Source organism: Girardinichthys multiradiatus, chromosome 13, assembly GCF_021462225.1.
Source record: "Girardinichthys multiradiatus isolate DD_20200921_A chromosome 13, DD_fGirMul_XY1, whole genome shotgun sequence".
Taxonomy (NCBI): Eukaryota; Metazoa; Chordata; class Actinopteri; order Cyprinodontiformes; family Goodeidae; genus Girardinichthys; species Girardinichthys multiradiatus.
Window position 1 is genome coordinate 28,924,641 of NC_061806.1, and position 144,179 is coordinate 29,068,819.

General features: G+C 41.9%; 5 protein-coding genes and 3 non-coding genes across 12 annotated transcripts in view; 4 read left to right on the forward strand and 4 right to left on the reverse strand.

Moving 5' to 3' along the window:
* The first annotated feature begins 4,874 nt into the window (after positions 1-4,874).
* Positions 4,875-5,009, forward strand: LOC124880002. The gene has a single exon (XR_007041198.1). It is a non-coding gene; the product is annotated as a small nucleolar RNA SNORA9 (small nucleolar RNA).
* Positions 5,010-5,518: 509 nt separating this feature from the next.
* Positions 5,519-5,653, forward strand: LOC124880003. Its single transcript, XR_007041199.1, has one exon. It is a non-coding gene; the product is annotated as a small nucleolar RNA SNORA9 (small nucleolar RNA).
* A 500-nt stretch (positions 5,654-6,153) lies between these two features.
* LOC124880004 lies at positions 6,154-6,288 on the forward strand. Its single transcript, XR_007041200.1, has one exon. It is a non-coding gene; the product is annotated as a small nucleolar RNA SNORA9 (small nucleolar RNA).
* An 868-nt stretch (positions 6,289-7,156) lies between these two features.
* smim13 (small integral membrane protein 13) lies at positions 7,157-12,735 on the reverse strand. Its single transcript, XM_047384706.1, has 2 exons — positions 12,028-12,735; positions 7,157-7,802 (listed from the first exon to the last, which is right to left on the reverse strand). Exons 1-2 carry the CDS (start codon positions 12,101-12,103, stop codon positions 7,612-7,614), a joined length of 267 nt encoding a protein of 88 aa, XP_047240662.1. The 5' UTR covers positions 12,104-12,735; the 3' UTR covers positions 7,157-7,611.
* Positions 12,736-20,174: 7,439 nt separating this feature from the next.
* zc3h12ab (zinc finger CCCH-type containing 12Ab) lies at positions 20,175-35,027 on the forward strand. 3 transcript variants are annotated; one of them, XM_047384293.1, is made up of 6 exons: positions 20,175-20,316; positions 20,924-21,397; positions 30,304-30,443; positions 32,028-32,262; positions 32,332-32,432; positions 33,732-35,027. In XM_047384293.1, exons 2-6 carry the CDS (start codon positions 20,961-20,963, stop codon positions 34,610-34,612), a joined length of 1,794 nt encoding a protein of 597 aa, XP_047240249.1. In that variant the 5' UTR covers positions 20,175-20,316; positions 20,924-20,960; the 3' UTR covers positions 34,613-35,027. The 3 variants fall into 3 exon arrangements, with proteins under 3 accessions (XP_047240249.1, XP_047240248.1, XP_047240250.1); XM_047384292.1 differs by having other exon boundaries at positions 20,936-21,397; XM_047384294.1 differs by having other exon boundaries at positions 20,178-20,316; positions 20,989-21,397.
* Positions 35,028-42,898: 7,871 nt separating this feature from the next.
* gsk3aa (glycogen synthase kinase 3 alpha a) lies at positions 42,899-56,549 on the reverse strand. The gene is made up of 11 exons (XM_047382930.1): positions 56,213-56,549; positions 50,662-50,747; positions 47,859-47,960; positions 47,669-47,752; positions 47,062-47,172; positions 46,751-46,881; positions 46,398-46,602; positions 46,214-46,309; positions 45,591-45,777; positions 45,323-45,400; positions 42,899-43,207 (listed from the first exon to the last, which is right to left on the reverse strand). The coding sequence occupies exons 1-11, from the start codon at positions 56,385-56,387 to the stop codon at positions 43,146-43,148; spliced, it is 1,317 nt and encodes a 438-aa protein (XP_047238886.1). The 5' UTR covers positions 56,388-56,549; the 3' UTR covers positions 42,899-43,145.
* Positions 56,550-57,773: 1,224 nt separating this feature from the next.
* On the reverse strand, positions 57,774-104,400 carry cica (capicua transcriptional repressor a). Of its 3 annotated transcripts, none has more exons than XM_047383321.1 (22): positions 102,802-104,400; positions 94,116-97,696; positions 91,970-92,240; positions 83,259-83,390; positions 82,861-83,014; positions 79,616-79,715; positions 77,460-77,642; positions 76,904-77,030; positions 76,421-76,593; positions 72,791-72,923; positions 71,415-71,497; positions 69,472-70,210; positions 69,038-69,180; positions 68,137-68,297; positions 66,371-66,608; positions 65,101-65,386; positions 64,321-64,502; positions 63,344-63,507; positions 62,638-62,789; positions 62,382-62,516; positions 62,182-62,307; positions 57,774-60,740 (listed from the first exon to the last, which is right to left on the reverse strand). In XM_047383321.1, exons 2-22 carry the CDS (start codon positions 97,503-97,505, stop codon positions 60,478-60,480), a joined length of 7,335 nt encoding a protein of 2,444 aa, XP_047239277.1. In that variant the 5' UTR covers positions 97,506-97,696; positions 102,802-104,400; the 3' UTR covers positions 57,774-60,477. The 3 variants fall into 3 exon arrangements, with proteins under 3 accessions (XP_047239277.1, XP_047239279.1, XP_047239278.1); XM_047383323.1 differs by having other exon boundaries at positions 69,796-70,210; positions 102,802-104,399; XM_047383322.1 differs by lacking the exon at positions 102,802-104,400 and adding an exon at positions 98,753-98,861.
* A 13,895-nt stretch (positions 104,401-118,295) lies between these two features.
* Positions 118,296-144,179, reverse strand: part of erf (Ets2 repressor factor) — a 41,511-nt gene continuing 15,627 nt past the window's right edge. The window contains exons 2-5 of the mRNA XM_047383194.1: positions 131,688-131,922; positions 125,022-125,134; positions 121,662-122,548; positions 118,296-121,582 (exon numbers count right to left, since the gene is read on the reverse strand). Coding sequence (XP_047239150.1) covers positions 120,977-121,582; positions 121,662-122,548; positions 125,022-125,134; positions 131,688-131,922 — 1,841 coding nt within the window. The 3' untranslated portion in view covers positions 118,296-120,976. The remainder of the gene's footprint in view (positions 121,583-121,661; positions 122,549-125,021; positions 125,135-131,687; positions 131,923-144,179) is intronic.

Sequence of the window (144,179 nt, forward strand, 5' to 3'; positions counted from 1 at the left end):
CATGGAGATTAAATCTGAGGAATAGGACAGAATGTTGCATGAAGGTAACGCTTGATTTGAAAGCAGCTGATAAACATTACCTGCTAATAATATTTGGGCATTAATGCTGATGATGAAATGCAGAAGGATGCACTGAAACTAAGACAATGTTTGGAAGAATGTAAAATGTTTCAGGTTGTTTTTCATGATGATTATCTGAATGTTTCCAGCTTCAACTCAGAATAAAAACATCCCACTCTGACTGGATCCTGATTTTACTCCTAATATATACAGGAAACAGAAAACTTCTAGAAACAATCTAAGGATTATTACCACACAGTTTGATTTCAGGAGCTTCTCATTTTATCGGCTGATCATCAGCATCTGGATGCTGAAAATGCTTGTTTTTCTGTTCAAAAACAGATAAATATGAACCACATGTGCTCTCTTTCCAGGTTTTCCTGCACCATCAGCACCGGCACCACCCAGGGTTGTGTTCTCTCCCCACTTTTCTTCTCCCTCTACATAAATGACTGGACCTCAGCGGATCTGGCTGTAAAACTCCTGAAGTTTGCAGATGACACCACTGTGATTGGACTGATCCAGGAAAGTGATGAGTCTGCATACAGACAGGAGGTGGATCAGCTGGTACACTGGTGGGGTCAGAACCATCTGGAACCTAACCCACTCAAGACTGTGGAGATGATGGTGAACTTTCAGAGAACACCACTCCCACACACACCCCTCACCATCCTCAACAACACTGTATCCACTTCCGGTTCCTAGGAACCATCATTTCTCAAAACCTGAGATGGTCCTCACACAAAGACAATGTTTGGAAGAAAGCCAGGCAGAGACTGGACTTCCTGAGACAACTCAAGAAGTACAGCCTTCCACTGGAGCTGCTGGTCATCTTCTACACTGCCATAATTCCTGTCTTCATCCATCTCAGTGTGGTTTGGCTCATCCACAAAACAGGACAGGTGCAGACTGCAGCAAACAATCAGGTCTGCAGACTTAAACAGGTCTAGGGTCAGGAAAAGGGCAATCAAAATCTCTGCAGACCCCACACATCCTGCACACAAACTGTTTAGGCTTTTACCTTCAGGTGGCGCTACAGAGTGCTGTCTGCTAAAACCAGCTGCAACAGAGACAGTTTCTTCCCCCAGGCTGTTTCTCTGATGAACACTTGACAGAGTTTCAGAACAACACCATGCATACTTGGACTGATCTCACATTATATTCCATTGTAAAGTCAATTGTGTGTATATATATATATATATATATATATATATATATATATATATATATGTACAATTAAAAATATATTTTTTATTATTGAGAGCAAAGTGTCCTGGAGTTAAATTCCTTGTTTGTCTGTTCAAACTTGGCAATAAAGCTGATTCTGATTCTGATGATCCACAGGGTACCTGAGGTTATCCAGGTTTCTATCTGAGGTGTTCCTTCTTTAACTACATCATTAGCAGGAAGTCCACCCTGAATCCACTCAGTTTCTGCTTCCCACCCTATGGTGGAACAATTGAGCTCTTTATGCATTCAGACATGAGGATTTAACTGGACCTCCTGACTTACAGCTATTATAAGCAATGATGCCAAAGGTCACGCTGCTCTTTTTGAAGCACAAAGAGTTTGTCCTTATTTCAGAGGCCGCGGATCATGTGAAGAGAATTTTGTGCTCTAAAAATCCTGAATCAAACATCAGCGGAGCCAGGTTGGACCACTGAGATGTTACGTAACAGGAGTCAACCTTAAGGGACGCAACGACCGCATCAGACTGAGCCGATGATCCCAGAAAAGTTGGGCAGAAACAAACCTCACAGAATCTGTGCTTCAGAAAAGCAGCCATTTTTTATTCCTGTTGTTCAATAAAATATTATGGGTACTTTTGGGATTTAAAGTTCTGCTTCTCCCATTAGTAAAAACAAGGGAACCTGATGTTTTAATGAAATATGACTCAACAAATCATGCCTCCATGCAGGTTCTGCTGTTTGGACGCCTATTTGGTCTCATTTACAGAGCTGGTGATCTGCTGTGATGGAGGTCAGCTGACTGATTCAAAGACTTTATTCACATGCAGACCCCGTGCACTCAGATATTCTTGCATAACTTCATCCAAATGTAACAACATTATGAGATGTTTCTGGATGGATGTCTGAGTCCCTCAGCTGCCTCTGACTCTCAGAACTTCATCTCTGAACAATGATGTTCAGGATCAGAATTAATGCTGCTGCAGTAATTTCCATTTAAAGAAAAATCCTTAAACTCATTCTGCTTTATTCATACTCTAAAACATCCGTGAAGCTGGTCATAAAGTCCCACATCTCTACAGAAAGTGATGAAACTGACCACTTAAAGAAAATATTTAAATTTTCTTTAGGTTTTTGGAATAAAGACACCGTTCGTTGAAAGGATCCCATGTATTAAATGGCATCTGTGGGTCTTTTTTTTTTACTTTATTGAACATCACATAAGCCCTTCATGGTTTCTCTGCATTAAAGCCTCCATTGTTTACAGATCTTATTTATTTCACTTTTTGATTTAAAAAAAATCTGAGAAATCTTTTGATGATGGTATTTTTAATGTTGGTAGAGTTTACAAAAACCCTGTGGTTGTGAAATCAATAATGCTGAACACATGATGTCAGTGGTGGCTGCTTCCTTCTTTGGCTGTAATATAATAAGTGATATGAGGGTAAATTCCTTCTTGTGAAGGATTTACTGCAGTTATTTTCAGAGGCTGAAGGTTGGTAATCTGATTGTTTTAGGCTGGGTTTTCATTTGGAGCTTCGCCTGATCTGAACTGAAGAATTTCTACATATTTCTGTCTGAAACAGGATTATTTACAGTTCAAATCTCTGCAGTTCACTGCAGCTCTGCAACATCAACCATCTGCTGTTTGTGTGGACCTCACAGACAGAAACACATCACACATAATTCTGTTTTCGGTTTGCATTGGGGAAACATCCTCAGCACACAGTTCTGCTCCTCCAAACACACCCCTACATGTATAAAGCAGGCAGTGTTTGTGGCAGAGGTCAGATTTAGAGGGTCAGCTGAGTGAGCGGTCAACAAAACAAAGCTGGAATTCATCCTGCATGCCGGCTGATGGTGCAGGCCGCTGCTCCTCAGTGAAGTTTATTGTTGGACGGCAGTGAGTCATGCAGCACAAGGACGCCGCTCCAGAGCTGCCAACACCCACCGGTACCAGGATGGAACAGAAAAGGTCCCAGGAAATGGCCTTTTTCATTCTGCGTGAAGGAATACTGTCTCTGGAGCAGCTACAGTTCTGTAGCATTTTCATGGAAGAATAATATATCTAGTAACATTTTCTGTCAAAATAAATTATGTTTTTTCTTAATAAAACTGAAAATATTTTTAAATAAACGGCAGGTGTTGTCCATCAGTAACTCTTCCTGAATGTGGTCATAATTGTCTTCGATTCAGAAACATTTATATGCAATGAGTTAAAATTCCAGAGGAATGGACTGCATGAGGAACATCTGAGGAACCCAAACTCCCACAAAACAGTACTGAGATATGTTTGTTCATTTTCTTATGTTAAATTGAATTCTTTATTTTTCATGACATATCTTATTTAGTGGGCACACTGTGGAAATGCTGTTAGCTCCTGTTGTCTTGCAGGTAAAATGTCTGGTTAACCAATCCTGGCCGACATCTTTCTGCAAGGACATGCATCTCTGTGCATGTCTGCATCCTCTATTTGCACTCTGACCTTCTCCTAAAGTGTAAATACATGCGTGTAAGGTTTATTTGTCTCTAAAATTGCCCTTTATTGTGTTACTTTTTTATTTTATTTAACATTAACTTCATTTTTCTTTTTTTGTTTGCTATTTTACTTTAAGTTTATTATTCAATTTTATTTTACTTTTTACATTTTTATTCTAGTCCATGTGTTCCATTTTTTTTTTTTTTGCATTGTCTTTACTATAATTGTATCTTAATTTTCATAACACATCATTATTTATTTTATTTTGTTTTCATTTTATTTTAAATTTAATTCAACTTTACTTTTTTATTCTTTTCAATAATATTTTATCTTGTTGTATTTTGCTGTAATTTATTTTATTGTAACATTTTAAAACTTTATTAACAGACTTGGGTCAATATTATCACAAATAAAAGAAAAACCGCAATTTCAAATATAGAGTGATATAAATAAAATCTAAAAAGATAAAAAATATGAAACCACTTCAAATGTATTCAGCTCAGCTTTGAATTGAGTTACATTAACAGCAGATAAACATTCTATAAAGTTGAACGTTCATTTTTTTAAAGTGACCAAAGGTTACAAGCATCTGATGGTTTTAAGGAGGATTTTCTTTGCAACATTCATATTCTGTAAGATGACCACAGAGGGGCAGTATACAGATGTGTGTAATTTGCTTTAAAAGAAACCACTTTAACGTAAACCAAACCGAATATGAACTTATGTCATTTAACATCACGGATGTTAAATGACATCCGTGATGTTATAATTTTGATTAAATTAAATTAAATTAAATTCACCATTCAGCCCAGTAGGTGGCAGCACTCCGCCGTTCAAAGGGGTTACAATTTCAGCAAAAGAAGAAGTAGCAGTTAGCCGGCAGACATGGCGGTGTGTAACAATTTAATCTGCTTTCATCCTCGTGCTGTAGCTTGTAAATCCGAGCTTTTAAACGTCCTGAACTGTTTGCAGAGAGGTGAGTTTTGCTCCAGATTCGTTTTTGTTTAGCGGATGTTGTTTTAAACGTGGAGTTTCTGAAAAAGAAACGGCAGCGTGTTGCTTCTCAGCTCCTGTAAAGATTGAGCCGTTCTCAGCTATAGACAGCTGGTTATTAAACAACATCATAGTTTCAGTGAAGACTTTTGAAGCTGCAGACGTTTCCAGCGAGGCTGAGCCTGTGGTGGTTCTGTCCTTTCCTACTTTGTCTGCTAGAGAGAAGAGGGGCTGTTTGAGGCCCTGCTGCGGCTCCTCGCTGCAGGGTTATAGGTAAACCTCCAACAGAAATACGTTCTTCTTGTTATGAGCTGTTTTTATGGTATTCTGTCTGTGGGCCAGGACCACTTTAAAGCAAGGACCATGGTTCAAAAGGCTCTGAATCATTACAGAAATTACTGTGCAATACTGCTCATGACCACCTGGGGGCAGCATTTACCACTTTCTTAAATTTCAATGTGTTTAATTCCTGCTGCCAGGGTTGTGTACATCAAATAGGTTTATAAACCACAGGAAAACAGGATAAATACTAAAGCAACAAGAGCATTTTTAAAGCTGATTTTGTTTCTAGAGGGACGGGTGATCGTCAGAAACCTAAATGTTTCTGGATAAGAATTTGAGTTGTTGGAGGTGAACAATAAGCTTCTTTGTTTACCAGTAGTTTCAAACACCTGTTGACTTTGTCTTTCAGCCTGCATTAGGAGCAGCTGAGATGTGCTGGGATGCTGGAGGATGAAGAGTAGCGTGAGCCGTTGTGAATACGGTAAGGATTTCCATTCCTTCATCCATGACGCTGTAGCTGCAGACGTTTCCAGCGAGGCTGAGCCTGTGGTGGTTCTGTCCTTTCCTACTCGGTCTGCTAGAGAGAAGAGGGGCTGTTTGAGGCCCTGCTGCGGCTCCTCGCTGCAGGGTTATAGGTAAACCTCCAACATAAATACGTTCTTCTTGTTATGAGCTGTTTTTATGGTATTCTGTCTGTGGGCCAGGACCACTTTAAAGCAAGGACCATGGTTCAAAAGGCTCTGAATCATACAGAAATTATTGTGCAATACTGCTCATGACCACCTGGGGGCAGCATTTACCACTTTCTTAAATTTCAATGTGTTTAATTCCTGCTGCCAGGGTTGTGTACATCAAATAGGTTTATAAACCACAGGAAAACAGGATAAATACTAAAGCAACAAGAGCATTTTTAAAGCTGATTTTGTTTCTAGAGGGACGGGTGATCGTCAGAAACCTAAATGTTTCTGGATAAGAATTTGAGTTGTTGGAGGTGAACAATAAGCTTCTTTGTTTACCAGTAGTTTCAAACACCTGTTGACTTTGTCTTTCAGCCTGCATTAGGAGCAGCTGAGATGTGCTGGAGGATGAAGAGTAGCGTGAGCCGTTGTGAATATGGTAAGGATTTCCATTCCTTCATCCATGACGCTGTAGCTGCAGACGTTTCCAGCGAGGCTGAGCCTGTGGTGGTTCTGTCCTTTCCTACTCGGTCTGCTAGAGAGAAGAGGGGCTGTTTGAGGCCCTGCTGCGGCTCCTCGCTGCAGGGTTATAGGTAAACCTCCAACAGAAATACTGTTTAGACTTAACGAATGTTTCGCTATAGGCTGGTGCTATCTGCAGGCTAATTGATGTAAATGTGTGCCTACAGGAGGAAATTCAGACTGATGGGTTTGCCTCTCAGAGCAGAGCTCCTCAGAAGTTTTAGTGAAGACCTGAAGGTGAGATCTTCTGGAAACTGTTAAATCATGAGTATGTTTCAGATCTGCTCTGGTTTCCAGGAGTGTCTGAACAACCTGTTTCTCTGCAACATTCAGCTAAAAGTGTAAAAGATTAGATGGAGTCAGACCTGGATCTAAACTGATTGTTTTTTTCTGTAGATTATCAGACCTATGTGAATAAATGGTACACAGCTGGTCTGTAGAGTTTATTATGCAGGATGTTGTGGCCTCCTGGCAGAGATGGCGATACTGGATCTCTATTTTAGACACTACAACAAATCTCTTCCTGTTTTTTTTTGTTTGTTTTTTTTCTGCAGGTTTCCTCTCTGCATCCAAGGCGAAAACTCCATGTTTCTGTTTTTACTGGTGAAATCTTACTGTAACAATTCAGAACACTTTTCTGTGAATATTGTGATGATCTGTTGACAAACTACAATAAATGTTATAAAAATCCAGAATCTGGCGCCGTTTCATGTGAGCTGCTGACTGAGCTGGTTCTACTTCTCATGTAATGCTGCTGAAATCCACGTGGGGGCAGTGCTGCTTAATATTCGTCGTGCAGGGATTTATCATGAACTGCTGCTGATGGCCTGACGTTTAGTCCATGATGGTTGGACTTTTCAGTACATTTTCAGCAGCATTAAGGACCTCAAGTTACCTTGAAAATATCAACAGTTGGGTTTAAAATTTAGGTTGGAGTAACTTCCACACAGACTCAGTTTATTTCCTGTTTGGCATTTATTCGAAGCTAAAGTTTTACCTTAAATAAAAACAAAATCCCCACAGCTGATTAAAAGCCAGAGGAAGTGATTACAGAAATACTGATGAGGTCCAGATCAGCTGATTGGTTAAACAAGAGACCATGTGATTGACAGAGCTTCCTGCTACCTCTCAGCTGACAGGTTAGCTCTATAAAAAGATGTGACCACTTCTTACAGCAAAGTGTTGCAACATTTTTCACCATCTTGAACGCGTCTAGGTAATGTCAGTTGACAGTTTATTGGTTGAGGTTATGGAGGTCATCTACTCTGTTAAAAAGCCACGGCCCTTCGACCAAGACAGGAAGCAGCTCGATCATCACGGCTGGACGCAAACATCTTTACAGTAATTTTTCCCTTTGATCAAGGAGCTCCGCCTGGTTCCTGTAAACTGTCCTGTAAGGAGCGATGATCATCTATGACGTGCTCTCTGGGAGGAAGACTCTTTGGCGTGTGGTCCGGTTCCTGCTCCTCGGCTGGGCACCGGCGGAGCGTTCACTCTTGGGTTCGGGTGGTTGCGTTTCGGCCTGTGGCGTGCCGGCGTCCCCAACCAGTTCACGCAGGAACTTAAACTTAGACAGGAAGAGCTGCCAGACGACGTACCAACCTGAGGAGGAATGAGAGCGTTACAAAAGAACTCCACATAATGACTCAGCTGAACGGTTTCTGTCTGCAGAAACTCCCCCAGAACCCTGCAGAGATCCAATCAGTTCTGCAGGTTCCTGTCCATTCACTTCCACCGAACATAAGCTACACATCATGATGTTTTCACTGAACCGTTAATTAGATGGACCATGTGGACCAGTATGTGAACACATCTGGGTCAAAATCTGTGCCTGTAAATCAAGGTTTGTTTAAGTGTAGCAAAGATTTGTATTTGTTTCTCCTTTTGAATGAATGTTAACATACCAAAAACGTGGCGTTAACGCAGCAGGTAAACCCATACATCCCCATACATAGTAAACAAATCTCTATCCTGATTGGTCGGTTTTATACGTTTCCAATAATGTTTGTGCTAAAAATGGCACTCTGGTCAAAAGGCAGAATGCAGAAAAGTTTGATTTTCGCAAAACAGCTGAATTTTAATTTCAAATACAAATATTCTCTAAACACACCATTGAATTTAGAAATGGAGACAGAGCCTCCCTGATGTGGCTCCTCAACTTTGGCATGATCCCCGACTGTACGGATGGCCGACACCTTGAATGATTTTAAATCCTTGTTTGACTCATCTTTCTAACTTGCTGTTTTATTCCAGTTGAGCAGAAGTCCGGAGCTTGATTGGTTGACCCATGCAAAAACACACTGCCTTAGAAGTGCTGGCCCAGCTGACTGAAAAACTGGACTATGTTCTGCTGAACTCTTAAGTCTGGAACATGTTTACAGTGGGAAAAATAAGTACCTGATGGATCGCCGATTTAGCAAGTTTTCCCACTTCCTTTGCTAACCAATGGGAGACTTCTGATATCAAGCTTTTAAAAAATTTACAGCTGCAGATTAAAACTCTTTAAAGAGATCCCAGAGAAGTTCTGAATGGATCACAGAGTAACCTGGTTGGGGGAAATGTGTACCCTGGAATAAAGGTTGGGCATTGAGGCATTTCTTACTGGTTGAATATCACCAGTATTCTCCCAGTTTATCCGCTGCAGCTCAAATTTTCTCTGAATTAAAGTGAGTTTTTTACAGCTGGGAAGGTTGGAGCAGTTGGTCTGTAAAGCAGCTGACAGTAGGCTCTGCCTGAGCAGATAGCCTGACTAATAACCAGCTATTGCCAGATTGTCGTATTCCCATTGATGCTCTATAACCAGTAAGTAATGGTCCGCTCTGTCTTCTCAAACCCCCATTCAGTCGTAGGAGATGGCCGTTCACATTGAGCCTGGTTCTGGTTCTACCAAGTTTATTTTACACCATGAGAATCTCATCTAGCCCATTGCTAATAGAGGGAGGCAGAACCTTCTGACCGTATGCCTGAGGGAGAATTTTAACATTAGCCAGAAGAAGGAAATGTAAATGAACTACAGAGAAATCCAGATGTTTTTCCTAACCTGGCCTGCCATCTTCAGGATGTTCTGACAGGTTTTATTCCAGGACAAGGTGACAACTGCAAGATGGTCACTGAAATGAGGTAGACGGTCATTGTAAAAAAAAAAAAAATGACAATCGTTTCAATTCTGTTTAAGATGAGGAAAATCTAAAAACAATTAGAATAACTGTGAAAAAGTTCAATATTTCTACTACATTTATAGATTCATTACACAGTGGAATACAGGTCCTTCTCAAAATATTAGCATATTGTGATAAAGTTCATTATTTTCCATAATGTCATGATGAAAATTTAACATTCATATATTTTAGATTCATTGCACACTAACTGAAATATTTCAGGTCTTTTATTGTCTTAATACGGATGATTTTGGCATACAGCTCATGAAAACCCAAAATTCCTATCTCACAAAATTAGCATATCATTAAAAGGGTCTCTAAACGAGCTATGAACCTAATCATCTGAATCAACGAGTTAACTCTAAACACCTGCAAAAGATTCCTGAGGCCTTTAAAACTCCCAGCCTGGTTCATCACTCAAAACCCCAATCATGGATAAGACTGTCGACCTGACTGCTGTCCAGAAGGCCACTATTGACACCCTCAAGCAAGAGGGTAAGACACAGAAAGAAATTTCTGAACAAATAGGCTGTTCCCAGAGTGCTGTATCAAGGCACCTCAGTGGGAAGTCTGTGGGAAGGAAAAAGTGTGGCAGAAAACGCTGCACAACGAGAAGAGGTGACCGGACCCTGAGGAAGATTGTGGAGAAGGGCCGATTCCAGACCTTGGGGGACCTGCGGAAGCAGTGGACTGAGTCTGGAGTAGAAACATCCAGAGCTACCGTGCACAGGCGTGTGCAGGAAATGGGCTACAGGTGCCGCATTCCCCAGGTCAAGCCACTTTTGAACCAGAAACAGCAGCAGAAGCGCCTGACCTGGGCTACAGAGAAGCAGCACTGGACTGTTGCTCAGTGGTCCAAAGTACTTTTTTCAGATGAAAGCAAATTCTGCATGTCATTCGGAAATCAAGGTGCCAGAGTCTGGAGGAAGACTGGGGAGAAGGAAATGCCAAAATGCCAGAAGTCCAGTGTCAAGTACCCACAGTCAGTGATGGTCTGGGGTGCCGTGTCAGCTGCTGGTGTTGGTCCACTGTGTTTTATCAAGGGCAGGGTCAATGCAGCTATCTATCAGGAGATTTTGGAGCACTTCATGCTTCCATCTGCTGAAAAGCTTTATGGAGATGAAGATTTCATTTTTCAGCACGACCTGGCACCTGCTCACAGTGCCAAAACCACTGGTAAATGGTTTACTGACCATGGTATCACTGTGCTCAATTGGCCTGCCAACTCTCCTGACCTGAACCCCATAGAGAATCTGTGGGATATTGTGAAGAGAACGTTGAGAGACTCAAGACCCGACACTCTGGATGAGCTAAAGGCCGCTATCGAAGCATCCTGGGCCTCCATAAGACCTCAGCAGTGCCACAGGCTGATTGCCTCCATGCCACGCCGCATTGAAGCAGTCATTTCTGCAAAAGAATTCCCGACCAAATATTGAGTGCATAACTGTACATGATTATTTGAAGGTTGACGTTTTTTGTATTAAAAACACTTTTCTTTTATTGGTCAGATGAAATATGCTAATTTTGTGAGATAGGAATTTTGGGTTTTCATGAGCTGTATGCCACAATCATCCGTATTAAGACAATAAAAGACCTGAAATATTTCAGTTAGTGTGCAATGAATCTAAAATATATGAATGTTAAATTTTCATCATGACATTATGGAAAATAATGAACTTTATCACAATATGCTAATTTTTTTAGAAGGACCTGTATTTCAAGCCTTTATTTCTTATAATTTTGATGGTTAAGGCTTACAGGTAATGAAAATCCAAAATTTGGTGATTCAGAAAATTAGAATATTGCGGAAAGGTTATGGTATTTTCATAGAAAGTTGAGTGGAAGGAAAAAGTGTGGTAGGAGAAAGTGCCCCGGCAACAGGGGTAACTGCAGCCTTGAGAGGATTGTCAAGCAAAATCCATTTAAGAATTTGGGGGAGTTTCACTGGACCTTGGCTGGTGTCAGCGCATCAGGAGCCAGCAAGCGCCTCATCTAGGCTGAGGAGAACCAGAACCAGACCGGTGCTCAGTGGTCCAAAGTCCTCTTTTCAGATTTGGAAATTGGGGTCTGATGTCCACAGTCAAAGCAGCCATCTTCCAGGACATTTTAGAGCAGCTCATTCCATTTCCCAGCAGGACTTGATACCGGTCCACACTACCAAAGGCACCAAACGTTGGTCTAATGACCATGGTGTTACTGAGCTTGACTGGCCAGCATACTGGCCTGACCTGAACACCATAGAGAATCTATGGAGTAATGTCGAGGAAGATGGGAGACACCAGAACCAACAAGGCAGATGACCTGAAGGCCACTATCAAAGCAACCGTGGGCTTCCCAAACACCTGAGCAGAACCACAGGCTAATCTCCTCCATGCCATGCGGCATTGATGCAGTAGTTCATGCAAAAGGAGCCCAGACCAAGTACTAAGTGCATAGAGATGAACCTACTACCCATAAGCCTGACATTTCAGTTTATAATCTCTTTTTTTTATTGATATGATGTTTTATTCTAATGTTCTGAGACTGAATTCTGCGTTTTCATTATCTGGAAGGCAGAATCATCAAAATTACAAGAAATTAAGGCTTTAAATATTTCACACTCCGTGTGATGAAGTCTCAGTGTGAGGTTTGGGCCTGGTTCGGTTCTAGGTTGTCTTCTGTAAACTCACCGAACACCATGAAGATTAGCACACAGAGCAGCGTAGCCACGATGACCAGCAGGGTGAGGCCGAGGCTCTGCCACATGTCTGCGGGGATGGCTCCACTCCTCCCGGTTCTCTGGCGGCCCACTCACACAGCTTACCCCGAACAGGAGCACCAGCAGCGGATCATCTCACACTCCACACCGGCCTGTGGGTTGGTTGGTTGGTTGGCTTGCTGGCTATCTTAGCCGAGCCTCACAGACGGTCCGATACCGGGACAGGAGGACCATGAGCGGACACAAACCGGTTCCAGCTGGTCTCAGGAGGCTGAGGCTCCTCTGCTGGGTCGGAATCTTGAACTTTATGGAACGACACGAAGCAGAACTGTGACCCGGTTAGACAACAACACTAGCAGAGGTCAACTGGGACTGCGCAGCTTCTTGCTGCCTTATGGGTACTGTAGTTTATGAAATTTAGTCTCATTCTCACTCCCGTTAGTATCTGAATCCTTTCTTGCATTGCAAAGGGCTATTTCACAATTTTAAGGACTCTGGATGCTGGGGCGCCTCCAGAAAGGTCTAGAATGTTCTAGAAAGCAAAGGCCAGCTGCATATGATCCATTAATAGATGTATGGCGTCACATTCCTGCCAAAAATCAGAGGAGCGTATTAAGCTATCACAACAGCGCATCTTTTAATCGAGAGAGCACATAGCTCTGATCGCGGGCGTCCACCTTTATTCTAGAGCCTTTGAACGCAGCACGGCGAGCAGTAAAACACGCCCCCTGAACCCATCTGTTCGCTCTCCCTCTGTTTAGTGGACTATTTGTCAGTTGGGGTCAGAAACTCTTCTGATTGATCTGATTGGCCGGATGTTCACCTCATATCCGGTCGCAGCCGGCACAGGACATTGTCTTATAGGAGAAGAAGAAGAGCAGGGAACGTGGATTCAAAGCGTTGAAGAAAACGAGGAATAAATAAGAAGGTAAGGAAAGGAAAAGTTGGTTGTTGATTGCAACACTTTTTTACCGGTGACATTTATCCAAAAAGAAATCCAGATTCTTACAGATGTTAAGAGTGGTGTGAGACTCATTTCCTCTGACATCTCACAAAATGAACTCTTCAATGCTGTCCTCAACTGTGTTAAACAATGTCAATAAAACGGTTATAATAATCAGCATCCAGAGATTAGAGAAAACATCCTCTCAGAGACATACTGTTAGTGTTGAGATTTTGACATCTACAATTAGAAATTGTCTCAAATTAATTGAACATATCCACAGCTAACCGATTGCTATAAAGTCATCAATAATCATTCAAGAATCTTTGCTGCCATTATGAGACCATAACAAAATTTTGTTGAAACATCCGGCTCAGAGGACACCCTTGAAAAATATAAATAAGATAAATGTCACCGGTAAAAAAGTGTAACAATCAACAACCAACTTTTCCTTTCCTTACCTTTGTCCGAGCTACCGCACCCTGTTGGCGGTCAGATGCCTCGGAGCTCCTCCGGTACTTGGTCACACACTCTATCTAAAGACTCTTAAAGGAACGACTCTCAACCAGTTTCTAACTTTTAGCTCTTTTAATCTAAATTAATCAGAGGAATGATTACAGAGATCAGCGCTGAGGCTCCCGTCTCGGACCGTAGCATCTGTTAGAGGATGACAAAGAGCCCCGATAGAAGGTCACATATAGTTTTTATATCTGGCACTACAATGCAATGGATGTTTCCTCCCTCAGTGATTATCAGTAGACTATGTGTCACCATTGTGGTGTCTATGTGGTAGGTTGTATAGTAGCGGGTGTCCATCCTTAATCTAAGTGTGCTGTAGGTTTCTAATCAAACCAGTTATACCAGCTGCTCCACTATTAGCCCCAGTGCCCCAGCTTCAGGTCATTTATGACAATCCTTGGGCCATTTATCCTTGTACTGTATGTTTATGAGCATTCTTATCCTATTGTAACAAAAGGGAAACATTAAAACTTATACTTTACTTCACTATTGTATAAAAAGGGAAAAACAACTATGGGTATATTAATATAGGTTATTCCTAACAACCCCCCTGATGATGTGTCATTTAAAGGCACCTCACTAATTTAGATCAGTTGACCCCCTTGGCACTGGGTAGTGGACCACCTGCAACTGGGTACCCACCCCCAGAAACAATCATCCAACCCTGTATGTGTGTTAAACCTATACAGGTCCTTCTCAAAATATCAGCATATTGGGATAAAGTTCATTATTTTCCATAATGTAATGATGAAAATGTAACATTCATATATTTTAGATTCATTGCACACTAACTGAAATATTTCAGGTCTTTTATTGTCTTAATACAGATGATTTTGGCATACAGCTCATGAAAACCCAAAATTCCTATCTCACAAAATTAGCATATCATTAAAAGGGTCTCTAAACGAGCTATGAACCTAATCATCTGAATCAACGAGTTAACTCTAAACACCTGCAAAAGATTCCTGAGGCCTTTAAAACTCCCAGCCTGGTTCATCACTCAAAACCCCAATCATGGGTAAGACTGCCGACCTGACTGCTGTCCAGAAGGCCACTATTGACACCCTCAAGCAAGAGGGTAAGACACAGAAAGACATTTCTGAACGAATAGGTTGTTCCCAGAGTGCTGTATCAAGGCACCTCAGTGGGAAGGAAAAAGTGTGGCACAAAACGCTGCACAACGAGAAGAGGTGACCGGACCCTGTGGAAGATTGTGGAGAAGGGCCGATTCCAGACCTTGGGGGACCTGCGGAAGCAGTGGACTGAGTCTGGTGTAGAAAGATCCAGAGCCACCGTGCACAGGCGTGTGCAGGAAATGGGCTACAGGTGCCGCATTCCCCAGGTCAAGCCACTTTTGAACCAGAAACAGCGGCAGAAGCGCCTGACCTGGGCTACAGAGAAGCAGCACTGGACTGTTGCTCAGTGGTCCAAAGTACCTTTTTCGGATGAAAGCAAATTCTGCATGTCATTCGGAAATCAAGGTGCCAGAGTCTGGAGGAAGACTGGGGAGAAGGAAATGCCAAAATGCCAGAAGTCCAGTGTCAAGTACCCACAGTCAGTGATGGTCTGGGGTGCCGTGTCAGCTGCTGGTGTTGATCCACTGTGTTTTATCAAGGGCAGGGTCAATGCAGCTAGCTATCAGGAGATTTTGGAGCACTTCATGCTTCCATCTGCTGAAAAGCTTTATGGAGATGAAGATTTCATTTTTCAGCACGAACTGGCACCTGCTCACAGTGCCAAAACCACTGGTAAATGGTTTACTGACCATGGTATCACTGTGCTCAATTGGCCTGCCAACTCTCCTGACCTGAACCCCATAGAGAATCTGTGGGATATTGTGAAGAGAACGTTGAGAGACTCAAGACCCAACACTCTGGATGAGCTAAAGGCCGCTATCGCAGCATCCTGGGCCTCCATAAGACCTCAGCAGTGCCACAGGCTGATTGCCTCCATGCCACGCCGCATTGAAGCAGTCATTTCTGCAAAAGGATTCCCGACCAAGTATTGAGTGCATAACTGTACATGATTATTTGAAGGTTGACGTTTTTTGTATTAAAGACACTTTTCTTTTATTGGTCGGATGAAATATGCTAATTTTGTGAGATTGGAATTTTGGGTTTTCATGAGCTGTATGCCAAAATCATCCGTATTAAGACAATAAAAGACCTGAAATATTTCAGTTAGTGTGCAATGAATCTAAAATATATGAATGTTAAATTTTCATCATTACATTATGAAAAATAATGAACTTTATCACAATATGCTAATATTTTGAGAAGGACCTGTATATGACATGGGAATCTCCTTCCAGCTGTCACGTGGTTCCTCCCCCACCACAGACGAACGCCATCTCTCTGGTAGACCCCTGGTTGTGTCTAAGCAACAGTTGATAAACCTAGTGGAGATAAGTCTAACCCCATCAAACCTGTATGTGCATGATTTAGAGAAAAGAGAGAGAAAGGACAACAGCCTGAAGCACAGCAGAAAATTCTGTCTAATATCATGTGAATCAGTTAATGTAGACCCTAAGTGTTGATTGTCTTCGTCTCTCTGCCCCCTGAGGGACATCCATCCCTGTTTACACAGCCCTCAGCTGTCTCTCCTGTTTTGCCGTTGTGTCATTTAAAAGATTAGAATCGGTTCTAACAGGAAGCAGTTTGTATTCTAGCAGACATATCAAATTCAAAAACGCATTTTCTGAATGTTTCCCTGACGAAGTAGGCCATTCGGTGTCAGGACATCCTGGAGGAAGAGGGAAACCAGGGCACATCTTTGCTCTTACTGGTGCAATGTGCAATCAATGAAGACTGGCTACCAGGCTGGTCCAATTTAGCCATGAAACCTCCCATACTAAAATGACAGGTGTTTCAGTTTCATTGTCCAACCCCTGTAAGTGTGCTGTAGGTTTCTAATCAACCCAGTTATACCAGCTGCTCCACTATCTACCCCAGTGCCCCAGCTTCAGGTCATTTATGACAAACTTTGGCCATTTATCCTTGTACTGTATGTTTATGAGCATTCTTATCCTATTGTAACAAAAGGGAAACATTAGAACTTATACTTTACTTCACTATTGTATAAAAGGGAAAAACAGCTATGAGGGTATTAATAAAGGTTATTCCTAACACTTCTCAAAAAAGAAAACACATCACTGAGGATTTCCTATGAAGACCATGCTCGTTACAAGAGACGTTGGAACCTGAGGTTGACCGGACTGCCCGAGAAAGACGATGAGAACCTACGGGAATCCATGATCGGGATCCTCACTAGGATTATTCCTGTCTCCGTCGATCAGCTGCGTGAAACGGTCAACACAGATTGGGAAAAAAAGCTGGTGTCGCTTCGGCCAACAACCGTCCCAGAACCGTGATCATTCAATTCGGAATGCGAACCATGCTGGATGAGGTCTGGCGGAAATCCAAAGATGCTAATGTTTGTAAAGAAATGCACATCAGCTTCAAGGAGGACAGGATCGCCCGGGCTAAACTGTGGCCCCTGGTTCAGGAAGCCAGGAGGAGAGGCAAACGCGCATACCTGAAGGAAGCTTTCGCCCTGATCGATAATAGACAATTGGTCCCTGACTAATGACACCTCCATGTTCTTTTTACTCCCACTGGTATGGTATATATTATGTTTGTATTTGTTTAAAGGGCTATTGCATTATTCCATATAGCTGTTACTGGCTATGTTATCTCATTCCTGCTCATCGTTCCTGAGATTATATTTTGCACAACTACTGTGTTTATTTCATGTTGTCATTACTTTCACTTAATACTAGGGGTTTAAAAAAATATTGTAAAACGTAAGGCTATTTTTCTTTATTGCAAGGAGCAAAAGGTAAATTGTTTTTTTTCTGCAAGAAACTCATTCATCAAGTGATCCAATTTATTTTAGTCATGGTACGTCGCATTCAGCTGGGGTTATGATTATGTTATATAAATTCCCAGGTTCTTTGTTGGACCATATCAGTGATAGAAATGGCCACTGGGTATCTGTAGTAGTGGAGATTGATGGAAATAAGATCATTTTGGTGTGTGTATATGGATATAATAATAAAGCAATGAATAGTATAGTTTTTGCTGACCTCCGAGTGATGATAAAACAATGGAAAATAAAATATTCCTCTGATTAGGTTATCTTAGGATGTAACTCCAGATGGATCGATTGATCGCCTCCCCTCTTGTGGGCAGCACCATATCTATAACGATATTTTTGTAAACTTAATTTCTAATACAAATTTGACACACTGCTGGAGAATTAGAAATCCTAATGATAGCGTTTTCTCTGTGTAGAATGTCCAATGGAAATGGAAATTTAATGTTACTCTACATGTCTCTCAACTAAAGTTTGTCTTTATTATAGAATCATCACATGACATGGTTCAATCCTTCCGGAAATGGCCAATGTTCTAGGCTAGATTACTGGTTAATCCCTGATAATCTGGTAAATAATATTTCAAGTTGTGAAATCTCAGCGGCTCCTCTTACAGATCATTGTTCAGTTACTTTGTTTCTCTCTTTGAATAAATCTAAATCATCTTCAAACTTAGCTTGGAAGTTTAATAATAATCTGCTGAATAATAAAACATTCTGTTCAGAAGTTCTGAACCTCATTAAGAATATTTCAGTAATGGATTTGTCTCCCTTAAATAAGTGGGAGTGGTTTAAATTTAATGTTAGGATAACTGCAATAAAGACAGGCAAACTTTCTTCAAAGCTGAGGAGACAGAAACAATCCCAATTTACTGGCAATATTAATTTTCTATGATCAAAATCATTTTTATTGTATGAAGAGCTGGGTCAGCTGGATGTTTTCAAATCTCAACTAGACAATGTTTTTCTGGACAAAGCAAGGGGGGCTTTCATCCACTCCAGGGCTCGGTGGATTGAGGACGGCGAAAAGAACTCTTCATATTTTTTCAGTTTAGAGAGGCAGAGACAGTCCAAAAAGAAGATTGGGAAACTAATCATTAATGGTAGCGTCACTGAAGACCCGGTTTTAATACATACAGCTATTAGAAATTTTTATAGTGATCTTTATTGTTCTAAGTATTCGGAATTCAATTGCCAGTCTTTTTTTGATGAAATTCAGGAATCTGTTGAAAAAATGAATCTTGATTTTAGAAACCTTATGGAAGATGACTTAAGAATCGAAGAGCTTGACGTAGCAATACAGCAAATGGCAAAGGGTAAATCTCCAGGCCTAAATGGGTTAACCACTGAATTTTATATTTTCTTCTGGAAAGATTTATGAAAACTATTATTTGAGGCCCTGCTGGAATGCATTTCAAACAATAGCCTCTCTCCCACCATGAAACAAGGTCTGATTACTCTGATCCCCAAAGCCAACAACGATCCTTTATTACTAGACTATTGGAGACCCATCACTCTATTATGTACAGATTACAAAGTTTTAGCTCTTGTTTATGCCAATTCCTTAAACAGTGGATTAGGAACGATTATTAATGAGTGCCAATCAGCGTTTTTAAAGGGAAGAAATATCCATCATCATACTAGACTGATTTTTGATATGATTGATTATCGTAGCTTTATCAATAGTGACAGTTTTATTTTATTCTTGGATTTCTTTAAGGCTTTTGACTCACTGGAACACTGCTTTATAATAAAAACCTTAAAATATTTTGGCTTTGGGGAAAATGTTTGTTATATAATCAGATTATTTTATAGAGACATAAGTAGCTCAGTTTCCCTGGGAACGAGTATGACCCCCAGTTTCTCAATGTCAAGAGGAATCAGGCAGGGCTGCCCAATTTCACCTAAATTATTTATATTAACAACTCAAATGCTTTCTGTACTAATTATGAAAAATTAATAATAACTTGCATGGTATTAAAATTTTTGATAAGGAATTCAAGATAAGTCAATTTACAGACGATACAACAATTTTTCTCAGAGATATAACTATGGTAGACATCGCGCTAAAATCCATTTTAATGTTTTCCGGAACGTCTGGTCTGTCTCTTAATATTAATAAATGTGAACTTCTGCCAATCCATTCCAGCTCTGTCAAGTCTGTTGCCTCCATAACAGTTAAGTTCGAAGTTAAATATCTGGGAATATTGATTTCAAAAAATACTATTAGAAGAGAGGAGGAAAACACTGGAAGATGCTTGGATGATATGAAGAGATCCTTGAACGGTTAACTAGAGATCTGACTATTTTTGGACGAACCCTTCTATCTAAACGGTGTATCTGGTGTATGTTCGGTTCAAATCTAGCCAGCCGTCAGCTACTCTACTGTGAAACAAAAGCAACCATATTTGCACACGTCTTTTTAAACAGATGAAAAATATTGGATGAACATACATACACACACGTATATGTACATATTTGTTCCTCTTATGTTTGCATCTTCTCTAAAGTTTAGATATTTATATTTAATGTTTGTTCACTGTGAGCATTTGAAACCAAATTCCTTGTTTGTGTGCAAAAACTGGCCAATAAGGCTGAAATCCGCCTGTTCTTCTCTCAGAGATGCTAAACATTTTACTCAGGTGAGAGTAGCATTACTCCAATCAAATGTCTTTGAGCTGCAGCGAGGATAAAAATGGCGGTCCGGGCCTGGAGCCCCTGAGGAAGGTGTCCAAGCTCCGCCCCTGGCTCGGGTTTAAACGCCGGCGAGTCACGTGACCTCAGGTCGCTTTCTGCCGAGCGGAGAAAGTGAAAAGCACAACTTCCGTGTTCCGCCGCAGATCTCACAGAGACACGAACCCGAGCGAAGGGACACACCTGAGGGGCAGGTAACCTGAAGACAGCGGGTTCGGCCGGGTTCTGACAGGTACCGAGACGTTCTGTCTTCTGTCTCCTGCTGTCAGCTTCTCAGTCTGCTGCTTTCATCGAGATACAAACAAGTTCCAAACCTGAACAGGTTTTCTCTGAATCAGAAGCGGTGAAATAATTACTGAGCTGTTAAACCAGGGACTTTAAAAATAAGTTATTTTTTCTAAAATGTCTCCATGAATAATTTGTTTAGTTTATTCTATCAGAAAATTAAGAAAAGCAAATCAGAATAAAGGCTAAAACTGACCATAAATAATTTGTATTTAAAATATTTAGTTTTAAATTCATTTTAATTAAACCCATCAACAATTATTATTGACATTTTGATCATAATTATCTTTTTTCTTCAGCAAAATTTAATGTTCTGATTCTTTTAATGAGGTTTTTTAAGTCTGCTACTGATGCAGTGATGAGAAGGTTAATCTTCATGTTTTATAGTAAAACTTGTAAATCTCTGATATGATCAGGGTTTAAAAGATGGAGATTTTGTTCCCTGCAGACTGACCAACGTTATGTTTATTCATGAATGTTTTTGTGTCCTTCTAAACTCTGTTGGGTCTTATCTGCTGCTCTTCTCTACATCCCCGGTGAATCATCCTGATCAGGATTTTTTTCAGGCAGACGAGACATGACTGAGATGAGATGAAAGCAGATGTTGGTCTACTTCCAGCTACGCAGCCGTGGAGCAGAACCACCACCGCACACCTGGACGTCTGTGGATGGGGCCCCTGTGAAAAGATGTTGGAGCCGACCCCTGACCCTCAGCGTCTTGAGGCTCAGTTGAACTTCTTCCATAAACTGGGATTCTCCACAGCTCAGGTGAAGGCTGTCCAGAGGAAGTTTGGCACTGACACGGACAAAGTGCTGGGAGAACTGGTTCGGATTGGAGCCGGTCGGGAGGACAAGCAGGAACCTGTGACCACCGTGTCCGTGCTGGTGCCCAGAAGGGACTCCAAGGCCAGGGCCCCTGAGCTGCTGGTGCCCGTCACAGACTCGTCTTCTCTGAGCAGAGAATATAACGGAGAAGATGGAGATGCTCTGAGAGCTGTGGTGATAGACGGCAGCAATGTGGCCATGAGGTGAGACCACTGAGAGCTTTCACATCATTCATTCATTTATTTATTTTATGAAGGTTCAGTCTTTATGGAAAATCAGGAACTTTTGCTCAGTTAATCTTCCACATATGAATATTTAGATCATTCCACCCAAAGGGAGTTGAAGAGTCCTGGTTTTGGTTCTGAGATGAAATAACTGACCTTTTTTTTAACTTTTATTAACATTTAATATTTACTTTATTGTAAAAGTATTCACACCCTGAACCTTTACACATTTTGCCGCATTACAACCACAAACTTATTTGCTAATAAAAATCTGAAAAGTGTGGTGTGCATTTATGGTCAGCCTGCTGAGTCCAAACTCAGTAGAACCACCTTTGGCTGCAGGTCGTTCGAGGTTTGTCTCCAGCAACTTTGAACATCTGCACAATATTTTGCTTATTCTTTTCAACTAATTAGCTTAGGCTCACTGAAATTAGATGGAGAACATCTGTGTACATCAGTTTGAAAATCTTGCAAAGAATTGTTTGTTGGATTTAGGTCTGGACTTTGACTAGGCCATTCTAACACGAGAATCTGTTTTGATCTAAACCATCCTGTTGTATCTTTGGCTGTATGTTTGAGTGGTTCTCCTGCTGTGGTACCGGTGTGATCAGGGAGATCTGTTGCATGTTGGCCAGAAAGTTCACTTCTGGTCTCCTTTGATCTGATCATCTTCTTCCACATGTTTGCCGTGTCTCCTACATGGGTTGTAGCTAAAGCCAAAATTCTTCTGGATCTCTTTTGCCTCTCCTGACATGTGGAGAGCATGACTAACAGTTGTCCTGTTTACAGCTTCTCCCACCCAAGCTGTAGATCTCTGCAGCTCTTCCAGAGTTACAATGGTCCTCTTGGCTGCTTCTCTGATTAATGCTCTCCTTGCCCAGCCTGTCAGTCTAGGTGGACCTCCATGTATTGGCAGGTCTGCAGGTGGTCCATGCTCTCTCCATGTTCAGATGATGGATTGAACAGAAGTCTGGGAGATGTTCAAAGCTCGGGAGATTGTTGTAGAACCTAAACCTGCTTTAAACAGAACCAGAACTTTCTCCCTGACCTGCTCCTTGGTTTCCATGATGCTGTTGTTCTCTAATGTTCTCTAGAGAACCTCTGAGGCCAGAAACAGAAGCAGTTAGACTAGATTCAAATACACACAGCTGGACCCTGGTTGCTCATTATGAGATGGCTGGATTTTATTTAGGGGTATAATTTTATGATATAGTTTTCCTTTCACTTCACAGGTTTCCCCTTCCTTCTAGTGTTCTGTTACATTAAATCCCAGTTAAATACTTTAAAGTCTGTGGCTGTAAATCGTGGACAAAATGTGGGAAAGGTCAAGGGGGTTGAATACTCCTCTCATGCTCTGTAAAGATGTTTATTTGGAGATTTATGCTTTACTACAGCGAAGTAAGAACACATTTAGTCTGTGTTTTAGTTGTGCAGTAATTAGTTTATTATTCAATAATTAGAAATTAAACTGGTTTAAATCGGCTTTTTCTCTCTGATACAACCCAGATACAACCCAGTTCCGGTGGAGTTGGGACGTTGTGTAAAATGTTCATAAAAACATAAAACAATGATTAGCTAATCCTGTTTAACCTATATGCCACTGAATCCACTACAAAGACAAGATGTTTAATGTTCAAACTCAACTTTATTGTTTTTTTGCAAATATATTCACAAAATCTGATGCTTGCACGTTCCAACAAAGCTGGGACAGGGGCAACAAAAAGCGGGGAAAGTTGAGGAATGCTGTTTGGAACATTTCACAGGGTTATGGGAAACAGGTCAGTGTCATGATAGGGAATAAAAGGAGCATCCCTGCGGGGCTCAGTCGTTCACCAACAAGGATAGGGTGAGGTTCAGCACGTTGTGAACAACTGCGTGACCAAATAGTCCCAACAGTTTCCATGTATATTTATATAACAGTTGCATATAGGCTGAACAGGATTAACAAATCATTGTTTTCTGTTTTTATTTACATTTTACACAACAGCACAACTTCACTGGAACTGGCGTTTGTAGCTTGTAGTCTTCTTGTTTGATAAGGAACCGTATGAAGTTCTCAAATCTTCCTTCAGAACTGCAGTGAGGATTAACTGCCATCAACATTCAGTTATTAAACTTAAACCTGCTGCTGATTCAGTTTCAGTCTGACGCTGGTTCTGCAGTGAAACTGAAGTTCTGAGATGACTCCAGTGAACGTTTTGCTTCTTTTTTGCAGCATCTGTGACCTCATGAGTCCGTTTACAGCATGTTGGGTTTTATTTCCCGGTCTGTAACAGGATGGATTTACAGGAGTCCCGACTCGAACCAGGTTAATCTTAGTTTGAACTGGACCCGTTTCTTTCAGCAACAATAATTCCTGACTCATGAAGCAGCTTTACAAGTTCAGCTTACTGCAGGTTTTTAGTCTCAGCTGCACACTGGGATCAGAACCTTCTTCTGAATCAAACTCAGCATGTTCTGATTGCCTGACTGGACACGAGGCTTCAACAGGGAGTTGATTGCTTCTGTGGTTTAAAAGGTTTAGATATGAAAACATCAAACAGCTTCTCAGCAGAACTTTAGTCACCTCGACCACGGACCTCCTGCTGTGGTGTCGCTCTGAATATCTGCTTTATAGAAACTCTCTAAAACAGTGAAAAATAATTTAACTTTGACTTATTATGACTTTATATTGAACATTGAAGTCAGGGTTGGTGAGAAGCCTTTCCAACATGCAGGGGTCCTACACAGTCTTAAAAAGTCTGGAATTAGCTTCACCAGTTTCCAGGTCTGGATGAAGATAGAACATTTTTTTTTCCACTTTCTTCTTTGCTCCATCTTTTAAAAGAGAAAAAGGCAGAGACTGTCACTGTTTGGTCGTTCCAGGTTAGGCCTTGTGTCCAGAAGTTCAGGTCTGAATTGACTTGAGAGCCCACAGTGGGTCTGCCTCGGGTGATGGATTTGGGATTCTCTGAACCGTTTGGGTTTTCTCATGGAACATAGAGACAAAGCGTAACAACAGCACACATATGTAGAAAAAACGTGCGCTAAATATTTTCTACAAAGCTGCAAAGTGACCTGGTTTGAGGATCAAGCATAATTAATCTGGAAATAAATTAGCCCAGAACTTTGAACGGTTTGAAGTTTAGCAGCAGAATCGGGGCAAGGAGAGACAGTAGAAAAACCCAGAATAACAGTTCTAGTGTCGCTGTAGAGAGGATGCACAAAATATGCTGGTGCTTAAGCACAGATACGGGTTAGGGATTAGAGTTAGGGGTACGTTAATTTTAAAATCTCAGTTTATCTCACCAGTTTGCTGGTATTTGGACCAGAGGCACAAACGCAGCAGAAAGTTTGTTCTGATAAACTTCCTTGTTGTTGTCAAAACTGGAGCAACGTGTAGAAACCAGAAACCCTACACATGAAGTTCTGTCTGCAGGGTGCTTTCAGCTTCATTGTAATCCTACCGGTAACATTGGGTCACATCAGGATTTGCATTATGAACAGGAAAGTCCAGCCGAAGTTAAGCATTGAATCATAAAGGACTCGGTGTTATAAATCTGGACAGTAACCTGTGTCCTGCTGTAAGAAGATTAGAACAGAGCAACAGCAGAGCACTCTATGAAAATATGAAAGGAAAATGTACAGATCAATATCAGTATAAAAACATGATTTAATTTTTAATTTAATTTCCCTTTGGGATTAATAAAGTATTTTTGAATTGAATGATAAAATGTTGAAGACCAGGGGATGTTCAGGAGATATTTACGGTCTTTACAGCTCAGAGGAAGGAGGTGAATCTGGTGGCACAAGACGAGTCAAACACCTAATGTGACAACCCTGGTTTTCTGAAACATCTGACATTGACGCCAAAGAATGGAAAGCATTAACACACGTTCTCCTGTTTTCCTGATTCAGACACTAAGTGAGGTTGAGGAGGAGGAAGAGGAGGCAGCGGGAGAAGAGCTCATGGTGGCAAAAAGAGTAGCCACACTGCATCATTGCTCCAAAATGTCTTCTTCTCGTTTTATATTTGTCATGCTTGGACAAACTGCTAAAGCAACTAACAATTTTACTCATGAAGGCTGGAAATCTCACAGTGTGAACCTGGCTTAACCCAACCAGCAAACACATCATCATTTCATCAGCTCAGAATAGATCATTGCCTTCAAAATGGAGTCCTTTAAGACAGCTTGAAGTTTGAAACATTCAGATGTTTTCAACTTAAAGATCCAGGTGGATTGTGGCTGTTTTTATTTTGGCCTCAGAAGAAAACCTGTAAAATATTCTGACATAAACTCCTTAAAACCATAAAACGTTGCTGTGACTGGATCAGTGACTGTGTTTCTCCACAGACGGCTGAAACCAGACGTCTGTGTTATCAGATATGTTAGCTAGTTATAAAACTGGATTTAATGGTGAAAAAAATTAACTAATATGAAATGATTAGTACTCTGCCTCCACAAAACACCACCCAGTAGGTTGGCGTGAATGAAAAAGTACCTCTTACATACTCTGGCCCCCTTTTGGGGTCATTTCCTTCCCTGTTAATCAGATTTTCTCCTGGTAGCTGCAATGGAAACAGTGGGCGCTAAATAAAGGCCCCAAAAATGTATCCCGGTTTAAAGGAGAGATGGGGATCTCCAAAGGCTGTCTTTAAATGCAGAAAAATCTTATCTTACATTAAAACCGTGAGTTTAGATGCTTAAAGGAGCTGTAGCTGTTCCAGGATCAGGACGAGGGTCTTATCTGAACCACCTAATTTAGCATTTAGCTGTATTCTGTTCAGGCTAATTTAGATGCAGGTTGTTAGTCAGGATGTTTTCAGAGGAGGAGGCAGAGCTGTCACCCGTTTTAAAAAACTGTCTAAGATTTCCTTTAAACCTCAGAGAGGATCGGCTGACGAGTCGAAGACCTTCAGGGGATTTCTCTCGCAGCTAAACCACAGTTTCAGCATCAGAGTGTCAGACAACAAACCCCACAGTCAGAGAATGTAGGTCAGTGTGAAGGCAGAGCGGCTTTAGAAATGTTCAGGCGGCAGATTAAATCAAACGGTTTCATCAGGTTTAGTTTATACGGAGCGCTGAATGTTATAAAAGCTGGACTGTGTTAACAGGGACCTTCAGGACTTGTTTTAACAGAATGGTTTATTTAAACTTGACAGTTAAATGTTGAACCCTTTCCAGCAGGAAGCCTCGGTTCTTTGTGGAAACCTCTGATTATTAAAGTTCGTGTTGATGCAACTTGCTCATTGCTATAGGCAGGAACTGTAAGTTAACTGAAATGAGTTGATGGGAAAATGACCGAATCTCTGCCTGCCGTAGCGTTCCTGCATGAATGATTGAAGACAGAGTGTGAGGAAAATCAAACCCTTTGCTTTTCCACATTTCTGCTGCATCCATCATGCTCACCTGTCCAGAGAACCTGTCTTTTTATCCGTTTGACCTGCTCTTGGCACATTCTGTCTGCAAACACCTCTGTGCGGTTTGAATGCACACCTCTCCATGCAGGTTCAGGCATGCCATAACTTTCTTCTTGAATATGCAAATCTGAGTGTACCTTTTAAAGCATTTTTTGTTAACCAGAAGCTTCGTCTGAGCAGGAACAGGCCTGACAGTGTTTCTTATCCAGACTTCGAGCTTCCCCAACATACGCCTACTGCCTGGGAGTATGAAACTGGGACCAGTGCATTCATTCCAGCTCTTTATTTTGGCCAGTCCTGGTGTTCCTCAGTGCTGTGTGTTCAGAATACTTTGTTTCTTAATCTTTACTCTGATTGTCATCACATATAATAAGTCTGGATGTACTAAGTGTTCAGATGATATCCTTTTATTTCTGCCTTGTGACTCATGTAACTGGGACCTGCTCCAAAAAGGAATCAGTAAGGTACTTTACTGGATTTCCTCACAGCGAGCTCCAGGTCTCGGCGATAACAAGGCCCTCCTCAAATCATCTGACTTCATCAGGGAGGAATCCTGTTTGTTTGGCTTGGTGCTTCCAAACCAGAGATGTGGATGTTGTTTCTATGCTGTTGCAGATCATAAAAGGGGGTGGACTTATTCGTGATGAATCGCCTGCTGTCTGGGCACAGCGAATATTTCTCGCAACGGTGCTGATCTTTTGTGGATTGGATGCATTTACCTCTGGCGGGCCTTTGCATAAATATGGGTGGATAATTTCCTGAAAGCATTCAGGTCGTTTTACCTAAATGCAGCAAACTGTCAGCGCCAAGAGACACTGTTTGCTCATTTGCATACTGTTGGACCAGATCTGTAGTGGTCATTGGTTTTTACCAAACTTTACTAAGTAGTTTTATGTTATTTACAAGTATGAATTAATGTGAAAGCAGAAAAACCTAAAGCAAGTTGTTAAAAAGACAAAAGTAAAAAATAAATGCATAGAAGTTGTTTGAGTCATGGATGAATGAAATGAATGAAGATGTTTGAATAATCTTCTGCTTGTATTTTAGTTTATCTTTTAAATTGTCAGCAGCAGCTCTGAAGGCCATCAGACCCTGAACTGTTTATGTCTGAAGCAACCAGAAAAGCTGCACATTTAACCCTGACATCTGATTGGTTAGCCTACACCGCAAGTACAGGTCCTTCTCAAAATATTAGCATATTGTGATAAAGTTCATTATTTTCCATAATGTCATGATGAAAATTTAGCATTCATATATTTTAGATTCATTGCACACTAACTGAAATATTTCAGGTCTTTTATTGTCTTAATACGGATGATTTTGGCATACAGCTCATGAAAACCCAAAATCCCTATCTCACAAAATTAGCATATCATTAAAAGGGTCTCTAAACGAGCTATGAACCTAATCATCTGAATCAACAAGTTAACTCTAAACACCTGCAAAAGATTCCTGAGGCCTTTAAAACTCCCAGCCTGGTTCATCACTCAAAACCCCAATCATGGATAAGACTGTCGACCTGACTGCTGTCCAGAAGGCCACTATTGACACCCTCAAGCAAGAGGGTAAGACACAGAAAGAAATTTCTGAACGAATAGGCTGTTCCCAGAGTGCTGTATCAAGGCACTTCAGTGGGAAGTCTGTGGGAAGGAAAAAGTGTGACAGAAAACGCTGCACAACGAGAAGAGGTGACCGGACCCTGAGGAAGATTGTAGAGAAGGGCCGATTCCAGACCTTGGGGGACCTGCGGAAGCAGTGGACTGAGTCTGGAGTAGAAACATCCAGAGCCACCGTGCACAGGCGTGTGCAGGAAATGGGCTACAGGTGCCGCATTCCCCAGGTCAAGCAACCTTTGAACCAGAAACAGCGGCAGAAGCGCCTGACCTGGGCTACAGAGAAGCAGCACTGGACTGTTGCTCAGTGGTCCAAAGTACTTTTTTCAGATGAAAGCAAATTCTGCATGTCATTCGGAAATCAAGGTGCCAGAGTCTGGAGGAAGACTGGGGAGAAGGAAATGCCAAAATGCCAGAAGTCCAGTGTCAAGTACCCACAGTCAGTGATGGTCTGGGGTGCCGTGTCAGCTGCTGGTGTTGGTCCACTGTGTTTTATCAAGGGCAGGGTCAATGCAGCTAGCTATCAGGAGATTTTGGAGCACTTCATGCTTCCATCTGCTGAAAAGCTTTATGGAGATGAAGATTTAATTTTTCAGCACGACCTGGCACCTGCTCACAGTGCCAAAACCACTGGTAAATGGTTTACTGACCATGGTATCACTGTGCTCAATTGGCCTGCCAACTCTCCTGACCTGAACTCCATAGAGAATCTGTGGGATATTGTGAAGAGAACGTTGAGAGACTCAAGACCCAACACTCTGGATGAGCTAAAGGCCGCTATCGAAGCATCCTGGGCCTCCATAAGACCTCAGCAGTGCCACAGGCTGATTGCCTCCATGCCACGCCGCATTGAAGCAGTCATTTCTGCTAAAGGATTCCCGACCAAGTATTGAGTGCATAACTGTACATGATTATTTGAAGGTTGACGTTTTTTGTATTAAAAACACTTTTCTTTTATTGGTCGGATGAAATATGCTAATTTTGTGAGATAGGAATTTTGGGTTTTCATGAGCTGTATGCCACAATCATCCATATTAAGACAATAAAAGACCTGAAATATTTCAGTTAGTGTGCAATGAATCTAAAATATATAAATGTTAAATTTTCATCATGACATTATGGAAAATAATGAACTTAATCACAATATGCTAATATTTTGAGAAGGACCTGTAGATTCTAGGCCAATCATCTTTAATTATATCATTATTAGCTCCAATCTGCCCATTTTAGTGTAAATCATTCAAATGAAAAACAAATGTTAATTAAATGTCTGTTATAAATTATTTAATTTTATTTAATAAAGTTTAATTTTAAGAGGGCGAGGCTAAACGCTGCTAAAGATGATGGTTAATCAATCAGATGTAAGGGTATGTCGTATTGCACTGCAGTGAGCTATGACATCATTAATTACTGTAATTCCTGAAATGCTTGATTTTAACATGAAAATCAACATTTAATTATGTACTTCAACAGTTATTGACTCTTAAATATCAGGGTATGTGTCATTATTTAAACTGTAATCTAGATATTAATTTCTCTATTAATTGGATTGGGTCACTTTTGGGTCTCGACACCTGCAGCTCCTCAGCTTACAGAACCCATCTGCTATGAGGCACACAACTAATCTGAAAATGCTCAGCCCACCTTTAGATTCAGGGATGTTCTGGAAGCTTGTGTGGTCCACTGGTGAGGGCGTCCGGGTCGAGAAAATTTGGCTCTGCGGCATTAGAACCAGTATGACTGAGGCAGTGATTGCACATGGCCGATCGGTTCTGCTACTTTATTAATGATGTGAGGAGGGTTTGAAACACTGGACTCTTTGTTCTGAACTGTTGCCTCTTTCTTTTCCTGGTTTCCATGTACTCGCTCAGCCATGGTAACAAGGAAGTTTTCTCCTGCCTGGGAATCCAGCTGGCGGTGAACTTCTTCCTGGACCGAGGTCACACTGATGTCACCGTGTTTGTTCCGTCATGGAGAAAAGAGCAGCCTAGACCAGACGTTCCCATCACAGGTATGAAGCTTCCTGCTGCCAGAGCTGGCTGAACCTGCTTTCCTGTCCAGAATGAAGCAACGTTTTACTGCTTCAAACTGCAGCTTCAAATATCCCTTTTATTTTTATTTTAAACTGAATTAGTTTCAGTTTCAGATATTTGTCTATTTAATTGATTAAAGAAAAGAATATGTGATTTTCTCACATATTTAGTGTCAAACCAGAGCAGCTCTGAACATCTTTGACCTTCACAGGCAGCGCGATGCTGCTGGAACAAATCCTGGCTGTTTTTGAAATGTGTTGGACAGATCTTCTGAGCATATTTGATGCGCAGAGACTCAGCCTGTCATGGATTTCCATTAATATCACCAGTTATATTTTGTATTTCACTTCATAACTTGACCAAACTTGGAATTGTCCAGATTTATTTGGCCAAAATAAAAAATAAAAACCCAAACCCAAATCCCTGAGGGAAAAACTAATGAAATACACGCTGAAAGTAGTTTTTAAGCCGGACGTGGTTAGCTGTGACGCTCTGATGGTAAAACCCAGCTCACGTTTAGTTCTTCTTTCCAGACGTTATCTGCAGTTTTTGAAGTAGAAATCATGAAGGCAAAAATTTGGGTTTTTCCACTAGTTGACATCAAATAAGACCAACCATCTGCTGCTGCTTCACGGCCTTCATCTGGAAGCAGATGCGGCCTGTTTGCAAAATGAAAATGCAAAGATGTGTGGGCTTGATAATTAACCAGGTCACATCAGTCTGCTTGGAAATAGCAAATTCAAGAAGCAGCAGCAGTTTCCTGGAAAACAACCAAAGTTAAAGTTTCCTCAGTCAGCAGCTTAAATCTGTAGTTCTGTCATTAAAACCTTTATCAGCTGGATCTGCGGTCCCTTCCAGCTTTTCACAGAATTACAGACTGAAACTGTCGCTTCAAGACTTAAAGTTTGAGCTACAAACAGAAAGGAGTGGCATTTAAAGATGAAAATGAAATTCACCTTCTTTTAATTCGAGACTTGTTTTTTCTAGACTAAATGCTGCAGACACATTCTTCATACGTCTCCAGAGTTTAATATTTAAACTTTTTCACATGCATGCTGCAAACTTAATAGAAAAACTCACTAATTTAAAACCCAAAAGAATTTATGAAATAAATCTTCACCTGTTTGCATAAACTGGCAATGTTTGTGGTGGCTCTCCAGTCCTGACCATCTGATTTCTGATCAGCAGGTCAGGTCCAAACAAAGTGTTTCAGTCAGGATTTATAAACAGCAGCTTCTGATGAAAACTGTTTTAACTCAACAGTAAGTCTTGGTCCAAAGGAAAGAGGTTCTGGAACGGGTTAGAACTCGTGCAACCCAACTAGCACTAGAACCAAATGTTGTCAACCAGCTCTAGAATAATAGAGTGTAGAGGATGGAAGCAGTTTAAACCATTTACTTACAGAAATATGTAGTTTTATCTTTTAGAAAAGCTGCAGAAACACATAATTTAATTTTAATATTCTAACCCGGACCTGGAAAACACAGAGATGTGCTGGAACCTGGTACCTTCAGCCCTTTAGCTAAAATAACTAGATGTTCTGACATGTTCTATCTGAGCAGATCAGCACATCCTGAGAGAGCTGGAGAAGAAGAAGATTCTGGTGTTCACACCATCCCGCCGAGTTGCAGGAAAACGTGTCGTCTGCAACGACGACTGCTTCATCGTTAAGCACGCCTTCGAGTCCAACGGCGTCGTCGTGTCCAACGACATGTACCGGGACCTGCAGGGCGAGAAGCCTGAGTGGAAGCGCTTCATCGAGGAGAGGCTGCTCATGTACTCCTTCGTCAATAACAAGTGAGCTCTGCCTTCTCATGGTACCTTCATCACAAACAGCGGCCTGACATTTCAATTTCATCCTGACAGATTTATGCCTCCTGATGATCCTTTGGGTCGACACGGACCAAACCTGGAGAACTTCCTGAGAAAGTTCCCGAGAACTCCGAAAAAACAGGCGTGTCCTTATGGTGAGAGAACGTGTCCTTCTGCTGCTGCTGTCTGAGTTCAGTTGTAGATGCAGACATGCAGTTCTACTAGGGAAATTCTCCAAGTTTAGACGTTTTATCTACAGAACCCAAGAAAACTAATGTCGTTTTTATCAGGTTCAAAACTGAAAACTAACCTTAACGGCTAAAAATCCCAGAACAGATTCCTCACTGGCTGATACTGAAGTTCAGTTCTAGCCAGGTTCTACTGATCATCATCAGTGTGAGAATCTGTCTAACAGCAGTTTGCTGCTCTAGAGAAAACAGCCAGTGAACATGTCAACTGGGTCAACATGTGGGCCACAACTAGTGGGACCTTCACAGTCCTGATCAGCTGATCTATGGTCAGCACCAGCAGCTGGTGTTAAACATAGCTGGTTTAGTCATTTGACCCGGTCAGTTTATGGACTCGGGGTAAAATAAGGTGTAAGCGGCTCACTGAGCTACTTGAACTCTGCAGGGCCAGAGTCTGTCTCAATAGAATCACAGTAGAACTGGTTCTGAGTGAGCTCCAGCACCAGTTAAGTATTCAAACCGGTTTGGTGGAAAAGGCCCCACTTGAGCCTCCTACTTGGGGCCCACATGCCAGTACTTTAAACTTTGGTCCACCTACAGCAGTTCCTTCTAGGCCCACTAAAACAAAAGAACCATATCCAAACAGAACATAAACGTTAAACCCAGATCAGACAGAAATGATTCAGTTAACAAGAATCTGTCATGTCTTAATCCGACACCAGTGGTACCAGAAGTGCAGTGATGGTGTGTTGCAGGCAGTTACTGGAGCATCCAACCATCAGAAGGTCAGCAGAACCAGAACATGCCTTGTTGACACATTAGACAGCGTCACCAGAACCTCCCTGTCTCTGCTCTGCATGTTGCCAGATTAGGTCCAAATGGATCATCCTGACTAGGCGCTGAGCTGTTTCTATCAGTGGGTCTAATAGAAATGAGGAAATGAGATTTACATTCATTACTGTTTATAAAACATGTTTATTTTTACAACTTAATATTCATAAATTCCTGTTTTAAAGAAAATTTGGCCTCTGTGTCACACGGTAAACAGAAAGCAACTTAAACTAAAAATATAAACATTCTTCAGTTACATTTATTACATTTTTTTTTCCTGAACAGGATTTTTTTCCCCACAGAATAAATCTAATAAAACTAAAGGATTTTGTTTTAAAATGTTATACTGATGAGTTTATTCTAAGGCTCAGTGTAGGAAAATATGCTCAAAATAAATCGGTTCTGTTAAAGTCCTCTTCTGTTTTCTTCTTCCAGGGAAGAAATGTACTTATGGAAACAAATGTAAATTCAACCATCCAGAGAGAGCCAAACAGTCCAACCAGGCCGTGGCTGACGACCTGCGGCAGAACGCCAAGAACCCACCAGGCTCTCAGAAACCAGGCCCGGGTCGCTGTAGACCTGTTCCTGATCTCAGCCTCGCTCTGAGTCTGGGAGATGAGACTGGCTCCCTACAGAAACAGGAACACGTAACTGTGGTCAAGGGGACTCATCGTTCAGGAAAAAAGTCCCAGACCAGGAGGGAGAAGGCTGGCCAACATTCGGACCATGCCTCCAAGCGGCACAACGGCTCTCAGGACCAGCTGGACTCTGGTTTGGGCTCCATAGACAGTCAGCTGGAGGAGAATGAGTGGAGTCTCCATAATCAGAAGTACAAAGCGTCGTGCGGGGCCGTCTCACATCAGTTCTGCTCCCCAGGTAGTTCAGCCTGCAGCTGCTGTTCGCACGGTTCTTTCCAGCCCAACAGGATGGTCCAGTTGAGCAGCCGCAGCGCAGATCTGACCCCTCACAGCCTGCCTTACCATCCCAGCTGTGACCCGATCCCAGTCAACAGGTCTGCATACAGTCAGCTCGCAGACTTCCGCCACAGGGGAGTCCAAACCTATGAGCACCTTTCACACTGGTCCGACCCGTTCAGCGCTCACCTTCCAGAGGCCCACGGCCAGCTGGGCAAACGTGCTCCATGGGAGGTCGCTCCGAGTTCGGCACAGAGGCAAGTTGTCCGTAAGAAGCTTCTGGCCATCTTCAGCACCCAGCTGGTGGACAAGGCCATGGACCTGTTCCCTCAGGTGCTGGACCCACAGGTGTTGGTGGCAGAGATCCTGATTCTCCAGAGTCAGAACTGGTCCCTGAGATGAGTCCAGCCCAGCTGGAACGTTTCGTCCCTCAGACCAACATGAGTTGGTGTGTTTTGGTACAGTGGTATCCACCTGGGAATAAACCGTCTCTGCATCCCAGAATCGGGTCAGGGACCCGGCGCTATGTATCTGATACAAATTGTATCTTAATTTTGTTTTTTAATTTAAACTTGGATTAAAGTAACGAAATGGGACAAACCACATCCCATTTATCCAGACAGCATTACTGCTTTTTATCATTTAGTTCTCATTCAAACAGAAACACTGACCCAAAACAAGCTGCGGTTCAGACCCGCTCAGAGTCCACTTAGTTAAGTGAATCAAACTGGATCTAGAAACATCTGTCATATTAGCATCATGTGTCATGGTTCTGTTCTGTTGAAATAAGTGAATTAAACCTGTAATCTGTCCTTCAGAAGCTTCAGGGTGTTCTGTTACCTTTAAATGTCACAGAACTGAGATGTTTCTGTGTGGAGTTCTTCGTGTGTGGTTCTATTACCATGTTGTTCCTGTTCTTGATTGGCCAGCAAACTCACCTGACCAGAACCTCATAGAACATCTATGGGCTGTTGTCAAAGAGGAAGATGAGAGACACCAGACCCAACAAGGTCAATGACCTGAAGGCAGATAGCGAAACAATCTGGGCTTCCTGAACACCTACACAGCACCACAGGGTAATCACCTCCATGTCGCAACGCACTAATGCAGTAATTCATGCAAGAGGAGGTCCAACCAAGTACTGAATGCATAGAAATGGGCATACTTCTCAGAAACCTGACGCTTAAAACATCTTTTTTTTGATTGGTCAGATGTGAATTCTAAATTTCTGAGAGTTTTGGGGTTTCTTTACCTGTAAGCCATAATCATCAAAAGTACAAGAAACAAGGGCTTGGAATAAATAACTTTGTGTAATGATATAAAAGTTTCATTTTCTGAAATGACTGGCAATAAATATTGCACTTTTACGCAAATTTTTGGAGATGTACCTGTGTGTGTGTGTGTGTGTGTGTGGGCAGGTGTTGAAGCATCAACATGGGGTTTAAATGATTCAAACAGATGCTTTTAGCAGAGATTCACCACTTTATTACAGTAAATGAGTCGATTTCATACAAAGACAGACAGGTTTGGGATTTTCCTCTGTCCTCTTCAACCGTCGTAATCATATGAACAATCCACTGGGTCAGAACCAACATTAAGAGGTTATTAAAGAAAAAAGCTAAGTACTTTGGTGTTTTTCTTGTTGAAAAGTGTTTTGTTCATTAACGGCTCCATCATCGTCTATGCGGGTGTATGGCCTGGTGGAGGACTGTATCTGAAACCGTTTTGGAGGAATCTGGTCTCATAAAAGGCGACTATGTCTTAGTGGGAAGAGTAGTCTTCTTGTGGGTTTAATTACAACTTTTTTCTGCCATATGTCGATGAGCTCCTGGGCAAGGCAGTTAACCTCAAGTTGGTTATCAATCAGTGTTTGAATGTGTGCAATTGGGCGATCGTGGCTCCAGTTTAAAGCGCTGGGAGTGGTCAGTGTGACTGGAAAGGCGTGATATAAGTTCAGGGCATTTACTTCCTGCTGGTGCTTGAAGTTCACCTTTCCGTCAAGGAGTCCGAGTCTTGAGGACATGGAGCGAACCTGTTTTCAGTTTGCTTGCTCCTATCATTTGTTGTGAGAACAGCCAGACCGCTGTATGTTTCTCCTTTTTGCTGGGGTTGAGGAGACGTCTCTCTGTATTGACAGTGCAAGGTTCTTCCTGTTGAACCTCTTCCCAGATCCAAAGGAAGGGATTTATCCTTTGGCTTTGCGCAGAGTTCCAGGGAGGACTGCTGGTCGGTTTACTCTCATTAACTGCAGCATTCTGTTTCTTGGTGGTGCTAGCTAGTTGTTTGTTAGTCTTATCACTGTTATGAATCATGGGTAGGGTTGTTTCATTACCATACCCAACATTTACCTCCACATTCACTTAAAGCCGGAGAAACTTAATTTCCATCACTGTTATTTTCCAGAGAAGTTTGTTCCAGTCATCTGTGGAAAATCGAGGCATCTTGTACTGATTAGCTTGTGCTGCCATGAAAAGTGCAGCTGCTCCTAGCATCATCTGGTCCTTCTCTTAAAAGCAATTAAAAAATAGGAAACAACTCTGCTGAAGAAACTCTCAAGAGTGTCACTGATTTAAAGTGGTTTAGTTCAGGTTTTCTGTAAGCAAACGAAGAACAAGAGGAGGGCAGAAGGAGAGAAAATGATAGAAAGGTTTCTGGATTATAAAAAGCTGTACGAGGCTTGAAATGTTCAGCTGCAGTGAAGACTTCAGAACTAAAGGGCCAGAACCAACTCCTTCTGAGGTGTGTTGCCACCAGGGCAGAGCTTCTTCAACACTGACAGCAGAGTGTGTGAGCAGATTAGTACACATGATGCTGGTGCAGACAAGTCCTCCTGAATGTTTGGGACATCTGGAAATTCAATACTTTGCCAAAGAAAAGCTGAGAGCTACCATGAGTCACATGTGGTGCCAACAGTGATGGATCCTGATATAATACTTGTGTGGGGTTCTCAGTTCTGCCCAAGGACACATTACCCATGAGTAAACGGAAGGATCCAGACGTCCTGCAAAGTGCAACATCTTCCAGTAATCCAGGAACCATCTGGTTATGATCTGTGGAAAAGTGATGAAGTGGAATAATCAGGATCAGAACATGGAAATGTTGGATCTCTGGCCAGGAAACCAACCAAGAACCTTTGGTCAGTTCTACAAAGTAAATGGAGAAACAGAAGCCGATGGACTGAGATCGACTCCAAGCACAAGGAGGACAAGAATGGGTCTCAATCAGTCAGGATTAGTTCTGATGGAGATAAGATGCTTTGCTGAAACTGTAAACAGCTGACATCACTGCTAAACCAGAACCAACTCAGCTGCATTACCAGAACTTTAGATACACAGAACATCTAACGAGGCTGTGAAGGTTTCAGACATTCATCTTAGACCTGATCCTCAGCTTCAACATGAGGTAAAGATTATTCAGACAGAGGCTTTAAACACAGCTTCACCACTTTATTACAGTAAAGGAGTCGATATCGTACACAGACATAACAGAGACGGACAGGTTCGTGTTTTTCTCTCTCTGCTCTTCAATTGTCTCCATCATCTAAACAGTCCACTGGGTCAGAACCAACATCAACAGCTTATCACAGAAAAACAAACACACCAGCATCAGTTTAATCAAAGATTTACGAGAATAAACTGAGATTTGAGGTAATGTGAAATATTTTTCTACAATACTGCCCAGTGTTTTAATATTGCAGCCAGACACTGTGCAGGGTTCTGATCCAAAATGAGAAATGAAAGACAAGCTCACTAACCACGTCCTGTCTAACCAACGCCACCTACTGGCTAGAAATTGTAAATAATGAACATTAATGATGAAACATTAGGAGCCTGGACACCGGACCTCACTAGAGAACATCTGTAAATGCAGCCCAGATATCCGACATGAACCTGGTTCTGTTAGCTCCGCTTAGAGCTGCAGAATAATGGGAAAACAATCAGAACATTGTCTAAAACAGATGCTTGCTCCGTCTGCTTCTGTTGGGTTGTATGGATTTTATTAAATCGGCCATGAAGAAGAGAGCAATGTTTTCTATTATGTTCTGTAATCTAACTACCCAACACACAAACGTGAGCGGTTCTGATGCAGAAACATAAAGCAACTGTTTCACCTGGATGCAGATGTGACAGGGCTATTTTTTAATACATCAGTTTTACATTTAAGTGAATGTTTGGTCCATTTGTTAAAAATAAAATTAACTTTACATTTATAGCAAATCATTTATAGTCAGGCATGAAACCACAAAACAACAACTTCTCATTTAAATTCAACTATCAAGCTTTGTGAGGCGACAGATTACAGCCGTCTTTATTATTCTCTCATCGAAATCCTTCAAATCTGAATTTCTACTTTTTATAATAATTTCTATTTAGATGATGTCCTTTATCTTGTCCATCTCTCTGATAGTTTTGGTTTTAACTACTTGAATGAGGGTTAAAAAGGACAACTTCACAGCTTTTTCTTTGGCCCCTGACCTTCTGAGGTCAAGGCTTTAAACCTGTGCCTCCTAAAATGGGTTCGCCCTGCTGAACTAGAGTCATTTCAGCGTTGACTTGTTTCATGATGTGTAGAATATACACACACTATACTTTACATGAACTTTGATGACATCCTATTCTTAATCTATAAGGTCCAATTTGTTGATGGACCCACCGTTGCCAGCTTTACTTATTCTGTAAACATCTTCCAAGGTTTAGGAGTGTGTTCATAGTCAGAAGAGAAAATCAGAATTGCAGCCTCTGCTCTAATTCATCCCAGGTGTTCAAGAAGGTTGAGGTCAGGACTCTGTGGAGGCCAGTCAGGTTTCTCCTCACCTGCAGCCATGGAGGAGATTGTAACACCAGAGTTCATTGGTTTGGTGGTGCGACCTAATACTTTTGGCTATAGTGTATAAAACCCAAAAAGTAAATGTGTCGTAAATACCAGAAGATTCTCTAAATGTTTGGAACTTCTTAAATAAAAAGGCTGCTAATTTAATGACGGAAATAATCGGTTTGAACTTTTTAGACAGAAAAATCAACAGAATCCTCCAGTCATGTTCAATCACATCTGATGTACGATCAGATCAGAACCCTCACAGTACTCAGAACGGACCCAGAGAGGACTGATGGAAGGAGAACAGCTGAGTTTCTTCACAGTTTTTACCAAATGACAGCGAGAGAAAAACATCATCTGCAAACATGATGAGTCGAGGTTTTTGTTTTTAGCATTATTTACAGTTTGAATTGTGGAGAGAAATAAAGTATTTACATCCTAAGACTGCTTCATCGACAGAATGAGGGAGGTCAAATAGAACAAACTCTGTGATAAAAAGTAAAGGAAAGAAATAAAATCAGTGATATTTACATGTGCAATAAGAGTGAGGAAATAAATGGCTTCTGAAACTGGAGGAGAAACATCCGTCCTGACTGATTTGTTCCTGCCTGCGGGGTTTTTACTTCACGCTTTTTCATTGCCGCAGTAATCCTGACAGCTCTGAGCGCGAACGCCCTGCAGGGACAGCCAACAGCGCTGAGTGGACTCTGGGCAGGAGAGGAAGCTAGATGTGGGCGGCAGTGACCTCATCAGACTGGTAGACCAGTTAGAAACCAGTTGGGGGCGACTCTCCTCATTATGTGCGAATTAAAGCAGCAGGAAGAGCTCAGGCAGCAGCTAGAAACAGCAGGTGGTCCATATGGTACCAGAGTATCAAATATACTAAACTACAAACTTTCAAGTGTTCTGCACAACTGACTAAATCCGGTACTGCTGGCTGCTCCGAACCCAAAACAGTTCAGAATCTCACACACACAAACGTAGGGAAATACATTCGCTGGATTTCTAAGCTTATCGTTTCTCCCTAAAAGCTTTTATTCTTTGTCCTCAAACAACTCAGAGGAGACAACAGCACAGAGATACACCAACCTTTGCCTGATATTCTGCTTCCTCTGAACATTAAGAAACTGAAGCTATCACAGCTTTTATTTTAAAGTCTCCAGCTTGATCTAAGGGACTGCAGCTCATTTCTGAAAGCAAATAAACTCTTGTTTAGGGCTAAACTGAGCTGATAATAGGTTGTAATAATATTTATTTTGGGGCTTTGATAGTGGTGGATACATGTAAACCCATACAGGTCCTTCTCAAAAAATTAGCATATTGTGATAAAGTTCATTATTTTCCATAATGTCATGATGAAAATGTAACCATCATATATTTTAGATCCATTGCACACTAACTGAAATATTTCAGGTCTTTTATTGTCTTAATATGGATGATTTTGGCATACAGCTCATGAAAACCCAAAATTCCTATCTCACAAAATTAGCATATCATTAAAAGGGTCTCTAAACGAGCTATGAACCTAATCATCTGAATCAACAAGTTAACTCTAAACACCTGCAAAAGATTCCTGAGGACTTTAAAACTCCCAGCCTGGTTCATCACTCAAAACCCCAATCATGGGTAAGACTGCCGACCTGACTGCTGTCCAGAAGGCCACTATTGACACCCTCAAGCAAGAGGGTAAGACAGAGAAAGACATTTCTGAACGAATAGGCTGTTCCCAGAGTGCTGTATCAAGGCACCTCAGTGGGAAGTCTGTGGGAAGGAAAAAGTGTGGCAGAAAACGCTGCACACGAGAAGAGGTGACCGGACCCTGAGGAAGATTGTGGAGAAGGGCCGATTCCAGACCTTGGGGGACCTGCGGAAGCAGTGGACTGAGTCTGGAGTAGAAACATCCAGAGCCACCGTGCACAGGCGTGTGCAGGAAATGGGCTACAGGTGCCGCATTCCCCAGGTCAAGCCACTTTTGAACCAGAAACAGCGGCAGAAGCGCCTGACTTGGGCTACAGAGAAGCAGCACTGGACTGTTGCTCAGTGGTCCAAAGTACTTTTTTCGGATGAAAGCAAATTCTGCATGTCATTCGGAAATCAAGGTGTCAGAGTCTGGAGGAAGACTGGGGAGAAGGAAATGCCAAAATGCCAGAAGTCCAGTGTCAAGTACCCACAGTCAGTGATGGTCTGGGGTGCCGTGTCAGCTGCTGGTGTTGGTCCACTGTGTTTTATCAAGGGCAGGGTCAATGCAGCTAGCTATCAGGAGATTTTGGAGCACTTCATGCTTCCATCTGCTGAAAAGCTTTATGGAGATGAAGATTTCATTTTTCAGCATGACCTGGCACCTGCTCACAGTGCCAAAACCACTGGTAAATGGTTTACTGACCATGGTATCACTGTGCTCAATTGGCCTGCCAACTCTCCTGACCTGAACCCCATAGAGAATCTGTGGGATATTGTGAAGAGAACGTTGAGAGACTCAAGACCCAACACTCTGGATGAGCTAAAGGCTGCTATCGAAGCATCCTGGGCCTCCATAAGACCTCAGCAGTGCCACAGGCTGATTGCCTCCATGCCACGCCGCATTGAAGCAGTCATTTCTGCCAAAGGATTCCCGACCAAGTATTGAGTGCATAACTGTACATGATTATTTGAAGGTTGACGTTTTTTGTATTAAAAACACTTTTCTTTTATTGGTCGGATGAAATATGCTAATTTTGTGAGATAGGAATTTTGGGTTTTCATGAGCTGTATGCCACAATCATCCGTATTAAGACAATAAAAGACCTGAAATATTTCAGTTAGTGTGCAATGAATCTAAAATATATGATTGTTAAATTTTCATCATTACATTATAGAAAATAATGAACTTTATCACAATATGCAAATTTTTTGAGAAGGACCTGTATACTAATGCATATTTTTGCTTTGCTTTGTTGTTAAACACACCAACAGATGCTAAATAACTGCCCTCTGACCCTTATGCATCCAGCGTTTATAAATCCACACTCCAGGAGTAATTGTGTTCTCTTTTAGCTTTTATTTGCCATTACGTTTAAGGCTAAATTCATTAAAAACTCATTTTTTAACGTGAAGTCCCTATCAGACAAGTCCTGCCACCAATAAGGATTCCTTGTTTTTCCATGTCTGTTTTTAGGGTCATTTTTGAAATGTGCAAGCCCAAGCAGCCTTTAATCAACCTGCAATTGAATTGGCTCACACATGTGAGCTCTCAGAAGTGAAGCCAGCTTTGCAGAGCCAACTGGGATGTGGAGTGGTACTCAGCAGAGCTGATATAAAGCATTATAAATGACATGTTGGGCATGTCACACACGGGAGGCAGGTCACTTTTCTACAGTTTACTCTATTTTCAGCCATTGCTGCAACTGAAGAAAATACCACAGATTGAAGTCCAGCGATCTGTTCTGTCTTTGTACACTTTGCTGCAATCCGTCCAATGTGTTAATGCCAAAGAAATAAGGTGGATCCAATGTGTTTCTGCCTTAAATCACCCAGCCTGCAGACAGCTTGTCTGTCACCACACCATCAAGCCGTAGAGCTAGCTAACTCTTACATAATTCAGCCGCTACATGGCTGTAACAGCTTAAGTTAAGGAGGGTGATAGCCCTGTTGTACCTGCTACCTGCCAAACCTATCCTAGTTTGAGTTTTTTTGTTGTTGCACCAAATCTCTGGGCTGAACCTTTTAAACAGAGGGAATCACCCGCAGACCCAGCTCTGGTGTCACTCTGACAACTTTCAGTTCATCTCATAGAAATAGGGACTTAAAAACACTGAAGAATAAAAAATAATTTGAAGATAATAATAATGTGTGACCACATGGCAACTCTAAAAAGTCAAATAAATAAACATAAAATGCTGATTTAAAAAAGTTATATTTGAGAGGACCAGCCCCCACTATCGAACCTCCTTACTCCACCACACCAGGTGTGTGTGTGTGTGTGTCTGTATAACGACCTCCTGCCGTTTCCATCCCAGCAGCTAAAGAGCTAACAGTCATTTAATAGATATACTGTACAGAGACAGATCATTGAGTGGACAGAACGCAGCAGAGTGTGTGTGTCTGAGAAAAAGAGGCCTGCAGGTAGACGGTGAGACGTTCTTCAGATGCTGTTGAGGGATCCGGGCACCGAGCTGTGGTGAGATGAATCTGATCCGAGACCATCTGAGGAAGACAAACAGATAAACGTTACTCATTGTGTAGCAACACAGATCTGTCCTTTCCTTGTTGAAACATCAGAAGATTTTCTTTTTGCCCCAATGCTGCCATCTTGTGTCCAAAACCAGCTACAACATACACCACAAACAGGCAAGACCACATTTCTCCCAGTTGTTTGAACTGGCTGCCTGAGTGTCTTTTAGATTTTATTGCTCAGTTTTAAACCTTTAAGAGAACTGGCCCCTGTTATCTCAAGGATCTCTTAACTATTCACACTCCAGCGAGATCCCTAAGGTCTGCTGAACTTTACCTTCCTGTTCCCAGATCCAGACTGAAACTTTAGAAGAGATCTTGCAGTAGCTGCTCTAAAACTGTGGAATAGACTGTTCTTGGAGATTAGGACCTCTCCTACATCAACTACTGTATTGAAGTAAACTGACTTCAGGGTTTCTACATGAAAACACCCAAACTGTGACCAGACATCAATATTAACATCAACCATCATGTCACAGGTGGCCCGTCACACTGGTTCTGAATGGGTCTAGAGATGTTCTCCAGGTGTCATAGAAAGAAGTTGTTCCTGCCAAGTTGCTGCTACTCAGGGAGAATTACTCCTCAATTCTTATCATCAGATGTGAACATCAGATCAAATCAATTAAAAACTACCTGTTAATATATTAGAAGTGACAAAAACCACATCATTAACAATCAAATTCAAATTGAGTTTAAATCGGCTGATTTAAAACGTGCAGTGTCCTGCTGAAGTATTCATCCCCACTGATCTGTTCCACATTTTGTCACGGCGCCACAACCTTTAATGGACTTTATTTTGAATTTTCTATTAATTTTATGACAGACCAACTCAATCAAAACAAAACTGTAAAGTGGTTTTTAAAACCAGTGCATTTATTCACTCCCCTTTACTTTGATACCCCTAATTAAAATATAGTGCAAGCAGCTGGCTTCAGAAATCACTTCATTACTGGACGGAGTCCACCTGGGTGTGAGTTACACTCAGAATAAATCCAGCTGTTCTGTGAAGGCCTCGAAGGTTTCTTAAAGAACATCAGAGAACAACCAGCATCATGAAGTTCAAGGAACCTAACAGACAGGTCAGGGACAAAGTTCTGGTTCAGTTTAAAGCAAGGTTAGGTTCTACAACAATCTCCCGAGCTTTGAACATCTCCCAGAGTTCTGTCCAATCCATCATCTGACCATGGAGAGAGGATGGACCACCTGCAGACCTACCAAGACGTGGACATCTACCTAAACTGACAGACTGGGCAAGGAGAGCATTAATCAGAGAAGCAGCCAAGAGGACCACGGTAACTCTGGAGGAGCTACAGAGATCCACAACGCAGGTGGGACAATCTGTCTACAGATTTGGCCTTTATAGACGTGTGGCAGGAAGAGTCTGGTGAAAGAAAGTCATGAGTTCAATATGGAGACCCCCACATAGGAGAGACACAACAAATATGTTGACAGAGAAGGAGGGAGATCAGATGAGAACAACATAAAACTTTTGGTCACCTCAAACACACCATTCCCATGCTGAAACATGGTGCAGGTAGTATCATGCTGTGGTAATGCTTTCCTCCAGCAGGGACAGGGGAGCTGGTCAGAGTTGATAAGAAGATGGATGGAGCTAAATACAGACTGAGCCCATTCATGCGTTAGAATGACCTAGTCAAAGTCCAGACCTAGACAAATCCCACTGGAAATCTGTGGCCAGACTTGAAAACTGATGTTAAAAGATGTTCGTCTTCCATTCTGGCTGAGGCTGAAGTATTTTGAAGAGAGGAATGTGCAAAAATTTCAGTCCACATGTGCAAAGCTGGAAGAGACGCCCTAAAAGACTAGCAGTGAGAGGTGGTTCTGAAGTATTGACTCAGGGGGGCTGAACACTAATGAATGTCACACTTTCATGTTAATTTGTACAAGGTTTGAAAACCGTGTTCCTTCCACTTTAGTTTTATTTTTGTCTATCACATAAAATCTGGTTAAAGTGAAATATTATTTTGTGGAGTTACATAAGAAAACATTCACAGGAATAAATACAGAAAACAATTAGGATATTTCTATTATATGATAGGATGATAAATGATAAAAGGAGTCTCGCACCGTGGACGGAAGCAGCTGTATGTGAACGAGCATGAGGAGGGATGAGGATCGAGTTCAGCTGAGGCTGGATGGAGAGCTCTGCACAGAACAAGACAAGATTTCCTTCTTAGTTCAGGTCCTCATCAAGACTTCATGGTTGGTCCTGTTGTTTGACATCTCACCACTGAGAGAAAATTCCAAACAGGCGACTAACACAGCTTAAAAATAGTCTTTAACATGCAGATACTCAACCAAACCATGATAAAAACATGGCTGTGTTTGCACGTACCTGTGGTGCTGAAGTTAAACAGCATTGGAAGTTCTCGTCCGCTGGGCAGCCGCGTGTTCGGCTGGCGCAGCTCGTCGAAGAAGGCGTGTGCGCAGGCCTCTAACGGGGAGAGGCGTGACGCCGGCGTGTACTCCAGCAGCCGAGAGCAGAGGGCGATGGCTTCTGGGGGAGTGCGCGGTTTAAACACCTGAGGAGTTGGAAGAGTATCAGTCAGATGCAGAACAATGACGGGCAAAAACATGACATTAAAAAGATGCAGGGATTCCCATCCTGGTGGGTCCTGGCCCACCTAAAGAGGGCACCAAAGATCTGAGGGGTTGCACAAGGCTGTCAGAATGAGTTTTGCACATTTACAAAATAACAATAATTCATTATTTCAAGCTCGAGGTAACACACGGAGCTACGTCTGACATTGACAGAGCATGTTATTGGAGGGAAGGACAGCAAACAGATGGACTTAAGGACAGATTAAAGAATAGGTTGACAGATAATAACTTCATCACAATGAGATGGAAATACTAATTTTCATTCACAGAAGACCAATTTCAGTTTCTCAGACATGCATCTCCATGCAGAACAGAGACAGAAACGGTTTGCTTATGATTGTTCTGGTTTCTAACCACCTTGGTCCATGGATGAGCTTTGATTTGTGGGAACTTGAACTCTGTGTAGTTTGGATTCATCTCTCGTATCTGTTCCCTCGTTGGTGTTCCCAACACCTAAAAACAAATGCAAGAACAATGTAGACCATATTCATTACGCAAGACCTTTAAAAACAAGTAACTTGTAACTGATGAACAGACTCACCTTGATGATCTCCACTAGCTGGTCCACCCCGCTGTCTCCGGGGAATATTGGCTGTCCAAGCAGGAGTTCTGCCAGCACGCAGCCGGCTGACCAGATGTCGATGCTTGCTGTATAGTCTGTGGCGCCAAAAATGAGCTCCGGGGCACGATAATACCGAGAGCAGATATACGACACGTTGGGTTCTCCACGAACCAGCTGCTTGGCGCTGAGGGGAACAACAGAAATCCGGTAGAATGGTGGAAAATACGGCAACAAAGAACGTGGGGGCAAAAAAAAACAAAAAAAAACTACCACACATTAAGCTACACACAAAATCATTTGTTCAGAAATCTGAATCCAATCCTGCAGCTCACCTGCCGAAGTCGCACAGCTTCAGGATGGCAGTTTCTGGGTCAACCAGCAGGTTTTGGGGCTTGATGTCTCTATGACAAACACCCTGAGAATGGATGTAAGCCAGGCTGCGAAACAACTGGTACATGTACACCTGAGGAAGTGAAAACACAGCAAGAACATGCTGCTGAGGGTCCTCTGAATGGGATTACAACTGGGGGAGTAAATGTGGTTCTCAGAGATGTTTTAGTAACATCAGAAAGCAAAACAAAGATTAAAATACTCGTTTTTCTTAGGAAGAGTGGTGTCTTCCAAAGAAAAACTAGGATGTTACCTTCACATAAATGATAGGAATGATGCTCTTGGCTTTGTTAAAATGCCTGGCGACCCGATATACCGTCTCAGGGACGAAATCCAGCACCAGGTTGAGGTACACTTCATCTTTCTTTACAAGACGGAGAAAGAACAGCCTCAGAGACATTCGAGATTCAGATTTAGGGTTGAAAAACAAAACAAAACCAGATGTGAAATGAGTACTGAACAACTATTTGTTTATGGCTAAACATTCTGGCAACATAAACTGAATCTCATTTTCTGTAAGTCCAGAAAAACAAACCACTTTCCTCTTTTCAAAGATTTTTCCCAAAAAATACTGAATTATTGAAACACATGGAGCAGTTTCTACACATTTTACACATCATAACATTTTCCAGACCATTTAAACTGACAGATGGGGAAAAAAGATGGATGCCAGTCTGATGGATGGAAGGAAGGAATGTGGAGTAATAGGATAAGCCACACAAAAAAAAAATCTTGAAATGAAAATGTTTTTCTATACTTTCAGATGTGGAAAACACTTCAATCTAAAAGATTTTCAAACAGCACAGACATCCCTAAAAAGCTGAGGAGAAACACTTTTTTTCCTCTGCAGGAACAGGTACCTTCTCGCCGCTCGAGTAGAAGAAATAACGTAGGCGGACAATGTTGCAGTGGTCCAGCTTTCTCATGATCTGCAGCTCCCGATTCTGTAAAAACAGGAGAAAACAAAGAAACGTTCACAGGAGTTACAAATAAAAGATCTGACAGATGAGCCTTACAAAAAAAGAAATAAAGTCCAGATCCGAGCCTCACCTTAAACCTCTTATCCTGTAGAACTTTCTTAATGGCCACCATCTCCTGACTGTCGATGAGCCGAGCCTGGTACACAACTCCGAACGATCCATTTCCAATAACCTGCCGGGTTTGACATAAGACCAGTCAGACACAAGGTTGATGGGAACCACTGCAGCCCACAAAGAGGCGTATGGATACATTTATGAAAAGAGCCTGAAGAGAGAACAACCTGAACCGACTCCAGCTGGGTTCTTACACTTATTCTGGGCTTTAGTGAATGTTATCCGATCTCTGAAAGCAGTACTTACTGCAGCACACAACCCTGACCCACAGCTCCACATCCACACACCAGTCTAATAAAATCCGTTTCAGTGAGAGGATTGGGTTTGACAAACATGAGAAACATTAAATCCAGCTTCCTGATCTTTAGCTCCTCTTATATAGTCCCTGATCAGTCCTTTACCTTGTAGATAAAACCACCTTCCTGTCAGAAATCACACATTCCACTTCATCAGAAGGAAAGTATTCGCTTCAAATTACAAATACAAGTCTGACTGGTTTGTTTAACTTTAATGGACCATTACAAATCCCATTTAAAGTGAATTAGACCTGAAGTATGGTTAGAGAAAGCACACAAAACTTTTCTTCTATCCATTCAAGACTAAAGTTGATTTTTACTGGGAACATTGTCTAGATGCATCTATGCTGAAGTCATCAAGTGGCTAAGCTTTAATGGTATTTTTAGCTAAATGTCAGAAGAATAAAAATAAAAAATTGGTTTCTCCATCTGCTGTTTTCACACTTTCTTAAATGTAACAATTTGGAGACATGAATCCCAAACCCACACAACTCATTTCTGTAAACGATGATGATTCAGGGTCAAAGAAGAAAATAAAAAGTATAACCAAACACACAATGCAGAAAACACCCCAGATCTTCTCTTATTTATTAGTTCGATGCTCAACAGAAGAACAAATGTTTTCAGGACTAGAACATTAAATTATGTCGGCTGGGTGGGGCTGCCATCACAAAAATATGTCCAGTCTGAAAGGAAAACAGACAAAAACCTTATTAAACTTATTACATAAATAATATATGTATTATCTTCACCCACTACATCATAGAGAGCAGGCAGTGGGTTAAGGGATGATTTCAGATCCATGTGTCAATGAATGTTTCTATATTAAAGTTATAAATACTGAGTTATCCTACAAGCTTTCATATTTCTGTGACTTTGGTGATCAAAATAAATAAACTGGTGTTTGGTTAAATGTTGCCAGATATAAAATAATCACTGAGAACCTTGTTAAACAGCCAACAGCAGAGAAATCTGATCTTTCAGGTGATTTCTGAATAAAACAAAACGACAGAAAGAGCTAAACGTTTGGCCCTGGCGTTCCTTTATATCCCGAGGCTTTTTATATTTCAGAGCAGCTGTACATGTTTCACTATGTTTTCATCCCCTCCTTTAAACACTAATGGTCTGGTAACGTGAATTTGCTCAGTTTAATCATTTCTATTATTCAGTCTGTCCTGCGTTTGTCCATCACTGTTTGGTTTGGTTCAGCCAGAAAACAGGACAGATCCAGACTGCAATGACCAATCAGGGGTCATCAGGGCTGACCTTCCCTCCACCAAGAACCTAAAATGGTCTAGGGTCAGGAACGGGGCTGCAAACATCTCTGCAGACCCCACAAACTGTTTAGACTGTTACCTTCAGGTGGCGCTACAGAGACATCTCTCCCCAGACTGTCTTTCTCTGATGAATATAATGAACACCTCCCAGCCTGAGTAGTCAACTACTCTGCTGGGAAACTAAAATATTAATATTTTCCCTGTTCTAACCCATCTTTTGTACAAGCACAAATACTGACTGTACATACTCAGTACATATTTGTTTGTTTTTTTAATCTCCTATAAAGTGTACTTAATTTTAATGTCTGTACTGTGGGAAACTAAAGTCATGTTAAGCTGATTCTGATATTGACAGAAAAACAGGGGATTTATGACCTCTTCAGGTATGACTGCAGAGTGACTCTGTCTCTACTCTACAAGCTCAGCCTCCTGTAAACACTATCGACTATTAACAGCTGTAGTCTAATGTTAGAAGGTATTATACTGCAGTGCAAGCCTGAAACAACCTGCCTTGTCATAGTTGCTTACTTTGCATCAGCAGGGAGTCTACAGTAAACACATGTTTAAACTGCTGCTGATTATATTGTTACAAGACACAGTATGGTCACTGTGGCTTTACTTGCTACTGATCTGGACAAAGAAAGTTAGTTAATTCTCTGCTGGAAGTCTAAACGTGACACTTTACGCCGCAGTCTAAATTCAGATATAAAAAAAAAAGTGCGAGAACATCGCGTATTTCAGTTCTGATCTCTCAGGAGCGCCGATGGTCTGAACTTAAAATCATCTTAATAGGACGTTCAATTCTTATTCCTTAAAAAAAAATGGAAATTTACTCTTCCTGAGATGCTCTTCATCAGTGTTTCCTGGCCAACAAAGGCAACAATACAATCAGTAGCATCAACAACAAACTGAAATACCAAAACAAGATTTCATATTTTTCATAAGAAGACAGAATATCAGTTGCTCTAAAATGAAACAAGTGTTATGGATTACGCACATTTCAAATGCTGTAATCTTAATAATCTGATTGTTTCCACTGAATATGGCAGAATTATGATATTAGAAAATAAAAGTCAGAAACAACAGGACCTTCCTCGGTTCAAAGGTCGCCATGAAGGTTCACAGTTTAATACATGAGCAGAACTCTAATGATGAATGAATGTTGAGCTTTTACTTGATAGCTCACCTTGATGTCAGTGTAGGAGACTTCCTGTGGGCGGTCTGGACCTTGGCCCGGTGTGGCTACAACTGTAGTCACCTTCCCAATGTCTCCTAGGAAAAAAACAGCAACAGGTTTATCAGGAGATCAATAAATTAGGGATAAAGACAATAAAAAAAAAAAGAATGAAGAGTAGATTCTCTTTTATTTCAGTGATAACAATAAAACTTGTGAATCACTGTGAGCAGGTTTAAAATGTGTTGCTAAAAATGAGGACATTATAGTGTTAAATAAATATTCTGGATCTTCTCTCTGCTGCCTGTAGGAACATCTAGGTTAAAGACGACCCTTTGGATGGATGTCAGACGACTCAGAGGGAGGAGGAAGGAAGGCAGGGTTCATATTCACGCCTGTGTGACTAATTAAACTGGGAAGGAGCCACAAAAATAGGCCAGCATTGTCTGTGTGTTTGGTGATGCCAGCCAACATTAAAAAGGATTATATTTGTCACGTAATCCAGCTTCAAAGGAAAAGTCTGAGATGTAATTACTGTAATTTTACTAATTTATTCAGGAAACATTTTGATTCCGCTGAATATTTCTTGTAATGCAAACTGCAACTAATTTAGTGAATCAAAGTCATTTGTTAATTCAACCGTATTAACGATTTGCAACTAAATCACTGAGTGTGTGGCACATTTTACAGTTTATTCCTAAGGTAAATGAAACCTTAGGGTACCTTAAGATATACATTCTCATGTATATATTTCTTGAGTCCTTGTTAAACATAAATTTCAACTAAAAGCTGTTTCAATAGGAATGTATCAAAACAACCAATAATACAGCCTACATTCAGCAGCGGATGACACCTTGTATTACTGTCATATTTATTAATTAAAACCAAAGCTTTAAAATGAAATCTGCTCTTATGGCGGGTCTTTCAACTTGTCTTCCAGTCAAGGATTAAGGATGAACATACTTCGATGATATGACTCACTTTCACACTAATTAAACAGCACATCTTGCTTTAAATGTTGTTTTTAAATCACATCATTGAGCAGAAACATCATTGGTTGCAGTCTTTGTTTATTTCACATCACAATAAGAATTAGTGGTTTAAATTTTTTGATTGAATTCACATTGCCAAGCTTCTAACTTGTTTCTTGTGGAAACATTTCTTCACCCTTTACAAACTTCACCCCTGCCATCACCTTTGTTTTGTTTATAACCAGTTGAGCTGAAAAAATCAGCTACTTGGTTCACATATTTCTTAAAAAGCAACTTGAGCTACCTCTGTACGTACATTTATACAAACCCAACTGCCTGACACTCTTCATATTGGCTGTTTAACTTTGTTTTCTTTCTGGTTAACATGGTCAGAGGGTGGAAAATACATTTCCCAAAGCTCATTTGTGCTGTTTGAACATCAAAACCACAGCCACCCAGACCGTGTCCACATACTGGATGCTTTGTTTATTAAACAGACAATGTACTCTTTGAAATGTCCCTCCTGTACATAGAGGTGCACATCTTGCTGTTTTTGTGCATCCACATATTAAACTGTCATCAGTCCTTGAAGCTTGGTGGTTATCCAATAGCCACAGTGTTTGTATCGGTATCAGCTATAGTAGTGAGGCCTGCAGGGTGACCGGGTCACTGAGTTCTTCACTGCAACTACAGAGTTCATCCTCAGGATAAACCCAAACACAGAGAAGTAGAAAAGAAGTAAAATGTTTGTTGAAGGTTTATGCCAACTGTTACTATTTTTGCATTTTTCCAGCACAAGTTCAGTTTTATTTTTTATATCAGAGCTCCTTTCCCACTTCCTCCTCAGGATGATGAAACACTTTCTATGGTCTTCAACCTGCTTAATCATATACCATATGGAAGGTTTGTTACAGGTCTTAATCTACACTTTCTTCGTGCCTTCCTGCCACTCTCCTGACACCAATTACTAGAGAGAAATGAACATTTACACTCACCGGCCACTTTATTAGGTACACCTGTCCAACTGCTCCTTAACACAAAAATCAGCCAATCAAATGGCAGCAACTCAATGCATTTAAGAATGTAGACATGGTTAAGATGATCTGCTGCAGTTCAGACCGAGCATCAGAATGGGGAAGAAAGGTGATTTAAGTGACTTTGAACGTGGCATGGTTGCTGGTGCCAGACGGGCTAGTCTGAGTATTTCAGAAACTGCTGATCTACTGGGATTTTCACGCACTACCATCTCTAGGGTTTACAGAGAATGGTTAGAAAAAGAGAAAATATTCAGTGAGTAGCAGTTCTGTGGGCGCAAATACCTTGTTGATGCCAGAGGTCAGAGGAGAATGGCCAGACTGGTTTGAGCTGATAGAAAGGCAACAGTAACTCAAATAACCAGTCGTTACAACCAAGGCATGCAGAAGAGTATCTCTGAACCCACAACACGTTGAACCTTGAGACAGATGGGCTACAGCAGCAGAAGACCACACCGGGTGCCACTCCTGTCAGCTAAGAACAGGAAACTAAGGCTACAATTCGCAAATCTGCAGCATCTGTGTGATGCTATCATGTCAATATGGACCAAACTCTCTGAGGAATGTTTCCAGTACCTTGTTGAATCTATGCCACGAAGGATTATGGTAGTTCTGAAGGTAAAAGGGGGTCCAACCCGGTACTAGCAAGGTGTACCTAATAAAGTGGCCGGTGAGTGTATTTTTCCTTACAGACAAACAGTGGGTGTGTTTTGAACCTGACTTTTTAAACAAGGTGTGTAGAAAGTCTTTTCTACCACACTGCAAGAAAAACTTAAAGCTTATGATAGACATCAACGCTACACAGGAGAGAACTTTCCTTATAAATTAACCCATAATCACTGTTAACGGCATTTGTATACAGCTCTTGTGCATCTAAAGTGTTGTTGCATTTCTTTTTTCAATTCAAAATCAGTGGAGATGACAAAAAACTATTTGTTATTTACGTTCCAAATTCTTTAGACGAAAAGAAATGAAGGCTTAGGAATTGGTCTTACTGCTTTGAACTAGAGCTGCATGATACTAAAAAATGTTGCAACGGTGATTTCTCATCTGTGCTTCCATCCCTCTGTGACCTTTAGCATTCTGGACAATGCAATTTGTGTCTTGTGTGAGCATCTGCTGCCATGAGGCTCTATCCAGCTGGCTAAACATCACATTAGCAAAATAAAAAGCACATTCTCATAACACTTGGAATATATTAGCCTAGTTTTATTGGGCAAAGTCCATAGTGATGTTAATATTGCGCACACTGATATTACGATGACGATATGTTCGCTATACATTATCCAGCTATACTTTGAACTGGAGATGACCTCCTATGAGGCTCTACTATCAATAAAAACATCACTGCCTGCATGTAGATGATAAGGTTCTGCTATCACATACCACCTGCAAGATAAAGAGGGGCACTTGAACTTTATGGCAAAAATACAACCAGGAACTAGGAAATTTTAAATTCAAAATGCAATCTACTGTAAAATGCAGAATACGAGTATGTGATCCAATGAATCTGGATTGTTCCGAACAAGTTTTCCTTCTTTTTTAACAACTGTGTGTATGAGATCTGAGCAGTTATATGAAGGATGTCAGATGACTACATTCATCTAACAAAGCTGAGAAAATTATCCAAAGAAGTTTCTATGAATTTTGAGACCATGTCTGTACGTTTGTCACCCATTTCTGAATGGAACCATAAGAAGGAAATCAGCAAAGAGGTCAGCCAGTCTATAATCTTAGCACAACCATCTATAAGACCACAATGACGGTTAAATGAAAACGTTCTACCTGTATGCATGGAATTAAGCTTCGTTAAAAAAAAACTGAGTCTACCTTTTTAGTAAATCATAGTCAGAACATGACAACACCCTCGCCAAACCAACTTAATGCTTTGTTGGCACATGATATGAAGACTGCCGTGTGAAGTTGAAACTATAAATCTCTTTATTTATGTAAAAGGGACAATCTACATTATTTAACATGTGTACCTGATTCCATCAAGTAAATGTTGTAAATTACCCAGATTTAGCCATTAAGGCACGTTTTCATCAGACAGTTCTTTTAAGTCTGAGGCCACAGTTCTCAGCTGGTTAACACTAGATTGTTCCTTTCAGGTCAGGGGTCAGTCTTAGCCTCAATTGAGGAGTTCAATCATCTTTTTGTCTTTTAAAAAAAAGTTATGGTAGGGTGATTTAAGAAATGAATAGATAAACTGGGGCCTCATCTGCAGTCTGTTAAGGTCAAGAAAGAGCTGAGTCAAAAAGTCTATGATCATGACTGAATGCGATTCTACATATACTTAAATACGTTTCCTCTGTATGCCAGCTGGACTCAAAAACGATGTGCTTTTAGTGTTCTGAACACTGAGACCACACCCTACTTGAGTCACTCACAATACAGTGATTATGAAATGTAGATTGAAACTCAGGCTCGTACGTGACGCTCTTTTACTTGACAAATGAAACAAGTGTTTTCTTAAGTCTGTTTTAGTTTACACTTGAAATGCATGATCTACAGATGTCCCAGAGCTGTTAGGGCCATGCTGGTGAACAGTTCGTTTCCACCATCTTGGTTGCACATTTTGAAACATGGCCCAGTGATTTCACCAAATTGACTTTCTTCTCATGTTAAACACATATGAGGGGTACTTTAATAAAAAGTGGAATGGTATAGGTAGTTTTTTGTTCTTTTTTAACAGACCTAGCTTTACTAAAGCACCAAATACTATGTTAAGCTACAACACTTAGGACATCTTCCAATGGTCTTGATACAATTCAGAAAAATGAGAACCGAAACACAATAGAATCATTAGAAAACAACTAAAAGGGATTTCATAAGGCCAATTGATGCTTTCTGAATAAGGGAACAAACTCGTTGATACCCCAGAAGGGAGCGGCGTGCTGGAGCTGGACGTGCATCACTTGCATCCTCCAGGCATCGGCCACCTGCTGCCGACTTTTCGCCCCACAGGTGACCTTGGTGGGTGAGCATCGTTCCGCCCTGACCCAACCCCAGGCGAGCCAGACCGACAGCTGATGCTCCTCTCACGAAAACACCAACAAAAGAGCCCAGCCGATGCAGCATCCCAAGTTATATGAGACCAGCTTTGCCACAAAGAACCACCGACTAATTTATGTTCTAACTTAACCCGACCCCCCACACATGATTTTATATTTTAAATACAGATTACTATCTGATTGCCTTGTGTTTCACCGGACTGTAATGATCTTCGGAACCGGTGTCACAGTAAAGGAGATGATATCATCCGGACAGGAAACTAAGTGGCTAAAACAGCCAGGCTAGGTAGCATGCTAATTCGTTCGTTAGCATGGTAACTATTCTACTAAAACCCAGTTGAAAAAAAATTGGTTCTGCTAACGAACTTGTTAGCAAGCTAGTTAGCATGCTACCCACTCGTTAGCATCTTCACGAGAGAAAAAAGACTTTCCTCTTTATTGAATGACCAACCGTCTAATTATCGTTAAATATTAAAAAATGCCACTGTACTATATACTAGAAATACAGTTTTAAGCTAGTAGCTAGCAGGCATAAATAACTTACTGGAAAGCTTAAGGTTCGAACATCCCGACGAGCTGCTGCCGGAGGCCTGCGAGACCCCGGACTTTCCTGTGCTGCTCCCCACGGCAGCGGCTGATCCGGCGGAGGCTGCGAGGGCTCCTGGAACACCTGGCGGCTCAGCAAACGAGCTGGTCCTGGGCCGCCCGCTGCCGCTCATATCTCTGAGCAGAGGTCAGAGTTATTTTCCCCACTGTTTTCAGCTTACTGACTAATAATTATAAACAACCGGCAGCGAATAACGTTAAAAAATAGCGCTCCAGTTGCCGCCACCAGCTGTCTGGGCTGAAAACTGTTGCTAGACACCTAGAAACAGAGCTCCCGCAATGCCACATGGGAGATGGAGTACGAAGCGATTGTGGTTCGGAGTTACTGCTTTGCATCCGCAAATCAGAACTACTAGAACTTTGACAGCGATAAAATAAATATCCACTGAATAAGACTTCTGGATTTGGGTAGTGGAAAGAGAGTTTTCTTACCGATTTGTGTTTTTACCTTAGATGGACCTGTTTGACCAGATCTTCTTACATAAACCCTTCGTATGATCTTAATCTGAACGGCTGACCAACAAACTACTTCTAACATTTATATGAGGGACTAGCTGGACATAAACTGTGCAATCCAGGAAATTAGGGAGCATGGCTGATGTGACAAGGAGGCCAGATCTAAAACTTATATTTTTTTTATCAGTCGTCTGTGTTCTTTTTATGATTTCTGGCAAACTACATACCCAGAGGACATGAATAACCCCTTAAAGGATTTTTTAAAATCATAACATAATAAAAATGATTAGTTCTTTGCAATGTTCTAAAAACTATTGCCAAGGCAGAAAAAAAAAACAAGCAATAACTATAGAGAACCTAATATTGTGGTTAATTAATTTGGGAGATTAAATACAAGTAGAAAACATTTAAAATGGCTTCTAATCTTCCCAGGAGAGGTAGGTCAAGCAAATCCACCAGAGAAATAAAAAAAAAAAAAACCAAGTAGCTCGATCTTAGACTTTACAGACCTCCCATTTTAAACGTAAAAGATTACAACAAGAAAAGGAAGCATGACCTGGGTTAACAAACGTACATCTTAATAAACCTAAGGACTTCTGGACTTGGGTAGACAGGAAACCAAACTCTTTGTTCAAAATGTAAAACACGGTGGTGGAAAGGTGAAGGTTTGGGCTCGTCTTGCAGCCAGAGGACCTGGGCACCTTGCCTTTACTGGGTCGACCATAAACTCCCCTGCATAATAAAGTATTTTAGAGCCAAATCTGAGGCCACCTCGGAAGTTTGACCCAAACTGAATCACGAACCCAACAACACAATGTTGTAAAAAAGAGAGGGCTAATGTCCTGATATGTAAAACTAAAGCTAAACTTTCCTTTTACCATAACAGCAACTGTTTAGTACGTTTTAACTAAAATCATTTTAGGATTTATTACAGAAATGTGTTGTTTTTTAAATTATATGCATAGTTTATTACCATTTTTGATTTTTTTCCAAGCCCAGTCAGGTAGAAAAAGCTGAATATAAAAACTCAACAACATAAGGCGTTGTGTTAGATCTTTAATATTTTCAATATTTAGTTTCTTTTGTTGTCATTTAGAAATATTGCACATGGTCAACATGCCTGCTTATGAGATAACACTCACATCGCTCATCCTAACATTCCTTCTCCAACGTAAGGACAGTTTTACTTTTGAAGCACAATCATACAGTGTACACGCATACATGTGTATGAATGCACGCATGTCTGTGTGGGCGTGTGCAAGTGTGCATGTGATCGCACATGCGTGCAGATCGACACTTAACAGCCCTAAAGAACCCCCATTGTGACATGAACTGATAGTCTACTTTTAACCTGTGTATTCATTCATATATATATATATGTGCATTAAATGAGTATCCTGCATATGTTTCATATTTATATATATATATATATATATATATATATATATATATATATATATCCTGAATCAGCTGAGTTTATTAACAGTCTAGGTGGCTGAGTAAGTAGTCACGGTGGCTATAAAAATACCGTCTCTTGAGAATGAAAAATATGCTATTGATGGTGTTGCTGAGTGGTGAAAGAAGAAGAGGTCGGTTGTGTTGACAAACTGCCTGCATGTGCCAAAACATACACATCCCCAAACACAGACATAAATGCACAAATATGGAAATACCTGTAATATATTTATATATATTTAGTCACACATCCAACTGTGTACAGAGAAATAAAAGAGATACCCATAATAAGAACTACCCCCACTCTTCACCAAAGAAGCAAAGAGCCAGAAAAGTGCTATTCAAATAATTGTCGTTGACTTTTAGTAAGTTATACTCTCTATCTCTTCAACAATGACAAGATTTGTGATTCTTTTTTGTTTTTTGCTGTTTTTTTTTTTAACCATAGTTCAAGATCACAACAGCTCATTCATCTCACTGACTGACTGCACTGAATTTAATATCTATGGCACAAAGCCTTGCCCCCCCCAAACAAAAACAAAACCCATTTCCAAAAAAGTAAATGTCCTATTGCACCATTTGATGGGGAAGGATAAAGTGTCGAGACAAAAGGGGCGGAGGGGGGTGGGGGTTGTCTGGGGGCTCCAGAGTCTGCCCCCCCAGGGCTGGTCTAGGATCTGCTTTCCCTGAACTGAATCCTAACCAGAACCATCCTGAGCTACATGGCGCTTGACCCGGGACCAGTGCTTAAGGGCACTTTCTAACAACGCTTGAATGGTCAGGAGAGTCAGAGGGGGTGGAGGTAAGGAGGTGCAAAGAGACATACGGAATGAGATTATTTAACTTAAACAATCTCTTAAAAACAACACTTTCCTGATTGAACTTGTGGCGATCCCCCGACAACAAGGGGCCGCACAAATTGTGCAAACACCTGATTTCAACGATTTTTACAAAACCACATATGCCCTCACCCCGCCCCGTTTCTGAGTCCAACGAGGTTTCGTTAGGTGGTAGGGTGGAGAAGGGAGGGTGCAGACTGATTTTATCCCCTTCTTTGTCCAGTCTCTTGCTTTCTTTCTTTCCTTTTTGTCATTTAGATTTTTTTTATGCTGGAGAAGAAACACAATAGAGCCACGAGAGAGAGAAAAACAGGCCACGGTAAAACTGGTTATTTCCACGGCAATGATAACAAGAGAAAAGCAACATCATTTCCATCCAGAGGGGGGAATCAGAGAAATTTGGTTGAGATCCCGCTTTTCCTCCCCGTTGGTGAGATCATCACATTCCATCCAGTACTGGAGTTTAGGCCTCCAAAGCATCACAACCAGTCGTCTCTTTACATAATCTCTTTATGGTGCCCGTTTACCACAGACATACAGACATAGATAATCGGCTCCTGCCAGTGAAGCTCTCAGTCTGTCGTAATGGCAACAACTGAAGGTGCAAAGATTGGTCACACTACATCCCGATTCTGCATCTCCGTCTCTCACTACAATCACATGAAAGGGTGCAGGCCGATGGCTTAGTCAGGTTGATTTTCTTTGTGTACAAGTTTACACTGCACAGATGTGTCCATGCACACTTCCGTTTGCACGTGCTTTATGTATGTGTGTGTGTGTGTGTGTGTGTGTGTGGGCACGCTGTCTGTCCTGCAGCATTGAGGGGCTGTGAAATATCAGTGGAGGTCATTGGGGTTGTGTCTGCGGCCCGACCACGATGCTGAGGAGTGGAAGGGCGCGAAGGAGGTCAAGTCAATGGCATCTGAGGGATGGCTGGCTGGCTGGCAACAGCAAACTGCATCTGCACGGTAAGTGACATAGTGCCTTTGTGAGTCGTGTCCTTGGTTGCAACTCCGGGGGACAAACAACCAAGAGTAACAGTCTAATTTGGTTCGTGTCTGTGTGTGGGATCGTGCTGGAGATTACATATGCACCAGTGTTGCTTGTGTGTGTACCAGAGAGACAGAGAGTGTGTACCACAGAGTTTGAGTCCCAAACTCCTGCAATGTGCTGAGAGCAGACCTGGGCAAAACCTTCCAGGAAAAACATTCAGGATAAAATAAAATTCAAGCACTTCTGAGCGTGCCTTGCATGTGGTTCGAACACTTTAAGGTCTGATTCGACAATCAAAGCCTGTCTTGAGTAGTTTTATTATTTAAGCTCTTATGTCTGTGTTTTTGCCCAGGTCTAGTGGAAATCAGTGTCAGCGGAACCTGTCCAAAGTTTTGGTTCACACACCCTTCTCTCTTTTTTTTTCAGTGACATTTTTTTATGATTCGGGATCTCCTCCATTTTACGATCCTTCACTTTTCGGCTCCTCCAAGCCCTGGCCTTTGTCTCCCTGATGCTCCGTCCCTCCGTCGTCCCGCAATGATTGACCGGACGAGGAGCTGTGGGTCAAGGCGGGCCCGGCTTCGGATGACCCTCCAGACTCGAGTGTTCCCGGTGTGGCCGTCTGCATGATCTTCTGACGAACCTCGCGGATCTTCAGCTGCAGACACACCTTGGTGGGGAAGGTTTCCGGGTAGCGTGCCTGGAAGGCAGCTGTGGCTGGAGCTGGAGAAAAGAAGGAAGTTTAAACTAATGGTACAAATCTGAAAAAGTCAAACATTGGTCTAAAAATAGAGATTTTAATCAAGCACCCAAGATGATTCCTGTTTAATCTTGTTAAATTAATTGCATAATGTGATTCGGGAGAAAAAAATAACCATGACAGGCAAAGTCAACTTCTCCAGGTTCTGAGGTTTCTGGAATGGAGTTCATCTCACAATGAAAACCTGGCCCGTGGCGGACGAATCTTTATTTATGGAAGAAACTGATAGCTGTGCTCCAGAAAAAACAGAAAAGGAGCATACAGGAATCTAGAGGAATTTCACGGAGCAAACCCAACTGGACAGCTATGATCTCTGATCCCCCAGACAGCATCGCATCAAGATCCGTCATTCCTCAACAGCCAATAGAACCACATGGTTAGGTATTAGCTTGGGAAACCTTTGTCTGGTTCTGCAGTGCAACCAGAAAGGTTACTGTGCAGAAAAGGAATTCTTGTTAACTTTTTCCAGAAGCAGCATCTACCTCTCTGGGCAGCGAGGCATCTGGAATGGACCTCACACATTGGGAAAGTAGACTGTGGTCAGATGGATCGGTATTCCAGATGTTTGTTGGAAGAAATGGAGCAAAGAAGACCTGCCTGGTGGGACCAACAAGTGATGGTATGAGGTTGGTCTTATTGCTCTCTGAAAAGCTCCTTACCACTTCTGCAACGGAAGCATTAATGCAGAAAACTCCAGCAGAGATTTTACAGCAACTTCTGCTGCCTTCAAGACCCAATCTAGACCAGATCTAGACCAGATCCAGACCAGAGATAGAAGTTAGCCACCTGGCTGTAAGCTAATGTATTCTTCCATTAAAAACAATTCATTAAACTCAAAATATCTTTTCCAGGGATGTTTATGCATTTTCACCAGTCCTGTTGCTGCATAACAAGCCCCTATCATCATCACTCCATCACCGTGCTTAATGGTTGGTACGTATGAGGTGTGCTGATATTATACACACTGCGGCCTGGCTGCTTCTGGACCGGCCCAGTCGACAGTCAACCAGCTTTTATTATTGGACACCTGAAGACATATTTGAATAGGAGAAAATAACACCTAAAAGTCTTCATGTTTGGTATCCTTCATGCTAGGACATGTTTTAAGTTTTGGTAGATGAAATGGAAATATTATAAAGTTGGAAACGTTTTAGTGAAGATAGCTTTACTCGCAAAGGAAATAATTACTTGCATCCTAAAAAGAAGGAATCAAAGGATATTAACTCAGGCGAAGCTGATGAGACAAACCATAAAATATCTTGAGTCTATATTTTCTGTAATTATGTAGAAGTTAAAGGGATTTTAGGAATTGTAAGTCTTCTTCCTCAAGTTTACTGTGAAACGCTTAAATTTTTTCACCACAACATCTGCTTCTCTGAGTGTTTTTCTCTGAGCTGAATCTACCTGAGGGAAAGAAGCCGTGTTCCTGAAACAACTGCATGACCAGTGCCCGACGCTGATCCAGCGTCCTACGCAGAGACGAGTAAGGAACCCTGTCCAGGTCTCCCAGTGGAACATCGGCTTCTGGACCTGGTTGGATATAAAACAGCATCAGAGAGGTGTTGGGAAATCTGTGACTGGTGATGCCTCTACACCCGTCATACCTGGTCTGTCGAACGTAAAGATGTCTCCCTCGCACTTGGCAGCGCTCTTTGGGGTGTTGGGCTCTGAACTGCAGCTGGACAGACGGCAGGTCTTTCTCCGGGGGGAGCTGGGGTCTTCTGCTGCTCCGTCAAGATCTGGATCCAGGGAATGGTGAATTGTCAATGAATATCAAGGGAAAAAAAAGAGGTCTTTCGCTTTCGATTTAATTTAAAGTTAGTTTGATGAAAAGAACAATTTAGCATCTCTCAATCTGACCTGTGGAGTTGCGCCTCTTCCTGCGGTAGCTTCCCAGGATGGCTCGTGGAGAGGTGGCCAGGCTCTGCAGCGTGGGAGAGGGAAGGACCTCCTCTGGGTTAAACTCTGGAAGCTCAGCAAAGCGCTCCTCAAAGGAGGTCTCCAACAAGACACTGCAGATGCAAACATTACATCCTCATCAGTCCACATCAAGGATCTGATCTGGTTAAAATATAAAGAAATCTCCTCTGAGTGTTTTCTAGTTCCATCAGGGTCATTTCTGCTAGTTCTCTCTCTCAGTGTGGCTTCCACTCATCTTCCCAACGGACTGAATAAAGCATATCGAGGATACATCACTCTTCCCACACACATTCAGTAAACACAGCTCCCACAACAGCCTTATGAAGTTGGTGGTTGGCTCTAAAAAGATGCCACACTGTGTGTGTTAACAGACGGGAGTCCTGTCTCATCCTGAAGATGCTTCATGCCAAAGCTCCAGACGACAATTTTAGCTCTCTCAGATTGAAGATAAGTAAACTGTTGTAATAAAGAGAATCTGTTTTTATGAGCCAACTAGGCAGATTTTTATTTTTTGGTCCAAAATCATGATTCTAATTGTTATTCAGTCTTTTCATAATTCAATTATTCTCTGTTTTTAGGGTTTCTTTAGTCTCCAAACTTCCTCAGAAATATTTGTTTTAAAATGTAGGAATCCTCAGCTACTCACTTGTCATGAGAGTCGGTTGTCTTTTTGAGTGGAGGGGGTCGAAACTTGTTCTTCTTGGAGGAGGAAGAGGACGAGGAGGGGGCGTCTTTTTCTGCTGGTGTAGGAGGAGGTGGGTCCAGACCTGAGGAGGGTGGTGGTGGTGGTGGTGGAGAACGAGGTCCAGCCTGTTGAAGAAAATATGGTTTAGGTTGTCGCAGTGGAAAATGCCAACTTTGACACACTGCAGACATACAGAGATGTGGCTTTCCTGATCTTAAAAGCCTTAAAAAGAAACCCAACTTTTACTCCAAACTGCATCCTCTCACTTTGAAAAGATTAGTAAATCTAACATTTATTCAGTTTATTCAAAGGGGAAAAAGTCTGATGTTAATAAATACGTTTACTTAATACAATTACTGGTAGAGCATTTACTGACACCTGTAAATATCTGTAAAAATACAGATAACTAAATGGACAACACACTTAATCTAAAAGTGCTGTTTCTTGTTGGTTCATGAGGTCAAGTCCTTGCAGAATGTCTACTGTATTCTGATACTCTATTTGAATTTGAAGCATTTTCATTGCATGCGTCTCATGAATCTCTGCACTACAAATAAGAACAGACTCACCTTCTGACTAGCTGAACACCATTTAATTTTTCCCTTCATGTTTCCTGAAACTAACCTGCAGAAGCTGAGTTGCATCACCAGCACACAGACACACGTTTCTTTTTAATGATGGCTGCACACATATTTGGTATGTTACAACTGGTTTCTATCTGTTTGGTTTCTACCTACAAGTACCTAAAAAATAATTAAAGTTTACCTCGTTTATTTGACTTTATGAGTGGATGAAAGTTAATCAGGGATACCGATTGTAACAACTAACATGAAGGACAGGAGTGTCACCCTGAGGGCCACACAGACAAAGAAAAAGTTCATATTCATAATGTTTATTAAGAAAAAAGAGGCTGAATATAAACATTCATCTGTTTTCACCTCTTTGCTGCTGTTTGCCGCGCTGCGGTCTTCTTTCTCCATCTCTTTGGCTTCCTTCTGGTCTCTCCTCTCCTTCATCGCACCATCTTGCTCTTCGTCTGCCTCACTTTGTCTCTCTCTCTCCTCTTCATCTCTCATATTTTCTTCCTTGATGGTCAGACAGATCTCTTCTTCTTTTTTCACTAGAACACAAAACAGAACTGTTTGACTGCTGATGCAGAACCACAGAACCAACCTTTGTTCTGTCTCAGTTTATAAATGCTGCAAATTTCCAACAACTAGCATCAGCCTTTGAGCCAAATTCTGCTTCCCACACCAGGACACCCCCCATACTCAGGGACCCTGTATCATATGTGCATCATATACATTTCTTAAAGCAAACTGGGGTTTTCAGCACTGCATGAGCCAGGGGACAAAAATGGCATTGGTCCTGAAATTACATGCTTTCAGGAGAGACTGGAATTAGAATCCCAATAATACACAAAATTAATTATAAAATACTCCATACAGGATAAATTACTTTTATTTCTTTTTTATGCAGCAAACAACAATCACAGAAGGTTCAGATGTGATGAGGTGTGTAGATAAACTGCCTCACTGCTCTGTGATCCTGCATGGAAACTTAGAAAACAACAGACAGGACAACAAACACCAGTCCTGGTCTAATACTAGAACCTAAAAAACAGGTCCACTTTATTAGGTTCTGATGCATAAATCCTTCACCTGAAAGAGGATGATTACGAAGTTTGCAGATCAGAGACTGAACTTCTGGACCTTTACCTGCTGCACCTCCACTTTCACAGCTGCCCAGGAAGCAGCTTGGGTTACAGCTTAATGACCCTTCGGTCTCAGCGTCCAGCTGGCTTTCCTGTTTCACCACAACCTCCGTTCCAGCCCCTGGTTCAAAGGTCGCCCCTACCGCTGAACCCTGCAATGCTTTGGTCCTCGGGGAAGCCGGGTTTACAGCATCGTGGGCTGAAGTGGCCACGGCAGGGGGCACAGCTGTCACCGGCACCACACCGGTCGCCAGTGCAACGGTTTGTGCAGGATAGATGGCTGTTAATACCTGAAGGGTAAAGAAAAGCAGGTTTGAGGTTGCTGAAGCACATCCTGGAGTTTAAGGTTTGGGTTTTATGTGTGGACTGCAGAACAATATTGCCTCAGTGTTAGAATAGGACAACATTCTGCAAACTGTAGCTCCATGCCATATCTGCATAACATTTCCCCATCAGAATGGTAGAATTTATTATCTTTTTTGTCTCCAGCTTTTTGTCAACATGCTTATTTCCATCATTTTCCATAAACATGTTCTTTAAGATAATGTTTTCCTTTTCTACTGTAAAAGGCTGATGTTTTTACTTGCTCCAAAACATACAGATAAAGAGACAGATTTTTAGGTTTTGGAACAAAACAAAACATCAACCTTTTGCAAGAAGAAAAGGAAACATTTACTAAAAAAGAAATTGTACATATTTATGTAAAATGATGGTAAAACAAAACTGACTTGAGTTTGAATCCTGGTCAGAGTCTTTCTGCATGGAGTTTTCTCCACGTGAAAGTGTGATTTCTCTCTGGGTACTCCAGCTTCCTCCCACAGACCAAAACTATGCAGTTAGGTTAACTAGTCTCTCAAATTCACCCTTAGTTGAGAGTGCATGCATGCTTGTTTGTTCTGTGATGGACTGGAGACCTGTCCAGGATTTACCTGCTCCAGACTGCATAGGCACAAGCTTGGACATGGATGGATGGATGGATGGTTGGATGGATGGATGGTTGGATGGATGGATGGTTGGATGGACGGATCTCGCTAAACTAAGGGCAAAAACGACTCTTTGTGTTTTATTTTTCTTTCTTTCTATTTTGTTGTTGTTTGTTAAGGTTTCTAACTCCTGCAATAGGATGACAAATCTAAAGGGAAAAATGTGCTTTGCAAAAAGGTGTTTATAACAAGTTTATAAAGAAGCCACATTGAAAAAATGGAAACTCTCCACTTCTGTGCGGAGATCTAATTATCAAACTACTAAAAGTTATTCTGCGTCGTTTTCCTCACCTGATGGCCAACGGCGTTCTGACCCGGAGGAGTCTGGGACTGAGAGCCGAGGGGCGGAGCCGGGGCCAGCAGAGGCGGCGGGCCGACGATCGGCTGAACCAGGGTCTGTCCAGACGCGGTGATGGCTGTGAAGCCCAGAGCAGCCAGATGTGATGAGAGATATGCAGGGCCGGGAGGCTGAGCGCCTTGTTGGGTCGCCGCCATGGCACCGCCTGGGCTGGACTGGACGTAGGTGATCCTGAGGGTAACAAACTTCATTAGGATCCGTGGATCTTTGGGGACTTTTCCATTCATTGTATTTTTTACATCTAGTTATTTTACATTAAAATACACATTCTTAAACCATTTCTCTATATTTTCCTTTGAAGCAGCAAAAACTGTCCTTTAATCCTGAAGTTGGACACTTAACAAACATTCCTCAAATTCAAGCACCTTTCAAGCACACCTATGCAATCAGGTGACAGAAGCTCGGAGCTTCTGTGTTTAGCTGTTTTTCCTTCTGGAACATGAATCTGACCATTACAGGTTCATCTCAAAAAACTAGAATATCTTGAAAAGGTTCAACAATTATTGTCCCTTATTTCAGTAAGTGAAACTTATATATTATATAGATTCATAACACATACAGTGAAATATTTCAAGCCTTTATTTCTTCTTATTTTGATTATTCTGGCTTACAGAGAAAACCACAAAGTCTTAGAAAGTGGAAGAGCTGACTGGACAGAAGTCCAGAAGACAGTCATTGACACCCTCTACAAGGAGAGGAAGACACAAAAGATCATTGCTGAGGAAGCTGTTTGTTCACAGAGTGGTGTATCCAAGCATATTCATAGAAAGTTGAGTGGAAGGAAAAAGTGAACCAACGACAGGGATAACCCCAGACTTGAGAGGATTGTCAAGCAAAATCAATTCAAGAATCTCGGAGAGCTTCACTGGACTGAGGCTGGAGTCAGCGCTTTAAAAGCCACTTCACACAGACGGATCCTACATCTGGGCTACAAGAGTCTTACCTGGGCTGAGTGCTTAGAGTACTTCCTGCTTCCTTCTGCTGACAAGCTTTATGGAGATGCTGATTTCATTTTCCAGCAGAACTTGGTATTGGCCCACACTGCTAAAGGTACCAAGAGCTGGTCCAATGACCAGGATGGTACTGTGCTTGACTGGTCAGCAAACTGGTCTGACTAGAACCCCATAGAGAATCTATGGAGTTCTGTCAAGAAGAAGACGAGAGACACCGGAACCAACAATGCAGATGACCTGAAGGCTGCTATCAAAGCAACCTGGGCTTCCTGAACATCTCAGCAGAACCACAGGCTGATCTCCTCCATGCCATGTCGCATTGATGCAGTAATTCATGCAAAAAGAGCCCCAACCATGTATTGAGTTCATAGAAATGAACACAATGCTCAGAAGCCTGACATTTCTATTTAAAATCTCTTTTTCTTTTTTATTGATCTGATGTAATATTCTGATGTTCTGAATTCTGGGTTTTCATTCTCTGTAAGCCAGAATCATCAACGTTAGAAGAAATAATGGCTTGAAATATTTTGCTCTATGTGTGATGAATCTATATAATACATGAGTTACACTTTCTGACATGAGGGATCAAAAATATGGTATTCTAGGTATTTTAGATGTACCTGTAATAGACTATTTGGGAATATAGTGACTTCAGTGAGCATAGCTGTTAGTGTTTACATTTAAACTACATTTGAATGTTTCAGCTTTGAAATGTTGCTCTCAGGTGGAGGGTCTGTGTTAGTGACCTGGTGGGTGGGGAGGTGAGAAGAACGGTCTGTGGCGGAGTAGCTCTGGGAGCCATCACTGTCGCCATGGATACAGGGAATGGATTCCCAGAGTGCACTGCTGCCGTGGCGCTCGGATGGACGCTGGTCTGCACAACGGGCATTGGAGCAATCTGGATGATCTGAAAAGAGGAACAAAGAGAAGGAGGTAAGAAACCATAAATAAAATTTGTGTGACCCAGATTTAATACACCACAAAAATCCCAAACAGCTCCTGAGTGAAAGAAATTAAACTATTCTGCAAGGTTAATAAATGGGATACATTATTATCAATTTATTATCAGACACTTTAGAAGAAAAGCTTCAGCTTTCTGGTACTTTTTTGGTTCTGGAATATCTTCATGTCTTGCCAACAAGTTAAAAGTCATAAGTGAACAGTTTCCAGAGAGATTAGCTGGACCCTTGGCATGCAGAAGATGATCGACTGAAACACGATGCATCTCTCTGGTCCTGTGTCAGGTCTTTTTTTCCAGACAATATTTTCAGATGTGGTTCATAGTTTTTCTTTGATGTTGCAGTAAAGATGATCACAATTCAAGGTCAAATCTCAAGTCTCTAACGACTAAAATAAAAATGTTCTCATCAAATCCACAACCTTTAGGTCACCTCCAACTCTGCGGGTCAGGAATCCAAACATATACTGTTGCAAGGCAGAAGACCGTGTGCACACCTAACCTATCAGGTGACGCAATTTACTATATATTCCCCAAACAGGTTTGCTTGTTTTTCAGGTAAATTGTGCAGCATAAATATCAAATTAAAGTTGGAAACAGCTTCTGATTTATTTTGGTCTCATGTTGATGACGATGACATAATGATTATCCACTCTGAGTCGTTCAGGTTCCCGTGACAACATTCTCACCTTGTTTCCTGTCACAGGGCCATTCTGCACAGGAAGAGGCGGAGCCACCAGGGAGATGGAGGGCTGAGGAGGCGTAGACCCCATCCTCACTGTTGCCATGGGAACCAACATCTTGCTCTGCAACAGTGGCGACTGGGCTTGGACTAATGAGTGAGAACAGAGAGACAAGAAAGAAGAGATGAGTTGCTTGGCATGAGAAACAGAAGAAGATCGGTGAGGAGGTTTCAGTTATTGATAGAAAAGTGGTTCTCCTTAGGATCAGAGAGGTGTAAGTCGGTGGTGGGTGCTCATTTTTCAAAAGCATTTTTATTCCCAGTTTATGTAAGGTAATAAATCTATTTAGATAGAGAAGAAGATTTGAGAAAGTTTGTGGACTGAAACCACCGAGAAGAAGCTGCTCCTCTCTGCCAGCCAATCCTCGCCTCCTGTCTCACCTCTGGTCCCGGGGCTCACTCTGATCCCCACCCCCGACTGCACCCCATTTGTCGGCAGGGGGAGGATGTGCTGGTTGGTGAGTTGAGGAGAGGGTAGGGTCTCGGTGGGCGGGATGTGCTGGACCTGCGGCAGAGGCTGGGGCCGCGTGGGAGGTGTGATAGAGGAGGTGGGGTGTAGCTGGACAGGTGGGTGAATTTCAGGCTGAGGGGAGATGAGCTGCAGGGGTTGTGCAGCAGGAAGGTATAGGCTTGTGACCAGGCCGCTGTTACCCACAGGGGTTATAGTAAGTGGACCAGGGGGGGAGGATGACGTTAGGTACCCACCCCCTGTGGCGAGCTGGGCTCCAGCTCCTCCGATCAGAAGATTATTCTTCTTCTCCTGCGGGAGTGAGCTGACGGCGATGGCTCCATCCACTGGCTTGCTGGCGATGGGGATAGGGGTGCTGCCGACTGGGCGTACCGTATTGGTCACCACTGCAGGAGTCATTCGGACCCCACCGAGGACCTGGGGCAAAACCTGTTGGAGCTGACTGACGGAGACGCTCTGCCCACCTCCTCCTCCACCTCCTGATGATTCCTTTTTCCTGGTCCCGTTCTCCTCCTCGGCTCCATCCATGCCCCTCTTCCTCTTCCTGTCTGCTCCGTCTCCAGGAACTCCTGCCTCTCCGTTCCCCTTAATAGAGGAGGAGTCGGAGTGAAGGATGGAGGGAGAGGAGCAGAGGGAGGAGCGAGCCTCAGGCTGGAGGAAGGAGAGAAGCACAGGTATCAAAGAGGTAACATTTTTTGATTTGATACCAATGTTCGGTTTAATTAAAGAGTTTTTCAAAACTTTAATGACGCATAATAAAAAAACACAATTCCCAGTGTCTCTGCTCTAAAACTGAGCCATAGGCAGAATTTCTAGCTGATCTAAACCTTGACTCAGACATTTCTTACAAGAAAAGCTCAACTGTTTACTGGGATAATTAATCAAATAAGCTACAATTCATTTTAGTTCAGAAACAACGACAGTTTTCCACCTAAAACTAGTATCTGGTGATTACAGCTTTTAGAATGTGTCCATTAGTGCCACAAGGAATGTTTCTGTATCTGCAATGGTGGGAATAAAGTGGGAGGAAAGGTTGTGAACACATCTTTATAGGCATTTTTTTAAACAATGAAGTGCAGTTCTGAAAGCAGTTCAGGGTTATGTTAGTGATTTCACTGCAGTTGAATTGTTTGTTTAGGAGTTATTGATCCTGCGGTGAAGAATTTATGCTGAACACTAAACTTAAACAAGATCTGTTGCTTGTTCCTAAACAGGAGAAGGTCCATCGACAAAACGGATACATTTACTAAACTAAGGAGGCAAATTTGGATGACTTTTATTTTTTTATGTATTGTGGACTTAAAGACTGTAAAACACCCAGGTCCTGTAGCTGCACCAGCCCAAATCATCACCTTCCACTGCCGTGCTTTACAGTTTTTGTGAGGTGTTTTCTCCAAACATGGAGCTGTGTATTATTGCCAAACATCTCTTCTCTGCTCTCATCTGTCTAAAGGAGGCCTGCTCAAAAATCCAGACGAATGAATTTACTAAACTCAGGGAGCAGATTTTCACGACCTCTACTTTCACTAATTGCATTCAAACACTGTAAACACATATCTACTCAGTCCTATAATAGCACTTCATGTAATGAGATACAACAATTTTTTTTCCTCTAGAGTTTATGTACTCATATTGAAAACAAGAATTATATTCCCTGTTTGTGCAAACACTCTTGGCCAATAAAGCTGGTTCTGATTCATACTGTTGCAACATACTCACTTTAACTTCTTTACGTGCCTCATTCTGTTAGATTTTCCTTCTTGCTGCACCTTTATATTTTATTTAACACTCTATATTTACATTGCATGTTTCTATCAGCCTTAATACCCGGTATAATGAGTAATCTTCCACCAACCTGTCCATCCGGTTCGTCTTCATCGCTGTCTGTCACTCTCTCCTTGCACTTGAGGTCAATAGAGCCTTCAGGACACGAATCCTCTGAGGGTGGAAATATGAGATGCTTTAATGACACAAAAACATCACAGCGAAGGAGACTTTAAGCATTAACCTTTACATGTTACAGCATAATTAGCAGAAATGCCTATTTATATTTCTAATAGGGTAAATATTACAAATTTTCTAAATAATATAAATCAGCCTTTATTAGATTTGTGGATGGTAAATTACATGTTAAAAGATTAAAATAAAAGATTCAAAACAAGGCCACATCATCAGCCCTCCACCAACGTGCTTCACAGATGGTATGAGCTGTTTGTGCTGATATCCTATGGTCGGTTTGCTGTGCATCAGGCCAAACATCTCTACTTTGGGCTCATCCTTCCAAAGGACATTGGTCCTAAAGTCTTATGGTTCATTCAGATGCAACTTTGCTGCCATGTTATCTTTTAAGAGAAAATGCTTTCAGCTTAAACTCTTCCAAACAGCCATACTGGTTCAAACCTTTTGTAATGCCCCCGTCATGACCTTTAACCTTAAACATGCTAAGTGAGGCCTGTTGAGACTCAAACTGAGCTCTTGAGTTTTTTATCATTCCTCTGAAAATGTTCTGACCATGGTGGGGAAACAGGGGGATCTCCATTCCCGGGATGTTTAGCAGTTGTGAATAAACTTTCTCTCTTGATGTAGTGGACATGATCATATAACACTTCCCAGACTGATGGGCAGCAATAGTTGTTTCTCTATGTCACTGCTGATGTCTTTCCACCCTGGCTTTGTGAAAACACAGACCTGTAGGCTCCAGACCAACAAACTGCCAAAAGTCTTGGTGATCATGATCAGCTAAGGAATGGATTTGATCAGCAGGGCGTCGCTTTTAATTTTTTATTCACTACTTTAGTTCTTTTTTTTTATTTCTTGTTAAATAATGAATTGTGTAAAATGCCATTTGTTTAATTTTTCTTTATCTGGTTCATATGATAAATCATAGATTTTCCTTAATTTTTGATGGAAAAAACTTGGACTACTACTGCAGTGACTGAATGAGAAGCATGTAAAATGTGGACAGCCTGCCTTTAAACTACTAGTATCACCTTAACCAAACTGTAATCTCTGGGCTGCTTTAGCTGCTGTGCTGTAACACAGTTTGGTGCCGGCACTCACAAGATGACAGATCTCTGGTTTTTTTTGCCACTGACGTGTTTCGCTGACACAATCGTTCTGACTAAAAGGCTGAATTTCCTGACCATCATGAGAAGTGAAACCATCACTTTGTGGTGATGAAGAAGTCTCTCTCTCTCTCTAACCACGGGTCTCTCAGCTCAGTTAACCCACCCATCACATCGTCGTCTCCTTCTTCTTCACATATGACCATGCGTTCCTCATCGCTGGTCACATCATCGTTGGCTCCACCCTGGTACAGCGACGGAGGCGGCGGTCGGTTTCGAAACAAGCCGGATCCATCGTCCTGACAGAATAGAGAAAGAAACCAACATGCTAAAAGTCCAGAACGTTTCATTTCAATATTCAGGCAAATTTTGTAGACATGAAACACCGTATTTGTTGATACTATAAGCGCAAAAGTTCAGTAAACCACGAGCATATAGAGTCATTATGTCATGTTAACCAATCAGCATGGTTGTTGAAGAGAATACTAACAGCTAACACCAGATATTTACATACACCGTATAAAAAGACACATGTGGTTTTTTTGGTGTGTGTGAGCAAGTCAGTTTAACAAACCTGACCCAGTTACTCCAGTTCTGTCAAGAGGAATGGGCCAGAATTCCAGCAACATTTGTAAAAGAAAACCCAAAACTAAGAAAATGTATGTAAACTTCTGCTTTTTCTAAAATAAATTACCTAAAACAGGAAAAGTTGCCTGATTTAATGTCAGACAATGAGAAAAAAGGTAATATTTCATTTTATTCTGCTTCTGCTTTCAACTGTATAAAAACAAGATATAAAAATAATCTTAAAATCAACCCAGAAGTGGTATTGAAGGCTTAGCAGAAACGCTAAGACTGGCGTTTTATATTCACACCATTTTCTGTACCAGTTACAAGACAAGCAGGAGTTTCAGAACATCCCACATAGTAGTTTTTGCACAAACACACAACCAAACAGAAGAAATCGAACAGCTCTGAAAGGCATGCATGCATCATCAATATGCCACAAGCTTTAAATGAAACAGAGGAGCCAACATGCAGACGGCACCCCTCTGATTTGGAGCGATGCAGCAACACGACCGTCTGAAAGCAGCAGAGGCGTGAAGTGTCTGAAGCTGAAGCCTGCACACCCCCTCCCACAGAACTGTCAGTGGGGTCTAACAGCAACAACAGCTACAGCCTTCACACAAGGAACCCGGGGAGAGTCCTTTTGATCTCTTTTTGATTTTAGTTGTGGAGTTCAATCAAACGGCTCTGCAGTGTTTACAAGATGACCACAGAAATAATCGGTGCTTTTACAAACAAGCTTTGCAGGTAGTGAGCTGCTTTTTCATGCAATTCCATTCATCTACAGTAAATTGCAAACAAACCTTAAATCATCACCTTTATCTCTTTATATTTCCAGTCCAAGCAGCTAGACTTTCTTGTAATAATTAAAAGTGGTCACGGCGAGTAGTTCTTTATGCTTTCTGGAGGTCTTTGGCTGCGTTTTCCCTTATTTTAGTCACGTACCCGACTATTTTCAGAGAACTCTGACTTATGAATCATTTAGGCATAAAAGGATCCTAACCTCAAGAAATGAGCCATCTTGTGTTGACATGCACTGTTTTGTAAAAAGATCTGAGTCCTTGAACGCTTCCATATTTCATTATTTAACAGCCAGAAAAGTCAGCGGATTTTATTTTACAAACACAAAGTAGTGGATAATAGTGAAGTGGAAGGATTTAAAACGGTTGTTCACAAATAGAAATCTGCACTAAAAGTTAGCTAATTATTAAATAAGCCTGTTTGTAGGTTAATCTCAGTATAAATGCAGCTGTTCTGTTTCTGGCCTCAGAGGCTATTTAGGGAACAATCAGCAGCATGAAGACCACAGCAGACAAGTCAGGCAGAAAGGTGTTGGAGAAGCTGCAGAGATCTACAGCTCATGTGAGATTTATCACATAGTCACAAAGACTAGAACTGTTTTTGTTGCCCTGCATATAACACATCTGTGCGGTAGCGGCAGCATCATGCTGTGGGATGGCTTTTCTTTAATAGGAACAAGAAGCTGAGGGATGGAATACAAATGTATGCCACATCTTTTAAGACTGTTTGTTGCAAAATATTTTGACATCCATGTACCGTTTCCCTTCCACTTTACAATTATGGACCAGTGTTTTAGTTGTAACGTGATGAAATGTGAAAAAAAGCTCCAGGGGTGTTTTTGTTTTTGGCAAACAACGTATTAAAAATGAATTTTAAATCAGATCTTTAGGTTCTTTGTCACCAGCAGCCTGTCTCAAAAACAACTTGTTTTCATTCCCTTGATTTTAGACTTTAAAACATCTGATTTGCTGCAATCAGACATTTTTACTCAACCTAACAAACTAAAAATGACATATTAGAAATAAGTCCTGAGTTCTAGTTTGACCCAGTTTAACCTTAGATTTGGTTCAGTCCAGCCCACCCCCCACAGTGAGTTCTACAAGTATTTTAATCAAGTATTCAGTCAGACAGTTTATATCCTTAAGAAGGAACCGTAAATCAGCTTATTTCGTGTTAGAACAGCTGCACGTCCCCTCCTGTTAACCAGTCAGACAGAACCAGCCAATAACTTTAATCACGCTGTTTAGGAGGAAGACACATATTTACGCTCATAATAAGTCCCTGGATGCTGCTCAGACTTAGTCACCAGAGATTTTCAACCTCCGATGACATGCAAATACAGACAGATGAATTCAACTGTGCTGATTTAGTCTGCCTCTGTCTGCTGCTATGGAGCTTCTTCCAGGCTAAACTTTAAAAGGCTTCAAGGTGAAGCGGAGATCTGCTACGAATAAAACGACATTTATTCATCTGGAATTGAAGCAGAGTCACCAAATCATAAGCAGGTGTGTGGTCCTGCTGAGCTAAAGTGTTACTACAGAGAAGGAACCAGGAAAGCAGAACAGAAAAACCTTAGAAAATGTATTTCCGGCAACTAAACCCGACATACCTTCCCCAGAAGAAAGACCTCTAGAAAACAGAAACAGTTAAAAAAAATGTTTAAAGTACGCATCTCGCTTGTGCCATTCTGTGCTAAAATCCAGCAGATAACTAAACCCGAGCATAATTCCCACGCGCAAAATCATTTCAGGAGGAGAATAAAGGAAATAAATAAAATAAATTGAAAGGGATCCACTAATGAGGCAGGTATTTGCTCCAAACATACAGAAAATGTGTCTTAATTTGAATTTTTAAAGGTAAGGGTGCAAAATTATGCATCTCCTTTAGCTTTCCAACTTCTCTTCTTATTTTATCCCTTAATCAGTAAATGATCATGTGAAGAATAATGCATCTCTTTGATCATGTGTGGGGTCTTTGTAATTATTTATTCTGTTTTAGTAAAACACATTAATTTCAGATGGCTTTCCTCTACTGGTGATGGTGTTATAGCCCTGAAACGTCTCCTGTCTGCCTCCTCTTGTAGAGTTTTCTTAGATTTTTAAGGACACAACATCCATCATGCTTTCATGCTGAGGAACAGGACAGAAAATTTGTGAAAAAGCAGTGAAAACCTGAAGAACTATAAATGACCTGCAAAAAGCCTAGAGAACCATCAATCAACACCACAAACTGAAATATTCTGGCTGTTTGGTAAAAAATGTTAATTAATGTGTGCAGCTTTAAAAACGTTGGCTTTTGTGCTCTAGCATGAATCTAGTTAAATACACTGAAATGATGTCAGCAAAACATTTTGATACATAAACATCAGCATATTTCTGTCTCTCGAGCCTGTCTTCTGCCTTGGAGGCACAGATTAACAACCTCATACCTTCTCCAGCTCCCTCTGCCTCTCCCTCTGCTCCAGGGTGTGCACGGCACTTTGGGAAAAGGCTCGGGGCCGGGGGTGTTGGCCCCCCAGAGGCCCCCCTCGACGCTCCGATCCCCCCGGCCAGCCCGATCCTCCTCCTTTTCCTTCCAGCACCTGGGACTCCGAGAGGGCATCTAAGGGAAAGAGAAGAAAGACTCATCAGGGACAAGATCAATGCAACTTCACAGATATAGGATTATTCTTTTCATAGTGTTGGAAACATGAAAGAGGGCATTGCATATTGTTAAATCTTTATTTAAAGTGAAAATAATCCTTTCTGGATGTGAAAACCAAGTCAGGTATCAAGGAGTTAACTGTCAAGACTTGGTCATGAAATCAATTGAATTCCAAACATTACAGCCAAACATTTGGGCATTTTTAAAAGGATTTCCAGCTCAACATCTGTGCATATTTCCTGGATTTTCCACATCTATCTTTACACACCCATGCTCTCGGACATGCTCCTCTCCCGCAGCTCCTTCGGAGTCCCGCGGCCCTCAGACAGAGACTTCCTGCGGTCTTTGTTGCACCACTTCCAGTCAGGGTGGGCCCTGAAGTGGGCTTCTTTGACCTGCAGGAGGAGGAGATTTTTCTTGTGGAGTCGTGTGCATTTATTTTACAGGATATTGTGCAGCATTGTTGCTAAAAAATCCCATTTTCTGCCTGCAAAATGTGTTATCTTTGGTGCTTTTCATAGAGTCCAGTAAAAAAGTTTATCAATTCTGTCTTTGCAACAAAATAATGAACATTTCTCTACAAATGGTCAGTTACTGGGAGAAAAAAAGTAGCCAAAGTTTGAAACATTTAAAAGATACTGGAAAAGTCCTGAAAACTACTGATCAAGACTATTTTAAAAGACCAGCAAGTCTGGCTGCTTAGAAGTAGAAGAATCAGAAAATGGAAATAAACCGAACCCTTTACACAGTTTTACTGTTTGAAATGAGTCCTAACAGTGTTATGGTGACCAGTGACACAACACAATGAGGGTTTTTATGGTAACCTGAAAGGCCAGGTCGTGGTACTTCTGCTTCTCGTTGGGCCCCAGAGCATACCACCATTCCCCCAGGATCTTGCTGACAGTCCGGTTGTCCTGGTTGGGATTTCGCTGGTGGACCAGAGCTCGGTGGCGTTTACTGAAGATCATGAAGGCGTTCATGGGACGACGGATGTGGTCCTTCTCCCTCTGGTTGGATTTCAGAATCAGAATCAGCTTTATTGCCAAGTTCGTACATACAAACAGGGAATTTGACTCCGGTACACTTTGCTCTTTGGTTTTGTTTTTGCATTACAGATTATACATATTTACAATGTACAATATACACATATATAATAAAAAGGTGCATTTGCAACATCTGTATGCTGTTGTTTTGTACTCTATTGAATGTTCAACAGAGAAACAGCCTGGGGGAAGAGGTTTTGTACTCTAAGGGGGCAAACATGTATGATAAACTGTAGTATTGACATGTTTTCTATTTTTATAGTATTCACAATTTCCCCCTTCTGTGTGTAATGAGATTTAATGTAGTAGACCACCAACAAAGTAGTGGATCTGTGGCGTGGAAGGAACACAGTATTTTTTCTGTATGAAGTCCCTTAAAGGTGTTGATATTAAGTCAAATAAGGTCAGATTTTGTGTTGTTATTGATGACTTTTCAAGTGGAAGACAGCTGTTCATCTCTGAAATCCGTCTTGAAATAGAAGGCTGGGAGTCAGACTTCCACGTGAAAACGTCCTGGCACCAATATTTAAAACGTTCCCAAATTAACATGTTTGAGAATCTATTGACAAGAGAAATCCTAGAAGATTGGACGGGGCGGTGCGAGACAGAGCGAGCACCTCCAGCTGGGGTTTGATTCCTGACTTTAAGACCTTTGCTGCATGTTCTCCTCCCTTCTCTGTCCATTACTTGTCTGATTACTGCCAATAAACGCCACTACTGCGACAAAGTCATTAATGCAGGAATGAGCCCTGATCTAAAGCATCTAGATATCTCAAGTTTATATTTATGTCATTTCTGTGCTGTGATATGGTTTTGATGGAGAAGGTTCATGATGCATAGCTTTCAATATTTTTTACAAATAAAAATCTGAAAACTGTGATGGGCTTTAGTGTTTAGCACTTTACTCTGACGCTCCTAAATAAAATCCAGTTCAACCAATTAATTAAGTCACCTAATTAGTTAAGAGGGTCCATCTGTGTGTAATCTCAGTATAAATCCAGCTGTTCTGTTTCTGGCCTCAGAGGTCTGTTAGAGAACATTAGCGAACAACCAGCATCACAAAGACCAAGGAACACAGCAGATAGGTCAGGGAGAACGTTGTGGAGAAGTTTAAATCAGGTTTAGGTTCTACAATAATATTCCAAGCTTTGAACATCTCCCAGAGCTCTGTTCAATCCATCATCTTTACATGGAGAGAGGATGGACCACCTGCAGAGCTACCAAGACATGGAGGTCCACCTAAACTGACAGGCCGGGCAAGGAGAGCATCAATCAGAGAAGCAGCCAAGACGCCCAAGAGTGGCAAGAAGAAAGCCACTGAGAAAGAAGGCCATATGGCGAACACAGTAAACATTTGGATGAAGAAGCTCTTGGTCAGATGAGACCAAAAGTGAACTTTTGTTGGTCAACACATAACATTCTACGCAGGGTGGAAAACTTAAGACTCTGCACCCTGAATGCACTATCCCATAGTAAAACATGGTGAAGGCAACATCTTGCTGTTGAGATGTTTATCTTAAGGAATGGAGAAGATGGATGGAGCTAAAACTGGGGAACACGACAAGAAAACCAGTTAGATGCTGCAAAAGACTTGAAACTGGGGCAGAGGTTCTCCTTCCAGCAGGATGAGCCCAAAGATCCAGCAAAGTGTATTTATGTGTTTGAATGGCCTAGTCAAAGCCCAGACCCAAATCTGACTGAGAATGTTCTTCAAACTCAAGAAGCTTTGCAGAAAATGGGCAAAGCTTTCCGTCTCTAGATGAGTAAAGCAGCCTGAAACATAGCTTATAATCATGCACTACTTCCTGCTGGTCTATCACATTAAATCCCAGTTAAATACATCAAAGTCTGTGGTAGTATTGTGACAGAGTGTGTCAAAGTTCAAGAGATATTAATACTTTTCATCTAATGACCGAAGATCTGCCCAGATGACTCACCTTCCTGTCTCCGTCTTTGGGCAGGGCGCTGAGGGACTGCGTGCGTCTCTTCAAGGGTCCGGTGGAGGGAGATGGATCGTTGGCCCCACCGGGGGAAAACCTGCATCCAAATTCAAAGGAAAAGGAAACTGAAAGTCCAGTTGGGCTTGGAAATCAAGGGACTTTCAGGAAAGTAAAGTGGCCACGGTTGTTTTGAGGAAGTACGTTTTTCCTCAAAAATACCAGAAACTTTACAACCCAGCTCTGATATGAGTAACTTTAGCCCTACAAAGAACCGTAAAGGAATATGGCGCCTGGCCTAACAGTCCAGAACAGCTTAAGGTTCGGTGTTACCTCAAGTTTGTTTAAAAGTCAAATATTTGATATTTTTTAAAACTTGCACTTATTTAACAGTTCACAAGAGACCACCGTTCCCATGTTGTGCTTTTCTGCAGAAGATAATTTCATTTAAAAAGTTTCACAGCCAGGTTTTTACATGTCTTTTCAAAATAAGTGATGAAGTAGAACAAATGTCTATCCTACAAATGAGGCAGCCTGCTGTAGATTTGAGATGAGAAGGATGCAGAAAGCCCTTTTATGCAGTCGCTGTGGACTGGATCAGTCTTAGGGGTGAAAGTTTCAGATCTTTGCATCAAAAGTTCTGCTTTTATTCATCTTCAGACAGATAAAAGCATGATTACACCATGGATACCTCCCACCATGAACCACATAGGGGGGATGTGGGTGGGTTTGCTGCATGGAAAGCTGTCGATTCAACACAACAATCGGTCCATCCTGCTGTGTCATGCTCCAGAAACCTGCTGGGTCGGTCATCAAAAACCCTGACTGAGCAGGAACTTCTTTGGAAAGAGTCTACAGGCTGTCAGTCATGTTGATAATTCTGTCTTTTACAATTTGTTTTTAAGAATTTAGAAATGCTCTTTGGTTATTTCTATGTCCACATTTCTAATTTTGTCTATTTGTTAGATTATTTTGATTGTTTCTACAAAGTTTATTTTAGTAGAAACAATCAAAACATCACTCTTGGACGATGTCTTCCACCCCACACATGAATCTTCTGCAGAGCTGGAGAGTTCCTTCAGTGACAGACTGAATCCTAGGTGCACAAAGGAACGTTATCACAGGTCCTTCCTCCAAGCAGCTGTTAGCCAACAAAGTGTTTAGATCCCTGCTTTAATTTACACAGTTTACCGTATTTTTGTAAATAGTATTCTTATTATTTTTACACTAATACAGAGCAAAGTTTGTTCTTTTTTATTTATCCTACTCAGTTGCAGATCTCTATTTCTTTTCTTATATTGTAGATCTGACCCTACTGTACAATTTATCTTATTTTATTATTTTTTTTATTATTATTGCTATCTTCATGTGAATCTGCATGCTTCCATGTCACTTTCCTGCTGGTACACCTGATTTCTATTTTAGTTTTAAATTCTTTTTTTTTCTGTGTATTTGGATGCATCCCTTCTCCAACACACCTGAATCCAATGGCTGAATTTCCTCCTCAGCATTCAGTCATTCAGCTCCGCAGAGGCCTGCTAACAAGCCATTTCTTTGGCTTAGGATCATTGGAGAAGGGATGCATCTAAAAGTTGCAGGACAGTGGCTTTCGAGGACTGGAGCTGGACACTCCTGCCTTACAGCATAGCTAATGGGAACTCGAATGGAATGAGCAATGAAAGTGTTTTTAGGCAGTGTTACCAGCACTTGAGAGTTTGATAGGGGTCACATGGTTTGCATGAGGTCAGGTGCTAGTATGGTGTGGAAATGGTCCAATATTGGAAGTAAGCATCTTCTAGGTGTCACATTGGTTAAGATTCTCAGTCATTTAGGACACAACATCCCTAGGTGCTTAAATGCAACTGGACTCTTACTGCAAGAAGCATCTTGTATTCAAATAAATAGGAGTGGAATACCCTTAAAGACTGATAATCTCTACCAATAAACCAATTAATTGTCCCATAATGGCATCCACAAGTGTTCTAGAGGATACCCTTGCACTATAAGGGAACCTGGACTCAAGCAAACCCAGAATCTGACCTCGTTACACCCAAGACAGGTGAGTTATTAAATATCCAGTTAAAAAACAAAGATTTTAAAGTAGTTAAAGTCTGAACTCTGTCTCTACCTGTAATTATAGGAAGATTGCAGTTTGTTTGGATTCTTGTCAAAATATTTGTTATAAACTTACAGCAAAAAAATGAAGTAGCAAAGAATGAATAAAGGAACCCTATCAGCAGCGGTTTGGTGAAAAGGAGACAGAGGCAAATCATCTAGTCAGTTTGCTCGAGGATTAAATGTCATCTTTACTTTGTGTGTGTATGTTTTCACATATGGGGGCGTTTCCGTTTCTCACTTTGCCTCAACAGCCAAACAAAAACAGCAACCCTGGTAAATTTAAAATAAAGCCCAGAGGTTGTTAAATATGTCGACTTTGTTTTCATCAACGACACTCTTGGTTAGAGTGTCGTTGATGACAACAAGAGACCCAGGGAGAAAAATCCGGTCCAAGGGTTTAGCATTTGTTTGGCGCCGCCAGCCTCTGAGAGCACAGTGACCCCGAAACATTCATAAGCAGCGTGCTTATGAATGTTTCCAGACAGTTCGTTTGAGTCACTCTGAAAGAGAAATAAGCCAGCCAGATGCAAACACACAGCCTGAGAGCAGTGAACAAGTATGCACTGTACGACTCCTGCCAGACAGACACAAACAATCGGAGGCAGCGAATACAAAAGTGCTGCTTCCTTTTGAATTCTGCTGGTGAGGGCGGATTTCTGAGCACCTGTTCACAGAGGCCTTGGGCTTTAAAGACTCAAACTATTCGACAAGCTGCATCTAATCACAGCTACTACCCACTTCGTTATGAGTCATACGCAGAGTCGCAGAGAGGAAGCATCGAGTACGAGAGGCTTGTTTGGGTTTTAGATGCAAAAATCTTCCCAGGCATCATGTTTGTAATTTAAAAACTAACTTCAGAGGGAAATATTCAGAGCTGCCAGAGAGAAAGCAAGCAAGGAAGAAATCAGTGCTCCATTCCTTTAAACTTTCATTTTAAATGCACTCAAACCACCAACTCACACTTAATTAAAACATAACCTCGTACTAAATAATTCTGGTCCTTTTAGTGGTACAATCACAGAACTATATCATTATCACATTATCATATTATATTTCATCATTAAAACATATTCCTCTATGTGCTTCACACCCCTTCGGATAATAATAAAAACCTGCTGTGTACTTACGGATCATCTGTATCACTCTCTGTCTCGCTGTCCGCCGCACCCCTGTCTGCAGGAGGATTGTCATTGGTTGGGGGAGGGCGTGACGGCGACCTTCTGTCCGGCTCCGGGGGGTCTGCCCGCCCTTCACTCACCAGGGCCACAGCGCAGCGAGGCTCTGGAAAGTAAAAGGCCCTGGGATTATGACTTAAAGATGATTTAGGATCAAACTTGACTTAAAAGCAGTCGGTTCTTTGCAAGCTCCTCCTTTTTTGCCCTCTGTATGCTGGTTTCACTGTTTTGGCCCAATCGTGCCATTTCCTGTTCTATGAAATTCCTGCAGGAAACAGCCTGTCACATGTCAGAACCCTGGATGGTCTTTACACTCATGTCCAAAGAAAGCTGCTGGGTCATGTTGCTACCTTTGCTCTGATTAACAAGCTGCTGGCCATCAGCAGGCTGGGCAGGCGCTCCTGATTGGCTGGAGTCCAGGAAAGGGACGAGCGAATGCCAAGGGAACACTGGCACTGACCGAGGCTCCACGTTGGTCCAAACTGTGGGAAGAGAGGAGAAAAAGTAGAAGAAATAAGGTGAAACATCATGTTTGTCATGACTTCAGATGAAAGACAATGTTCTGCCCTTTGGCTGCAGGTTCCACAGAAGAAGACCATTTCATAGAAAGCCCCTGAGCAGGAAGTCCATGAGTGGAGCATTCAGACACCTTTCTGTCCAACACAAGCACATATACATATCAACCCTCAGGATAATGAGGGTTGCGGGGTCATGTGGTGAGTGGATGTGATGAGGGAACCTTTTATTTTTCCAGACTTCAGACTTCCCTTGGTCCAGACGTCTTCGTTGCTTTGGAGTCTGAACTAAAACGCTGTAGATTACTACAAACTAAAAAAAAACATTTCAACTTCCCAACCATAATTTGTGAAAAGGAAAATGATACACGCTCTGCTTGTGAGGCTGACACCTAAAATACATTCTGACAGACAAGCTTCTAAAAGACTTCACATCCAACACTTCGCGTTAATTAAATACTTTATTCACAGGTTTGAAAACAATCCGCCTGCAAACTCCAGCCCTAAAATGTTCCTTTCCTATTAATAAGTAGCTAATTAAGAATTAAAATGATCCATATATGGAAAACCTCTAGCTCGTTGAACATGGAGATCCAGATACGGTGTTATTTCAACTCTGCTCAGGTTTAAATGCTGATTCTGATATCACATGGTTATTGTGACTGAATCGGGACCTTTGCACTGTTTACAACTTTAAGGTAGTTTTCACACAGCTGCTTGCACGAGAAACTTCAGCTGAGGAAGTGAAGCTTCTTCAAATGCTAGACACACATACAGCGCATTCGTTAAATGGGGCAGGAACAGGGTAGCACTGCTGACAAGGGAACTTCACTGAGTCAGTGCTCATGTGAACACGTGTGGGTCTGAGGTCATACTTGACCGCTTTACCGCAACAGCCCGTAAACCAAAAGACATTATTGACTGGTCCTGGACATATCAGCAGCGCAGCTGATCCTTTTTTTTTTTTTTTTTACAGCAGACCTCAAAAATCTGATAGGAAAAGCAACAGTTTTTACGTAACATAAACAAACTTGAGTCAGATAGCTGGAGGCCTCCCTAGCCAAGATACACAATGAGTGTAATGTGTTAGGGTTAAATGAACATGCACTGGCTGAACCATGCTTGGCTGATTCCACATTTTTCCAAGTCTGGTGAAACATTTTGTTTTTGTAAAAACCATGAGGCAATATGGACAAATCTGCTTGCAACAATGCTGTTTGTTCATATCAAATTTACCTTGAAAATAATCAAAACTATACAACATTCATTACCCATTTAAACCTTGCAGGGACGCGGGTGGGTGGTGCTCACTTCCAGCAACAGGAGGGGCTCACCCTGGACGGGTCACCAGTCCATCACCAAGCACCATAGAAAAAACAATGCGCACACACTCAATCCTAAGGGCAATTTTAAGAGCAACCAATTAACCCAGCAGTGATGTTTTTGGGCTGTGGGAGGAATCCAGAGTACACAGAGAGAACCCACACATGAACAGGAGAACATGCAAACCACATGCAGAAAAACCCCAGGCCGAGATTCAAACCCAGAACCTTCTTGCTGCAAGGCAACAGTGCTAACAACTGATCCACCACGCAGCCCTCAACAAGAACGATCATAACGTCGTATTTTACCTAGCAGAGGCTACCGGTAATTTCTGCTATGATTGTATTAGCAGATGCTCAGTCATGGCTGTTTTCTAATAGAGATCAGCTCCAACTGCTGCTTACATCGTACATTACAGCAAACAGTCGTCTACTTCACATCAAGGGGAAACTTATATTAGTCATAATAAAAATGATCACTGACTATATTTCCCCCCTTTGTTGTTGGGGCAGCACTCCTGTGGAAAACCCCACTCTGCTCCGATTGGTTGTTACCAATGACCCAATCGAGCCACACCCACAATTTTCATCACCAGCTTTCTGAAAATGTGCAATTATGACCCAACACTTCATGACAATCTGAGTATGAACTCAAATGCATCACCACCCAATAATATTTTGAATGCATATTTCTTGAAATAAATTATAACCTAATTTTAATGACTGATTTGCCAGATATGCCAAATATGTGCTATAAACTACAAAGTCCAAAATACACTAAGAGAATAAAATAGTTTTCAAGCGCTGCATCCATCTCATCAGTGGCCAAGCTTCAAACGTCCTCACCACTCTGATGTCAATGTTTATTTATCTTTTGATTTTACATAAATTAGCTCACTGGGAAGTTTTTACCCCCAACATGTCCATAAGGATCTATGGAGCAAACTGTGAGTTATGGATTTTCACAGTTTGCTCAACCTAGACAGGTCTTTACTGGTCACACTGGAAGACTTGTGACCAGCACAGAATCAGATTAGGTGGATAACTGGATGAATCTCCAGTAAAACTGTCTTCGTAGAGTTAGGAGGAAACAACTAATGAAGAAGATGTTTCAAGTACCTCAAACTCAGCTTGAGTTGGTCTGTTACTGCTTGGTCAATGGTATTTTATGAGCCTGGAAGATTTTTCTGACTATATGTAAACAGAGGCCAGTTAATCTAACAAACTGAGCTTCACTCTAATTTCAAGCATTATTTCTAGTCTCGTTATTAAGCCGGATCGGTTGGTAGCACTGTTTCCTTGCAGCAGGAAGGTCCTGGGTTCGAATCCCTGGGGTTTTTCTGCATGAAGTTTGCAGGTTCTCCCTGCGCATGCATAGGTACTCTCTGGGTTCTACGGCTTCCTGCCACAGTCCAAAAACATGACTGTTAGTTTAATGTACCCCTCTCACCCAATGACTGCTGGACATAGTCTCCAGCACCCCCACCCTCCCCATTAAAAGGATAAAGGGGTTTAGACAATGGATGGATGGTCATTAAGCCAACCATAAAGCATTGATTACAGTAATATTTAACACTTTGAAACGGAACTTTAATTTGCACTAAATGAACATAAATTATCAGGTTTAGTTAAAAAAATAATATGCTCCTTAGTCTGTTTTCAACTGAAATTAGATGATTATAGTACTTGAACTCATACAAATGAGCAGCAGAAAAGGAAAATAATGTAATTTGCTGTATGTATAAAACAATGCCCTATATCATATTTACACTGGAGATGCAGGAGAGTCAAAATGTGACCCAACTGATGCGCAAATTTAACACTTTTTACTTCTTCCACCCACAGTCATGCTTAAATTACACAGAAGATGAGACCAAGTGTGAGCAGAGTTGGTAGTTCTCCTAAGAGTACACTGCAAGCCAATGGGTGAGCTTAATATAGATTAGTGCTTGATGCTCTCCCTGACTGTGTGCTGTTTACCACTTGCTTGTCTATTAATATTGTGGTTTCATGTATTAGATAAATGACGATATAAACACAAAAATAGTCATTGAAGATTATCTGGAAGCCTTATATGCACCGATTAATGCGCTGTAGCAAAGCTATCTTCAAATGCTTTGCATCCTCAGTGCTCAACCCTGGGGCAACACCGGAGTGTTTCAATTTGTGAGACCGAATCACACTCTGAAAATCGTCTGGTGTTAACAGGGAAGAAAATATACATCCCATTATCCAGAAATTGTCCAAAAGACTTTGGTCTTCAACAATTTTCACACTAGTCAAAGAAAAACACATATTCACACCAGCTAACGGCTAAAACCTGCTAACAACTCAGAAGTGTATTGTGAATATGAGAAGAAAATATAAAACTTATTTAAACACATAAAAACAGCTAAAACTAGAAACAGCTAATATCTGCAAACATCTCTAAAGTATTTTCTATTTCAGAGGTTGCTTTACATCCAGAAAATCAGCTGCTGTTTCCAATAATTGATAATAAGTTAATATGGAAATGAAAGCGTGAAACCAGTTCTCCAAAATGATTTTATCTGTTTGACTTTTTCAAACAGGTCAAAAAGCAAATAACAGGCAGTGTTGGATAATTCTCTCCACCAATTCTGAAATGTTTTCTGTTCACTGGAATGAAACACAAATGTCTCTGTCCTTGAGGACACCAGCATCTGACCTTTCAAGTGCAAAATGTTTTAATAGTTTTATTTTTTGCAAATTCTATTTTTAGTCAGGATAATGGGCCCTGAATTGTAAAATTTGAACACATCTCGTTTGAAACAGAGGTTCTGAAACTGACAGTAACGTGCTGCAGACAAAACATGACTCGCTCAATTTCAACTCTCAGAAATCCAGCTGGCAGCTTACTTTCAGTTCCACTGTGCGCTTACCGTCGCCCTTCAGTCAGACATAAAATTACCAATGTCTTGGTTATTACTGTACATAACTCCAGGTCTGAGTATGTTTCAGCTGATTCATCTTTCCGTCGACTGTCCAGAAGCTCATATCTAAAACTTTAATTCAGACATTTTGGTGTTAAAAATCTATTACGACTGAGACACTTAACTTTTATTTTGTGTAGACATAATTCTGTAAAAGTAGGGAACTGTTTACCGATGACCCATCACGTCAGAAGGATGACTCATAATTAAACTCAATAAACTTACTAAAAACTTTTAAAAACATGAGGCAGGGATGACGTATATGTAAAAGTATCAGTGATGTTCTTAACATTTTAACTTTTATAAAGAAATATACCTTTAAGAAGACAGAATAATGCTGACAATATGTTAATATCAGTTTACAACAAAGAGTTTCCAATATTCTTGCAAACAACTCTGAGGGCAGCTCCAGAGCTGCTAACCAGATGCAACCTCAGCTAAAGTGCTGTGAACGTATTTTGTTTTTGCTTATTTATGACACTTAAATGTTTAAGATGATCGAGCTAATTTTAAGTCAGACATCTTGGAGGATTTTTAAGGATTAACAGTCCATCTAAGGGCTTTGCAACAAGACAGAATACATGCTTTAGAAGTTGTTCTGGGCTCTTGTGTGATCTCCTGGATGAGTCTTTGGCGCTCTCTTGGAGTAGATTTGGTTGGCCAGCTCCTCCTGGGAAGGTTCACCACTGTTCCACGTTTTCTCTGTGAATAATGGATCTCACTGTCATTTGTTGGAGGCCAAAAGCCTTAGAAATTGCCTTGTGACCATTTCAAGAATGACATATGTCAATGACTGATGATGTGTTGCTTATTGAGATCTTTTAGCCTACTTCATGTTGTTAGACAGGTTCTGAATTCTTCGGGTATGGTAGTAAACAAGCTTGCATAAAACTGAACTCAACTTTTTAAAACATGCAGCTGATCACAGGTAATTTAGGATTTAACAAGGGGTGCAAGTATGTTTTCACACAGGGCCAGTTTGAGTAGCAAATTAATCATTTGAAAACTTCTTTCAGAGTTTTACCAGATTATATTAGTCTGATTTTAAAATCTGTTGGACCATTTGAAACATTTAAGTGAAACAGAAAAGCAAAAGAAAAGGAGAAATATGTAAGTTTACAGTCACATTCAGTTTTCTGTTGGTCTGATGTAACATTTTAATCTTGAATGTTTTCTTTCATTGTAAGCAGAAAATCATCATAATAAACAGAAATAAAGGCATGAAAACATAAATGTATGTTATTGAACTATATAATGTGTTTCACGGAAATAAATAAACTTTTTAATAAAATTCTAATTTATTGAATACGGCTGTACTTTTTCACAGCAAAGTAAATCTGAAACCCTACACTTCACAGAGGCCAGCAGATGTAGTCAAACAGAGCAATAATGAAACTTGCTAATGCAGCTGTACTCACACTTGGTTATATTTAGGCGAGATCTCGGGCCTGCAGCCGCTGCAGCCTTTAGGCGGTTTTAAAAAATGCACGGCAAAGGAAATGTTACGCTACACAGGCAGGTGGCCATTAGCGGCGGTGCGAGGAATGTGACAAGCAGCGAGGAAAAGAAATGTGCACGCTGGTAATCAGCTCAGGCCTGGACAATTTACAGAACCAGCAGAGGAGTGTATCCATGGCAACATGTCGGCAATACAATTACTCTTTTTTTTTTTGTTGAGAGCAATGAAACACATTCACATCAAGTGCCCTTAATGCCATGTCTGAGGCTGTTTGTCTGAATTCAGCGACATGAAGGTGTCTCTGAGTAGAAGAGGCGTGGGGTGTCATTGTTGCTTTCTCACTCTTACATGTCCAGACATGTCAATACTTACAGATTTTAAAAGGTTTCAGTGATGCTCCACTTATCTCACACTAACACAAGTGTAACTCTGACACTACACATGGAGTCACACTTTACACACAGCGAGCAGCAGGTCTGGGTGCTTGCCAGAGCAACTCATTTATAAAAGCAGTTGATATTCACACCTCAGTGAGAAAATCAGTTATATTTTAAAGTTATCTCTTCCATAGCAGACAGACTGAAAGATATTAAGTTAATCTCAAGAGGTGAATTGTAAAAAAAAAATTTAAACTCAAGAATCCAAGTGATGTAGTTTGACTTCACACCTCTCTAGACTCCTTATCCAGTGCCATCAAATGTCAGCATCAACTGTGAAACCACACGGTCCCAACACTGTCATCTGCACTACCAAGAAAACAACAGGAGATTTCCAATACTTTGACTTGTCTGGTTTTAGACGCCGCTGCATCGTCATTGCACTCACTGAGAACACATTCGTTTTGAAATCACGTCGCATTTCTAAGGCTTGAGCATGCTGTCGTATCCCAAAGTTGGCATGGAAACAAGCACCGGGAACACGATGAACCCGGCCACCTGTACTTCTGGTAGCACATTTTCTTTCATCACACATATACAATTATAGCCAGCTCCTAGGGTGAAGGACACACAGCTAAGTACCTACAAACATGAAGGCGCAGAAACTGAAAAAAGAAAGTAAACCGCTTCTAGATCCACTGTCATTGATTATTGAATAAAGCAAGATGAAAATAGGAAACTTATATATAAGAAACTAAATACACCCACAGAATAACAGTTTGCTGAAGCTGAGCAATAAGGACAATAAAATATATCACAATATTTTCTTCATTAAATGAACAATGCAGCTTGTAAGATAGCCTCTGCTTTAATACAAACTGAAATTAAAGAATACTATTAATAATTAATGACCATTATTTTAAAAAATCGCCCTGAACTAAGAACACTATTCAGTCAAGCACTGCAGTAAAAGGGAGCAAAAACATTCGACTTTCTCTTCCAGCAGTATTTAGATATACAAAATCCATTTGCTGCACAGTTTAAGAGTGCAAATTTACAAGTCATAAAACAAAGCAAATCAAGTGTATACTGCTGGCTGGACTACGTTCTCCATCTTATAAGTAGGCACTAAAACAGCTTATGGTGAGGTTGGCAGAAATTTGTTTCTCCTCAGTTCCTAAGGTCTCACCGCAGCAGACTTTGTCTAGGCCATTGCGACAGTGATACTGCTATTTTCCAGGATTCTGTTGTAGATTTGCTGCTGTGTTTTGGATATTGGTGCTGCTGGTGACCCAGTTTGGGATGGGTATCAGCTTTCGGACAGATAAGACTCACGTTTAGCTCTAAGATTACTTTGGCATGCAGAGATGTATCAGTAAATGAATGCATTTAACTAGCAGCACCAGTCTGCAATTTGTCTTCTAAAACCTTGTTAAAGAAACAAGGGTGTACTTATTTTTCCAACTCTTAATTTTGGTTAAATAGTTAATAACAGTGAAGGAACCTTTTGTGTTTTTTACACCTGGGGTTAGATTAAGATAATGTTAGAACATAGGAAATAATTTTGACTATACCTTGATGTGAAAAAACCCAAGAACTAAATGATGGTGTACTTTCTTTTTACCATAATAGCACGGTTTCATCATGCATTTTTTTCATAGGCAATTTTAAACAATGTTTCTTTAGAGTACTAAAGATATTTGGTATCCAAGTATAAAAACAAAAGGTACACAAGAAATGAAGAAGTAAAGAGTACGATTCATGACCTGATAGACATGGCTGCTATCCTCCTCTTACAACAAATGAATAGACCCAATGTTAACAACATCCACTCTCTAACAAACCTGCTGACATTGGCAATGCATCTGGCACACTCGAGTTGTTGCTTATAGTACAGTTTAAAAATATGCTTTCAATAAACCTGCATGAACAGCATGAAATGGACTCAGGTTTGGGTCGGAACTGATTGAACGGGTCCATCTGTACTTTATGTGAATGCGCTGTTTAGAGTGGAATAAGTATGAATGTAAAAACCTTTTCCTTCCCCTGGGCTCACAGACGAGCTTCAGACAAAAAAGGCCCATTTTCTGCAAACTTCTCTGAGGATAAATGTAGCGTTTCTAAGAAAACTGTTGTCAGCTGACAGATGTGGATAATGTTTCCTCAGTGAAAAAACTCAGGGACAGAAAATGCTTTCTTAAATATTACCCTACAAACAGATGCAATCTATACCTGAGTCATACCCGAAGCACTCTGATGACACTGCTGTAAACCTAGAGAGATAAAGAAATTGAGATGAACAAAACCAGAGTGCACTAAAACCCGCCCGTCCTTCTTCACAGATGTCTGGTTCAGCAGATTTCTGCATCTGACAACAACAAAGGTCAAACCCACAAGGGCCATCTGCCCACCACACCCTCTTGCTTGCCTGCCTTACCTGTGCCCGGGCGACCCATGATGATTTGCTTGCGCGGCGCCGGGTGAGGCGACTCAGCTGGCAGTATGAGTGGCAACAAGGCAGTCGGCGTGGGGTGACAAGCCACCGGCTGCGGAAGCGTGCCTCCTGGGGCGTCCTGGTAACCCTCCGGTTTCCTGTCCCTGCCTCCAGAACCGGACGAGAACAGAGCAGAGCCTGATGGAGCCGAGATCAACCCTGGAGCAGTGGCGCCGGACAGGGCTGCATGGCCGGCTGTGGCTGGTGTCAGGGACTGGGAAGAGACATTGGAAAGATGTTCGATGTTCTATAATTGAACCAGTTAAAGTATGAACGTCTAAGCAGATTTCAGGCCTCATGAGTCAAAATAAATGTTGTTGAGGGCCCGATCATTGACTGAACTCAATTATCCTATACATGTATTTAATAATAATAAACTAAATATGACTGTAGTCATAGCAACTGAAAATTTAAATTTGATACGCCATACTTAGAACTGAAACTTAAATTTTCTTAATCTAAATAATTATCGTTTAGACAAAGATTTGTATTTGACTACATGGTAGTCTGTTTATGTAAATGAAAGCTGCAACCTTTGGAACAGAGGTCACTTCTTCACAAACAGCATCAACGTATCTTTTAATTTGATTAAATTAATCTGTAAAGAATTGTGTTTTGCCATGTTAAGAAAATTGGGTGGTGATACTGTTGCTTTCATTACTCCCTGGGACATTTAGTGTCTTAGGAACCATCCTGGGTGTAAGCTGAGGGCACCGGCTACAGTGAGACTCCATCCAGCAGGGTGAAGATCTCACTGACCTGCAAAGTGTGCCTTCATGACAACTGGAAATAATAACCAACAAATATTGCAAAGTGTTTTTTAATGCATTTTACATACAGCACCGTGAAGAAGTATTAAGCAGTTTAGATATTTCTGCTGTTTTTGCTATTTCAAAAAGATAATAAAGATTAATGCAAATTTTCAAATGATGATAAAGGGGACAAACCTTGTTAAATCATGAAATAAAATGTGATGAACCATATGTTTTGGAAAGGTGAGTTCAGTTTCACTTTCCACACCTGACTGATAAATAACAAATCCCCACAATAGAACCTGTCAGACAACAGGAAGTAGGCAAAAAAAAAACATGTCAAAAAGCAACACATCATCAAGAACAATGCGATTAATATCTACCAGTCTGGAAAGGGTTATAAACCTTATCTAGGTCAGTGAAGAACCCAGACCAACATCTAAAGCTATCCAGTCCTCACTTGGCTCCAGTTAAGGTTAGAGGTTATAAAATTGACTTTATAGGAGAGTTCTAAGGGCAGAACCATTGTTGACCCAAAAGAACGCAAAGGCCCGTCTCACATTTACTAAAAAAATAATCTTGATGATCCACAAGAATTTTGAGAAAATACTCAGTGAACTGCAGCGAAGGAAGCAGTTAGGCACAGCCTTCTCACACAGAGTCAAGTTGGCTAGGAACGTTATTCCTCCTACAATAAATTAATTTTAAAAAGTCAGTTTGAAATCAGGTTTTCATCGTCTAATATTAAAATTAGTTTCATGATCTGAAACATTTCAGCATTGCAAAACCTGCAGAAATCTCTAAGGACAAAATACTTTTTCACAGCACTGTAGCTAACACTCAATTTTTCGTCTCTAAACTGTAAATCTCACTCAGACAAATCAGTCTAATGCCTTTCCCTTCACACCACAAACTTCACAAGAATGGCATTAAATAAAATTTTTTAAACCTTGTATTAGATTCAGAATCAGACAAACTTTATAGCCAAGTCATGTTTCACACATATGAGGAATTTGTTTTGATGGCAGCTAGAAGCTGTCAAGAAAAAAGCCGAGAATCTTGACTACGTACCACTTAATGCATTTTACAATGCTATGTTAAACATTTGGCACATAAAAAAATGCAGTTATGTTGAAAAACATATTTTTGCTTTAAAACATCAATAGGATGTTAGATTAATACACTTCAGATTAATATTAATCAGTAGATTAGAAAGAAGTTTTTATGATGAGTGCCCTACATGTTTTGAAGAATCTTCTTCAACTTTAATATAATATCACAGCAGCAACATTAAAGATTTGCAAAGCAAAAAGGTTTTAACTGTAAAACATTCTTACAGAACTGGAGGTGACCAGGACCAGTGTGGATGCGGGGTTCCGCAGGAGAACCGCCGGATTGGTGGCGGCCCCGTTGATGGGGACAGGGGCCTGCAGGCATGGGGGACCTGGATGCTGTGGCTGGTTCTGGTCCCTCGACCGGTTTCTCTCTCGTCTCGCCAACGGGCCATCTGAGAACTTCGCCAAGGGGACATCTGGGTTTCGGACAATGACTGGGGAGTCACGAAGGGGCACTATGCGGCGTGGGGAGGGTTCCTGGGGCAGTGGAGAAGGAGGAGTAGGAGACACCAGCATGGGAGGAGGAGTAGAGGCAGCAGAGGATGACGGCCTGCTGGTGGCGCTGCGAGGGCGTGAAAAGGAAAGTGAGGAAGGTGTTGTGGGCTGACTGTGGGGGGAGAGAACTCTGAAAGCAGCTGGGTCTCCAACAATACTGCCCCCTACACCTATCAGCTGCTGCTGGTCTGTTTTATTTTGGTAGTCATGGACTGTAGGTAGAGGAGGGGGCGGGTGAGTATCAGGCCTCCTCTTGCTGGGGCTCATAGGAACTGTAAAGGTGAGGTTGGTCTGAAAGGAGGGTACAATTCCTGACAAGTGGCGCTCCCTCTCAGAACCCGGCGTACCCATCTTAGTGCCACTGAGCTGCCGAGGGCGGCGTGGAGTAAGTGAAGCTGGGGCAGTGATTGGACTGAAATTGGCAGGGCGAAAGCCAAAGTGAGGTGAGGGGGAGGGTGACGGAGTTGGTGAGAACGGGGATTGATTAGAAATGGGAGAAAATGATGTTGTGCCAGAGGGGGAGCCCCTCAGGGAGACCAGCATGGTTGCTGCCTCACACTCATCAAAGTCAAAACGAGAAAGGTCCTGGGGTAGCAGGGAGGGCAGGACTAAGCGGGGACGGGAGTCTCCTCCACGACTGCTGGCTTCACTGCTTTCCCTTGATGTCTCATCCCAGTCAAACTCTGAGCTGGCTCTCCTGCCACCAAGTCGCAGGTCGGACGGCGTCAGAGTCCCCGTGCTGCTGGCGCCGCTCCGTTCCCGGCTGCCTCCGCTGGCCTCCATCTCCTTGGTCCTCATCGAAAGGTGTCTGGAACAGTATCCTCGTCGCTGGGACTCTTTGGAACAGCCCTCCCGAGAACACAACCTCCTCCACTGCTTCCCATTGAACTTCTTCCGGATCCCCGTTGGTGTGCACACCACATCTCCCTTCTTGTACTTTTGCTGGGCTGCAGTTAGAGGAGTGCGGGAACGGTTTGCAGAGGAAGAGTTTGAACCCGACCCTGGTCCTCCTCCACCACTGGCTGATCCCCCAGAAGCCTTCTCTACTCTGGAGGATGTAGTGGAGGAGGAGATGGGAGGAAGAGGGGGGAGCTGGGGGGCAGTGATGACAGCACCAGCTGCTGCATTTGTTGAGTCAAGGCCTAACAGGACATTTGATGGATTAGTGTGGGGGTTGAGGGCCAGGTGATTTGAGGAAATACCAATGCTCCGCACAACAGGCAGGTGGGAATTGAGGTAGCCAGAAGGGGGCTTTGAGACAATCTGGTGGTGAACTGGTCTTGCTTTGGTCCCAGATATGATTGCCCCAAGAGGGACCATGTTAAAGTGGGACACCTCTATGTCTTCTTCAGGGGTGAGTGGCATGTATGGGTGGTGTTGCTTTGCACTGTTCACTCTATCTCTGTCTCTCTCCTGTTTTCGCATAAGCTCCCGCTCCGTTTCCAGGTCTTTCTCAATTTCCCATTCTCGACAAGGAGCCAGGCTGAACACAGATGATGGAGTAACTGGTGAGGCAATGTTGTGGCCGGCAGTGGAGGAGACAGTCATAATACCTGGGTACGATATTTCCCTCCCAAACATTGAGCCCATGCCAGTGGTCATTCCTTGGCTGAGGCTACACACCTCCTGTTCCACATCTAACTCTTCCCGTTCTTCAGGCTTTTTATCGTTTTCTCTGATGCCCTCTTCTCCTCCATGGCCGCCACATGATGGCAACTCGAGGTCCCATGGTGGCACTAGAAGCCGGAGAGTTTGTCGGGAGACCCATACTGCCTGGGGAGCACCTCTGCTATCTTCTACATCCAGAGAATGAGGCCTTCCCTCAGAGAGCAGGACACGGTAACGGTTGGCTACAGCTGGGTGTGTGTCTACCTCGGTCACCACGCCTTCTCTATACCACAACCACTGGCCCTCAATACCGTCTTCATTGCCAAATGGTACACAGACACCGGTGCCAACAGGTATTGTATTGACACCAGGTGGAGGTGCATCTAAGATAATTTCCACTAACCCTGGAGGGCTGTCATGTCGGTAAGAATAACTGCACAATGTCTTCTCTCCATTCAGTTGCACCTCCAAACAACCAAATCTGCCACTGACCTTACGGACTACCCCAGCCCTGAACACAAATTCCGAACACTTCCCTTCATCTCTTGATTCGCCTCCTACTTCCTCAGATTTATGTCTCCTGAGCTGCCGGGCGAGGACGCGCTGGTTTTTCAACCCTTTAGCCAGGGTGTCTGACAGTGTGTCGGGTAGACTGGGCCTAGAATGAGACATCTGTGTGATCGCCGGCATGTCGCCAACCACTTCCAGGTCCGTTGAATGTTCGCTGGCAGTGTCTGTTGAAGAACATCGAGGCAGGGGGCTTGGGGATATTCGCTCTTCCCCTCCTCCAGACCTCTCCCCTCCAAGAGACAACGTAGGGGGTCCTGGAGATTCCTGGGAGTTCTCTCTGCCAGTTCTTCCTCTGGAAAAGTTGTCCATCAGGCTCATACTCTGACTGTTGCTGTCGGAACGAGAGCTGCTGGTTTCAACTCCTGAACCTGATGACCCCTGGTTGAGGACCCTGCCACTCAGGGGAGGAGGAGGGGGTGTAGAGGATGCAGGGTGGCTATGATTACTGGCAGTAGCGGTAGAACAGTGTTCAGAGGTGTACTTCTTCTTGGGAACGCGTGCCTTAAACGTGGCAGTTTTCCGGCTGGAAGCGGGATTTGGACTGTTGTTGGCACTCGGCGTACTGCTGTTACTACAGCTACTACCACCACTGTCACAGTGACTGCTGCTGCCGCTCAGCATCACCCTCCCAGACCTTTGATCAGAGGATGTCAGCAGTTTACCTGAATCCATCACAACAGATACCGATGTCTCGGACATTCCCTCCCCATCTGAAGTGTCCCGCACCGGCACTAGGCCGGCCTGAGAGGAGTCTGAGTGTGAACTGGAGGAAAAAGATGAGGAGGGACCTCGGTTTTGAGGGGATCTGCTTCCGTCTCTGTTCTCATCTGAATCTCTCTTCTCTCCACCGTCTGAGGCCTCCCCGACTCCGCGACGCTTCCCCCCTTTGGCCCGGGTGGATTGAGGGGAGCGCCGCCCCTGCTTCTTTATCGGCTTCATCTTTTTATCTCCCTGGCCTTTTCTCCAAACAGATCTTTTAATTTATTTATCCCAGAGTATCTCCTTGGTGGTCCTGTTTGTGTTTGTCCTGCTTCCTGTCTATTTTTTTCCTCTGTCGGGGCCTGTCTTTCTCATTCTGCCTTGCCTTTGGCTGTGCGACTCCAGCACTTCCCCACCTTATTTCAAGGACTCTGAGAGAAAGAAAAAAACAGAAAGCGTGGGTTACTCATGTGGCATTTACGGAAGAACGAAGCCTAAACACTGCACACAATGAAAAGGAAAAGAATGATGAGGCACCACAATAGAAGCTGGATATAAAAATGAGAACCAGTAGTTTTAAGATGTAAATTTCCAGCCAAATGGCGTGCCACTGTACAAGAGAAGTCATCTGCATATTCATTACACTTTAATTCATTGCATAACAGGTCCAACTCACATTACACAAAGCCTGCATCCACAGCAGGTACATACAGAAAACAGGAGGCCATATTGTATGGTAAACACAATGCAGGCTTACAACGCAGCATGGAAATAGTGAGGAGCGCTTTGCAATTTGCCCAGACAAGCCTCTCTGCATGCACTCCTTACTCACACACTATTTCTTGGCTGGGGCAGTAGAGGCGGGGGAATTCCTCCTGCGCTCACATACTGAAACCCTCCCTTCTTCTCTCTCTCTCAGAGACGACCTTTATCTGTGTATTTCAAAGCGAAGTCAATCCGCCCCTACGAACTCTGTTTCCTGTGGAAGACCATTACCTAACTTCCCGTTACTTTATTCCTCCCTCTCTCTTTGCTACTATTACTCTCGCTCATCCTCTGATATTGATTTTTAACTCTCGCCTGCGCTTGCTCCCCATTTTCTTTTTGTGCGGCATCCAGAAAAGTGAAATAATTGTCAAGCCACACAGGAGTCATTCACAGTATCTCCTGTCCTCATTCAGAGCTTTACAGAGACAAAAGAAAGACGATTGATTCTGATGACTTGTTGAAGTGTTGGCAGGATCCAGGTCAAGGCTGCTGTGTGTTTTAACTCATTTCTTGGAATATGAGTCTCTGAGGAGCTGGAAATTTGTTAACAACACGTCTCCAAGACAAGGAATAAAAACGCCCCTTTAAGCCCTGTCATCTTCTCCCAGTGTCTCTCTCCTGCTGCGATTTTCGCTGTCAAAATCTTCTGTCTTGACGTCTATCAACCACCAGCGAGCATACCAGCTTGTCAGTGACTGTTTGCCTGTCTGGTAACTTACATGTCTGCCTGTCTCCCCCTGTTTCTCCATCCACCCTTCTTCCAGCCAGCCTTCCTCTCGGCTCGTCTCTGTTCCCTTTTTTTTGCAACCTTCCTGTTTGTCTTTGAAAGCTTGCATTCATTCAGGGCCTTTTAATATCTGCCGCATCACATCAACGAAAGGGACACCCACTTTCAGAGATGAGTGCTGCCTGTCTCAAGGACACACACACACACATTAAACATCCACGCAGTGATAGTGCTCGCAGTGAGCTCACAGCCATCCCTGTGCTCTATGTAAATCCCTATTTAGGACAGACGACCGTAGAGCAGCCGTCATAAAATAATTTGGCAGCTGGCCTTACTTGGTCACGATAGAGGTATGCTGCATGTGTTTACTCTGTAGTGCTCAGAGTACAACAGCTGGTGTCAGAGCCATGAGCTGAATGATAACAGCTTAAAGGTGCGCTGATGCAACGCTTGTTCCTCAGGCTGAAATTAGGGAGTGTTTCGTGTTTGGCAGTCAGCAGTTGAGGTGAGAGGTAACAAGTTCAATCACTTTTAATTTGGAGGAACAGCATTTCGTGAGCTGAGATGAACTCACAAAGGCTGGTAGAAGTCACATGGGGCGGGGAGTACATGAACAGCTCCCTTTATGGAGGAATTATTTAGGCTGGGTAAACTGTTTACTTCTTAAACGACAGATAACTGAAGATTATGTCAAGTCTTAATCGAATTTGTGGACTGTGATCAGTTGAAATACAGATATTTTATATATCCTACTGTACTTCTTTAGGTTTAAACATAGAAGTAAAAACTGTGTTCGCTAGAGTGAAGACGCTACCTTCTTCAGAGATATTTTAGTGTTGCAAAGCAGAAAATGTAACATAGATGTTTGTAATGGGTTTTGTGCAAACATGTAGAGCGCTGGAAGTTGTTTTCAATTATTACTGAAGTAAGAACCAAGGGCAAACTTCTGTGTGGCCAACAGCCAGAGGTCAACAACAAGGGAGTTTCAGCAGACAACAGGAAGGCTAAGTCACAGAAACCTTCTTTATCTCATTCTTTTGAACATCTAACCTCTTTCTGCCATGGAGCATGTAGGATTAGAAACATAAGCAACCTTTTAAAAGATTTTGGCGAGAGGTGCAAATATTTACAATGTAAAAAATACATGGTGGGACAGTTATTACAGTTAGTAATGCTAATGGTGCTACCATTGCTAATGTCAGCAGTTATGAACGGCTTACAAAATCTGATCAATATATATTTTTGTTACTCCTATTTTATTGAGCTGGTTTTACTTTTCTGAATCTCTGCTAAACACACAAAGTGTAATGTCGCCTCTGCTCATGAGCAAATCATGCCTATTCGTGGAGGAAGTTAAATTACACTGTTGTACTGAGTGATATTGTCGCTGGATGTAGCAGCTTTTAAGAACATTTACCAAGAACCCAAAACAGGCAGAAAATTAACATCAGCAACATTTTAAACCTACAAAGTTCTGTTTCCCCCTAATATTTTTAAAAGTTCAGATTTAGCAGCTCTGCAGCTGAAAAGGATATACATTTAATGCACGTTAATATACCCTTTGAGGGGTATTATCTAATTACCAATATTGTGAAAAATAAATATAACTTAACATTGTGGCACAAACTGCAGCAGAAATAATTATGTGCTTATGTCATTCATTCATATTTGCTTATAAAACATCAGGATAACAAATGATAGAAACTGTTGAAGTCAAAGCATTCTGGACCGTAAAATATCGGCAGACATTTAAATTCAGTTGCTGGAACCTGAAACTCCTGAATTTGAAGCATCTCTGTTATTTACACCTCACGGTTCTTTGTTTGTCTTCTACTCAGTCACATCCCTCAGGTTTTTTCTCTCATGCAGCGTAATACGCTGTCATAGTCAGGCTTGAGGACTGGGCAGACAATGAGGGGGAAAAGCAGCAACAATCCAATTAAAAACTAACATATTTATTTTTTAGTTCTAGAACATCTTTGGTTCTGGACTTTGTCTGTTTTTACGAAGCAGGATAACTTTGCAGATCAAGAATCAGCTCATTTGTCTTAACGTTGGCACTGGAGAGGACAAATGTGTCTTTATAACCGCTGGTAACAAACTGAATCCTTCCAGAGTCGTATTCTGTGTTTGTACACACACCACCGGTTCATCTGTCTCCAGTTTAGTTGTGTATTTAAGCTCCTATGATTCACAGGCCACAGTCGACCAGCTTAACACACAAAAACATTCTTCTGGATGGAAAATGAGTAAAAAAAGAAGATAATTTTCAAGAAAAAACTTTTAAAAAGCCTGAAAAACTACAGCAGATGAATTATTTTTTTTCCAACCTAATGTATAAATGCCATATGCATCTGTAATCTTCATATTTTTAAATACAATGCACTAATGATTGAATTATTTTACTATAAAAACATAATAATTTAACTAAAAATACCTTTTAGTTTAGAACAGGGTTACTACAGAGCTTTGAGCAGCAGGCCAGAGAGTGTAATAAGAGTGTGATGCATGTTTTTATGCTAGGTTTTGCAGATATTTAGTTTTAACTGAGGGAAAAATGACAGGGCCTTTCTATTAGTCAGCTGATGGGCAGTGAGCAGCAACAGGTGGCAGAGGGGATTTGATATGTTACTCTGTGAAAACTGAGAAAACTGATCACTGCGCCACTTTCTCTGGCCTCTCATCCAAGCTATAACTATAGGAACCATCTGATGGGTCATTATAGCGTTCCTGAAATGGAAATGCTTGAAATCCTTGGTACACCTTCATCCTGACATCCTCCACATGCCTTGCTCTGACCCTTTATTGTTCTACACTAGGTCCCCTTTCTTCAGTGAAAACCACCCTAATTTACCCCAACTTGTAAGTTCAGTTTTCAAATAAATTGGTCTCAATTTGAGTCCGCTTTGGAAATTCAACTTTGTAAATTGAAACAAACTATGTCCTTTTAACTTGTTGATGGTTCCAGAGTTGTATGTTTCACATAGACATAACACCAGCTCATCCCTGTAGAGTATTTAAGCTCCTGAAATTCACAGGTCAGAGATAATTGGTTTTACAAAAACAAAAGGGAACACATTTCCACATGAAACCTTAAGACAGCCTGGAAAACTACAACAGATCAACTCTTTCGTTGTTTTGTCATGCTTATACATTGAAACTTGAGTGCAATCTACTCGTGATTCCAATATTTACGTTTCATTGAGTGTATCACACTTCTTTTAAGTTTAGAACAGGGTTGCTACAGAGCTGTACACAGCAGGCCGGGGCGTGTAAATATATGCATCATCATAATACAGAGATAACATCTGCTAACTTCATCTAGACAAGGCCCAGAGCATGCAAACAACAAGCAAGGATGTCGTCACCTCTGCTTGAAGCTGGTAGTACCGTGTCAACCTCGTAGTACCGCAGTTACTACCAGTTTTACTCCGTGAGCGCCGCAGGCCGAGGCGTGCAGCGACCAGGCCGCAGCTTCAGCGCTCCGTAATCAGGCCGCTTAGAGGTCCTCTGCTCGGAGTAACCGGGAAATAACCGGGTTAACTGGGGATTCTGACCCCCGGTGGCCCGTCGAGTTACCTGGACGGCCACGGAGGTGTTGAGTAATAGAACAAAGTGAAGAAAAGCAGGAAAAAGTCGATGGCCTTAAAGCTGTCAGGGTGAGTTTGTTCTGAGCTGCTCTACAGAGAGGGAGAAAGTGTCAATAAGCTGGAGGAAGGCCCACAAACAGAGAAAAATCAACCCTGACAGCCGCCTTAAAGCACCGAAAACAGGAAGAAATTGTGTCTGCGTAAAGATGAGGAGGTGGAAATTATTTCTGGGAAGTCCAGCTTCACTCTTAATGGCGTTGTTTTTATTTCACCGGGAAAGTTTTTAACGTCCAGCCGCACCGCTCCGTTTTTTTCCCCGGCCCAGACGGATCAGATCAGCTGCTAACTCTGTTTATAACCACAGTAAACATGAACGTTACGGTGGGGAAAAAGGCACAACAAGCCCCTCTGCAGTGCTGCAGGAGGATATTTGTAGGCAGCTTGTACTCACCGGAGATAATACAGATCCCCCCGAAACCCCCTCAAAGGATGCTCCTCCGCCGGGTAAAATAGAGCACGGTGGTCCGCCGCTGCCCGTCAGCGGCCGCTCATCTTTCTCCGACGAAGCAACTTAAAAGGAGCAAAAACTCCTGCCCTGGACATTTTACACTACAGTCGCAAAATGGTGAATGAAGACCCGGAGCCTTGACAACCAGCCCGTCCGGCCAATGGCGCAGCGAGAAGGAATACAGTGGCCAATGGAATAGCGCGAAAAGGGAGAAAGGGCGGGTCTTCGCGTCCAAGTAAATTTGACGGACGAAGCGGCTCGACCAATCGGAGTGTGGGAAAACAGAACAGCTGTTGGGAGATCGAGGCGGCGGACCAATGGGATAGCTGTGAGACTATTTGCTAACGCAGGACAGGAAAATAGGTTTCTCTCGTCTTTTTTTAAATCACAGCTTTATTTCTCTACTAATATTTAAATAAAACGCAGCGACCTGAATCAAATAGAAGACAGCAACGTCCATCAATCTATAATTTCCCCAAAAAGTTATGGAGGTTATTTATTTAAACCTTTTACATCAGCGTAAGTTTAATAAACCCCCTGTGTTTTATAGTAGTGCGTCTGCGTGCGCAGCCTAATCACTGTGATCCACAGGTGGAGTGTAGTTTCACCAAGATCCACAAAAAACACCAACTCCCACATTCTTATGCTCAGGTCTGCTCTTCTTAGCCTCTTCTTGCAGCCAATCAGCGGTGCTTAAAACAAGACAGCATCCTTTGTCCTGCCCCATGGCCAATCAGAGCAGCCGCTCTGATTGGCCACCAAAAACGTCACCAGAGTGGCGTTTGATTGGTTAGGAAGATTGAGGTCTGCAGGCCAATAACCGTGTGCGGTGGTGAGGTCACTTAGCTTGTTGCCATCAGCTTAGCCAAACAGGGAAGGTGATACGGCAACTTCATTTATCATAATATTAGCGCTCTCAGAAGCTGACATGCACAATTCTAAATTATATCATACTTAAGGGGAAAAAAGTTAAACAGAAGTTACCCATAATCACATTTTAAGATGCCATTGTTCCTAGGAAAAATAAAGTTACTTTTCCATTTAATGTGTTATTTGGAAAGGCAACATTTTTGAGGAGAAAATCGCTTTCCATAACTAACAAGAACAGTTGAGTAAGTTTGGCAAGAAATGAATTTTCGAGGCAAGACCACTTGTTCAAAGCATCTTCAAAACTACACATCTTGTGGTCTCTTCAGTGGTCAGTATTGTTTCGGAAGTAATTCATGGAAGAAACAGGGGGTGAACTGGCAGAAGGTTAATGGAAATGGGTTGTGAAAGCTGGTCCATGTGGTCCGATTCTACAGAGGAGCTACTGTAGACCAACAGCTTTCTGCAGCTTTCAGTCAAATCAAGAACCTGGGATATAGTAGACAAGAGAGGAACCACCTCTCGATTCACAGGACTTTGGAATCTGCTGTACTTCCAGTACAAGACAGACTCCTGTCATCTGCAGAAATACTCGGATGATTCTGCAGTCGTGGGGTGGATCAGAGATGGACAAGAAGCTGAGTACAGGAAGGTGGTGAACTTCTTTGTGGCATGGTGTGGAAACAATCATCTCATTTTGAACGTGACTAAAACAAAGGAGATGATTGTAGATTTTAAGAGAAACAGGAATAAGTCAAAAACAATTTCCATCATGGGAGAAGAAGTGGAGGTGGTGGAGGAGTATAAATACCTCGGTGTTCACCTGGACAACAGATTAGAGTGGAGATGCAACTCTGAAGCCATCTACAAGAAGGGACAGAGCAGACTGTACTTCTTGAGGAAGCTTAGGTCCTTTGGTGTTTGCAGCAAGATGCTGCATATCTTCTATAAGTCTGTTGTGGAAAGTGTGATCTCTTCTACCATCATCTGCTGGGGAATCAGCATCAGAGCCAGGGACTTAAAGAAGCTCAACAAGCTGATAAAAAAGGCTGGCTCTGTTCTGGGGACTCCTCTGGAACCTCTGGAGATCATTGTGGAAAGAAGGATTCTTCATAAAATGAAGAACATTATGGAGAACCCAGAGCATCCTCTTCATGAGACTGTCCTACAACAAGAGTGTCTTCAGTCAGAAGCTTCTTCATATCTGCTGTAAGACGGAGCGCTACAGGAGGTCCTTCCTGCCCACAGCCATCAGCATCTACAACGGGTCTTTGAAGAAACCTTCATAATATGAGATATAACAACATTTAATTTCCCTTTGGGATTAATAAAGTATTTTTGAATTGAATTGAATTGAATTGAATTGTTACCGTCATGAAGCCAAATATCAAAGCGCACTTTTTGGGGTTAAACGGAGTCCATGCCTTAATGTGTCAGGGATGTTTTGGCAACATAAAAGGTACCAAAACATGGTTAGACTTCTAAATCACTTGTGAGAATGAAGCAGAACCACAAAACCAGGATACTGGGCCTTTGAAACCTTAATTTTCAATGCTTGTTGATCCTTGGCTACTGGGGGGCTGTAACTAAAAGTCCCCTCTACGTGGACCCACCGTTTTTTTTAGATTTCCATAAGAAAAAGCTAGTCCAGATAAAACCCAGGTAAATTTGCATTTTTAAAACATATTTCAACTTGTAGAATATCATTTTATAGATGGTATGAGTTGTTAAAGTCAGTTCAAAGATATGTAGTTTGGAAAAATGACCTCCAACAATGTCATTACAGATGTCTAACAAAATAGTTGAGATATTTACTAACTCAATATGACACAATTTAAATGTATATCAGGTTAAATTGAAAATTTTAACTAGCATCACTTCCAATAGATAACTAAAATGTAAATTTCTTTTTAAAAAGTTGGAATTCTGACCTTTTTAGAGTATGTAAAAATGTTGTGTAAGACTTTATTATTAGTATATATTGAGCCAGGATGAATTAGAAATCTGACTGGTTTTCCACCTTGGAATTGGACTTCATTCTATTCCAAGAACCAATTTCCAACTTCCAAGATACAGTATAAATAAAACAGAAGAAATCAAACTGATGCTTGAGTACACCTGTAGTCAGAACTAGCACTGGAGCACAGCTAGCTCCTATAGAAAGTTAGAAAAGCAGAATGTTACTCCTCTGAACCGCCACCTCAGAAGCGATTCTTTACAATCAGTTTGTTTTTACCACTTGGGAACCATTTTGGTAGACAGTTGAAGTGAGTAAGTTCATTTGTTTTTCCAAATTTGTGTCACTGTGTAAATTAACACTAGTGTGTGAAGCTATAATGATAAAAGTCTTTCCAACGAACAATTAACACAGCAGCCCTCAGTGTTAGTGACTGCAGCAAATATTATCACACATATCTAAAAACAAGTATTTACATTTGGGAGATGAGGTTGATTATACGCTATAACAGCCTGCCATAATGGTGACATTCCAGTGAGTAAATTGGGGTTTTCATTTCTGAAAAAGTTACACACAAACATCGTGGGTCTTCCAGTGAACATACACACAAAGAGAAGAACAACATGTAAACCGATTGCACACACACGTTTATATTCCTACCCATATTAGGACTTTGTACTGACATCTATTTGTTGTAGTAAATGCATTAATGCCTAATGCTAATTCTAACCATTACCAGTATATTCCTAACCCAACCCTTAACCAAAATGTGACTCACACCAGACCTCTAAACCCAACCCTTTATCCTTAAAAAGCGAGTCTGGCGCATTAGGACCAGACTTTGGCCCCCATAAGGCCTATGGATCTTCAGAAGTTTAGTGAATATACTAGAAAAGGTTATAAATAGGTAACATAATCGAGTACATACACACACAAAGGACTACAACATGCAAACACTCCATAATGCACACATAAAACACACATCCTGCTGGTTATTTTCTTTAGCTCACAGATGGCCAGTTTGATCAGCGATGACACAGAGCTGGCTGGTTGCAGCATTGCAGCCTGCACACACTCTCACATGGGTACTGCAAGGCGCGGGCTAACAAGTGCGCATACATGCTGATCGGTGAAGTTAGAACACGCCTGGGTGTTACATAAGCTGTAAGTGTAGTGGAGCACGGGCACGAGTTTTGAGCATGAAAACAGCAGAAGCACAGACATATTAGTACAGCAGTCACGCACAGGCCAGTTTGTACTGTGCATATTTTATAGTCGTAATAAGAGCAACGTGTGATTGTTAGATTTGTGTAAAGACATACACAGAGTCAGTGGGATCTTCAGAAACCGTCTCACTCTGACTGATCATTCACAACTGTATAGTTTAACATGTGGATGGTTCCACAAAACTATGCATAGAAGTTGAGGATGTAGGTGGAAGTGTGGAGGAAGCAGAGGCTTAGATTCAGGCTGCATGTGAGCTGAGCTGTTTGTGAATGAGCTCCGTAAATCTGGCAGGTGTTAACACCTCTGAGCACTTTCTAAGAATGAACCAGGAAGCTGCAGGCTTTAATCCGGCACCCCCCTCTCACACACAGACAACCCAAGGCACTTACGCTAAATGCATTACAGCCACTTAACTCCTGCACCACTCCAGAGACCATGTACTCCACGGGACCATCACTCTAAGCTCTCTGATTGAAGTGTAAATTTAAAAAAGACCTCACTACTATTCTGCTATGTACTTAAATGGAATAGATGTACAGTGGATTCAACAACTTGTACCTGTATAAATGATACTTAAGAGCATTTAAGCGTCAGAGTTTGACCTAAATCGTTATTTTAGAGAGTTTTTGGGTCAGAATTTGTAAATCATCATGTAAAGAGTCATGAACAAAGTGAATCAACCGAGAGCTTCGGGACATTGTCATACTTTCAAAAAAGAACAGAAAAATGTAAAACTAATACTAATATAGAATCCAAATTACAATGTGGATCGGGTTAAATTGCAAGCCTGAACTGACATTTTTGCATTGCATGTAATTTCTGAAACATGCACAGTTTCAGTCATGCAACCAAGTGACTCTTAGACATATTTGAAGTTTAATTTTATTTCAGGTGGTCACATTATTCATGTTTTGTTAAATTAGCTCGATTTAAACTTGTAATATCTGTCCATTCTTGCATTTCAGGCCAAAACAAAATCCATATTGTTTTATTTTTGTAAAACTTTTATCACTTTGGAGTATTCCCATCCCTAATCACATGTTTTAAAATTTGTTCTGGCATTAAGGATGCCAAGGCACAAAAGGCTTCATATGTAAGTTTGTCAGATTCTTCCTGCAAATTCACCTTAAGGTGTGCAGCAGTGCAGGCCAGTCCGGCAGGTGTACCTTCTTCTTCCTCAGCCTTTGCTTTGGAATACTTTTTGGAATGTGGTTTTCCGTAGTCTTGGTGGAAAATGCATGGGCATTCCTGGAAAGGAGGTAGCCCTGAAGGCAGCATATGTTGTACTAAAATCTCTGCTAGTCTTTTCTGCACTGATGCCGCCATCAGATTAGTTGTGAGCTTTTTCAAGGGCACTGATAGACCACATGCCCTTACTGAGCCTGGCTGAGGGGAGCTGGTGCTGACAACAGGCTGGATCCTTTCCCTCTTTCCTCCGTTTGTTCCAACAAAGATGTGGGATACTGATCTGTCTGACTACAGTCCACGTTCCCATTGTGTAATGGTCCATCACGACCTCTGGACAAAGTTAACATAAGGCTTCTTTTCTACACAATGAAGTTGCATTTGTTGCTGTAACTCTGGGTTTTAGAGCTTGACAAAAGGTTTCCCAACATAAAACCTAAAATTAAGGAGTTTAATGTCTTTATATAAAAGAAGCAGCTTAAATCTGACCCGATTTGAGGACAAACCCTGTTGATAAATCTTCATTTTCCATACGGTTTTGTACTGACTTAAAACTATGCACTAAAGGTAGGCATGCTCCTTCTCCAACATTTCAACACTTTTATTAAAAACGTCATTTATTACAATCATCTCTCCAACATGAAATGTGGCTTCAAAGTGGGGACAGTGTCCTGATTCCAAGCCCAGATAAATGCAGAGGGTTACGTCAGAAGGGCATCCGCACATCTACCATGCAAGTCAAGAACATGATGGTAGGCGCCCAGATTAAAAACGCCACTGGCATGGGTGACCAACAGGGTACCGGTGGAAACTGGGCTACTGTTGGTCACCAAAGAAGAAGAGGAGGAAGGCGTGTTTGTAGGAAGACAGAGAAGAGGAGAGGCAAAAGTCTAGGACTGAGAGTAGGGTCTTCGAATGTTGGGATTATGACAGAAAAAGCTAGAAAGTTGGCTGACATAATGCAGAAGAAGAAAGTGGACATATTGTGTGTTGAGGAGACCAGGTGGAAAGGCAGCAAGGCTAGAAGCTTGGAAGCAGAGTTCAAGTTGCTCTACTATGGCGTGGAGGGGAAGAGAAAAGGTGTAGGAGTTATCTTTAAGGAATTTGTTAGGAATCTTCTTTAGGTGAAAAGAGATTCGGATCGGGTGACGAGTCTCAAGCTAGAAAATGAAAGTATTATTTGTGGTTATGCCCGACAGGTAGGATGTGAGTTAGAGGAGAAGGAGAAATTCTGGAGCGAGTTAGAAGAAGTGATGCAAAATATCCCCAGAGGTGAGAGAGTGATGATTGGTGAAGATCTCAATGAACATGTTGGAGGAGGGGACAGAGGTGACGAGGAAGCGATGGGCAAGTTTGTTATCCAGGAGAGGAATACAGAAGGACAAATGGTGGTAGACTTTCCAAAGAGAATGGAAATGGCTGTAATGAAGACTTTCTTCCATAAGATGCAGGAACAAAGGTGACTTCCAAGAGCTGAGGTCAGAGCACACAGGTGGATCACATCCGTGTAGACGATGTCATCTGAAGGAACTCAGTGATTGCAAGGTAGTGGTAGGCGAGAGTGTTGCCAGGCAGAAAGAAGTGGCAGGACATGAGGGTGTAGAAGATCACTGAGAGCTTCTGGGAAACTGTATCCAAACCTGGAGCTGTGGTCTCTCCTGCAGAGTTGTCTGCATGAACTAGTTAAAATTTAAAATAATAAAGAGCTCATACTTCGCTAAGTTAAGTTTACATGAAAGGGAAAATGTGTATTTTTATGTACAAGGAAAAAGTGTTTGATCGTCAGAACTAAATAAAAATATTTATCCTATAGAACTGTGCCAAAAGAGTTTATAATTAATGCCAACAATAACTTAAAATGTCAAAAATATTACATTTTATTTTCTGGTACTTGAGGTTATACACCACATACCTACTAAAAGCTTTATATTCACTTTCAGCTGCCACAAACAGATAACAGGGAGCAGGAAATCCCAGAATGCAGGCGAGATCAGACAGTTTTTAGTGGGGAAGTCCCATTCCAGTTAGCTTAGCTTAGTTTAGCATAGTTTAGCTTAGCAGCCAGACCAGCGGATCTCCGCTGATTCGCAAACTTGGAAAAAACATTTCAATGTAGACTCATTCTTGATGTACTGACAGATTAATGTTTTTTTAGGTCTACTTTCTCACTTAAAAATATCTTAAAACTACTTTTTGTGACAAATTAGTGGTATAAAAACAACACATTTGTACACTTACCTCCACCATTACTGCAGCTGATGCTGCAATGCCTTGATGCACACAACCTCACCCCTTTAACAACCCTGGGGAAATTTGAAAAGTCCTACCCCCAAACCAGGATCTCTTACCCATGAAAGTAAAGCCCCAGGAAAGTGAAATTACCTGGGTAAATTTGTGCCGAAATGCGCCCTGGACTTTCAAATTCCTGGTGCTTTCTACAAGCAATGGAACAGGGGGTAAGGTTAGTCGGAGCAAAACAGAATACATGTATGTGAATGATAGGGATAAAGAGATAAATAGAGAATAGAGATAAAGAAGATGGATTTTAAGTACTTTCAGTCAGCAGTCCAGAGCAATGGTGAGTGTGGAAAAGAGATGAAGAAACATTTCCAAGCAGGTTGGAACAGGTGGAGAAAAGTGTCAGGTGTGTGATAAAAGACTTTTAACAAGAAATAAAGGAAAGGTGTAGAAGAAGGTGGTGAGACCAGTGATGCTGTATGGTTTAGAGACAGTGGCACTAAAGAAGAGACAGGAGGAAGAGCTGGAGGTAGGAGCTGGAGGGATGGTGAGTGTATCAGCAGAAGGATGCTGAGGCTGGAACTGCCAGGCAGGAGGCCTAGAGGAAGACCAAAGAGGAGATTTATGGATGGAGTGAAAGAGGACATGAAGGTAGTGGGTGTGAGAGAAGAAGATGCAGAAGATGGGGTTAGATGGAGAGTGCTGTAGTCTCACTGTGGTGGCCCATGAAAGGCAAAAGCTGAAAGAAAAAGAAAAAGATCTCTCTTACATTAGATCCAAATTAGTTTCCTGTGTTTTAAAAGGGTAGTATTTTTAAAACATGTTATTTAAACCTTGAGTGAGTGACCTTGATAAATCTGCAGGAAAAGCAGAAGGTTTGGTGTAAAAATAGTTTAATTTCATGCATCTTATTAGTTTTGGGGATGAAAAATAAAAGGCAGCTTCTGGAAACAATTTTTTCTATAAAATGATACAAAATACATTCTCATGAGTTTATTATTAAGTTTCCAATAAAAGCAAATGGCTTGTTTCTTTTTTTGTTTTGTTTGTTTTTGTTATTTTTTAAACAGTGGAGAACAGAACCAGGAGACCTAGCCTGCATTGACCTTTACAGCTCAGCAGAGGGCGCTGTTTCCTGTCTCTTAAATATTTGAGTCACAAGTTTACAGAGGTTGGACAATGAAACTGAAACACTTGTCATTTTAGTGTGGGAGGTTTCATGGCTAAATTGGACCAGCCTGGTGTGAAGGTTCAATTAGCAGGGTAAAAGCACAGTTTTGCTCAAAATATTGAAATGCACACAACATTATGGGTGACATACCAGAGTTCAAAAGAGGACAAATTGTTGGTGCACGTCTTGCTGGCGCATCTGTGACCAAGACAGCAAGTCTTTGTGATGTATTAAGAGCCACGGTATCCAGGGTAATGTCAGCATATCACCAAGAAGGACGAACCACATCCAACAGGATTAACTGTGGACGCAAGAGGAAGCTGTCTGAAAGGGATGTTCAGGTGCTAACCAAGATTGTATAAAAAAAACATAAAACCACGGCTGCCCAAATTACGGCAGAATTAAATGTGCACCTCAACTCTCCTGTTTCCACCAGAACTGTCCGTCAGGAGCTCCACAGGGTCAATATACACGGCCGGGCTGCTATAGCCAAACCTTTGGTCACTCATGCCAATGCCAAACGTCGGTTTCAATGGTGCAAGGAGCACAAATCTTGGGCTGTGGACAATGTGAAACATGTATTGTTCTATGATGAGTCCACCTTTACTGTTTTCCCCACATCCGGGAGAGTTACGGTGTGGAGAAGCCCCAAAGAAGCGTACCACCCAGACTGTTGCATGCCCAGAATGAAGCATGGGGGTGGATCAGTGATGGTTTGGGCTGCCATATCATGGCATTCCCTTGGCCCAATACTTGTGCTAGATGGGCGCATCACTGCCAAGGACTACCGAACCATTCTTGAGGACCATGTGCATCCAATGGTTCAAACATTGTATCCTGAAGGTGGTGCCGTGTATCAGGATGACAATGCACCAATACACACAGCAAGACTGGTGAAAGATTGGTTTGATGAACATGAAAGTGAAGTTGAACATCTCCCATGGCCTGCACAGTCACCAGATCTAAATATTATTGAGCCACTTTGGGGTGTTTTGGAGGAGCGAGTCAGGAAACGTTTTCCTCCACCAGTATCACGTAGTGACCTGGCCACTATCCTGCAAGAAGAATGGCTTAAAATCCCTCTGACCACTGTGCAGGACTTGTGTATGTCATTCCCAAGACGAATTGACGCTGTATTGGCCGCAAAAGGAGGCCCTACACCATACTAATAAATTATTGTGGTCTAAAACCAGGTGTTTCAGTTTCATTGTCCAACCCCTGTAGATCCGGGAAAAAAATCAGCTTGTGTCATTTTAAAAGCTGGAAAATATAAATTCTGAAATTTCATTTTTATTGAGCCCTGATCCATTCAGTATGTTTAAAGTTATGTTCATTCGGTAGAAATGTTTTCTGGGAGAAGCTGCCAGCTCAGTTAGCTACAAGAATAATCAGCCTAGAAACATCTTGGCCACCGCTGTCAGCAGGTAAATCCTCCTTTTATGCGTTTCTCACCTGATCTGACTCAGCTAGTTGGTTTTTTAGAGTTTGAAACCACTCAGTTATATTTGGATAATGTTAAAGCATCTTTGATATTTTTAGAGAACAATTTGTTTGTCAGACTAAAATAACCCAACCTACAGCAGGATTTTTTAAATATTAAATTCAATAAATTGAAACTATTAGTGAAAGAAATGTGTTAACAAACAGCCTAAAGAGTAAATTTAGAATAGATAATTTTCTAGGTTGTCTGTTTTGACCACTATGAGACCGTTGGGCGGTGGAACTGATGACTTATTACTTATTTTTGTTGTTCTGTCAGTTTTTATATATTTAAGCCAGCCTGATCTGCTCTCTTTCAACTAAAGTTTATTTCTAAAACCAATCTAAGAGCAGGTCTAGCTGACTAAAAGGCAAGCACAAAAATATTCATAATTTACTTGTTTTGTCAGGCATGGATACTATATTTTTCCTATAATTTCATATTAATTATGGTATATCAATTTACAGCACTGAAGTTAAATGGAGGCAATCTTGTTGATGTATTTTACCTCAAACAGGCTGCTTCCTTGTGTGACATCATGGAAGAAAATAAAAAATAATCTCTTTTACGCCTGAAAACACTGTCCCAACTGTCAAGCACGGGCGTGGCCACATCATGTAGTGGGGTTGTTTTGCTGCAGGAGGGACTGGTACACTTCACAAAATAGACGACATCTTAGAACATCATAAGAAGCAACAAGACATTAGTCAGGAAGTTAAAGCTTGGGCACAAATGGGTCCTCCAAATGGACATGACACCAAGCATGCCAGGAGATTACAAAGGGGGGTTAAGGACAACGAAGTTGATGTTTTGGAGTGACCATCACAAAGCTAAAATCTAAGTCCCATAGATGATTTGTGGGCAGTGACTTAGACCAGTTTTAAAACTTTTACACATTATTAAAATCTTTCTCAAGAAGAGTGTGAGCATCAAGCTAATAAAGCCAGGAGCATCTCACCAGGTTCTAACTGGAGGTCCTGAGGTTTCGCTGTGACCTGTTGGTGAAAGCAAAAGGGTTAAGTCCCAGCAGGACACCTGGAACAATACATGATAATTAGCCTTCTGTTGTGATCTGTTTTGTGTCCTGGGCTCTCCAGACTGTGACCTCTGACCTCGGTCCTCAGCCAGACAACAGCCCTTCTCTGCTGGAGGCCCAAAAGGCTGTCAGTTGGCCTCCTTTTCATATGAGCGAGTGCCTGCAGAGACTAGCGGCCACTGAACGCTTTGCACTACACAGCAGGGATGGAGATGACAAAGAGGAGGAGGAGAAGTGGAGGTGAAGAGTGTGATGGAATGGTTAGCTAATTTCATCTAATCAGGAATGCAAAAAAAGACACTCAGGCTTTACCTCCTCATTTGTTTCGTCCTCCTCTGGATCAGAGACACCTTCACAGATCTCCAACAAGGCATGGACACCAACGTTACCCTACACCAGGGATCTGCAGCCTGCAAGTGGCTCTTTGGACCTTCCACACTGGCTCTTAAAATGATAAATAACCAAGAAATGTTTTGAGATAGAATAGAAATATCCTTTATTGTGCCTCATTGGGGAAATTCAGGGGTACGAGCAGCAAAGTGGAAGGCAAAGATGTAGATATAACAAATACAGGTCGTAGCTGTTTCTTTATGGAATAATTGCATTGAATTTCTACAACAGAATGACACAAAATGTACAAGTAATGTTTTTCTTTTTCTTGTCATTTGGTTGGAAACTATGTGCTTTATTCACATAATTTTCCACCAATATCAACAGCCAATTGAACAAAATGTATCCATCCTCATTATGCAAAATATGTACGTTTCTCTTTGTTTTAAAACCTAAAGACAGAAATAAAATGATGGTTCTTCAACAAATTTCCTGTTGCAGATATTTATCAAAAATTTTAAGTTGTCTTTTATCCAAAGGTCATGTGACATTTGTACTTCTGAGTTTTCTTCAGAAGTACAGATCGTCCAAAGAGATCGTAAAGTACATTAAAAAGGTTGCAGATATCTTCCCTGAACCTTAACAGGCGGTTTTTATACCTTTTACAGAGAGCGGTCTGGATTATCCACCTCATTTTCAGCTTTTAGGGCCAGACGTCCCATCAAAACTCGTCTTTCTGTCCATCTGAGATTAGCTTATACACAGAGCCCATATGAATATATTCATCATTATTGTTGCTTTTAAATGTATGTTGCGTAATAACTCAGCTATAAGACAAACTTATACACAGATAATTTTGCTTTTATGATTTCCTCTACAGAATGTGACCCCAAACTATGACCTCTCACCATGTTTGCTAACAAAGACTGAAACTTCCTAAGCTAAACATTTTGAGCTAACTTAGCATGCTATTATAATTATTGTAAGACTTTGACTGAGTCTACTACTATGTTGTAGAAACAGAAGTAGTGTACAGAAGTTCTACAGTACAGTTAATATAGACCAAAATACAATACAGGCTGCACCAAACCACACAAATTAGCTTATTGTAAGCATGCTAGCACTGACATAAAACTTTCTCAGTGATCTCAGCAATTGAGTGGTTCACCTTCTCACCAGCCTGATCAAAAAAAAAAAAAATGTTATCACAAAAACATGTATGAAACTATCTGAAATGTGTCAAAGAGGGATTACTTGTGAATTCATAACTAACCACCTAAAAACAGTCCATGGTTGATAGAGTCAAAAGAACAGAACCACAGGGTGAAGAATCTTCAGCCAAAACCAGAAAAGTCCTGCTGCCCATCACTTCAGATTTAGTCATTGAATACAATACTTCCTACTGGTGTTTATGTATTTGAGAAAACTCTGAATACCTTCGAAACGTACTACTTGATTAAAACTAAGAAGAACTGTGGCACTCAGGTAGTTTTTGTAGGTGTAAAAACATCAGGCCAGTCCATCTATAACTAAATACTCTTTATAATGAACAGAAGTATTTCAAACACAAAAAACTTTAGGTGGATGCTACTTTAATACCCCTTCTTGAAGCGGCACTAAGGCCTATTGTGATCCACTTTGATGATCCTTTGGTGATCCAGAATGCTTTTCCCTTTAAATTATACGAAGTATTTGTTTTTTGTCTTGCATTTTTATTTTTTGGCATCAAATCCAAGATTCAGTTTGTCTTCTGGAGATTTGTCTTCTAACCCCAGCAACCGAGACCTAAATCAAGAAGGAAAGTCATATTGTTCAAAGTTAATTTTTCAACATTTTATCCAACATTTTATGTTGTGTTATATGGAATCATAACACAAAGTGGTTTGAGATTTCTAATTCTTGTGGTATTTGTTGATCCTTTGGAGTTTTTTGCTAATGTAGTAACTAAAACTCATGTTATTAGGTGTTCCTCTAGACAGAGTAAGATATAAATATTGTACACAAAGGGATTGCACCCTTCTTTTCATTTTTGTCAATTTTATCCTAAAAGTGATTTTAGGGAACAACATTGATGAGAAAGCTAAAAAAATGACAAGTTACTTATTTAAACAGCTGCTGTGACTGGGATCTCAGGTCTCCAGCTTCAGATGCGAGGCAGCTGTCAAAATCACATCTGATTTTATGTAAATCGCACATTAAAGTTGATGGATACACAAATATTAAAGAGCCTTTTATTTTCTCCCCACTCTCCTCCACAGTGAGGCTGTCCCTCGTCCAAGTTTCCAGACAAGCCAAACGATCGGTCTAGACTCAACTTGTGTTTACAGTTTTATGTAAACAATCTCCAGGAAAAGTCAATTATAAAACCATTCTGCGTTCATGAGCCAAAGCCAACAGTCACTTGGCAGAGTTTGGAGGGCAACTTTTTCAGAAAAACTTGAGTTGTAGTACTGACAGATGGCAGCAGGAGGAGCCAGAGAGGTGGTCACAAAGCTTGAGGACATAAACAGGACGGCAGAAATAGTCATTGACACATTTAACGAGCTTTTCCTCATATTTTGTTTCTGAATTTCAAAATTAAACTTAAATGTTGTTCTTGTGTAGAAACTGCGCACCCAGATACATTTTCAGATGAATATTCATGCTTTGTTTTAAAATAAAGTTTGAACAAGATCCAAAGCAATGGGTCATTGTGCAGATACTGCTAATCAACAGGGATCTGATAATGCAATCAATGACATACTGTCACGCAACCTTTCAACCCTTTTCCCATTTCAGCTCCATTACTCTGCATGGATGCTCAACTTTTGTTTTGTCTAGAAACCAACTTTGGCCTTCTGAGACACGTTCTTAAAAAAAAGAGAAAATGGTTAACCTACAAACAATTTGAAAACATGCTGTTCTAGACTAAATGTTAAACACCAGAGAAGGTATTTCAGTAAAAAAAACCTACATGAAACAAGTTTCAACGTTACATAGCATTAAAAATAAGGAAAAATCTGCTTGAGACAAAGTATGAAATGATTAAATATCTTTATTTATTCTGCTCCCTGTTAACTGGAATCAGGTTAAAAGGTAACAACCTGATCTAAAACATTTGGATCTCCAGTTCATCAGGATCCCAAGGTGTAAGAATCAATACGTGGTTAATCTCGACAGTTTTGGTTGTGCTGCAGGGTCTCCTTCAAGTTGGACATGCATAGGAAAACCCCCAAAGAGAGGCATAGAGGAGGCTTCTTGATCAAATCCCTGAACCAACCCAGCTGACTCCTTTAGATATGGAGCAGTAGCTCCATTCAGCGTTCCTGAATAAAACGGAGCCCTTTCAGTGTGGAGAAGCAGCAGCTCTACTTTAAGCTCCACCGGGATAACAGCCTTTTTGATGCAGAGGAGCAGCAGCTCCAGTTCCCCAGGACAACAGAGCCCTTTCATTGTTGAGAATCAGTGACTCCCCAGGGATCCCTTGGTAAAATGGAGTCCTTTTAGTGTGGAGGAGCAGCAGCTCTAGTCCAAACTTACCTGGGATATCGGAGCCCTTTCAGAAAAGAGGAACAGTGACCGTACTGCGAGCTCTCTCTGGATGATAAAGGTGCTTCAATACGAAGGAGAAGCAGTGAAGCATCTTGTTTGTTATAGCAAAATCTGACCTTTTTTCCATCTCTTGCTCCACCCTTCTTTATTTCTGAAGAGGACAACAAAATATATAAAGCTCATGTTTTCTTGTTTTGAACTTTCTTATTCGAGTTTCTTTATATTCTGAAATTGTAAAGATATTTATTTTACCGTTTCTTCAGCTTTTTTCTGAACAAGTAAAACCTGGAAACCTGACAAAAGGTTTTTAGCTTCAGATGTCCAAAATAAAAACATCTATCCTTTAAGTTCAGAAAATCTGTCTACTCTGTTTGCCAAAACAAAGATCAGCTGAAATAAAAGACAGAGAAAGTGACCATTTTCACCTTTTTTTAATGAACCCTGATTATTGTTTAATTACAAATGAAGATGAACAGATACAGAAGGGAAACAGAGGCATGATAAAATAGAAAACAAAGCTCAGTCTCTTCTCCGGAGTGAAAATAAAAAGGACACAAGGAGAGACGGAGAGGATAAGAAAAAAGGTGTCAAATAATACAAATGTTAGAAACGTTAAACAGTACAACACTTTTTTTTCCTCCTTACAGAATCCACCATAATGAAAAAATATATATACAAACAACTAAAAAAAATTAAAAGACTGTTCTTCCCCGTGTGCTGAATATGGGTGAGTATTATCTGACCCTCCTCCTGCTGTCTGCATGTAGAAGAGTGCAAACCGGAACAAGAACTCAAACTTGGAACTCATGAAGAAGAGGATGGGCTGCGCCACAAGGGTATGACATAATCATAAAGTAGTCATGTTAATAATATAATTATTACAGGAGTAACAGTAATGCATGAAGGAAATAAAGGATGAGAACAGACAGTAAGGCAGCACGGGTCTAACAGCTCAGGTGGTTTTGTCTTCAAAACGTCGGAGAAGGAATCAGGACGAGGCAACAAATTCTTCAAAATTGAACCAGACAGTCTGGATGAGAAACAAATGAGGGTTGAGACTTTTCATGAGGAGCTGTAAGTGTGTGTTTGAAGACGGAGTAACCACAGAGCTATACACACACAGAATGAGGGATTATGGGAAGTCCCTCGTCGCTCTGAGGTTTTGTGATGCCGTTTCCTCTGTCTGTGTGTGTGTGTGTGTGTGTTTGGGTGTAGTTTATGCGACTGTGGAGGCGTCTGATGTCATGTTTCCCTTTATTGTAACCACACTAACCAGGACTCTGTGTGTTTTAGCTGCTCGAGTCTCAAACCAAAGTCCGGACCTGCTGTCAGCGCCGTCTAATCAGAGTGAGCCGGTGGATCTGGGTTAAACGGCTTCGTCCCGCCTCGGTCGGAACCGCCTGCCGCCGCCGCTCCATGGACGCTAAATGAGACAGCATTGGTATAAATCCGATCCGAATCCCTCCCAACCCAACTGCTTTGAGTTCCCCAAACTGAACAAGGTGTCGGTGAAGGCAGAAAAATACCCATCAGAATATATATTTATATACACATCTTTACTATTAAAAATAGGAGGATTTACCTAATTTGTATCAAATGACCATATTGAAATAGAATATTGATTCTAATATATATTTGAATAAAATATATATGTTAAGTTTTACAAAAGCCGAAGGCATGGTGGTTTTCTGAGCGGGATAATACATGTTCCCGGGGGGAGAAAACTGACAAAAAGGCACAATCTTTTCTCAATTTGATAGATAAAATGGGCACAATCTCTTTTTTCTGAGGAAAATATGTTAAAAATATATTTTTATATCTCTGTGAAGGTTTGCCTGAGTTAGCCTTGATGCTCCACATTCATTACATGTTTCCGGTCTCCCCCAAGACAATATTCAGTTTGTTTTCATCGTCTCTGCAAATGCCCAAAACTACTGCCCATTTAATCCAGAGGAAAACATGTCCCTTGATGGAAAAAGATAAGTCTTTTATTATATAAAAAAAGAAAAAGAAGAAGCTGATGATGAATAAGCTTGAAGGCAACAATGCTGCAAATGCCCTAGGAGTAAAGGTCACAGAAAGCCTCCGCATGGTGGAGGCCTGTTGGCTCCACACGCCTCCTCAGAGACGAGCGTGTCGGTAATTACAGTCCTGCTAGAAGCTGCTTTGTCATTTCTACAAGTGAGGAGAAACTGAAGAGGAAGATCAAGCCCCTTCCAGTCCGAACACAACGCTGATGTTGTCACAGGTCGAAGCATCCATCTTCCTCCCCTCTTCTTGTCTCGTTTCATCCTCATTTTCTGTGTTTATACTCTGTAGTGACAAAGTCTCATTGTCAGAGCGGTTTCTCTGTCTGGGCCTGTCATGCAGTCATTTATGATAGAGAGGCACTTTCATAATCTCTGTACAGGCTGCTGTTCTTCAGTAACATCTGGATCTGTCTGTAAATCATGTTGGGTTAAAGAAAAAGGAACTAAAACTGAACCCCGCTACCTTCAGGTGAGCTGGAGGAGAAAGTCTGACCGGGTCAAACTGAACCTTTAAAGACTGAATTTGGGCCCGGCTACGATCTGAAGTGAACTGAGACTTTCAGGAACAAGGCAACTGTGTGTGGCTGCGATCAGGTTAAAGTTAGTCCAGTCTGCGCTTAGATTTAGTGTTAAAGACGTGATGAGACACCAGGTGTGTCTCAGAGCAGGACCATCTATATTCATGGTTTGAAGGTGGATCATTAACCACAGTCTGCTGCTTCCATAAACCATAGACCATGACTCTGACATGGTTCTGCTCAAACAACTCATTTTGTATCTTGTTTTGCTCAAAGTGTGACGTTACATTAAATGAAGGAAAACATTTTGTTCACTTAGCTAATTTAAGGAGCTTACAGGCCAAATCTCCTTCAGTTATTGCACAAAGACTAGTCTTCCTGCGAATGATACCAACGAGTTCAGATAAAACCAAAGAACAAAATTAACTCATGGTTCAGTTGACCCTTTTTTAACATTAAATTCAAACCTGCTATGTTTACTAATGCTAGACTTCCTGTTCGGTCCAAACATCTGGATCTACAGAACCCAACGTTGACGTGCTCAAAGCTCAGCAGCCTGTGTTTTCCAGCGACAGCTGTGCTGTTGCTCTCTGCAGCTCTGAGCTCGCTCTGCGCTGGGTGGGGGCCGGAGGCAGCATCAGACCCAGGATCACTCCTCTTCCTCCTCCATTATCCTCTTCTCCATCTCTCTTCCCATCTTCTTGCTCCTCATCCTCTGCTCTTACTTTCTTGTCCTCCGCCTCGTCCCTCTCTCCATCTGCCTCCATCCTCTGGTCTTCGCTCCAGCGCCGTTTGAAACGCAGTTTGAGCGGGATGCAGCGGGTGCCTCCGGGGCTGACGGGTGCTGCCTGGCCCGGCTCGGTCTTCAGGCCTATCAGGGGGAAGGCGAGGCTGCTTCCACTGCCAGGAGGAGGAGTGGCAGGAGTTTTGAAGACCTCCTCATCGTCGTCAGGGTCATCTTCTGGGTTTATGTGTGGAGGTGGAGGAGCGGAGGGGCTGCTGTTGCTTCCATTATACAGATGATGATGACGGCTGCGAGCTAGATGGGAGAACATGTCTCCTTCCTCATCCTCACTGTTCTGATTCAGCTCATCTTCCTCGCTGATGTCGGTCACCTCCACGTCTTCCTCAGACAGGTCAGAGACTGGCTCCACCTGCAGAGAAACAACAGTTGAATGGCCTCTGATTCAGATGTTTTCCACCTCTGAGATGTAACTGAGTAAGAAGACTTACCTTGATCTTAGGTGGTGCTCCTCCCAAAGCAGAACCTGCTATCGGACCAGAACCAGTAAATGAGGAAGAGTGGTTGGAGGAAGAGGAAGCAGCCAGAGAGCTTCCTGCCTCCCTCTGTTTGCGTCCGAGCGGCGGTGGCTGCAGCTTGAACTTGAAGGGCGAGGGGTGCCCGTCCTCCCCGGCTCCCGGCTGCTGGCTCAGCGAGAGCGGCATGGGGGGGCCCTGCAGATGGTGGGTGGCTGGTTTCTCGGGCGTGGGGCGGTGGGGATGGGGGACGACGATGTTTGGGTAGTGAAGGAAAGCTCGAGGGCTGAGGTGATAGTTGTAAACGGACTGGGTGTGGGCCTGCAGGTAGTGCTTCATATCCTCCGGGTTGAAGGAGAAGTGGGAGCTCATCATGGGGGATGAAAGGGAGGGGGATGGGGTATAGGCCAGGTGGGGGTTGGGGGTCATGGACAAAGCTGGGGACAGAGTTGGGCCTAGCAAACCTCCAGGACCAGGCAGAGGCGAGACAGGAAATGGGGACAGAGGCTCTGGGTGGACCCTGGGTGCAGGTCTAGCTAACCCCGCTGGGTTTGGGTGCCCTCCGTAGAACCTGAACATAGACTCATGGGGCAGACGGGGGGCAAGGAGACCCCTGAAAGCTCTGTCGGGCCCAATAGCTCGCTCGTCGGCCCCCGCAGCCTCCTCGAGCTCAGAGTTGGTGGAGGTGCCATCACTGCAGTCGCTGACGGAGCCGCGGGCCATACGACGGGCCACGGTGCTGAACACACCTGGACTGCGTAGCTCCTCGCTAGACGAGAGGACTTCTGAAGGTGTGGAGGGTGGGAAACGGAAGTGGGTCCCTCCAGTTGGGACTGGAGGGGCACTCTGGGGGACTCCACGACCTGTGAGGAAGAAAATCACATTTTAACTGCGTTTTGACAACCGGGCCCTTTTCCAGGAATCAGGCTTGCTTTCTGGGCCTCTATCCGTGTACACTGCATCTACCAGGGCAGAACTGTGTGTCAGAATTGTACCAAACATTCCCGATTTGTTCAGGAATAGTCATAGAGAGAAAAAACAAACAATAAAAATCAGAAGTGGTCAGCAACAAAAGCCTGATTGGTGCATCTTTCAGTGAAAGTCAGAGAAAGATTTAATACATATAAATCAAATTAAAAAGCCTTTTACTTTCTCAGACATTCATAAATAAAAAGGTCTTGAAACTAAAACATTTTTCAATACTCAATTTTCCTGGATCCCAAGCTTATCCTGAATTGGAAATGATGAAGTGAAATTGTTGATTTATCCAGACTTTTTCAAACTGGAAACAGGACGTCGGTCAACACTGCTGTGGAAGGAGGAGTTACCATTTAGTTTCAGCAGGGGTCATTCAGTGATTGGCCCTGTTTTAGATGCCACAGAGGAAACCTGCACAACAGACAGCCAGGTTCAAATATACGGTTCTGGGAAACGATGGTCAGGCGGAAACGTTCTGGGTCACGGAGTCAGAACTCGTGTTTCTAACTATGAACCTTAAAAATTGACTATAACCAATGAGAGAAAGCAGAAGGTTAGCTTGAGCTCCGAGGAGTTCCTCCTCCCTCTCTCCCCTGTGCCAGGGAGCCTGTGGCACTGCAATAAATTCTTGGCATCCAAACACATGCCGGGATTAAATATTGGAAAAGTCGATCCGACTGCCATTACAAACATGGGCCGGGCTCGTCTGTTTTTTTTTCCGGCGCCTGTCGTTTTACAAAGAAAAAAACATATCAGTGCCATGTGTGTCAGGAATGATGAGTGGAGGAAACTGTGTGTGTGTGTGTGCAGCAGTCGTATGAAACCATCATATCACAACATGTCAGTGTGTGGGCCACATCACACGGAGGCTATAATTAAAGTTTCGTGCTGCACTTGTGTCACCCGGTCTCCAACGCTCCATATGGGCTGTGTTTACACTGGGTGGCCGGGACCAGGGAGAAGAGGGATAAACGGAGACGTGGCACACTGGTGTGTGAAGACTCACACTGTTACCAGGCAGATAAATGCATGAGTAAGACACCAATTTACGCCTCCGCACAAGCACAACGTCAACATGTTTCTGATTTGTTCCACTAATGAAACAACATCTTTCAGGGGGATTTTTTGGAAACAGATTGTGAGGCTGAGGACGAGGTTCCTCAGGAACTGCTTCTGAAGGCCTTCAGGAAGAGGGAATAAACTGCATAAAAATAAGTTGCAGTCAGTTTATCAGATATGTTTAAATGGTGAGTCCGGAAACTGCTGCTGGAGCCACTCAGGCTAAAATGTTCAAGATCCAAGAATATCTTTATCATTTTTCAGAATCTGCAGCACGTGTTTTGATTAGGCCAGATGTTCTGGATCATTGCCCAACTGAAAGACCAATAACGACCCGATTCTAGTTTTATTTAAAAAGAGTTCCCAGGGCCTTTGCTACAGCATCACACATCCTCCGCCATACCAAACAGTGGGCATGAATAGCTTTTCACATTTTCATCTTTTGCCTGACAGAAGCATTTAAAACCTTTTTCTCATGTGGCCTTAGCAAACAGTTTCAGTTAGCATTTAGTTAAATCCACGTTTACATCTGTGATGGTAGGACAGAAAAGGCCAGTATGACCTTGGTGACCCTAAGACAGGGCTCCCCAACCCACATGAGGCACTTTAGTCCCTTTTTTGTGCCTCTTAACAAACTTAACTTAACAAAAATGTTAAAGAATTGAGAATTGAGTTTTAAACTGTGAAAATAAGTTAAAAACTCCAGCGTTAGCAATTTTTCTAAGCGTTTTCATGCACTATACGCACAACATTTCCACAAAGACACTTATATCTTAAGGAATATTTATTTTTCATGTTAAACCAAGTCATTTTTTTTTTTGTCAATACATTGCAAACCACTTGCTTTTTTGACGTCGTTTTCTATTAAGACTGAATATCTCAGAAAAAATGTTAATCCTTAAACTTCCTATAGTAGGTAATATAAAAATATAAATGGCTCTTAGGGTTGACCCCTGCCTAAGCTGACACAGGCAGCTTTGCTGATTAATTTGTCCAGATTTATTTACGATTTTACAACCTATGTGAAGAAATTAAACATTTAACTACGGAGGAAGGAGAAAAGTGCAGGAAGTTCAACATGTCAGGCACTGGAACTAAATGTAGGACATAAAGGTCCAACAGCTGGAGCTCATTTTCTGCACCAAAAACACAGTTTTTGGTGTACAATCCAACACAAACCAATGAAACCCTCTCCAGATGCAGGAATAAAACCTTCAGTCATCAGTGTGTAAATCTCCTCAGTGTATTTTAACAATGAACCGGACAGGAGTTCTCAGGCTGGTGTGAACGCGGACCTACCAGAACCCATGTCGATGAAGGGGTAATTGACGAGCACCAGTTTGTTGAAGTTGAACTTGTAGGTGAACCTCTTCCCTTTGGTCTTGTGTAGGATCCTCTTGTTGTAGTAGTATCTGAAGAGAGACAGACAGAACACGTCAGAACCAGGGGGCCAGATTTATTTACAAAGTGCAACAGTTTGGATTTATTGTGTGGAAACAGAAAAATTGGGAGAGCCTGAAGCTTCTTCCAGCTGTGATGTATAAAGAGATTCAATATTAGATCTTTACATTGATGTAAAATAGATGGACAGATACTGAGCGCTGCCTGGAAGACTTTCAGCTTATGCAATAAAAGCTTTGGTTTAACATTTTTAAGAACATTTGGTGAAAAAAACGTTACATTTTAGAGTTTTGAAAGAAATGTTTTAACATAATGAGATTTGTTATTTTCTTTAAATATTTAACGTGAACAGATTATTCTGAATTCATCACTTGACATCTTTTAAATCAGAAAAATTATTTGATGTTTTATGTGAACGGCACCAGACCTGTAACTGGGCAGGTTTTCTTCCTGAACCGTCTTGGTCCAGAACATCCAGTCAGACTAAAAACTTTCATCCAGAAAAGGAGGCACAGATGTTTTTCTTGCTTTTTGTTGAGCTATATTCTAAAGCAATCCACACCAAAGCAATGCAATAATGGCAGGGTAAATGGTAGGATAAGGTGCATAAACTGGAATAATCTTGTAATTCCTTCTTCCATTGGATTAGAAAATACTACCTCTATCAAAGAAAGCACAGCAGATTTCTTTTCTTTTGTGTCAAAATCCTTACAATAAAAACTCAGAATCCATCACAAATGAAGAACATCATCCAGAAAAAGCCTGTTTGGTGTACGGCTGCACAGTATATCGCAAATATTTCGTCTTTGCAATATCAGTGTGTGGAATATTAACATTGCAAAGGACTGGTTGAAGGGTTATGAACTTGCATTTTTCATGCTAATGTAAGATTTAGCCAGCTGGACAGAGTCTGCTAACACCGGACACAGATGACGTTGCTCAAGAAGCTGAAGGTCAAGATGCTGAGTGATGGAAGCACAGATGAGAAGGAGAGGAAAAAAGAAAACGGGCAGATGTCAAAGCTGGTATCATCATAGGATGATTTTCTAACATGGTGCAGCCCTAGTTTGGTGCCTCTGTAATCAGGAGCAAAATGACTAATAAAGTGTTGCAGCTCTGACCAGTAGCTAACTGGCCAAAATCAAACTAAAGAAAAGAACAAAATGGTTGATGAACCCCAAGGATAGAATAAGAATATATAGTGAGATTAATCAATAAAATCTAATTAAACAAAATGTAGTTAACGGAGGAAAGTTCTTGATGGGAATCAATTTTACACTAACTCTGTGATGTAAACCTCAGTAAAGAGGCTTCATTTCAATTCAAAGCCTCACTGTGAGACTGAAGGAGGTGAGACATCCATTCAGATTTAGACTTCTTCAGGCAGCACCATTAGCTGGAGGGCATTAGTCATTGTCAGTACACACAGTGATGTAAAGAGTGAATAAGGGAGCTGCTGACAGCTCCTCCAAAAGACAAGAAAATGGCTCAGTGTGACTCACCAACAGCCACATTCATATTTCTTTACACAAAAACAAGTAAATCGGAGCGCCTCATTCAGCAGGGATCGGCCACTTCATTGTGGGAAATGTAACACGCATCATTTCCAGATACAGGAAGCACAGAGGAGCTCAGAGAGTAAATCTGCACAGAAAAACACGGACTTATGGGTAGATGTCGGATTCAGGCTGAATGGGACATTATGGAGGTTTGTGTTACTGCATTCATTCATCCATAAAGATCAATAGTATTATTTATGGACACATACATAACAAATATGCATTCTGCAACAGACAGAGAGATGATTTATGTTTGCTAAAGCGCAGGTAAAGATGCAGAAATTCTCACAGGGCTGTAAACCTTCCAAAGATCTGCCACTTCAGGAGCGACGGTTACAAACATCACACAATAATGGGGATATGAGTCATCCTGCTCAAGCTGAATCCAGCGTGAACACAATATTAGTCACGGGAGTTTTGCACAAAAGAGGGTAAAAGCCGAGCCGGACTGTGAGAAGCAGGAGCTCATCCAGCCCCTCAATGACTCAATGAGTGAAGGGCCTCATCTGAAAGAAACGGCTGTGATGAACTCCCACACGCTCACATGTGGTACAGTCGCACAAACGGCGGTGACAAAGCCGCAAACGGACAAAACCGGCAGAAAACTTAAGCAAGGGAATAATCAGGGATGTAATCAGAGCTCGAAGAGCTGAGATCATCTCATATCACAGGGACAAACCATGTGATTACAGCATCCTTTACAACAGACAGGTTGATTTCATTGGTTCTGATCCATAATAACTGAGATTAGGAATCCTGGTGGTTATTGGTGCAGCACTTTGGGACGCAGCTGAGTTTTTCTTTAAAGAAAATGCAATAATCTAAGGCCTCTAAGAGAGGCGAGGCTGATGTGACAAACTCCAACTCAGCTCTGATGTTGAAGGTTGACAACATCAGTCTAGTCGGGAAAAATATAAAAATAGCTTAATTATCTGTAAACGTTTGTACCTGTGGTCCTATAAATTGTAAGATACAGGTCGGTCCAAACCTTCACATGGTTTGACCAATGAAGACGGAGGGAGTTACTGATCCAGCTCCATGTTCTTTGCTACTTTTACAGTTTTTCACCATTTTATCGACTTTTCTGATGCAAACAGGAGACATCTGCGACAGGGTGTTCCTTTCGTACAGATCCTACCCTCCACAGTGATGTTTAGTGGCAGCTTCGGCGGTCAATGACCAACATTTTCTATAACCTCTACATTATCTAGAGTAAGAACCATCAGATCTGCCAGCAGGAGGTTTGTCAGAGTTACTTTGCCTTGATTGGGGCTCTACGTCTGCATATTTCATGAAGCTTAAGGAGCAACAGGAAAATGAAGCTGATGTGTCTTCAGAACAGCAGAGAGCATCCACGGTGAAAACCTGTAGCCATTTTAATCTGGAGGATGTGAGGCTCAGTGGAACGATGAACGGGTGGAACAAATGTGAAGACAGGACATTAAGACATTTAAAATGTGTTGAGAAGAAGCAGAACACAGTGGACTCCTCATGTTATCAAAGAAACAGACAGAGAACCTTAGATATGCAGACTCAAGCTTCATCTAATGAACACACACATGCAGAGACATAACCACACGCCCATCCTATACATGCATGAAGGAAAGCACACATGTGTACCACTGCAGGCTTACATCAAAGATGCAGAGAAGCACCAAAGATTAAAGGAACTTTCTTCAAACGACGTCAGAAACAATTAACGGGCCGTGGTTCATATAAAAGCTTCAGAAACCACAACAAAGAAACTAACAGTTTGGTTCCAGCTTTTCGTTCATGTGAAACACTTCAATCAGAAAGTAAGAATCCATTGTTTATGTGCTGATAAAACTTCGACTGGGCAGAAAGAACAGAAACTGTAAATGTTCCAGATCCAAGTTCTGGTCCTTTCTAATGAGTTTATAATAGCTTAGCTTTCCTAATATGAAAACTGACATTAAATTCCATCCTAATATCTTACAATCAGTGAGTCAAAGCACCAATTAATCAGCAATTGATTGAAATTGGCCAATCTTTCCCTTTTATTGGCTCAGACCAGCAATCAGCAGGTCAAACACAAAAACGGTTACACTACACTACAATCAGTCATCCACCCTTTCACACACTGACAGTGGTGAGCTACACTGTAGCCACAGCTGCCCTGGGGCAGACTGACAGAAGTGAGGCTGCCATACAATTGGCACCACGAGCCATCTGACCACCATCAGCAGGCAAGGCGGGTGAAGTGTCAGAGCAAGTGTTCAAACCAGCAACCCACTGGTTACAGGACGACCTCTACCACTGTCACCCTTTGTGGATGTATCGTCTGGTCTTAGATCAGCTAAGTCCAGATAGAAAAAAGTCTGATACTAAATCAGCTCCTAACATATTACTTTAAATTTATGACCACACTTAAATAAAATAGTTCATAAATATTTAAATAGCACAAAATATTTTTTTTTGCAAAAAGGTTCACAAGCAGACAGGACAGATGGGCTGAAGGAGGGCTGAAACAGAGCAAGATGTTATGTGTGTGTGGCGACGAGGCTGTGTAACAACAACACAGGAGGCAGCAGTGATGACTAGATGTGTGCATGCATGTGTGCACGTTTGTGTAAATAAGGAGGAGAACATAATGGTGGCTAAATAAAACTGCAGCATCCCACATGTGCTCCACTGTGGGTGAAGGTGTATGTTTCTAAGCTGGCCGTCACCCTGGAGGTTCAGCACGAAGAGCCGAGCAGAAGCAGCTTCAAAGCAGGTCGGCTCATTTTAATCACACAACACGAACAGCCGTGACAAGAACCGGACTTACAACATCTGAACTAAAAACAAGTCCGAGACAGTTTGAAGCAGAAATGTGTAAACTGTTACATACTGATTCCTACACATTTTTTATTTCAGGATTTCATATTTTTCCAGGCTGCATTTTCCAGAGTCCTACGTCTTTTTAGCCAAATTTGAAAATACAAATACAAAAGTTTAGCATTAATTTATGTCAGATTCTTCTTCAGTGATCAGACATCAAATGAAGAACAAACCAGAGAGTGAATGTGTGGATGGATGGATGTGTGGATGGATGGATGGATGGATGGATGGATGGATGTGTGGATGGATGGATGGATGGATGGATGGATGTGTGGATGGATGGATGTGTAGATGGATGGATGGATGGATGGATGTGTGGATGGATGGATGTGGATGGATGGATGTGTAGATGGATGGATGGATGGATGGATGTGTGGATGGATGGATGTGTGGATGGATGGATGTGTGGATGGATGGATGGATGGATGTGTGGATGGATGGATGGATGGATGGATGTGTGGGTGGATTGATGTGTGGATGGATGGATGTGTGGATGGATGTGTGGATGGATGTGTGGGTGGATTGATGTGTGGATGGATGGATGTGTGGATGGATGTGTGGATGGATGTGTGGATGGATGTGTGGATGGATGGATGGATGGATGGATGTGTGGATGGATGGATGTGTGGATGGATGGATGGATGTGTGGGTGGATTGATGTGTGGATGGATGGATGTGTGGATGGATGTGTAGATGGATGGATGTGCGGATGGATGGATGTGTGGATGGATGGATGGATGTGTGGATGGATGTGTAGATGGATGGATGGATGGATTGATGTGTGGATGGATGGATGTGTGGATGGATGGATGGATGTGTGGGTGGATTGATGTGTGGATGGATGGATGTGTGGATGGATGGATGGATGTGTGGGTGGATTGATGTGTGGATGGATGGATGGATGTGTGGGTGGATTGATGTGTGGATGGATGGATGTGTGGATGGATGGACGTGTGGATGGATGTGTGGATGGATGGATGGATGGATGGATGTGTGGATGGATAGATGTGTGGATGGATGGATGGATGGATGGATGTGTGGATGGATGGATGGATGTGTGGATGGATGTGTGGATGGTTGAATGGATGTGTGGATGAATGGTTGAATGGATGGATGTGTGGATGGATGGATGTGTGGATGGATGTGTGGATGGATGGATGGATGGATGGATGTGTGGATGGATGGATGGATGTGTGGATGGATGTGTGGATGGATGGATGGATGTGTGGATGGATGTGTGGATGGATGGATGGATGTGTGGATGGATGTGTGGATGGATGGATGGATGTGTGGATGGATGTGTGGATGGATGGATGGATGGATGGATGGATACTAGTGGAACACATACGTAAACAGAGTGAATAACGTTTTGTCTTGAACCTGAAAACATGCAGAATGTTTATGTCCAGAAATAAGAGCTCAACCCTGCAGTCCAGCTTTGAAAAGTGATGGAGAACCAAATGGAGAGGAATCCGAGTTATCTCCAACATCTGCGATTACAGAACAACACAGCTTCTCACTCGGTGGAGAAAGAAAAATGGACCGAACCAAAGCTTTTAAAAGTTCTTTGTTTACCACTTTAAACTAAACCAAAGATTTGTATTTGTTTCCCTTGACTGATTAAAGCCTACAACCTTAATGCATTTAGCTTTTAGACAATGTGAGGGAGAAAAAAATCTCATCACACATTAAATCTCTTTCCATACTCATCTAGATCTGGAGAATACCTGAATTAAACCCCAGACTGTAAAGGAAGCATATTCATCTTAACATAAACACGTTTTATGTTCTGCAGCTTAAAGCTACTTGAAAGCCAGATGAGAACCTGAGGACAGGTGTGCATCTCAAGTTCTCAGCTTGTCTGAACAGTGACTTTAGAGTAAACCAACAACAAGAAGCCAATCTGACAAATACCATAACGACAAGGGCTCATTGTAAAATTATGTGGAGCATTGTGAAGATGCCTTTATGTTCTTATTAAACAATTATTTAGAAAGTATAGGGGTGGCGAGGGAGAACTACCTAAACACGACTGCAGTTTAACTGATTAACTTTCGGACTCACAATGACTGAAACTTTGCAACAAACCAGTGTTCTTGTGAGTGAGTTAAAAAAAGAAAAGCAAGGAAGTGTGATGGTAAACGTTAGACGTGAGCTTCACCTCAGGGCCCGGCTGAGCTTGTCATAGTTCATCTGAGGTTTGCACTTCCTGGCCCCCCACAAGCGGGCCACCTCGTCCGGGTCCTTGATGACGAACTCTCCGTAGTCTCCCTGCCAGGCGATCACATCGTTGTACTCCTGCTTCCTCAGCAGCTCCAGGATGAAGTGCCATAGCTGGATCTGCCTGGAGCCCGGGCTCGACTCCGGCTTGTAAGCCCACTCTGGAAAGGCAAACCCTGCGGGAAAAAGGAGGAGTGTTAAGGTGGAGATCATTAATGGTAGACGGGACGGATGTCTTTTTGAGACATTTTATTTCGGAAAACACTTGATAATCAGTGCTTGACATCCAAGAGAATCAGAAGCCACACATTTACTCGGTTGATCTCAGAATGCTGTTTGCGATTTTGGTGCCTCGAGTTGCTGCTGACGATCATTTTGGTTGAATCTGTTCCCACAGAGCAGATTTATCAAACCATTCCCACTATCGCCATCAAAGCTGGAAGATCAACACTGTTTTAAAAGATTATCAGGCCTTGAAACATGAGCAGACAAAATATGAGATACAGCCTGATAACTACTATCAGAACACACACTCTGTGAGCCACACACACCATTATGCAAAGGTTAAAAGTATAGGCTTTGTGCTGCAGCGCAGTAAAAGACTCAACACCACTTCTGCAGAAGGCCAGACTGAAAGGCTGGACAGTTATGGCGTGGTGACACACACACATAAAAACACACACACACTCATGTTTTGCTGTATGTAGTGAGGACCATGTGTTGACTCCCATTGATTTTCAGTCATTTTCAACCCTTTCTATGCCCTAACCCTGACAATAACCCTAAACCTAACCATTACCAGTGCTTACCTAACCCTAACCTTAACCTAAACTCAATTCACACCTTAGTCCTAAACCTAACTGTTAGCAAAATAGGTCGTGAGGACCAGCAAAATGTCCTCACTTTGGTACAAACGGTCCTCAATTAGATGGTGAAATCGGGAAAATGGTTCTCACTGTGATGCCAAGACAGGAACACACACACACACACACACACACACACACATACACACCTTATTAAGACCAGATGTGTCTTGGCAATCAGACTCAGAAAACTCAGGCTGGGAAACATATGGGCACAATATAACAATGCTTATTTCAGTGTGTGTGTTGTGTGTGCAACCGCTGTAAAAACTCTCGCTCGTCTAAATACCAAGACTACAGTTGGCTTCCCGCACATTAAAGCTCCTCGTATGTGTGCAGAGGTGATGGTGAACGGTTTGAAACAACCTGCTCAAGGACGGGCCGCCAAAACGCTGTGATGTGGTCTATTGATCAGAGTCAGATTACACACCAGGATGATATAACACGCCATAACATAAGCGATCATTAACCGAACACGCCATCTGATGCAACCAACACTCTGGCATATTAAACGGTGACACATTTACTCCTTTTATCCTTTAGTGCCTTCAACATCTGATAGGAGAAGGCTTTGGGAAAACTTTATAAAAGCTTACAATAACAGTGAAGAAGAACCACAGAAGAACAGAGCAGAAAACTAGACGAGAAGCAGACATGAGGCCAGACATGTGCTCCCGACTCTACTTCACTGGATTTAAACCGCACAGAGAACATAAATGTCTGGCCTATTAAATACAGATTTTAAAAATATTTACTTTTTTTGTAAATGCTGCCATTGCAAAGCTGTTCTTAAAATAAAGTATTTACATTCAAAAGTAAGTTGACAGGAAATAGTGGGGGAGAGGTAGGGTATGCAGTAAAAATCGACGGGCCAGGATTTGATCCGGTGACCGCCTGCGTCGAGGACTAAGGCCTCCGTAAATGGGTTGCACACCTAACCCCCTGCACCCCCACCGCTGTGCCCCAACTTCATAACAATGTTTTTAACTGTGAAGAGGAAGGAAAATAATGCAGAGTTTTTAATTAAAAAATAAAACATTCAAAAGAGAGGTGAGTGTTTGTTTAATCTCTACAAATATTACCAAGGGTGCCCAGGTCAGACAACAAAACAACAAAACTGAACCTTTTTGGTCTCAATATAAAACAATATGTGTAGTGCAAAACTGAAAATGTATCACCCCGAAAGCACCATCGCCACAGTGACGCATGGTGGCGGCAGCATCATGCTGTGGGGCTGCTTTTCTTCAGCAGGGACACTGAATAAAGGACAATCCTGAAAAAAAAAAAAACCTGTTACTGCCAGCCAAAGACTTGAGACCGGGCCAGCGGTTCAGCTTCCAGCAGGGTGGTTTAGAGCATAGCTTATTAATAAGATAGAATGGCCCAGTCAAAGTCCAAATCTGTAACTAATTAAAAATCTGTTGTCTGGTCTCCGTCCAGTCTAAACTGGAGCAGCTTTTTAAACAGTCAGTCAGTCAGTCAGTCATTTTCTACCGCTTATTCCATAGTGGGTCACGGGGTAGCTGGTGCCCATCTCCAGCAGTCTATGGGCGAGAGGCGGGTTACTCCCTGGACAGATCGCCGGTCCATCGCAGGGCAACACACAAACAACCATGCACACACTCATTCATACACCTAAGGACAATTCAGAGTGACCAATTAACCTAACAGGCATGTCTTTGGACTGTGGGAGGAAGCCGGAGTACCCGGTGAGAACCCACGCATGCACGGGGAGAACATGCAAACTCCATGCAGAAAGACCCCCGGTCGGGAATTGAACCCAGGACCTTCTTGCTGCAAGGCAACAGTGCTACCAACTGCACCACCGTGCAGCCCACAGCTTTTTAAACAATAATGGGCAAACAAATTCAGTCTCTAGATGTACAAAACTTACAGCTATAATAGCTGGTTCTACAAACTAGTATGGACTGGGAGACTTTAGAAGGAAACTGGTTGGCTTATGTTGGGGTATCACAGAAAAGCAGGCTAAAGAGAAAAGCATGCTACTTTGTTTTGGTCTATCACATAAAATCCAAGTAAAATACACTCAGGCTTGTGGTTGTAAATGTTTGAATGGCATACAGAGTCTTACATTAGGAATGTGTACTTTTACAAAAAAAACTTTAAAAAGTAGCAAAATGAGGAACAATTTGGACGCATTAGGGCAAGTCAGCAACAAGCTCTATGGTTGACCACAGGAAATCTGCACATCCTCACTGCCTAAGTCAAGTCAAACTTCCTCTTATTCTAACTTATTATTATTCTAGGCTGAATTTTATCAGCAGGTGTCAAAAACTGAGCCGGCCATAGTAATACCGAGGTCCAGACCAGAACATTCCAACCGTAGCTCTGACTTCAGCATATGTAGTCCAGGAAGATCTGGCAAAGATATCTGTTTTAATAGCAGCTCCTGTTAAATAATACATTCAAGAAACGTCTGATTAACCCAGGGCCGAGGAGAACCGCTTTCAGAGAAGAACCAACTATTTATTCCCTTCTTAGTGCAGCTGCTGCTGTACACTGTTGCCACATTTTAACCAAAGGTCAAGTACAAGGCTACGGATCTACAGCATATGAAAATTCATCAATACTGTTACACAATTTAGAGGTTGAAGACCGAGTATTGAACCGTTTTGTTGCCTTTGAAGTTGCTTTGAACTTTGTTGTGGGCAAAAAGCTGCTGAATAATGGAAATAAACACCGATCTCAAAAAATGCAACAAAATTATGAATTTAAGAGCTTCAAACTGATTTTCTTTGCCTTACTCGCTCTGTCCTTTAGAAGTGAATTATTAACATTATAATAAAATAACAATAAGCAGCTAAAAGGAGTTTCAGATGAAAGGAAAAATGTGTGTTTAATGCATCTGATGCAAAAGCCCCGGACTGGTAAACAAACACTGCTGTTTACTATATAAATATAGCATAAACAATATTTTATTATTACTACTGTCTATTTATATGAGGCAAGAACTTAGGAGTTTAGCATTTAGGCAGCTTGTAAAGTCTCCGTGACAACAGAGAAATGGTTTAGACTGGTAAAGCTGGCTGAACAACTGGCTGACTTGGGTTGAAGCTTTCTGCTGCTGCATCAGTGGAAAAATGTGTTTTTCTTTAACTCCTGAATTAGAAGCAACAAATGAAACAACCTCAGCACTGCCATCAAAAGGCACCACAGGACAACTCAATAAGATGAATTTCAGCCGATACTACTGAAATCCCACAGAGGAAGACTGAATTGACCGATCTAACAGCAAACTGTAGTTAAAAACAAACCAAAGTCGATTAAGTGCAAAAATCCTCAATTCCACCTCTGAGGTCATTTTTTCCAACCTTTTCATCACTTTTTAATGTTTCCTGATGCTTTGGGCTGCAGCTATTTAATATTTCATTAATCAAATACTTGACAGAAAAAAATTCTCCAGTATACATGTGCTACACCATTAGAGCTGTGCTGTCCCGCAGCATCAAAACTGCACTCACATCCCAGCGCATCTTCTAATCTGTTCAGTAATTTATACATTTTATTTGCAGACAAGAAGTGGGGTGGAGAGAGAGAGAAGACTTGCAGCACAGTCTCCAGAGTCGGGACTTGAACCCAAGACAGCTGCGTCGAAGACTGAGACCTCTGTATTTGATACCCGACTCACTGCCACATGCTCTGTAATTTATGAATTAATGCATATCAGCAACTATTTCCATGGAAAAAGTTAAGAAAATCTTTCTTTAAATCTGTAGAGTGTCTTTGAAAGAGTACAAAGATGCTTGGAGCTCCTTGCAGATGGTCATTTATTGCTTTTTAAATTATATATATATATATATATAGATACATATATAGCGCATGATGATTCAGGATGCTGCACCTGCTTGTTATTGTAGTAGTTGAGTATTTTCAAAGCGTATAGACATAATCAATCATGAATCAGAAGAGCCTCGGTCTGCAGGTTATTGGTGACTGTTATTGTTCTTAGTTCCCTTATATTTTGTTTAATATGATCCCAAACTGATGGATTTCTTGGTCTTTCTCAGTTTTTCCTCCTGTTATCTCCACTCTTCCCTCTCGCTTAATGTGAACAGAAGTGCGACTGCAATAACTGTCCCCTGTGAAACACACAGATCTCTATGTAATTATGTGAATAAAATGAAGCATCGAGTCAGATTTTGTCACAGAGGTTTTTGTTGTAATTTGATAAATTGTTCAGCTCTGCTGATGTCACTGCTTATTTCCACCACTCACTGACTTTATTTGATTTATATAAAGAAAAGGTTTGAATAAAACCACGTGGTGATGCATGTGGAGTCATGCTTTATAGAATCATGGTATTAAAATGGCCAAAAGTTTCAGATTCAGCAACTTTGTGTTTTTCTGAAAATTTGAACTAATAAAGATTTTACAAAAACCGTGATTAATCCAGGAAAACAGGCTTGTTCCTGATGACTAATGAACCACATGCTGCTATCAGATCTCCTGTGGTGCTCAGAGAGAAAGCTAAAACAGACAGACAAGCTGGCTGTGATCATTAACAGCCATCAGAAGGCAGATTACTAACTGGGTCCAAACATATGATTCATACTTCAGATGACTCCTGTCACTGGGGACAGTTTAGGCGTCAGGACTCAAAACACTGCTAAATGATGGGGCGTGCTGTCGGATGAAGGAGATACGTTCTAGTTGTAAAGTTTGAGGTGTACAGTGAGGGTGTTTTCAACTGAAGTAGGTGAGCTAATTTTTCACATGCACAAAGTACAAAGATACAGAAGCCATGTTAGTGAGCGGAGGTAAGTGGGTTCATGCGTGGGTGCACAGAGCACCGGAATAGCAACCATGCCCACTGCGTGTGCGCTGCAGATGTCCCTGCTGACTCATAGCTCGTTCGTTTGTCGTTAAGCTTTCACAGATTTCGCCTTTCTCCCCCTCAACACCACTGCACTTTCTTTCTTTTCCCTTTCATGCAGTCCCTCCCTCGCTCAGCCTTTCCTAAGACAAACCGTGTCCTAGCAACCAAAGCTTTCAGCACCAAAAATAAACACCAGTGTCACGACGAACTAAGCAAAATGGGTTTCAATAAAAAATAAAAAGTTGCCACAAGAGTTTGAAGATCGGGCACTGGTCCAGATATGTGGCAGTGTTATTGGTTTATTGCTGCATGGCAAACCTAAATGATGCTGCTCCTGCACAGAAATCCAGCTCTATTTCTCACCGATTCAGAGATTAACTTGATTTCTCAGAGCGCTGACCAGAACAGGTGATGCTCCAGCATTAAAGGTGCAGCTGCTGATGGGAGTCAGAATTACTGAAATTTTATGTTCATTTTTCATGTCTGACCTGATGAATGAACCAAGATTTTAAACTACTGCTGCAAGTTTGCATCAACTTTCTAACCTGATGCATGAGATACATTTGGCATTAGAGGATAGGGATTATGGCCCGTTTTCATGTTCCTACTGGACTGGACCGACAGTCATAAAGATGTTAGAAGTGTTTCCTGATTTAAATCAGGAGTGCACCGATTGAAGTTTCCTGGCCGATCATTGAACTTAAAAAAGCTTGATCTGCCGATTTTGGCCGGTGCATTTTGTTTTTGCATGATTGACAGTCAGGTGCTATAAGGTCACTCTACACCTTAAACTAAAAATAAATTTTGCTTTTGTCTTTCCTTTTTCACATTGAGACCTTTGCAGAGGTAGATAAAATCGGTGGATAAGATCAGTTTCACATGCAAGTATTGGCCAATCGCAAATTACCTCAGAGGAAACTTAACTACCTTAAGGAAATCGGGGCCGGCCAATCAATCGGTGCAACCCTATTTAAAATGAAATGATACGGAGATGCAGAGCTCAACTTGCAGTTATTGCTGTAAACTCTACTACTCTTGTAAAGACAGGAATGAAACTAGACATCTTCTGCAAAAAAGAAACTTACTGAACTGAAAAAAATTTATCAAAAAAAGAGAAGTACCCAACCCAGTTTCCTGGCCTCTGGGCTGTTATTGTATGTAGAATTGGACTGGAACACAATTTATTTGACTTGGCTGGTTAAAAACTGAGAGAATGGGATTTCCATACCCAATATAGTCCATTAAGTTGATTTTTCAATAGTTCCTCGAAGGATACTCAGTGCCACAACATGCAGGTATAAAATACTATAGAATGTATAACTGGATCTCTTAAGGGACTTTTAGTAAGCCTGAACAGAGCAGCAAACAAATAATTTCTGTCTGAAGAATCCATTTATGTTCTAAACACAAAGAGCAACCATGTTCATGAGTCCTTATTGAAGGAAAAACAATTTTTAGGCTTTTTCCTTTATCAGTTAATAAAAAGAGAAGTGAGGCATAATCCAAGTCCAAACAAGTTGGGTTTTACCCAGATGTGGGTTTCACTTTCACTTTGGCCTAGTTAAATCCTGGAAAACATATTAATGCCATTTTCTTTAAAGTAAAAGTAATATGTAAAAAAGCAAAGATATGCCTCATAATAAAGGTAAATAGTCGGTGTAAAGCTCCAGGAAATAGGAATAATCTAGTTTAAATGTCTTGAAATTTAACATAAGTACAGTATATGAATCGATGTACAGCATTATTCAAAAGTCCATCCATACCCCTTAAACAGACAAAGACATATTTGCCAACTCTTGCAAAACACCTGAAGCTGAATCAGACTGGATGGAGAGCATCGGTGCTTTGATGTAGACCATCCCATCGTATCTCTGGCTGTATGTTCAGGGTTGTTCTGCTGCTGGAAGGTGAATCTGTCTTCTGCAGCTGTTAAAAAGGTTTTCTTCCACAGCTGTCGTTTCTTTAGCTTCATCCTCAACTCTGACCTGCTTCCCTGGCCCAACTGAAGAATAGCAGTCCCACAGTATGATGCAGCCACCACTGTTTCATGCTGATGCATAGTGTGTTCATGGTGATGTGCAGGCCAGATTTATGGAGTGCACGACTAACAGCTGTCCTGAGAACACCTGAGCAGTGGAACTCTGCAGCTCCTCCAGAGTAACCATGGGCCTATTGGCAGCTTGTCTGATTAATACTCTCCTTGCTTGGCCATTAAGTTTAGGTAGACGTCCAAGTCTTGGTTAAAGACAGCCCTTCAGTAATCACGTTGGTCTTCTCTTACAGTTTGTAGTATTCAGCGCTGGTTTCAGTCTGTGGCTGGGAGGACAGCATGTCTACAACCAAACACTCACCTCTCACAGGGACAAAAGCCTTTGTGCAATAAAATGAACTCTGCTCCAGACAGGAAGAGGTGAAACACAGCATTTTAGACCTCAGTTGAGTCTATATATAAAAAAGAGCAAAGCAGAAAAACTAATTCACCATTATCCTGCAGTACCGAGCCACCTGCGTTCTCCTTTCCAAGAGAAACATGCCGGCAATCAGTGAGTATGCAGGTTTAACACGCCGCTCAGCTTTCCTTTGGGAATCTGACGTCACAACACTTGGAATGGTGCTCGTAATAACAGATAAACATCACTAGGGTATTGTTAAAGGGGGCAAAACTAAACAGAGCCTCCAGTAGAAAACTGCTTTCTCCAGCAAAAGAAAAAGTTTCTGTACTATGCTATTCCATCTATCCATCTATCCCCCATTTGTTTTTCCCTCCCTTCCTCCTATTCTTTGTTGGATCTAATTTTAGCCCGTGGAAAGGTTGGTGTGCGCCTGTCTGCAGGGTAATGATTCAGAGGCACGGAGAGCGTCACACAGAGGTAACAGGCCCGGCAAAAAGACCATTGGCTGGCTGCTGGCTGGAATCTGGATCGGGTTTATCAGCGATGGGATCAGGACAACGCAGAAAGGCAGGAAATAAAAGGGTTCAGAGCAGGAAACGGGGAATCTCCGCTGGGCGTGAACAGCACTGGTGTGTGGTAGCAGTTATATTCCCAGGAAAAACACAAACACTCCACTATAAATTAGGAAGTCCAAAACATTTTATAATGATCAACTTATAACCATATTCATCAAATTGTCTGGTTCCCATGTTTACTTTACAATAACCAACACTCTGCCACACTGGAATCACAAAAAGACAGCCTAACACCACTTTAATGAAGAGGTCTGAGCCTGAAACTGATGTTTAAAAACAATCTTCTCCTCACTGAGCTGATCTCATAATTGCCCTTAAAGGATGGAGTTCAGATTCAAGGAGCCAGGGGCTTAAAGCCGGGGAGGAGTCGGAGGCAGAGACGGCACGAGGAAGAACTCAGGTGGAAAAGTAGAAATAAAGACGAGACGAAGGAAGGCGGAAAAGACAAAAAAAAAAGAGAGAAGGAACTCAATCCTGCTGAGATCAAAGGGAAGCGAGGACAGCGTGAGCCTTCAGATTTCACATGATCCCTTCGTTACAGACTTAGCTGGAGGCCGAAGAGAACTGTTTAGGTTAGAAATGAAGGAACCTGGTATAAAACCACAACGAGGTAAAAAAAAAACTTGAACCAAGTTGCCGACAGAAGCTCAGAGATTTGTGGCTGATTTACAGCAATAATTATGTATTTATATTAAGAATAGAGATGATGTCATGTTGCTGCGTGTGAGAAAACAAAGGCAGAGGTCACTGCATCTTCTGGCATCTTATATTAGCAACTAGCTTAGCAAGCTTCACCTAACCTGCAGTCTGTGTATTCCCTCCTTAATACTGAACTTTCTAAAAAGGCTGTCAGCACTTCCAAATCCAGCATGTTTCATGACAGGCAGCGGTTAGAAACTCAAGACTCTAGTCTGTAATACATTCAGCCTTCCTGTTGTCAGCTGAAAGTCTTGCTCTCTAGCAGCCTGAATAAACCACAGACATGTCTCAGTATGTTGTACTGCCACATAGATTTGCACAGAAAAGCTGTACCTCATTATAGGCCGCATGGTTCAAAGCATGGGAAAAAAGTAGCGGCTTATAGTCGGGAAAATACGCTATGTACCCAAAATTACTCATACCCCTGGCAGGTTTAGGTTTAACGTAACCTTAATTTTACCATTGTATTTTTTTCTAACTGGAATTAATATAAATGTTTTGGAGTGGCCCAAAGTCCCAATCTGACCTGTGTAGGGAGCTAAAGATTAGGGTGATGGTAAGTGGGCCTCCCAACCTCAAACGACACTTAGGACAATCGGTACAGAAGTCTTCTGGATGCCTTCAGGAAGCCTTCCTAGGTGGAGGTATTCTAGAAATCTACCAGTAAGAGAAGGGACTGGGATAAACCCACGATTCACTGGAGAGACTGGAAGTCTCAATGTTTGTTTGCTTCCTGTAGTCTCGAAACACAATAATTCAAACAATGTTTTAGTGTTTAGGATTAACAGATAGCCACATTACTGTCATCTGCAGAAGAAAAAACAATAGCAGTGAAGAAAGTGCAAGTTTTGTCATTTCACCTCTAACCCTGCTACAAGATTACACAAACAGTTATCGTTTAAAGATGTTTGCCAAATTCAAGGAAAATCTTTTCCTGCTGCTTAATACACTGCTCAAAAAAATAAAGGGAACACTCAAATAACACATCCTAGATCTGAATGAATGAAATATTTTCATTAAATACTTTGTTCTGTACAAAGTTGAATGTGCTGACAACAAAATCACACAAAAATCATGAATGGAAATCAAATTTATTAACCAGTGGAGGCCTGGATTTGGAGTCACACACAAAATTAAAGTGGAAAAACACACTACAGGCTGATCCAACTTTGATGTAATGTCCTTAAAACAAGTCAAAATGAGGCTCTGTTTTGTGTGTGGCCTCCACGTGTCTGTATGACCTCCCTACAACGCCTGGACATGCTCCTGATGAGACGGTGGATGGTCTCCTGAGGGATCTCCTCCCAGACCTGGACTAAAGCATCCGCCAACTCCTGGACAGTCTGTGGTGCTTCGTGACGTTGGTGGATGGAGCGAGACATGATGTCCCAGATGTGCTCAATTGGATTCAGGTCTGGGGAACGGGCGGGCCAGTCCATAGCTTCAATGTCTTCATCTTGCAGGAACTGCTGACACACTCCAGCCACATGAGGTCTAGCATTGTCCTGCATTAGGAGGAACCCAGGGCCAACCACACCAGTATATGGTCTCACAAGGGGTCTGAGGATCTCATCTCGGTACCTAATGGCAGTCAGGCTACCTCTGGCGAGCACATGGAGGGCCATGCAGCCCTCCAAAGAAATGCCACCCCACACCATTACTGACCCACTGCCAAACCGGTCATGCTGAAGGATGTTGCAGGCAGCAGATCTCTCTCCACGGTGTCTCCAGACTCTGTCACATGTGCTCAGTGTGAACCTGCTTTCATCTGTGAAGAGCACAGGGCGCCAGTGGCGAATTTCCTGGTGTTCTATGGCAAATGCCAAGCGTCCTGCACGGTGTTGGACGCTGGGCCCTCATGCCATCCTCATGGAGTCGGTTTCCAACCATTTGTGCAGACACATGCACATTTGTGGCCTGCTGGAGATCATTTTGCAGGGCTCTGGCAGTGCTCCTCCTGTTCCTCCTTGCAGAAAGGCAGAGGTAGCGGTCCTGCTGCTGGGTTGTTGCCCTCCTACGGCCTCCTCCACGTCTCCTGGTGTACTGGCCTGTCTCCTAGTAGCGCCTCCAGGCTCTGGACTCTACACTGACAGACACAGCAAACCTTCTTGCCACAGCTCGCATTGATGTGCCATCCTGGATGAGCTGCACTACCTGAGCCACTTGTGTGGGTTGTAGAGTCTGTCTCATGCTACCACGAGTGTGAAAGCAGCACCAACATTCAAAAGAGACCAAAACATCAGCCAGAAAGCATAGGTACTGAGAAGTGGTCTGTGGTCCCCACCTGCAGAACCACTCCTTTATTGAGTGAGTCTTGCTAATCGCCAAAGATTTCCTCCTGTTGTCTATTTTATTTGCACAACAGCTGTGAAATTGATTGTCAATCAGTGTTGCTTCCTAAGTGGACAGCAGAAGTTTGATTTACTTGGAGTTATATTGTGTTGTTTAAGTGTTCCCTTTATTTTTTTGAGCAGTGTATAAACAGAGAGCTCCTAAAAATAAGCATTTTCCTTCAAACATGATGCAATACTCAGATTTCGGGTGTCTTTCAAAACATTTCATGCTGTCGACATTTCAAGCGAGCTGAGCAATGAAGAAGCAAAAAAAAGCAACAAAAGGCATGTTTGCAAGGCAAAAAAACTGATTTATTTTTCACAGAGCTTTCTAATTAAATTAAACTAAGTTCACTCAGAGTGCGGAACAGAAAAGTGACTTCCTGGCTGCTTCTGAATCTCTCTGCAGGTCCAACTCCAGAGCCAGTGATGGGGAGTTAGCATCCAAACCATCTTCAACCTCCTGGATTATTTCACACATTTTTACATGTTGCAACCACATGTTTCAAACCCTAAAAGGGTTTTTCTCTACTAGGTTTGCAATTCTACAGAGCTGAGCTGCGTGTGAATTTCAACCTTTGGGATATTATTATTAAACCCAACCCTGCTTTAAACTACCCCACAACTTTGTTGCTGTTTGTTCACAAATGTTTTCTAACAAAACTACGAGGCCTCCACAGAACATCTGGATTTATACACAATGAATTACAAACAGGTGGGGTCTATTTACTAA

Excerpts from the sequence above, each read along its gene's own strand:
- zc3h12ab (XM_047384293.1), top strand. The coding sequence starts at position 20,961 with ATGAAAGCAGATGTTGGTCTACTTCCAGCTACGCAGCCGTGGAGCAGA. Across the intron at positions 30,444-32,027 it reads ACCAGACGTTCCCATCACAG|ATCAGCACATCCTGAGAGAG; the intron begins GTATGAAGCTTC and ends CTATCTGAGCAG. Across the intron at positions 32,433-33,731 it reads AAAACAGGCGTGTCCTTATG|GGAAGAAATGTACTTATGGA; the intron begins GTGAGAGAACGT and ends TTCTTCTTCCAG.
- gsk3aa (XM_047382930.1), bottom strand. The coding sequence starts at position 56,387 with ATGAGCGGCAGCGGGCGGCCCAGGACCAGCTCGTTTGCTGAGCCGCCA. Across the intron at positions 46,882-47,061 it reads TTCCTATCATTTATGTGAAG|GTGTACATGTACCAGTTGTT; the intron begins GTAACATCCTAG and ends TCACTTCCTCAG. Across the intron at positions 46,310-46,397 it reads AGCTAGTGGAGATCATCAAG|GTGTTGGGAACACCAACGAG; the intron begins GTGAGTCTGTTC and ends ATTTGTTTTTAG.
- smim13 (XM_047384706.1), bottom strand. The coding sequence starts at position 12,103 with ATGTGGCAGAGCCTCGGCCTCACCCTGCTGGTCATCGTGGCTACGCTG. Across the intron at positions 7,803-12,027 it reads GCTAATCTTCATGGTGTTCG|GTTGGTACGTCGTCTGGCAG; the intron begins GTGAGTTTACAG and ends ATTCCTCCTCAG.
- cica (XM_047383321.1), bottom strand. The coding sequence starts at position 97,505 with ATGAAGCCGATAAAGAAGCAGGGGCGGCGCTCCCCTCAATCCACCCGG. Across the intron at positions 92,241-94,115 it reads TCCTGGTCACCTCCAGTTCT|TCCCTGACACCAGCCACAGC; the intron begins GTAAGAATGTTT and ends GTCTCTTCCCAG. Across the intron at positions 70,211-71,414 it reads AAGACGAACCGGATGGACAG|CCTGAGGCTCGCTCCTCCCT; the intron begins GTTGGTGGAAGA and ends TCCTTCCTCCAG.